We start from the raw sequence: 144,179 nt of genomic DNA, 5'->3' as shown, positions 1-144,179 counted from the left end.
TTTTCAATTTTGTCCTCTAAGTAAATCTTGTCAATTTTGTAGATTTGGTCAATTTTGTATTTTTTTTTTCAATTTTGTCAATTGTTTCAATTTTGTCAGATGTGTAATTTTTGTCATTTTTGTTAATTTTGTCAATTTTTTTTAATTTTGTCAAAATTGTCATTTTTTTCAATTTTGTTAATTTTGTCAATTTTTTTCAATTATGTCAATTTTATCAACTTTGTCAATTTTGCCAATTGGCACAGATTTTTCTGTTTCATCAATTTTGACAATATATTTTGTCAATTTTGACAATATGTTCTGTCAATTCTGTCATTTTTTTTCAATTTTGTCCACTGTAAAATTCCCAATTTTGTAAAATTTTCGATTGGGTCAATTTTGTAATTTTTTTCAATTTTGCCAATTTTGTCATTTTTGACAATTTTACTAATTTTTCAATTTTGCTAATTATGTCAATTTTTTAATTTTGTTGATTTGTTTTTCCTGTTTCATCATACTGACAATATTTTTTGACAATTTTGTCAATTTTCTTAATAACAACTTATACTCGACAATATTTAAATTATGTATTTTTGATGTTTATCTCGTCAGGATACATGCTACTACTAGATGAATTTATCCCAGTATGACATTATTTTTTTCCAATAAGATTCTATTACATGATAAGATTCTCACCATGGGATCAGCAGCGGTATCAATTATTTCAAAAGGACGTACGGCCAAATGTAAACAAATGGAGTTGTCAGCTGAGTGAAAAATTACCATTCGAAGAACTACATTACATCTCAATTTCTTCTTTCGTCACCCCGAAATTTACAAAAAAAAAAAAAAACCCGAAGGGGGAGATAAATAAAGTATGAAATTTTTTATGTAAATTTAAAAAAAAATCAAAAAACCGAAAAATTACAAGATTAAAAACCAAATTTTGGAAGATGGGAGTTATTTCACCTTTTGTATTCTTGATTTTATTGATTTATTTGATGAAAAGTTACTTGATTTATAGATTTTGTGCAATGATATAATATGCAGTTTTATTGCACATATACTTTCGTGCAATTTATTCATTTTTTTTGTTTTTCGCATTATTTTGTTTATTATTTATTTATTTATTATCGCGATGTTCCAGCTGACTGCTAGTTTCGCCCTTATGAAATGCAACGCTAGGTTTGTTCACATTTTTCGCGTTCGTCCTTATACAAATTTACTACAGAATTATCTGACAGCACAATTTTAGCACAAAACGATCGCGGTTTGGGCACAGGCTAAAAGTTTGAGTCAATGCTACTAATTGGAGAAATTTCGTGCGTATGATTCGGACGATTCACACCAACTCAATTTCTCTCATGCTCTCACGAACGACATAAGCTAGAACGGTATGAGATAAATTGAGATGGTGTGCTCCGCTCGCGTCCCTTATGTGGTTTCTCCTTCTAAAGGAAACCTTTGCTTGCGAATATAGCGTTGGGCTATCGAAGCGAAGCTCGCCATCGCTGCAGAAAAATGCGATGTCAGATGTTACACCCATCGATTGGATTTATCTAATTCGGGGTGATACCCCTGTATGAAAATAATGTAGTTTGGAGTTTCGACTTCAAAAATTTTTGAAACCGGTTCGGTTAATACTGAACTGGTACCAAACAAGAAATTTAATAACTATGCATGTTGCATTCTTTCTACTACTTCCTCTTAATCGTTTGTTGACATCATGAGTATGAGTGAGGCTGTAATTTAAACCACCGTACACAGTGAGCTCGCCCATCACGTTTATGACGTCATGTAAAATATGACGTCATTTATACGATAATCTTGATTTTAGTGATTGCTGGTTGTGGCTAGCCAGCTAAATTGACACGTTTTTTGGAGTGATGATTTGATGATAATTACTATGAAAATTTATTTTTCAAACTATTTTGTTTTTTTTTCTTTCTTTTATACATTGAAGAGGGAAAAAAATCAAATTTTTTAAGACAAAAATCATTTTTATTGTACTTCCCAGTTTCGCAAAAACGTAGTGACAAAGTTTATAAAAAAATCACACCAATACATACAAATACACTGACATCGACAGAACTCGTCGAGCTGATTCGATAGGTACCTATAAAGGTATATCTAAGACCCAAAATTAAGGATCTCCCAAATCGACCGATAACTATACCTTTCTGTAAGAAAGGCAAAAAGCATTAGAATATAGCTACAAAAATGTTTGCTGGGTATTTCGTTGCGATTGAGGATTCACTGCGAACGATGTGTATAGCACGGCGGATTGGTTCGATCTGTGTTTCTCTGCAGTGTGATAGATGGCTCGTATAGTATGTATAAAGAAGAATATAAAACAAAATATTCCCTATTTTTACAATCCCCACAGTCATAAATTGTGCAAGTACTATAAAAGTAGTTTTAGATCACTTTCGGATGGATCCATTTTGACGTCTGCCGAATTGTTATACAAAATTTACACTTTCACAAATTAAAAGAAAAATTTTAAATATTAGAATGGGCTAAAACATGCATTCCCCCTAGTTTACATTTTGGTCTGTATATTTCAGTTGTTTCTGAGATATACACACTTTTGTACAATCTGAAAAAGTTGTATAGAGCAGGGTCGTAGGAAAAACTGGCTCATTGGGGGAAGGGGGAGTTTTGATGACATTTTTTTTCCTAAAACATTTTTGCTTGAACAATGCATACATAAAGTGATGTATGCATATGTTTGTAAACATTATTGAAGTTCAAATTATTTTGCATTCAAAGTTATTTATTTTTGAAAATAAGTCCTTGGAGATACCATTTTTTTCATGAAGCTTTAAAAAATATAGGGACTTGTAATAAAGCTTAGTTGGTAAATCAGTTGCCTTCTGAACTGATGTGATGTCCGTGAGTTTGAGCTCAAGAGTAAACATCGAACATTTAAGTTGATTCGGATATATTTTTTAATGACTGGTGTGCCAAATGCATCGTTGAGAAAAGTCGCGAGTGACTTTTTTACTAACTTACATTAGGAAGCTTCTTCTTTTGAACCACAAGCAAAACCATTTTAAGCATGGGGTAAAATGTATCAAATATTCAGCAATAAAAGTAAAAACTAAGGTTTACTGTTAAAATAAGGTTTATTTTCTACTCTTGTAAACTCGATTAAAATTAATGAACCTTTGATTTTGAAGAATCTGCAATGTATGTAAATAAGGTTATATACAATTTCCAGGAGGATTAAAAACAAGTTTAAAAATGATTATGAAATATAAAATACCTAATAATATTTTATATTTCATAATTTTAGATTTTTCAAAAAACAAATTCTTTGAAATGAAATCAGATCTTAACTGACTTTAATTGAATTTAAGAATTTTATTCTTAGTCGAGAATCAAAGTTATGAAACTGTGATCTCCTTCAATTTCAATCCTTAATAAAATTTTAACATTGATATTTAAATATTGATTATAAAATTTGAATTTGAGCTTAATCTGAATACAAACTTTGAATTTTAGTTCCAAGTCTGAATTCTGCAATTGAAACCCAAAATCAAAACCTTAATCTAAATACCAGATATGAAACTTACGAATTTGAAACCCAAAAACGAAATTTGTATCAAAACTTTTAACCAGAAATCTTTTATTCGATTCTGAATTTATTGGTTTTCAATATGAATTTCATTTCAATTATTTATTCGTAATTGAACTTGTAAATTTCAATAAAACTGTGAAGGATGAAATTGTTTCACATTTTTCAATTCTGGACTTTCTCATGTTTCATCTTTTAAGGATTCTATACCAAAGATGATCTAACCTGAAAATCTAGAACAATAAAGTGGATACTTACTGGGCAAATCCAGGCAAATTTATTCTAAAACCTTGCGAAATAAGGGCATATTGCTTCATAACTTTCCCAAAAATTCGGCCAATATGCAGGAAAATTTCAGAATTATTCCATAAAATTAAAAGAAAACACATGGAAAACTGCTTTTATACAATCGAAACACATCAGCCGATTCAGAATCATGTTTCAAGTTTCCAAAAAATCTTGTATGTTTATGTTGACGAAATTATTTTGACGCAAGATATTTAATTGAAATGACTCAATTGAAATTTTCGGTTGATTTTGCAAATAAAAGCAGAAAGTCTGGTCAAAATCCAAAAATCTGGTAGGCTTCGTCTAATTTTATTGGGATTCAACATTTTGAACTCAATTACTATCAAGAAGAGAGATTTTTTTGAAAAACTGCTATAGAATTGTTGTCCTGGAATGAGATTTCGAGGTTTTGGAGTCGAGATTGTTGCTCTTTTGTTACTCATGAATCATTTTAGTTTTTCATCAAAATTTTATTAGAAAATTCAAATTTTATGTTTAGCAAAAAAAAATGCACACTTTGCATCTAAGGGGGGGCTAACCCCTCCCCCCCCCCCCCCCGTTCCTACGGCCATGGTATAGAGTATTCTATATGAACCTGTACGTACCAAAGAGGAGGCAGTATACGAACCAAATTTTGCTCACCTTGAAAACATAAAGCTTTGCATTGCGTTTTCAAGTATTTGATAGCAACTTTGCTTTGCACAAAATCTTAGGATTGTACAATTTACAACTGTCTTTCAATTTGATTACAATTTCCTTTTGCAGGTAGCCTGAGGTTTTTATAACTTTCTTCACCATTTAATACAATTTATTATTACTGTATCCCAAAGCAATTATATTTTTCCCTTATTACGATTTTACTATGAATCGAAGTGAACATAAATACAATAGAATTGAATGTTTACTGCGAAAAAAAATTGAACCATATAGAACTTTATTTGTCTCTTTTCCCTCAGTCTCGAACTCACAACGTTCCGATCCCTGCCCTTCGATACTTCCTCGGCACCATTTTATGTTGATACAAACAAGCAAATTTGTTCATTTACAGTTGAGAGTTCGTTAAAAAATCAGTAGATGGTATAAAATACCACTGACTGCATCATTTCGGACTCCAAATATATTTATACATGCTGCTTTTTGACCTTTCTTTAACCTTTTAACCGGACTTCAAATATATTTATAGATGCCGTTTTTTGACCTTTCTTTAATTAATAATAGTATTCAGCGTTGTGCGATCTTAGCTAGCTATTTACTGTACTGTTAAGCGATTCGACAATCTGCAATGCATTGATGTCATGAGACACTTCGTGGGACAACCGTGAATCTTTTTCTGTCGGAGATGTCTTAGAAGCAGCATCTGATTTTATGGAATCGTTTATCACAGATCCGGATTTTTTTAAGCATCGTCTGTGTTTTTGCAAACGCCGACTGTATGTGCCCCTTTTATCATTTTTATATTTTTTTTTCTTTATTAAAACTGCCTTCATTTTTGCAACAAAATTCCTCAAGGGTTTCCAATTTTTGCAATTGTTGACATAAGATGATTACGATATTACTTAGCATAGGAATTGCATTATTAACAATATTTACCGATTAAGTTTATCTCAATAAGCGATTGGCCATTATACGATGTTCTCACAATTGCTGTACGACCTTTCATGGAAATAATATGTCATCATAGATCGCAAGCATGAAAGATTGCTTAGTTGTACATTGAGATTAAATATTAAGCATTACACAATTCTACTGCGATTCAAACTGCGATTTCGTTTCTTCTACCTAAAGCGCTCTAGCTTTGATCTGTCCACCTTGTTGTTTCACCTTCTTTCACTTATTCTACTTAGTTTCTATAAATTTACCGAAATGCCAATTTTGATTAAAATTAAATAAGATTTCCGCAGCGATCAAAGTAAGATAATACAAGTGTAGCCCCCACGACATTCTCTGAATTTTCCTGAAGAATTTTCTTAAACGTGCATTTTCACTCGATTTTATTGATCTATGGAGGATAGATTCTTCGCTGTTACACTCTACAAGACTTGGTTAGCCCTAAGGAAAGGTAACACGTAAAATCTGTGCATTTGTAATGTGTTCGCATCGTGCTTTCCTTTAGTCCAAAATAAATTGTTTCTAGAAATTAAAAATTGAAGAACATTTGCTTATTTTAGTTGTCAGTAGACTTCTTAAACAGACTTACCCTGTTGTTGGCTTCATTCGGCGGAATTTCTTGGTCCATACCATGGATATTCCGTAACCAAAGCGATCGCTTGCGAGACTAAACCGTCGTCGTCGTCGTCGTCATAGTCGAGAAACAGAGATAAGCAGAGACAGAGAAAAGGTCATGAATAATGGAAACAATTATATTTCTCGTCCCAGTTTCAGCAACTCGCCGGTCGTTCGGTATTGGCCTGGCATTGCGTTCTATGGGTTTGGTCTTCGTTCTTGGATCCAACCGAACGAGGGTGCTCTCGGAAGATCCCTCTGAGGCCAAAAGCGCCGGCCATTCGGTCTCGAACCAAGCCTGATGAGATGCTACAAAGGTGGACGTTTCCGAGCGGTTTTCCCGCCGTGCGTTTCGGACCAAACAGGTGAATCTACAACAGAGAGTGCAAATAACGTGGTCGATTCCAGGCAAATATTTATTGTCGGTTTAGTGGTTTAATTAGCAACTTTTCCCTTAATGGATATCAATGCCGTTGAAAGATGTTTGGCTGTTGATATTTCGGTGATGAATGTTTATCCTAAGAACAAGTTGTTATAAACTTTGAAGTAATGCCGTTCCAAAAACCGTTCGGATTTGGCACATGAAAAAAATAGGATGTTGACAAAATCGAATGTTGCCCAAATCGAATAAACGAACGGGGTCTGCTTTTTTAAATGAAGTATATTAAGGGGGGGGGGGGGGGGGTAGGGTCTAACGGGTAAAAAAAAAACACCATTTTCACGATTTTTTTTCAAGAGCTATCGTTCAAACAAATGTATTCAAATTTTTTGCATTATACAAAGCATTGTTAAAAGAACATTTAGTTATTTTCTCGTAGAAAATTATTAAAAAATGAGCCGGTGTCGGAGCACTTTCGAGGATGCCTTTTAGAAAACAGGATTTGCGGTGGACACTGTATTTCAGCACAGAATCATCTGAAGTCAAAAAATCAAAGCAAAATATTTTTAATAGATGTTTTTCTGGACCCCAACGTTTTTATTTAAATAAAAATTTTTTTAGGAAATTTTTGTGGCTGTTTGAAGTTAAAACTACGATTTTTCACGAAAAAATCCGCCATTTTTTATCTGTAAAATCTCCCCAAAGTAAAAAAAAAAGAAAAAGAAAAACGTTGGGGTCTGGTATTTTATATGTAGAAAATATGTTCCAAATTTGAAAAGAATCGGATATGTGGATATTCTTCTTGATGTGCGTCAATCATGAAGCAGTTCTAGTCGCGGCGAAATATTAACTTCAAAAGCGTTGCAATACATACCCGTGTTTATCAGAAAATGTATCATCTAAAACCGCCAATGCCATAGATCTTGTGCATTCGTTTATTCTCACCGGACCGCCGAGAACGGGAAAGTTTTAAGTAAATTAAGTTTTCGATATTCCGACAAACTCCATTACTCGACGCGCTGTTATTGTTCTCGGCACTCACGATTAAATGCCACAGTTAACCCTTACGGAGATGACGGGAATAGCCAGAACTCCACCACGGTCGTCAGCTCCTGCCGCGAAACAGTCTTCACCAACGATTGCCAAAGCTCCCGTGGGTAACTCAGTCACTCAAGCTGACAGCTCCAAACGTCATCGTACTGATGATGATACATCGTCTGGATCATCATTGACTTTGGACAGCGCAGTTGAAATGCTGATGAACCAATTCAACCAAACCAAAACAATGATCAACGCTATTAACACCAAAATTAATTCGGTTAAGCTCGAGCTTGAAGGAAAACTGGAGAATGTGTCGCAGGAAATCACATCGTTGAAGCAAGAATGTGCCGTCAAGTTTAAACTCTCCGACGAAGTCGTTCGTTCGTTGGATAGTAGAGTTGATAAAATACATCAATCCGTGGAAAGCCTTCAAAATAGGAACGAACTGATCTTCTCTGGTATCCCCTACATGAGCGGTGAGAATCTTATGACGTATTTTCAAGCGATCTGCCGTCAGCTTGGGTATGCAGAAAATTATACACCTTCAGTAGATTTACGTCGTGTCAGCTCTAAGCCTTTGAATGATGGTGACAGCAGCCTCATAGTTGTGGAGTTCTCTTTACGGAATGCGCGAGATGATTTTTATGGATCCTACCTCAAAAACTTCAACCTTACGCTGGACCATCTGGGACTTCAATCAACGCGGAGAATCTATGTGAACGAAAATTTATCCTTTCCGGCGCGGAAACTAAAAACTATGGCTCTGCGATTGAAGAAGGATGGGAAAATTGCGACGACTTTTACAAAGCTAGGAGTTGTACATGTTAAGAAACTGAGTGGAGGTTCATCCGTTGCTGTGCATGCTGAAGAAGATCTGAGAGAGTTCTTATAGTTTTATTTTCGAATTATTGTATGTATGAATGCTTCACTTTTAAAGTTGATTGACCTGATTGATTTGTAATACTATTGTAAATTGTGATTTTTTTTTTAAGAATTGTAAAAAAAAGTTCAAACCCAGTTTATTTATTCTCAATTTGAAATTGCTTCTGACAGTATTTATGATGTCATTTGCTTTTAATCCCTCAAATGCTAATATACCTGGAGCTGTTTTACACGCTGCTCTGTTTACTGGCAAATTAAACATTTGCCATGGTAATGTTCAAAGTTTATGCGCAAGGAGTATGCTCAAGTTAGATGAGATAAGGCAAGCCCTGGTTAACTCTAAAGTTGAAATAGCCTGTTTTACTGAGTCCTGGCTGTCGGAAAAGAACAGCGATAGAAGTATCGCAATTGATGGATACTCCCTTGAACGAAACGATCGTAAATATAGACGTGGTGGCGGAATTGTTGTTTACTACCGGAATACTTTAAGGTGTAAAAAGTTGTTTTGCTCGGAGCTAGCTACAGATTGTGTAGACAAAACAGAGTACTTGGCACTAGAGTTTCACATAAACGGGATACAGTTTCTTTTAGTGGTAGTCTACAATCCACCTGGCAATGACTGTACTCATTTTTTGACCCAAAAACTATCTGAGTATTCTTCCTGCTATGAGAATATAGTCCTCGTGGGTGATTTTAACATCAATTTATTAAGTGTTAGTCAGAGGCGAACCCAATTTGAAGCAGTTCTGCGTAATTTTGCCCTAAATTCGATCGGAAGTGAACCAACGTATTTTTGCGAAAGCACTTGTTCCCAATTAGATCTGTTTTTGATTAGTTCTGAAGTTAAGTTACTTCGATTTGGACAAGTCGGTTTCCCTGGTATATCCCAGCATGACCTTATATTTGCATCAATTGATATTGATATTACTCAACCCAAAAACTACGAAACTTATCGGGACTACGTAAACTTTAATCCACATATTTTTCAAGATGCTCTTAGTTGCATAGCATGGGATCAATTATATGTTTTGGAATCCTCCAACGATATGCTGAAATTCTTCAATGATCAAGTTAAAAGGGTCCACGATAATTGTATTCCTTTGAGAAGAAGAGCATGCCGTAAGAAAAATAATCCGTGGTTCAACGTTGATGTTCGGAAAGCTATCTTGGAAAGAGATTTAGCCTACAAGGATTGGCTTTATGCGTCAGCTGATTTGAAAAGCAGGAAACGTCAAATCTTCAAGACACTTCGAAATCGTGCTAATGCAGCTATAACGAGGGCCAAGAAAGTGTATTTGGAAACCTATTTGGATAGCCGATTATGTCCTGGAGAGCTTTGGAAGAGAGTGCGCCGATTTGGAGTTGGTAGTGAAAAGACTAATTCGTTCTGCGAATTTGATCCAGATGACGTGAATCGGTTTTTTACTTCAAGCCATTCCGCAAGTACTTTTGAAAATAGTCTACCATACGATATAACAACAACAACATTTAGTTTCAGACCTGTGCAATGGTGGGAAATTGTAAATGCGATTTGGGAGGTCAAATCCAATGTTGCTGGCTTAGATGGTTTACCGATGAGCTTCATAAAAATTGTTCTACCTTTCATCATACACCCTTTAACGTTCATGTTTAACAAGTTTATTGCCCGCTCGCAGTTTCCAAGTTGTTGGTCGCATGCAAAAATTTTGCCGATTAAGAAGAACACTCGACTAAACTCTTTAACCAACTTGAGACCGATAAGTATTCTCTGTGCTCTTTCGAAAGCTTTTGAAAGGATCTTAAAACATCAAATGGCTTCCTACACAGATGAAAATAATCTGTTATCTGAATTTCAAGCAGGTTTTCGACGAGGTCATAGCTGTAAAACGGCTGTTTTACGAGTCTACGATGACTTGGGAGTTGCCTTGGATCGAAAAGGAATTGGAATTTTGCTTCTACTGGATTTTTCTAAAGCTTTTGATACGATTTCTCATCAACTATTGTGTTACAAGCTCGCAACTAAATTCGGATTTACAGAGGCAGCTGTAAAACTAATAAAATCGTATCTGAAAGATCGCAAGCAGACTGTCTTTAGCAACGGAGCTTATTCAAAAAGTGTTTTGGTGAAATCTGGCGTACCCCAAGGTTCAGTTCTAGGACCACTACTGTTCTGCTACTACATCAACGATCTACCTACTGTTATTAAACATTGCTCTATACAGCTATATGCCGATGATGTTCAACTTTATGCCACGGGAGTTGGTACTAGTATTGAGCATTTAATAGGATTGGTCAATGAAGACGTCGACCGTATGGCTGAATGGTGCAGGCTGTATGGACTAACGGTTAACCAAAACAAAAGTAAAGTGCTCTGTGTAAGAAAACGGCGACAGGATGCCCCTGGAGCTCAAAGCGATATATTAATGGATGGTGTGGCTATTCAATGAACTAATCAAGCCAGTAATTTAGGCTTCTTGTTCCAGGATGATCTTTGCTGGGACGCTTTCATTATTCAGCAGTGTGGAAAAATTTATGCCGGACTACGTGCTCTATATTCTTCCGCGTATTTAGCACCTACTAACACCCGATTGAAACTTTTTAAAACTCTGATTTTGCCGCACTTCTTGTTTGGAGATAACTTGCACGTGTGTCCAAGTGAATATGCATTCGGACGTTTGCGAGTAGCTTTAAACTCATGCATTCGATACGTCTATGGACTCAACCGATACAGCTCAGTGACCCATCGCCAACGAAATTTAATCGGATGTCCGTTTAAATGGTTCTACGCATATCGTTCTTGCCTGACAATACGCAAAATAATAACAACCCGTGCCCCACCAACGCTTTTTTGCAAAATCACACAGTTGCAAGGTCTTAGACAGCGAAATCTATTAATTCCAGCAAATAGTACTTCATTGTACGGCAGCTCGTTCTTTGTAAGAGGTGTAGCAAATTATAATACGCTGCCAGTTGAAGTTAAACGTTTAAGCTCAGAAGCAATTTTCAAAAGAGAATGTTTAGAATATTGGAATAGCCGATAATGTCAAATGTGAAGTGAAGTTAATTTTATAATGTAAAATCGAATGTAGTAAATTAAAAGGTTAGGCCTTACGCTACAGGAAATAAACAAATAAATATCAAATATCAAATCGGATAAGTAGTTTTCAAATGACGATGTCCACGGACTTTAAAAATGTGCTTTCGAGAAAAACGCGTTTAAAGTTTCTGCTCTTGCTTTCTTGCAGTATTAGATAGGAGGAGATAAAGGCCTATAATTTCTACAGTTTTGCTTCAATTGACTTGAAAATTGGACACAACATTCTTGAAATGGTTTTACAATAAGAAAATAAAAAAAAATCGATTTTTTAAAGTGCTAGACCCTACCCCCCCCCCCCTCCCTTAAAGTTCGAATACCTTGTCACGGCAATGATTGATTCTTATTCTTAAATTATGACTTCACTTTATGGGCCTTCCTCCTCCTTCCCATTGTCCCTCTAAAAGAAAGAATCAAAAACCATTTCTTCTTCCTCAAAAAATTAAACTTTATGTGTGCCTGGTTGAATATGCTGTGAATTATTAAAGAAATATTTGATTCTATTTAAACTTAATTTTACATTTTTTCGTGTGAGATTTCATAAATTTTAGCAAAAATGACAAAGCTTGTATGGAAAGATCTTGAAAAACTGTTTTTTTTTTTTCAACATTTCGATAAGATTTATAAATAATCATTGCCTAGATCTTAGGAAAAGTTAATGGTTCCGCTCAAGATCATTTACCCTTATCGTATATAGGTCGTTATTTTGAGTTAAATTCATGATCGTGTGGCATATACCATCTCTCCACCTTTTTTCTTACGCGTCTTTGATTATGGAATATGACATATCATATAATACTCATGCTCTTCTTCTACTGAATATAAAGTGGTTTAATAAAATTTTAGCATGCAAAATGTGAAACAGGATTCGTTTGCTCATGCTGGACTTAACAAAATATCCTAATGATTGCTGTATCCCAGCCCAACACAACACAGAAACCAAACGGGCACCAGATGAAATTGAAGCATAAATTATTGACTAAAATAAATGTCACATTCCGGTGGTTACGGTTGACTCAACTATAAAACTTTGAACCCCTCCATTAAGCACCGAGTGACTTGCAGCCTGGAATTGATCCCCGAAAGATGCATGTTGCCACCCATTCGTTTCGTTTAGTCAGGGCATGGTAAGGCGAGGAAGGTCTTTGCAACCACACCGCAAGGAAGAAGCTTACAAAATTGTTTAACCATCATTGTTCGGATGTTGATCCACCCACCAACAGCAGGACTCGCGGCCATAAAGAAGTACGCGGGAAAAAAAATCCTGGCACCCGCGTGGGAATTTTTCCGGCTTAAAAGCCAAACCGAGGGAAAACGGAAAAATAACCAAAACGAGAAAAAAAAGCAGCCAATTTCCGGAAAACACGAGGGAAAAATAATAAAATAAATTTATTGCTTGTATGCTGCAGGAATAAATTATCCATGAAAACGAGAAAGCCCTTCGCATCGTTTTTCCACCATTATTGTCTTCGTCGTCGTCGCTATTCCGGGGTCAGTCCGCCACGAGAGATTCGTCCCCGGATGATTTGGGAACGCGAAACAGAAAATTGCGGAAGTTGAGGCGGCCCAGACGATTTCAGCCCGGGATGTTTCCGGTGTAGGTCACAACACCGACAACCGACAACCAACATGGCAGCATCAACATCAACTTTGTATACATTTTGTCATCGAACAAGGAGCGGAAGATTTTTTTTAATTCACTCGCTCTGTGATCTGACCGTTGTTGATGTTACGAAAATATAAAATACATGAACCGCACCCGTCGTTTTCAATATGCGCCACTTCGCTCTAACGAGTCGGATGTTCTGCGTTCGGTGTTTATAATGAAGTTGTTGTATCAGAGATGGGAACAAGGGACTTAACTGAATTGAAAACGGAGACAAACAGAAAAAGAAAGTGAGATGCTTGCTCTGCAAACGTTGCATCGTCCCTGATGAAAAGGAATTATCGTTAGTGGTGCATTGGGAAAAACCTTCGTTCTGATCTAAAGTCCCTTAGGAAAAAATAGGGAACAATCAAATATGTCTAAAATACATCCCGTTAATTAATTTTCGAACGTATGTTTATGGTAACTGGTAACTCTGCTTAAATCTCAAACATCATTGTTAGAGAGTTTGAATTGTGTTACTAAACATTTAATATATGCTTCAATTATAATATTCCATATAAATTTTGATCCATCTCTGAAGATCTACCCCAGGATGTTTTTAAACTGTTGACATCGACAACACTGGAAGCGTTGCTTGCGACGCGCCGCTGTGAAATGCAGTACAGTGGCAAGCGGATCACGTTGACGTGACGTTTCGCTTGAACTCTCAGAGGAATGGAGGTCTCGCTCGCTCTTTTCTTCACATCAGCCGAACGGGCCTGGTGGAAATTTGTTTTGAAAAAACAAGAGTGGCTAAAAATTATATTAGTATAAAGGGTGATACGGTCAAAATTTGGTCAATATCAACTTGACGTATTTCTTTCAATTTTGCATTTAAAAACCTGAACACCCCTCATTTTGAAGGTGTGTGTGTGTGAAGATTTTTGCTCCTATTTTGATTGTTGTCAAAATGCCGTCCAAGGAAGAAGAGCAGCAGAAATCGCTAAAAGTTGCCAAATCAACCGTTACAAATGTAATTAAAGTGTATGGGGAACGTATGTCGACAGCCAGGAAGTCTGGATTGGGGGGAAATCGAAAACCGGAAGCCGTTGAGACGACAAAGAGAGTTGCCGGTAGTTTCAAGCGAAAGCCTAACCTTTCTCTCCGAGATGCCGCAAATAAGCTGGGTGTATCGTCTACAACCGTGCATCGAGCCAAAAAACGAGCCGGACTATCGACTTACAAGAAGGTAGTGACTCCAAATCGCGATGATAAACAAAATACGACGGCCAAAGCGCGATCCCGGAGGCTGTACACGACGATGCTGACGAAGTGTGACTGCGTGGTAATGGACGACGAAACCTACGTCAAAGCCGACTACAAGCAGCTTCCGGGACACAAGCTTGCCTTTTCTCTGTAGAGATTCACCAAGGTGCATGTTTTTTGCATCACTGTCGAGATTCTCTGTATATCTCCATGGAGAAATTTTGCCAGCACCAACAGAGAGAATATTGAACCCACCACCAAAGAGAATAACAGTGAGAGTTCGTATGTTTATATATTCACCACACAGAAATTTGATGGTCGCACTGGAGAGCAAGTTAGTTGACAGGTAGCTGTTTTCGTTTTCTCACATTGGTGCGAAACTTTTGAACGAAAGGTTGTTACTAATCATTCCAGTGCGAGTGAATTTATTTTTTTGTGAAATGGCAGAAAAACGAAAGCAAGACGAAATTGTAAGCAGTTTCTTCGAATTAAAAAAGATTCCGCAGGGCGATGGACCAGAAAAAAATCAAATGAACTGCTTACTGTGCGGAGACGACGGTAAACATTTTAAAGTGGCCACGGTATTCAATTTAAAGCGGCATCTGATAAACAAACACCGAGATATTGCGGCGGAAAATGGGTTAATGGCAGAATTAAGCCCGGCGCTAGCACAAATAGCTCCAAAACCGCGGAAAAAACGTGTACAAGTTCCTTACAACCGGAATGAGTATTGCCGATCAATGGTACAGTGGGTAACGGAGTGTAGCTTGCCGCTTAATTTTTTCTCGAAAAAATGCGTCCGAAAATTTTGAATCCTATTGAGGAAGCACTTTATTTTCGAAATGTGAACCGATCGAATATCCACCTACTTTTGGACCAAGCTGAAAAAAAAAACAAAAAAATATATTGAAGAACTATTGCGTGGGAGGATGATCTGTTTAAAAGCAGATCTTGCTACCAGAAAAGGTAGAGTCATTCTCGGCATAAACTGCCAATTTATCAGCAATGGTAAAATTAAGTAGTCACACTGGCTATGGTGGAGCGGTTTGAGAGGAACACTGCCGAAAATCTCACCGTTGAATTACTCCAGGTGATGGAAAAGTTCGGGATCGATATTCGTCAGGTTTATACCATCACAACGGATAATGGAAGTAATTTCATCAAAGCAGGAAAAATTTTCCAGAAACATTTTCATGCCCACCTTGAGTCTGACGATGACGATGATGACGAACTGAGCTGGCAGGATGAAGATTTTTCATCGGAGTTGGAAGATTTTGATAGAACTCAAGAGGATATGTAAGTAAAAATTAAATTCAATAATTAAATGAACATTCGATACAATAGTTTTTTTTTGCCTTTCCAGCGAAACCAATAACGATGCTCATTCAACCTTTTCAGACGATTTGGTTGAAGAGGAAAATCAAGACGATTTGCCAATTCTGAATCAGCCTCGGGTCTGCAGTGCTAGATGTGCTGCCCACGATGTCTAGCTTTCAGTAAACAATGTGCTTAAAAAGAAATCACTATCGTCGTTTCTGGCCAAAGTTAGGAAGCTGGTTAAACTACTGAAGCTGCAGCCCTACACTAACTCTTTTAAAATGGATAAAACAAAGCCGGTTCCATTTTTGGATGGAGATACTAGATGGGGTTCATCACACCTCATGGTTCAGAGAATTTTGGACCTGAAAGATTTCATCCTGACCATATAACCAGGAGATGTGATTAGAACTTACATCCTAGAATTTTGGAGAAATGTTGAATGTTTTGTCCGATCTACAAAACCAGTCTTCGTCTTGTCGAAAAGAGTCCAAGAGGAACAGTTAACCTGCGGCACATTCTTTACTGGAAAGAATGTGTTCTGGAGCTTAACGAAATAGGAACTACGTTGGCAAAGCAGCTGGAAGATTGTCTTCAAAAGCGAAGGAATATGTGGTTTGATAATCTAGCTTTTATGGCTGCATTACTTGTCGACCCACGGCTTAGTGACTTTCATCCACCTGTACTATCGTTTGAACAAAAGGAGCAGGCAATTGTACGAATTTAGAAAAAAGATATAGGTATATTAAAAATTATCAAATCTAAACAAATCTTAATATTTCAGGGACATCTAATGAACACATTTAAAACGATGAAAGGATTAAATGTGATTGCCTTCGGGATTGCCCATCAACTTCGGGATGCACGAACTTAACGCGCGTAGAAGCATTACTAGTGGCAAATCGGCACAATCAGGCTATTGATTTGAACTTGGAAAACCGCATACGGAAAATTCAATTGGGGCATTCTTTTTCGCTGGATGCGGATGTTATCGATTGGTGGGAAAAACAGAAAAAGCACGATAGAGAACTCGCGATCCTTGCATTGACAGCTTTACAAATGCCTTGTACTCAAGTTTCGGTGGAAAGAAACTTCAATGGGTTAGGACAAGTCTTAACGAAATTCCGAATGAAGCTTGGAACCGTATCTCTAGAAAACATTCTATTCCTCAAATGCAATAAAGACATCCTAGAACTTATTGATGAAGACGTTGCTGGTTAATTTGTAAAGGTTCTTTAAACTACTTTTTTTTTTAATTTTCAAACATTTTCAAAAAAAATTAAAAAATAGTTTTACAAAAAAAAATGTTTGTTTTTCCTTTTTTTTTGCATGAACGTTCATTATTGCCTAAAAAGATGGCAAATAACGTTTAATAAATTTTATGATCGAGAAAATAATCTAATTGAAAATATGAATATTTTTTTTCCTTCACGTTGGTTAATCATCTTTTCTACAGACGTGCGATCCACTTATTTTAGTCCAACGGAAAAGTTATAATTGAAATGATGACATTTTTTAAAAGCCTTCATTCAATGTTCGAATTAATGTTTCATATTTGTGTAATGTCATGTTTGTGTAGTGTAGAGGAGCCACATTCCATAATCATTCGGTTATGAGCTATAGCTAACCAATCATTGTTATGGCAAAAGGGCTTTTGCTACACACACATACAAAAGGTCTGTTGGGCACACATTAGAGGTTTTTATATGCGGCGAAAGCAAAATTCAACTAAAATGTTGGTTTTTCCTTGAATGAACGCTTCATTTCTCTAAAAAACATTCATAAAGTATATTTCGGATCATTTTCTAACAAGTGGAAACGATGAGGTGATTATTTTATTGGATATTAGTGGGGAATCAAGCAAAACAAAAATGAAAAACAAGCCAAACACCATTGTAAAGCACATTAAACGGTTCTCCCAGATCCTTTGTTCACGTTTTTGGGTCTATCATATCAAATTTAGAACCAGGAAGATGAAGTTAAGAGTTTTCGTAACGAAATTGATTAATAAACTTGAGCAATATTTGTCCTGCTTCCACTAAAAACGCTCATATCCTGTACAAAGTCTTCATTTGTGTTAAAGAACTCCACTAAAAATTAGGAAAAAATCACAAACAAGTCAAAAAATGATCTAGATTTCGAAAAATGCGTCGTTGTTAAGAAACTTTCCAATAGTTTTCATTAATTCTACAAAAAATATCCTTCTTCAGTCGATTTGTATTCATTTAACATAGGGCTGTCACATTTGTTTGGCCAACGGCTTACTTATACTAATGCACTGTGCAAATGCCCTATACTCTCTATACTCTACGTCATTGGAACCTTGCCATCAGCACGAAGTATTGTTAGACCACCAATGTTGGCGCGTTTTGACTCCCAGAATGAAAATTGAAATAGTAAACTCTTATTTTGTGGAATTAATGTTTTGGTTATAATGTATTTGTTAGAATGAGGGAATTTATGAAGTAGTCATTTTTCAAAATTCCCAATATTCCTAACTAACATAAGCGGCAAAAAACAATCGAGAAGCAACCATTGCTAATAGTAATTACCTAGTATTTTGATTGTGTGGATCTATTATTGAAGAAGAAAAGCACTAAAGAAAAATGGGGCCGACCATCATTGACATTTTAATGATTCAACTACTTAGTCTTTTTTCTTAAGAAAGTCGTCATCAGGAAAAATCGAAAAAGTCCTTAAAGAGCCCTAATGGTTTTTCATTCAACAAGAAACTATCACCTGGGAATTGTTCAGGAGACGAGTCCTTCTGAGTTGAATACCCCTAATCAAAGTGCAAGGCAGGCCGACAAACGATTTAACTATTAAATAATATTAAATGCATTACTCACCTATAAAGGTTCTAAATGGCTAGAGGAATAAAAATAAGGCCCTTCCTATTGAACAATGATCTCGAAATTGACTCAATTGTGTTTTCCATCTTGAAATTTTCTTTCAATCGTCCTAATTTTGAAAAACTTGAATATTTCCTAAAATAAATTAAATATAAGTAAAAATTACATAAATAACAAATGAGATATTGCAAACAATGATTCTTCATTTAACTTTGAGCACTTTGAAAGATTTCTTCAAAACGATCGTATTTTCTGTATTTCCTGCTGCAGTGCTTATTTTTTTTTAACTAAATGTCAATTCTCAACTGTATTGAGTTCCTTCGATTGAAAAAAAAACTTTATTTCCATATTCATCCTAGCCCTCAGACTACTACGTCCACAAAATCTTGAATTAAATTGAATCGAATGCAGAATGGCAAAGAAAGGACCTTTTTTCCTATGGTACATTATTTAATAGAGAATCTCATTCTTGCGAAATGTTTTTTTCTTTTCTTTCTGGGAAGCTAAGTCAATTTGCAAAAAAAAACGCAAGTGATTCTCGCCGGTGAGGAAATTTACCTCTCTACAGTGCTCTAAGGTGGACACATTCAAGCTCTAGCGTGAGAAACAGGTGTCGGTGCGAGTTTTTGTTAGTGATTATGAAACTCGAAATGGGAGAGCATGCAGTGTTTGGAGAAAAATAAAGAATCTCGCAGGAGAGTTTGCTACAATAACACTGTGGTGATTATTTTCTCCGGGCACTACAGAGAAAAGCATCTCTGCCAGGACAGGAGTTTTATACGGCAAAAGGAAGGGGAAAGGTAGGGTAAAGGACCCTAAGACAACGGCTTAAGGAAGCTTTTTTCATTATTTCAATAGAATTGCCTACCACGTTGGTTTAAAACTGATGTTTAGTAATTGAACTATATTTCTAATACTGTTTTATGAAACTATAAAGGAAATAGATCAATCCATTACGTACTTTTTAGTCAATTCATGATTTATTTTCCTCATTCAAGTTCCTTCATTGTCGTACCAGGTTCCTAATTCCGTCGTACAAGGAGACTGAAATTGTCTCAATTTATTCCACCCTCTTCAGAAATACATTTAAAATTTTACGGTTGCGGTTCATGCAATTGGCATTAGCTTACATCGAACGGATCAACCGCACAGGATAAAAGCAGAAGTTCTTTTAAGTAACCAGTCGCAATAAGCCATGAAACTAGGATAGCTTTATTGTAAACAGGTCTACCATTGCTTGGCTAATGCATCTGCAGGCAGCAAAATATTATACCTTCTATTCAATTATACCGAAATTATCTCAAACTATTCCTCCCTCATGAGGTATAAATTCGAAATTTTGCGGTTGCGGTTCATGCAAAGGCTATTATTTACTTCGCACGGATCAACCGCGCAGGATAACGGTGAAGTTCGAAAGGGATCTAAGTCGCAATAAAATGGTCTTGCCAAGAAATCTCAAGGTAGCGTTATTGTAGCTAGGTACCATTGCTTGGCTAAGGCAATTACAGGCAGCACAATATTAGACCTCACAAATTGAATCCACCCTGCAAATGTATTTTCTACCAACACACTCTCCAACGGACAGGGCTGCCATGATCCAGGATTTGTTTGTAAGATAAAATTTCAAAACATTCATACAGACATTTAACACAAATTACAATGCACAAATTAACACAGAAACTACCCATATTTAAAGAACATCAACATTTTTAATAGAACTATATGTTTTTCTACGTAATGAGACTGAATAGTAAGACATTTGAGGGGAGACAGAATCACATTTGCGTTTTGTCAACATGTGTATTTTCATACATGTGGGAACCCTGGCGAAGGATATCGAAACAAAGCAACGAGATGCGTGTAATGCGCATTAGACTGGTTCAGCTCATCTATTCGAGTTTTTTTACGAGCGATAAAACTTTTCGATTTTTTCATTCAAACTGTAATATGTCAAAAATGACAAAACATCTTTTGTTGAAAATTCACTGAGAATTTATAAAATATGAAGCAAACATGAGTCAAGTTTTAAAACTTATATGGTAGGAATCAGCATCAAAAAGGGGTTCAATTTTGTTTTATTTTGAACGGCTTTGTGTACAAAAAATCATATCTTCCGATTTTTTTTATCCAAACTTGAATTGAGATCCAAACCAGAGACTCGTGAACTCTTATTTCAAAGTTTGAATTATTCATTCATCTAAATTCTCTTGTCATTTTGAACTTCAACGGGAGTTTTTTGCATCGATTTTTCATGCATCGTCAAAATTCAATAGAAATCGAGGTTATCGGTCCAGGAATTGATTTTTTTTCCTCGAGTAGTTATTGATTCCCATTTAGAGAATTTCTGAAAACTGGAGAAGTTTAAGTTTTAGTTTTCAAGGATCTCTCAGTGAACATTCTGTAGAGCAAAGCGTTTGGTCGTATGTAAGATATTGCAGTTTGAATGAAAGAAGTTGAAAAAGTCTAACTTTCATATAATTGATGTATCTAATGTTTCAAATACTTGAGAGAGGTTTAGTGTCATCAGATAATCGGACCAAAAATAATCAAATCTTAAAATATAAAATTATGAAGAAACAATGTCATTGGAGTTGAACGTTAGAAATGTGTAAAGTTGGAGGTATTCTTGCGTGCACCCAAACGTCTATTTAATTATGCACGATACTGTTAGTAAATAATTTGTAAAACACCAACCACTAAGCTAAAAAATCCATCAGTTCTTTGTTCATTTGAAACCATGCATTATAAGCAATGCTGAATACATTCAAGTAATTTATTAATATAAATAGACTTTTTGCACTTATCTCCCAGCGCATCAAGTTCGTAGCTTCAAAATAAACAAAATTACTGTATTGTGTTGTGATTACTTGGAAATCCATTATGTTCATTCTCTAAGAGTCCGACTGTGTTCAGCAAAAAATAGTAAAAATGAACCGGTCTAATTCCAATTCTTGCAAAACGGTTTCCTATTCCTGTCGCAAAATTACGACGAATTATGGGGCCCGAGCGATTCGATTTCAATTGAATATTGACCAATTTATATAGTTCAGATTAGTTTGAAATCATTTTTCTAATTTTATTTCAACACTTTTCTGTTGAATTTGATGATTTTGATGGTTATATGCATTGACAGGAAGCGTTAAAACAAAGAAACACGTTGGGGGGATCACTAAGTTCGTCTTTCAATATGGCGGAGTGTGCCAATAATTAATTTCACTTCGAGATTTCAAAATCAAATATCTCAAAAAATAGTTTTAAAAGTGACAAATTTGTGATAGAAAATTAATTCACAGGCGTAAGTTTATCATGTGAAGTAGCCTATGAAAGTGGAAAGTGATTTTTCGGCTCTAAAATATGCATTCATGAATTAAGACGAATAAGAGGGATACGACGGAGGAGGGTACACCTACCCTAGCAGATATTTTCAAGCACATGAAACTGTCGAAGTTCGCAAAGAAATATCTGGTTTGGCAAGCCATGTGTACCTGTGGCTTGAAAAGCAGCATGTCATAGATTCCGGGACTGTCAACCAAGAAATTTACGTGAAAGAGTGTTTGAATAAACGTCCGCTGCCAATCCTGAAGAAACACGGTTGTTCCGTACTGTTTTGGCCGGATTTGGCATCTTGCCATTACGGTAAAAAGGCCATGGAGTGGTACGCCGCCAACAACGTGCAGGTGGTTCCCAAGGACAAGAACCCTTCCAACGCGCCAGAGCTCTACCCAATTGAGAAATACTAGGCTATTGTCAAGCGGAACCTAAAGAAGACCAAAAACTGCTAAGGACGAGCAGCAGTTCAAGGAAAACTGGCTTTCTGCCGCGAAGAAGGTGGACAAGGTGGCTGTACAAAATCTGATGGCAGGGGTTAAGCGTAATGCCCGGCAATTCGGATTTGGAAAAACGGAAGCCTAACTGAATATTTTCCCTGAATTTTATGCTAATTCAACTTGAAAAAGAAATTTAATTTGATTTTTTAAATAAACGATTTCACCGATTTACACGTGTTTTCCCTTGACTAAATTTTGAACGTATCACAATTTAATTTGAAAACGAATAGGTAAGATAAGTGTCCCGTGACGTTATTTTGCAACAAAAAATGTTTCTATGATAGTTTGGACCTTTTCCACATTAAATACGATGATAAAATAAATGATTTTACAATTTTTTGGCTAGGAAATGTGTAGTTCGTTGTTCTGTTGGCAAATTCTCCCATATTTCTTGTTAAACTTTGGCTTGAATATCTAATCCCACTAGGAATGCATGAATTTTTATTGACTTCGATATTCAATACCAACTGCAACCATGCAACCCATACAACAGTTAAACTTCCAGGGAGAGTTTAATCGAATATCCAAAATGATTGACTCGTTTATTTCCAAGGATTGAACGCGAGGGTGGAAAACCGAATCATTATTCATAGGCAGTGGCATAAAACGCCTTCCATCCAACAGCTGTTCCCCCCTGCCGAAAAACTGAAAATATCTTCCCACAAATCGGACGGAGATTGCACGGGTTGGAATAAAAATATGTTAATATGTGAGCTGCGGTTGCTCGAACGAAAAAAAAATTGAAAAAGAAATTCCACCCATAGTGTGTACTGCCACAAAAATTTGCGAGAGCTGACTGACTGACGACGCCCATGTGGGTGGGATCGGCAAAATAATGGGTGTACGTAAGCGGATTTTAATGTTTTAATTATTTTATGCCGGGCTGGGGACAAATTTTAATGGCTTCGAATGGGTCATAACCCAATGCTGAGGCTCTCGTTGAAATAAATGGGAAGTTGAGAGCAGTTCGAAAGGTTACAGCTCCAGCAATTGTAAGTAAGCCTCCATTGGCAAAAAAAAGTTATGTGCATGTGAAAGTCAATCATTGCACAATCCGGATTGACGAAAATTGGGGCCTGTAGCGAAATAATTGATATTTTTCCAGCCGTTTGTTTTTCGAGGAAAGAAGAAAAAAAAGGAGATTCACGAATGTACTATGCCGGCAATAAATTTCTTAGAACTGTCGGCGCAATAAAAAACTTAAATCGATTTATCGCTACAAGCCGCTTCGTTATATTTTATTCATTTATTATCTATCAGTAACGAGCACCCGCAGGTTTCATTTGAACGAAAGTGATAACAATGTTGAATCGAATTTTCTTTTTCGCCGTTGTTATGGAAAATTGATTAATTTGGTTTTTAATTTCCGCGAACTTTTTTTCCAAAACATAAATAAAAACTGTTGAACAGATATTTTTTTAATATTAAATTAGTAACTATTAAACTTACAATAAAAACAAAGATCACCAACATTTTAAGAAATATAATTATTTAAAAGTTCAAAATTTCTAAAAAAAAATGTTTTAAGACGTCTGATGATGGATGAAGAGAAGTAACCCGAAACGTTACGAAACGTTACCTAAAGATAAACAAATAGTTGTTTTACTCACCGAGGAAAATCAATAAGTGTTAACATATATAGGGGAGAGGCGGGTTATATGCGCATATTAAGGAAAGCACTCATTTTCTCCCATATTCCAATAGATAGGAGTCTGAAAACTATATACACATGAGCGGACATCTGTTTTCTATACGTTAGAGCAATTTTTCTGATAAAATATCTTACAGTTTTTGTGAAAATAATTTTATAGTAAAAGAAGTCAAAATAGCCGATTTCCGAAACTGGCGGGCTAAATGCGCATATTTATGTTTTTAGTTATATTTCATTAGCACTTGCAATATTTTGATATTATTAAATTGAAAATGGTAGAAACGGACGTTAAGCATACGTCAAGGCTGAAATTTCGATGACATTTTTTACATCACTAGTTCTTTTGCATGAAACATAGTTGAGTATGCCATATGGCCATATTTCATGGTAAAATTTTGTCCATATCGTATTTTTATCGGATCAGTATGAAGTTCTTATTTTTTCGCTGTAAGAATGTTATTTGGGCGTAGATTTAATGTTTAAATGATAAAAAGTAAAAAATTTATAAAACTAATCTATTTATCTTGATATAGGCATTTAACCTGCCTTGATATGGGCATTCAGAACCTGTCTTTTATTCCAATATCTTATCATCTACAACTTTGCCAAAAGCTTCAATTTGTTGAATTTCCGATTTCCAGATGAATAAGAAAGACAAACCATCAAAATTTTTGTTTACAGAATCTGTACGCACGATAATTAAAGTTCAATATATTCTTACAAAACTGACAAAAATCTTGATTGAATTTTTAAATTTTTTCGACTTTAAATAACAATTTAATTTTTTCATGCCATGTGTTAAAAGCGTATTACCCTCAAACTGCACTGATTAGATATGATGAATCTCCAGCCATATCGTCAATCGGCTGTATGCGCATATTACCCAACATGCGCATTTAGGAACACTTCCCCCTATAGTTACAGTTTGGCTTAATTCAACCAGTAAGCTGTAGCAGCAATTATGCTTTAGTTCAGCATTCGTTCAACAAATTGCCGTTCTTAAGCAGCCAAAATGTTTATTGGGCATTTTCTTTGATGATAAACGCCCTAGAAACGACAAGTCATCTGATGTCCTTTGAGTTACTGGCAGGGAATCCAAAAATCGTTATCTTCCGATAGAACTTGCCGATCAAAACACCCGTGAGAAAGATTTTCATCCGCAAAAAGACTATACCTACTAGCGCTTATCAACTTCAATTTTGCTCTCGATAAGTTGTGCATTCCGATTAAAATTTATCGTCCATTTTTTTGTAGAGAAATGAATCCAAATGTAAGTTGAAATTTCAGGGACTAGATAAGATGAAAATTAATGTAGAAAAACATGTGAAAAAAAAAATTCGCCTTGTCTCCCGGTAGGACTTGAACCCACATATTGCGCCTCTCCGGGGCCCATGTATTAACATTCTACTTCAGGAGACAACCTGGCGTATGAAAGTTATACTGGTCGAGTGTCGATGTCTATCGGAATGAAGGGAATTGTTTTCCCATGTGATCATCATCATTTTCGTAGTCTATTTCTATTCCCATCATTTCAACTCACGGTAGTTGGACTCAAATTTGGATATTTTAGGCACGGCAAGATTTGCATTGCCTTCTCATATACTGCACGGGTTGTCAGTTATGATGACAAATGATGCGTTTGCCGTATTTGGATATCCAACCAAATTCGGTGTTTGGCACCGCCTTATTTTCTATTTTTAAACTGTGACCCAGAGATGGGTCTTGACTCAAACATTCAGTCAGCGAAACTTTTTTGTAGAGGTTGTCTCCTGTAGTAGAATGTTAAAACATGGGCCCCGGAGAGGCGCAAGATGTGGGTTCAAGTCCTACCGGGAGACAAGGCGAATTTTTTTTTCACATGTTTTTCTACATTAATTTTCATCTTATCTAGTCCCTGAAATTTCAACTTACAGTTGGATTCATTTCTCTACATAAAAAAGTTTCGCTGACTGAATGTTTGAGTCAAGAACCATCTCTGGGTCACAATTTAAAAATTTATCGTCCATTTTAAGAGTCTTCAGTTTTGCCACATTTTTATCGATATTTTGGAATCCAAAAAAATCTTTTATCGGTATGGAAATCCTAAAAATCGGTATGAAAATCGGTATTTGAGGTGGATATTCAAAAATGCTAACATTTTCAACTTCCTAACGTATTTTAAATATAAATGGAAGCTTGCAATAAAAAGCAAGTCTAAGAACTCTTTTGAATGTTAATTTGAGTATTAAACTAGCTGACTAAGTGTGTTTTAGCATATATTATTCCTTTTTTATCTTGGTTCTTGGTCTCTATCTTTGAACGGTTTTGAAATTTTAACAGAACTTCATGTTTGTTCTGACTTATAAATTTTTTTTATTTTAAAACTATCTACTTTTGCTGACGAAAAGTAAAAATCACAAATAAAAAATTCTGCTGAGAATCCAAAATTAGAATTCCTTTCCAGTACTATAATTGAATGGAAATTTAATTTAAAAGTTACCTTTTGATAAGAAAAATAAGAACATGGCGATCACTTTCAGGTTACACGTTGTTTAGGCATATTATTGAATTAAAAACTTGATTCTTTAATTCATGTTTCGCTAAAGTGTGATGTAAATTTGATAAATTCGATAAGGCAATAGAACCAGGTCAACCTAAAGTAAATTTCAATTTAGTAAGCACTTGTAAATCCAATGGATTTTTGATGTTTGAGGTAAATATGGGCCAAAGTTGATGTTCTTCGTTTGGTTGATGGATTTTTTGCCAAACTGGCCATTTCGCCTTCAAAGCCTTTAGTATTAGATATGAGTTCTAGCGATTAAAAAAAGAAACGATTGCTGAAAGTTGAGAGAGTTGTTGTTTAAATTTTTTTTCAGCGAATGGAAAATTAATTTAATTTTTTTGAAAAATCACACACTATTCATATAAAAACCCATGGTTTTTTTTGCGAAAATAGATGTGAAACGTGTTCTAAAAGAAGGTGTTCCTAAGGAAAACGTTTGATAAACACATATTTTTTCCAAAACTGAAAATACCCATTTTGCCTGGAGTGGCCTGGCGATCTCATCAGTACATGTGATATCATTTATTTGGCTAACAAGATGGAGAAGGATTGAAGATTATACCGATGATATGACAAACCGTGTATCTGCTTGAATAACTTATTAGGGTAAATGATCTTGAGCGGAACTAATTGGCTCAATTCGACGCAACTCGGAACAGTTGACCAAGCGGTATGGATAGGGGTTATATCCGAACGAATTTTTTTTTAGTTCAGCAGATAGATCTTGGTTTCTGCTTTCTAATGATTATTAGTAGAATATTTTAGAGTAAACCCTGATCACTCTAGAGCTGTTTTACTGAAGAAAGAATTCTGATCTTGAGCGGAACTAAAATATGATCTTGAGCGGAACCATTTTGTACTGTCAACATATTTAATAGCTATCATTCCAAACCTTTTGTAACTGTGAAAACTTCAATTAAATTTCATCTTCAAAGATTTAAAAGTTCAAAAATTGATGTTTTTACGTAAATAACAAAAACTTAGCCTTCCAAAGTTGTTCTCAAAATATCCGTTCAAATTTATTTCTTACTTCAAAAAAGATTCACTTTGATTCACTGTATCTTATTTTGAAAGAAAACATTCTCTAGACTCAAATTTTAGTTATTTCATCTCAAAAATTAGGTTCGTTAGTGTATTAAAGTAATTATTTGAATGTGCGTGTTAAGGGTCATATTGCCACGAACAACTTTTGAAGGTTACGACAAAGTCAGTAATGCAAAAGAAGATGCCTTAAATTACAGATTTTGCAAATAAAACTGTACACTGCTCTAAATCAAAGTGTTTAAAAAAAAATATTCTGATTTTTTGTACTTTTATGACAAAACTCAGTGATGGATTTCGGTGATGCTAATTCCTTTAATTTCATTGAAAATTTTTGATAAATTGCTTCTTTTTTTATATTTTAGTTGAGAAAACTCAGTTAACATTGAAATGCTTATCAAACTTTTCTAATTCAAAGTAAGAAATCTTAATAATTTTGGAAATCTATTCAAAATTCAAAAATTCACTGAAATCAGTGAATATTTCAAATTTCTGTGTTCAGAGGCACAGATTCCGTGATAAAAATTTGCTCAAAATTCTGTGAAATTTCAGATTTTTCTTTGATTTCAGCATTCTTGCTCGAAACAACTTATTCATAGAACAAAGCTTATAATAAATTCCAGTTTCTTATGAGTCACGATAAAATTAATTCATATTTTAAAAATATGGAAAGCATTTAGCTCAATAGATAAAACACTTATTTCCCAAACCGATTTCCATGAGTACCAGCTCAAGTCTAAACATCAAACAGTAGGGAATTGGATAGGTTTTCAATACCAGGCCACCAGTTGAATCTTAAGTATTATAAAATAGCTAACCAGATGTGCTTTGCATCACATATCAGAACTGGAGGAAATTGTGTTGAAAATAATTTGAATTTTTGTTTATTGGTATATCGTTTTCAATTGGAATTTCAACATCAAGAACAACCTCTTTAAACGAAAGCTGCTTCTTGGAGATCAAATAGTAATGGCAATGAAGATTGATTCTTCTTCTGGAATAATGATTTTACTTTATTAGCTTCATTAGTTTTCAAATTATGCCAAAAATATGTATGAAAGCCTTCCTCCACTTGACCGTCGTCTTTCTGAAAGAAAGAATCGAAAAACATTTCTTGTACTTGTACTTGTAGGGTGTTGCTTACATTCAGGGGTAAAATCTGCGTGCGATATATAAGGCATAAGGCAGCGCACCTAGCGGTTTATTTCGGAAACTAGTAGTTCCGCTCAAGATCAAAGATGGCTCCGCTCAAGATCATATTTTACTTTTAAAAACTAAGCTATTAGTTGATATTTTGATGGAAAACTTGTTACAAAAACCCGAATAATGCTTTTTTAAGAATTTTTCTACCATTTTAATCATTGAGAATCAGTTTATAGCGGCCAAGAGTTACATAAATTGAAGTTCAAAGGCAGCATAGATTGGTGAAAATTGCAGCTGAAAAGCGTATGTTTTTAAAGCTTTTAATAACATTATTTCATTTTATAAATTTTAGCAAAAATGACAAAGATTGTATGAAAAGATCTTAAAAAAGTATTTTTTTAACTTCTCGATAAGATTCATAAATAACCATTGCCTAGATCTTAGGAAAAGTAAATGGTTCCGCTCAAGATCAGATTTCGACTAGTTCCGCTCAAGATCATTTACCCTAACTTAGATATATGTGATTCACAGTGAAGGCGTATGTACTCTGTGAAATCAGGAGCTAATCCAGATCAGTATAGAGCTTTCTGGTATTGAACCAGTGACCTCACTAACATTATCTCGGAAATCGAAATCGCTCAAATGCGAGGTGAGAGATACGAGAGCGTTTATATAATTGAGATCGAAGAAATTGAACTTAACAAAACGAACGTGTGACTGTGTGTGTGCAATCGGAGCGGAAAAATATTCTCGCTTCCCGAACCAAATCGTTGATAGAATTCAGTTGATGGAGTATTGCGTTGACGAAAAGTTCGAACGTGAGCGGCTGAGGAAAGCATTTCCGAACGCTTGATCAGAAATTACTCTTCCGGACTCAACAATGGCCGGCCACACATACCGATTTTCCGGTGTTCATACCGATTTTTGAGCAAACTTTTGACCAAGAATCGGTATATACCGATTACCGATTTTTGGCAAAACATACCGATTTTTAGGATTTCAACTCAAAATTCATTCCACTCCAACGTTTCTGATTGCACTTCAAATCTTGACATACCACATCTGGCGACAAGTTGAAGAAGAATTAAATATATTCCAACAGTGTATATTTTCCCTTGAAATGTTAGCATCTCAGGAGACAAGAGCATTGTCAATTGAGATTGATCTTTAGATCTTTAGAAACTTCTACCTTCTGCTTGCAGACGCAGAAGGTCAAATATCAGCCTTGAGCTGAGTCCATTGGCTTTGAGGTTGAGCACTATGATAGTGCATCATTTGACAGAACATAGGAACAAAACAGCGCGAACAACTGAACGAATTATGAGAGTGAGCCATGGAGCCATCTTTGCAGAATACTTTAAAAGTTGTACAGGTCAAAGTTACGCCACGAGAGCTACCGAACTTTGTCTTCTTTCTACGGGACTTTTAAGAGGATAGCTTGAATGAAGTGGAAACGTTGGAGTGGAATGAATTTTGAGTTGAAATCCTAAAAATCGGTATGAAATCGGTATGTTTTGCCAAAAATCGGTAATCGGTATATACCGATTCTTGGTCAGAAGTTTGCTCAAAAATCGGTATAAACACCGGAAAATCGGTATGTGTGGCCGGCCATTGTCGAGTCCGGAAGAGTCATTTCTGATCAAGCGTTCGGAAATGCTTTCTTCAGTCGCTCACGTTCGAACTTTTCGTCAACTCAATACTCCATCAACTGAATTCTATCAACGATTTGGTTCGGGAAGCGAGAATATTTTTCCGCTCCGATTGCACACACACACACAGTCACACGTTCGTTTCGTTAAGTTCCATTTCTTCGATCTCAATTATATAAACGCTCTCGTATCTCTCACCTCGCATATGAGCGATTTCGCTTTCCGAGATAATGTTAGTGAGGTCACTGGTTCAATACCAGAAAGCTCTATACTGATCTGGATTAGCTCCTGATTTCACAGACTACATACGCCTTCACTGTGAATCACATATATCTAAGTTAATAAGTTATTCAAGCTCATGTTTTTCAATACTTTCATTTAACCTTGTTCCTAAATTCTCTACAGGTATATACCGATTCTTGGTCAAAATTTTGCTCAAAAATCGGTATAAATACCGGAAAATCGGTATGTGTGGCATCGCTGCTGCTCTTGTAACGTTAAGGATAAGTTCTCGCTTCCGGACGAGAGAAAATTTCTCACTATTTTGCATGGAGTTCAGGGCGCGGGGAGTCAGAATGGACGTAAATAGCTAGAAAAAGCACTCTCTGTGCGTTTGCTCTCTTGATCGCTTCCAGATTTATCGGAGAATATTTTCAGAACTAGAACTGACTGAAAGAAAATAATTTCGGACGATTTATTTTAATCGGCATTGGAAAGTCATCGCGTTCTCATATTTATCGCTAAGTGTTAAACAAGTGATAAATCAGTGATCATTATCAGATCTGCTCGATTTGCTTCCCTGGTTACTGGTGATATTTCACAAATCTGAGAGACCTCTACTTGAAAATATCATTTAGTGCATCATCTGGTTATATTGTCTGGTTGAAAATAATCGGCTTAAAAACATGAGAGCATCAAAATGTAAAAAATAAAAGAATTTGGAAAAATTGTTCTTTTTTTTTACTTAAAACTCAATAGAATATTTTTGAACTGCGACCCAGAGCTGGGTCTTGACTCAAACATTCAGTCAGCGAAACTTTTTTGTAGAGAAATGAATCCACTTGTGTAGGTTGAAATTTCAGGGACTAGATAAGATGAAAGTTGATGTTGAAAAACATGCGAAAAAAATTCGTAATTTTACTACAGGAGACAACCTGGCATATGAAAGTTATACTGGTCGAGTGTCGAAGTCTATCGAAATGAAAGGAATTGTTCTCCCATGTGATCATCATCATTTTGTTGGTCCATTTCTATTTGTACGTCTCGGTGGTCGAGTGGCTAGCGTGGTAAGGCGGTAATCGCTGGTCCATCTTTGGAATGGGTTTGAATCCCATCTTGGTACTGGGTGTTAAATGTTGATCTTAAGTTGTCCACGTCATTTATTCAGTCTGTAAAGCCTTAATCGGCTAAGACGGTGTCTGTCTTAAAAAAAACTCAATAGAATATTCGACTGAATATTTATTTGGCTGAATAGTTCAAAAGATCAATATTCGGTACATTACTACTAGAAACCTTAACTTTATTTCGCAAATGATAGAGAATCTAATGAAGATCATTTCATCTCGTCATCTTAACGCCCTAAAATCAACCAATTTATTGTTGAAATACCATATCTGAAAAGTGAAAATTGGATAGAAAATCTGTCATCGTTTTTTTTTTATAAAAAAGACTGCTCTGTTCACTGTTTAGGGCGTTATAACTTTTTTTTCGCTACTCCTACCGCATTGCCGTCTTACGCAAAGTTGTAGCCAGAGAATTTCCCAGATAGCTTCATAAATTAGTATTTCATTTGCATCGCGGGAGATCAAAAAATTTCAGGTAACCCTTAAAAAGTATCCGGGTACCTTAATCTCAATTAAAAAATCATTTAAAAAATTCTGTCATTCCTTTTGACTAAAAATGAAACTTTTTAGCCCTCATGGTTTTTCGAAATAAAAAAAAAGGTGCGATTCGACACACCGTATTGTACAACACTGTTGAGGTCTGATTTTTATTATTAATTATTGGTTAAAGAATAACTAAGATTGCTTATAATTTAAAATTTCTTTTATGATGGATTTGATGAATTTAAAACGACATATAATCGAAACAAGAAATGATAAACAAACCATGCATAATTTTCGAATCCCAAACGTCAAGATCGTCCAAAATCAGTTTTTAAGACATTGGTACCAAGAGTTCTGTACCCCACTGTCATCAAAAGTTAACTCTTAATCTTAAAAATGAATTTTCAAATTTCTTTGCAGAGATTATTGGAAGAATTTCAATCCATTATATCTTGAAAGCAATAAAACTGTCATGAATGGGTTTTTTTTATTTCATTTAAACCAATTGCTCACACACAAGCAGCGAGATGAGCTCCTAGACAAACGATGTGAGAATCTTTCAAAGCCGATCCGGTCTAATTGATATTTTGTTCTCAAACGCTCCGCTTCACGTTTCATGTTATAAAACTTATATCCGGAGCAGAAGAACCCTCATCACGAGGGTACGAGATGTACGAAATAATCTTCCCAGTGCTGCCTGCTGGCCCAAACGCCGCCTGTCTTTGATGATATCATGTACCGTACATAAACTCACCAACTACCAGAGCGTCCATACCGGAGGGCATGGAGCTGTTCATAAAATTGCTTTCATGATAGTGCTTTCCACATAATTCGCCTTTCAGCGCAAGCATCTCTCTGGAGCCACCGCCAGAACCAGGACCTAAATTCTTTCTCGGTCTTATGTTCAAGCTTTTTTCCTCATGAATCCCGTTTTTTTTTCTCTTCTCGCCTACAGATGTTGCTGCAAGTATCCTGGGTGAGGCATCGGGACATCCACTTGCTCACGGTAGGCCGCTACACCTACACCTCCGATCAGCGATTTCGGGCGATACATCACCCGCACACAGAAGACTGGATTCTGCAGATCAAGTATCCGCAGCATCGGGACTCCGGCATCTACGAGTGCCAGATCTCGACCACACCGCACATGAGCCATTTCGTGCACCTGAACGTCATCGGTGAGTATCCTTCATAGAAAAATCCACGTCCTTGCCCAGCAAGCAAGTAATAACAATTAGCCGCCCGGTGCACGATTTTCACATATCGAGCAAATATTTACTTCCGGTTTGTTGGAGGGAATTTTTACTGGAACTTTACTCGCCTGGGGTGGATAAGAGGAATTGGGTGATTTTTTTAATAAAACGTAGTGCGAACATGCTCGATGGTTTACCAGATGTCTAACTGAACGCAGCGAATAATAAAACTATTCGTGCAGCAATGAACATATTTTTACAATCGTGCAGGAAGAAAAACACTCGCATTATTTATATTAGTTTTCGCTGGAAGATATTTTTGTGGGGTTTGACCACAAATTTTGTACATGTGGTGTAGATTTTTTTTGATTTCAACTGTATGTTTCGGTCCATTAAATTAACGACAAATCAGTCCATTGAATCCAAAAATTTATCTATGATCCTACATTTCGGTTTTGGTTGACACGTTCAACAGGGATCAAAATGGTTGTTTCTGGTTTTGTTCCAGTAAAAGCGTATTATTCGGATGTGTTGTGGTGGAGTTTCAATTGAAATTTCAAATTATACATCTTATTCTAACACGAAACTCAAATCGCTACATTAAGGCTGATGCATAGTTTTGGGTTGAATCAAATTGGACTGATTTGCCGTTATTTAAAACAACTTATACATTTGTTCAACGTTTAATCTTAAAACTCATTAAAAAACGAGGATTGCCTTAAGAAAAAAGATATTCTGGATATTCTTTTCGAAAGCATTACGTGTAAAAATAGTAGAACTGATATTGTTTAGCTATTTTGCAAAACCTTCTACATATATATTTTTTTCATTTTTTCCAATATTTATTAAATAAATTTCCGATTTCTTTCTTAAATGACGAAATTGTCGGTATTGACAAGAAACTTTGATTTCATAAAGCTCAAACATTTTTCAGATGCATACAAAACAAATTTTCTTCTGATTTCTCTAGTGATTTCAAAGATAAACAATTATTGAAAAAAATCTAAGTTTGTAAAAAATGGAAAAAAGTATTTTATAATTAAATTCATGCAAGTTTGATAAACGTTGTAGCCTTTGTATCATACGTTCACTGGGACTTGTGTTCATTTTTTTAAAGGATGTATATTTGTTAAGAACACCTAATAAACAAATTCTGGAGAGAAGCGTGTAAGTAGATATTGATAAAAATCTAGAAAATAGAGATTATCAAAAATGACGTGAAATAGATCTTGTTCAAAAATCTTCATGTGTATATTATTTCGGGAAATTTTCAGGTTGGCTTAACCAGTGAGAAATATTCTAACAGAAAGAATTAAAGAGTAAAAGATCAGAGGGTGAACAGAGAATTAAAAGAAAAGCTATAAATGTTCAATCTTCAATTATAAAATGCACATGCCCCCTATTATTAGGTTTTTTTTCCTGTTCACCTATAAGCTTTAATCCTATCATTATTGTGTTAAATAGGGTGATACGGTCAAAATTTGGTCAATATAAACTTGACCTATTTCATTCAATTTTGCATTTATAAAACCTGAACGCCCCTCATTTTGAAGGTGTGTGTGTGTGTGTGTGTGTGTGTGTGTGTGTGTGTGTGTGTGTGTGTGTGTGTGTGTGTGTGTGTGTGTGTGTGTGTGTGTGTGTGTGTGTGTGTGTGTGTGTGTGTGTGTGTGTGTGTGTGTGTGTGTGTGTGTGTGTGTGTGTGTGTGTGTGTGTGTGTGTGTGTGTGTGTGTGTGTGTGTGTGTGTGTAGAATGTTGCTCTTATTTTGATTTTGGAATTCACTCTTCAGTTGTCAAAATGCCGTCCAAGGAAGAAGAGCAGCGTATCAAAATTTTGCTCGCGCATCGCGAAAATCCGAGCTACTCGCGCGCAAAGCTGGAAAAATCGCTAAATGTTGCCAAATCACCCGTACAAAAGTAATTTAAGTGTTTGGGGAACGTTTGTCGACAGCCAGGAAATCTGGATCGGGGGGAAATCGAAAACCGGAAGCCGCTGAGACGACAAAGAGAGTTGCCGGTAGTTTCAAGCGAAACCCTAACCTCACTCTCCGAGATGCCGCAAATAAGCTGGGTGTATCGTCTACAACCGTGCATCGAGCCAAAAAACGAGCCGGACTTTCGACTTTCAAGAAGGTAGTGACTACAAGTCGCGATGCTAAACGTGATGATAAAGCGTGATCCCGGAGGCTGTACACGACGATGCTGAGAAAGTTTGACTGCGTGGTAATGGACGACGAAACCTACGTCAAAGCCGACTACAAACAGCTTCCGGGACAGGAGTTTTATGCGGCAGAAGGAAGGGGAAAGGTAGCAGATATTTTCAAGCACATGAAACTGTCGAAGTTCGCAAAGAAATATCTGGTTTGGCAAGCCATCTGTACCTGTGCCTTGAAAAGCAGCATTCTCATAGCTTCCGGGACTGTCAACCAAGAAATTTACGTGAAAGAGTGTTTGAATGAACGTCTGCTGCCTTTCCTGAAGAAACACGGTTGTTCCGTACTGTTTTGGCCGAATTTGGCATCTTGCCATTACGGTAAAAAAGCCATGGAGTGGTACGTCGCCAACAACGTGCAGGTGGTTCCCAAGGACAAGAACCTTCCCAATACGCCAGAGCTCCACCCAATTGAGAAATACTGGGCTTTGTCAAGCGAAACCTAAAGAAGACCAAAAAACTGCTAAGGACGAGCAGCAGTTCAAGGCAAACTGGCTTTCTGCGGCGAAGAAAGTAAAAAGGTGGCTGCACAAAATCTGATGGCAGGGGTTAAGCGTAAGACCCGGAAATTCGGATTTGGAAAAGCGGAAGCCTAACTGAATATTTTTCCTGAATTTTAAACTAAATAAACTTGAAAAAGAAATTGAATTTAATTTTTTAAATAAACGATTTCACCGATTTACACGCGTTTTCCCTTGACCAAATTTTGAGCGTGTCACCCTTTATCCAAAACTTGGTCCTACGGAGCTCATCTGATGCTTGCCTACCCGGTTGTTCTTCATTCTTTTACAAATTCTTCTACCTTGCATTTCATCTCGTTGCACGTGTCAATGAACACATGCCTACTTAAATTATTAAATATGTAAATCAATTAGTATCGCTGATTTTGCTTTCAACAAGGAACAAATCCAAGGAATATTAAAAGAAGGTAGTGCCAAGGCAGCCCTGCTTTAGTATTAGTACATATTGCGACGTCACAATCACGAAAAGTCTGTTAATTTTCTAGGAAATTCGTCTTTTTTGTTGTTAACTCGGAGAATCTGCTAGAAATTTTTCTCTTTCAAAACATGTTATTCTAGAAAGATTCTAGCTCTTCAATATTTGTACGAGAAAAGTTGAACTATCGAACAATTTTTTTATAAAATAGACCATCGAAGTTCGAAAAAAATGGTAAATTTTTCCTACTCAAATTTGCAAAACTTTAAAATTGGATCAAAGTCTTTCATGAAATGATCAAATCAGTGCAGTTTAAGATCCTTATTACAAGAAAGTTATCAAAAAACAAACTTTCATACAAAACCACAATTATTTATTGGCATTTTAGTAAATCGAGTTAACAATCATTAATTTATGTAAATTGTTCTATATAAGAATTGAATATGGTAAACCGGTTGAGTAAAAATCACTACAATCAGTTGAACACTCAATAACTACCAGCTAGATCTTTTTAAAGCTGATTTTTTCTTCACTTTTGCACGTTTTAGCTTCAAGATGAAATTGCATTCATTATTAAAATGAGAAAAAACATAATGCAATCTTCTAAGGACCAAAAAATTTCATAACATAGTGAAATAGAAATCTTACAACACAATCAAAATGAAATTGGAATTCATTTTCGTTCTAAAACGTGTCTTTCTTTGACATTTCTGCCATTCACATATACATTTTCGATACATTCGTTTTTGTGACGTCCAAAAAAAAAATTCAATATGGCTCTCGACACTACTTTATTTAAATATTCCTCGGAAGAAATTGATGTTTCTTGCCAGTAGATCGGTTGCCTCTCAGCGTAAGAATCCTTTACTATTTTGTTGACAGTTATGAGCTGCTTCGATGTGATTACATAGACGATGTGATATAACACAAACAGACGTGTTTAAAATTGTGTACATCGTTTGGATGTTATAAACGAATAGTTGTGTAGAATCACATTAAAAAGTCAAACTATTACATATTTTGGCTACCATCTGCTCAAATTACATCAGGCACCGTTACATTTTTTTTCAGTTCATTCCTATTCGAACCATAAATAACCGACCTTTCCAAAATTCTTCCTTCATCCCTAAACCTTTCCAACACACTAGAAATAACTACTTTTTTTAAAGTAACTTGACCAAAAAATGTTAATATGGTATAACAAAGCTGGAACATATATAAAATTTTTCGTTTTGCCTTGGTCCTTCCTCCGATTTTTATTTTCGTATTTCGATTGTATTTTTTTGAAAAAATTTATGAATTCTTCAACTGTTGCGAACGGAATATCGAAAACGCTGATTTCTGATAGCAGTAAACACAGCTTCAAACTGTAAATATATTTAACATGATATAATTTTAAATTTAGGAATTTTTTTTTCCGATACTTACAATATCAGTGTCCTGAATTACTTTCGCGCCCGAACAATAAGTTTGGCTTCGATTGAGTGCGTGTTTGGTAGACTTTTCACTAGCTCTGTTTTGGTCCGACCGCCTTTTATTAGAGACCCTTTCACAGAGAGTCGTTAGAAGTTGGAAGACCCTCTACCAGAGAGTCGACAGTTTTGAAATCTACGTTAGCTGTTCAGTGTTGCTGTTGTTAACATTCTTCCTCTATAGCTTACGCACTCGCTCGTAAGCCCCAAAAATTACTTCTAGAGTCCGTCCGACTTCAGCCATTTCTTTAAAAGTCAAAAGTACTTCAGAATGACGACTTTCGTTTTGTTCCTAGTGCGCACGCTTCCCCGCTTTTTTCGCTCTTTGTGAATCATTTTAAGAACAGTAGTAGTTAACCCGGCCTGCCTATAGTGCGTTTAGTGCGCTTGGTATCTCTCTATAAATGCCCAGCCTAGTCTAGTCTGGTGTGGATAATCTTGTAACAGAGCCGGATTCTCGTGAATGTCGTTCGTACGTTCAGCATGTAGAAGCGGATGGAACAACCTTTGACACCACACCTACCGCTGATGCGACATGATCGTCTCCCGTGAAAGTTCAAGCAGTTCCGATACAGTCCTAGATGTTGCACGAATTTGCACCGCTTGTCAACACTCGTTAATTTAAACTTGTTACACTGATTGAATGAAGATCGCAAAATCAAACTGGACAGAGTTTTCTTGTTGAAAATTGATCCTCCTCAGCTACCTCCGAATGCGCGTACTGCAACTCACGTTTTGTTTTCGGTTTGTCATCTTTCGGAACTGGTCCATTGCACACGGCCACACGGCTCGCAGCTTTTGCAACTTTGGATACAAACCTTGTGAATGTTTTCAGATTCACTGTTTCTTCGGATTCAATGAATTCTACCCACAAATACTGGGGGAGCCGATTTACCTACTAACTCATTCAATGAAGACGGATTCGATAAGTGAGCTTGTTGATTAGCGGCCTCCAAATGGCTGCAAAGACTATGAATTGCGATCCCGAAATCAATGAACGCCGCAAGCTTATCCGCTTTCGGCGCGGCAGCAGAACGAACTTTATTCAATAGGGTATTGATAAGAAGCTCCGGACGCCCATAGAGAAAACGCAGTGTTTCCATTATAAAAGGAACCGATTCTGGAGTGTGAAGTTGCCTTCGAATTTATTCTAGGGCAGAGCCTTTAAGACAGGTTGACAGGTTGTAAGACAGTCTACCGAGATTCTCAACTGGACTATAGCCACCAGCTAGCGTTGAATTAGTAAAGCTGCTAATAAATATTGGCCTCTCATTGCGATCACCATTGAAAGTTGGAAGGGCCTTAGGAAAACCTTGACCTTGATCAACATTTAAAAAAAAAAATAGAGTGAAAGTTAAACTGCAGAAAATGAGAATTTTGTAGTCAAGAACTTTCAAGTTTTAGATCTAAAATCGCTCAATTTTTCAATCTTGTGAACAACAATTGTTCTACACCCTAAACCCTTTACTCCAGAAAAAAAACAAACGATAGATACAAAACTTTCACAGAAGAAAAATGTGAAAAACACTCACTTTTGAAGGGAGGCTCATGAGCGTTTGTCAAGAAATAGGGAAATTTGATCCATCTCACTCATTTCGATGAAATTTATACTCCAGCTAGGTTGTTTAGGCTATTTTTCCATGTAAATACCCGTTTTACGACAAATCATAAAAAGTCATATAAACTTGAAAGATTCCCCGTGAATTTCAATAAGCGATTTAGAAAAATAATTTGACCACTGTTAAGCGATTTAATTTGGTTCAAATTATAATTTGCAATTTAACTTCTGAAATGATGAACAAGATGAATCAACTGAAAGCTGAATATCTCTTTAATAAAGATATTAACAAAAATGATGACCAAAAGAGAGTCATAATTTTGTTCAGTTTACAGTTTGGATTGAAAAATTCAAGACCATATTTACAATTTCAAATTGATATTGTCAAATGAAAAAGCATCTTCAGTAAGGATCCACCAAAGGTCATGGAAGTTTAGCCTCAGCAGCACCCGGTAATTCAAACCCCGGAAACGACCTTCTTCGAGGTTCAACAAAACACGGTCAAAATGGGGTCAACGGAGCAAAACACATTGCCACTAATTGAATTTCGAATGGAGTATCCCAGCCATGTCGCCATTTTCGTCCCACCCTCCGCTGCCTCAATGACAACACTAAATGACCCATTTGTCGTTCGATCCAGATCAGTTGGTATCGGTTGTAGCCGCTTCCCAAAGTGCACATTTAATTGCAAATCTCATCACATTACAACTGCGTGTAGTTCTGTCCTTTCCTGTCAGGCAGGACAAGGGAAGCACGATGCGTGCAAATATTCTAATAAAACGTGGAAAAGCAATCAAAACCGATCCAGTTTAATGAGAAAAATGCCGCGTCGAAATACATCTGTAAAAATCACACATCCGAATGTAATTAAATTTCAGTGTATTGCATGACAGCTGTTTTGAATCAAGTGTACAACTTTGAAAAAAAGGCCGCGTTAAACAAACTGACAATTCTAACGACAGCCGGTCGAAATTGGAATTGGATATGTATAAAGACCATTTTTAGCTGAAAATGAACAACAGAAAATCAAATAAACAAAAACGTTGTTGGCCTGGTTTGGAATTATAGGTCGAAAATTGAACTTGTTTTTATGATATTTTTTCTTCAGTCAATTTTGATTGTTTTTAAAGTTGCATACCTGGAAAATATAATAAGAGTAATTATCATTGAAACTTTTTTATCAATCTGAAAGTTTTTAAATCACAACCCTGAAAATTTTGGCAATTCAAGTCAATAAATCGGCTTCATTCAATGAAACCGAACATTTTTCTTTTACCTACTGCAGTTCTAAAGTTCGCTCGATCATTACTACGCTCGAGCATTTGGTCATATCCATTGAAGTGTACATAATGCTGAATAATTACTATCACCTATTTGCCCAGAAGGCGTTGGGCTCTGAACGAGATGACTCGACAAGGTTCCTGTATGATTGCTTTCCCTTCTACCGGCATAAGGACTCAAGCTCTGGGGCAAAACGATGCAGGACCACTACATACAAATATTCAAATGAAACGAGAAAAAACATCTTATGGGATTTTCAACCATTAGGATGAATCATCTTAGAAAAAAAATTATCTTCGGGTAGTGAGATTTTATTTCACAAAAAATGTCAACTTTCATCTTGCCCATCTGACAGCTTAACCAGTGTTGCCTCAGGTACTCGTAGACATTCTATTCACTTTCAAAATCAACTCGTAAACAATACTTTATTTTACTGCCACGGAAGTTGTATCAACAGCCTCCATCCTCAGCCGTCACACATCACTTGCCCTCTCTGCATCAAATCTAGCAAACTCTCTGTCCCTCTCCGTCAGAGATGAACCACCTTCAACCTTTTCCATCGCTCGTTCATTCTCAGTACAATGAAGGGTTCGTCACCACAAGTGTACAACCAGAAAGAGATGGAAAACCAGCCATAGTCTTTCTGCCACGGCCAGTCGCCAAAAAACGCACAGTTCTGCCTTTCTGGTGTTGGATCGGGAGTTCGCCAGTTTTGTCTTTTGATAGGAAAAGGAATTGGAAACGAGAATATTTTTTTTCCCTACGGCCTTTTTTTTAGTAGATCACCCAGGCGGTAAATCCTTTTTAAGGATTGCATTCCGAAACACGGCAAGCCACCGCGTTTCCCTAGTACTAGTATAATTCTCATCCGGACCTGCAACGAAGGCTATACCCGTGATGGAAGACCAAGTCTAGACTTCTGCGTACATCAGCATACTCGATTTGAAGTATACCCTATTGTTACGATTCAAGACTAAGGACCTCTCCTCTGACGACTTGAGGTCCGGCCTTTATTCGTAACTCGAGGCTCGCTTGGTTTGCACGACTATCGTGCGCTCTGCCTCTGTTTGAGACCACTGCTAGAGACCAATGACCTCTCCTCTAACGACTCGAGATCTTTGCTCCGCTTGTTTTGGCTAGAGGCCCTCTCCACTTTGCCCTTGCGTGTGCTGGTCGAGAGCAGCTTCTCCTGGACACGCGCCTGTCACAGCACACGTTCAGGGCTTTACGAAACAACTCGGATGATTCCCGGCGAAGACGTCATCTTACACCGAGTCGAGTGACTCACCCGCCGACGACGTCATTCTACCCGATAGTATTTCGCGGCGTAAATACTCTTCCCTCTAGTCTTATCTCCGCAGCTTCCCTCGTAGGGAGCGCGTTCTACTCAGATACTCCGCGGCAGTGAAGATATCCTACACAACGTTCGCGACGTACCTAACATCTGCGGCAAACAGCCCAGAAGGTAGAGACTTAACTTTGTATGCTTTACTGCTAGGATTGAACGCAGACTACTCGAATGTCCCCCACCAAAAGGGAATTCTATTCCGACCGTGGTCTGGTCTTCCTCGTTCCTTTGGCTGACAACTTTAGGGTTGACAACCCAAGGCTTTTTGCCCTTCCGTGTGCCGATGGAGAGCAGCTTATCCTTATCGGGTCGAGTGGCTCATCCGACGGCGACGTGAGACCACTTTACTCGAGCGTATTACGCGGCTTGAATTCTCTTCTTCCGAAGAATTCGACTGAGGGAAGGTAATGTTTTATCCCCGTAGCCTCCGTCGCAGAGGGCGCGTTCTACTCGGATACTACGCGACGGTAATGGTGGAGATATGCTACACACGCACGCATCGTACCAAGCAGCTCAGCATACTCAGAAGATAAAGTCTTATCTTGCGGACTGGTGCTGGTTCCAACTCCTTTGCAGGGCAGTCATAATCCGAGTGAATCCATCGCTGACCACGCGCCGATATACCGATATTAACCCATACCGGACTCTGGACTGGTACCGGCTGGGATGCGAGTAACCTAAGCGGAGATCGGGTACCCAACCCCGGTGGATGCTTTGGTCGCATGCAGACTGAGAAGGTGGCCGCACGCGTCTTTTCCCCAGTTCAGGGGCGGCGTGCAACAACAACCGAGCGTCTGTTCTCCAGGTCAGGGGCGGCTCAAACAGCGTCTGTCTCGCAGCGAGCGGCTGAATTTATGAAATGCGGCTCCCGCCAGCTAAGTCCAAGATGGCAGCCCCATCGCGGGATAGGGACTTTAGGCTAACAACCTACTGTTCCCGACTTGAAATTGTTACGGAATCCGAAAGAAATGACCGACCTGGAACTTTGGCGACGACTTTAAGCATGAAAACACGAACACGAATTGGAACTTAGAACGTTTTTACCCTTGCCCAACAAGGCAAACTGGAACAACTTGCTAGAGAGGCTAGCCGCCTCAAGCTTGAAATTCAGGGACTGAGCGAAGTCCGTTGGCCTAATACTGGAGAACACAAGACACAGTCCGGGCAAGTCCTGCTTTACTCTGGCATACGAGGAGAACATGCTACTCGGGAACGAGGAGTTGGTTTCCCGTTAAGCCCGCAGGCCTACGCGGCCCTCATTGCCAACTGACGTTGCCGACTTGCAGGAGAAAGAGCAGTTTTACAGTCAACTGAACAGCGTGGTAGAGAAAATTCCGAAGGGTGACATTCAAATCATTCATTTGGGCGACTTTAACGCAAAGATTGGCTCCGACAATCAGGACCATGAGCGCATCATGAGGCGCCATGGTCTAGGACCGATGAGCGAAAACGGAGTGCTGTTTGTAGAATTTTGTGGCAACAACAACATGGTGATCGGTGGATGTCCGCAACAAACGAAGCGCAGACATTGCATCTGACCATCACCTCGTCCTTGGCGAAATACGACTGAGAGTTGCGCGTGTCCAACGGCGCGAGGAGAAAGTCGGGTGTCGATACGACGTCGATACGCCGGTTGAAGAATCCAGAGGTGAAAAGGGCATACTTTGAACAGCTAGAATCCCGAGCCTCGGAATTGCCGACAGACGAAACAGTCGAAGAACAGTGGTGTGGAATCAAGTATGCCTTTATCACGTCGAGCCATGGTACTCTCGGTAAAGTTCGTGGAAGAAGAAGTGAATGGATGTCGGATTAAACTTGGAGGATGGTCGATGATCGGAGAAAGGCGAAAGTAGGAATTGAGCAGGCATGTACCGGGTCAGCCAAAGCAGCCGCCTGCTTACGATATGCGGAGCTGGAAAAGGCAGTTAAACGAGCTTGTAGGCGAGACAAGAGAGCCTGGACAAACTCCCTAGCCGAAGAAGGAGAAAGAGCCGCCGCTAATGGAGATATCCGGTTACTTTATGACATTTCTCGCCGCCTCAGTGGTGCAAGGACTAATGCAAGAATTCTACTGAAAGACCGAGCAGGTCAGTTATTGACCGATCAAACAGATCAGCTCAAACGATGGACTGAGCACTTCGAACAACTCTTCCGAGTCACGAATAGCGATGGCCAACAGCATCCACAGCTTGAAGCGCACACAGTAAGTCGCATAAATGGCGTCAACTCGGAAGCGCGCCTTCGTTGGCTGAAATAGAAGCGGCAATCAAAAACATGAAATCCAACAGAGCACCTGGGATCGATTGCAACCCTGCTGAAATGCTAAAAGCTGACCCTGCCCTGTCAGCACAAATGTTGCACCGTCTTTTTGCTGACATCTGGGATACTGCAACATTCCCGGCCGACTGGATGCAGGGTATCCTCGTAAAGGTCCCGAAGAAAGGAGACCTGACAGAGTGCGGTAACTGGCGAGGCATAACGTTGACCTGTACAACCCTCAAAGTACTCTGTAAAGTGATCCTGAACAGGATTCAGGAGAAAATCGACGCTATACTCCGACGGCAACAAGCTGGATTCCGATCCAGACGATCATGTGTGGACCACATCACAACGCTACGAATCACTCAGGAACAAATCAACGAATTCCAGGACTCTCTTCTGCTGGTGTTCGTTGATTTCGAAAAAGCATTCGATTAACTTAACCATCAAAACATCTGGGCAGCTCTAAGGCGAAAAGGAGTTCCAGAGAAACTAGTCCATCTCATCGAAGCACAATACGAAGCATTTTCATGCAAGGTCTTGCACGACGGTGTCTTGTCCGAACCAATCCCGGTAACTGCTTGAGTGAGACAGGGATGTATCTTATCACCGCTACTTTTTTCTAATTGTAATGGATGAGATTCTGACTGGATCGATTGGCTGTGCATTGAACCGAGGATTGCCATGGAATCCTTCAACAATGTAGCAATTGAACGACCTTGACCTGGCAGACGATATTGTTTCGCTCGCCCACAACACAACACAACCGGACATGCAGAGCAAACTCGACGACCTCACCGAAAGTTCCAAGGCAGCAGGTCTCAAAGTCAATGTCAGAAAGACCAAGTCGATGGAGATCAACACAGGAAATCCCTCCAGTTTCATGGTAGCTGGGCAACAAGTTGAGAAAGTGCTTCCAGTATCTTGGTACCAGATAATGCCTGATGGTGGCACCAGGAAAGACATCGAAACCCGAATCAGAAAGGCCCGTTTTGCATTTGCCAGTCTCCGAAACATCTGGCAGTGACGCCAGATCTCTCTACGAACGAAAATCCGAATCTTCAACTCAAACGTCAAATCCGTATTGCTGTACGGATGCGAAACTTGGTGCACATATGCGGTGACGACGCGAAAACTGCAAGTATTTGTAAACCGCTGCCTGCGGAATATCATCCGCGCTTGGTGGCCTGGCAACTGGATCTCGAATGAGGAACTACATCGCCGGTGTCATCAAAGGGCGCTAGTAATTGAGATTCGGGAACGTAAGTGGAGATGGATTGGCCACACGCTGCGAAAAGATGAAAACGAGATTTGCAGAGAGGCGCTAGACTGGAATTCAGAAGGACATCGAAGAAGAGGCAGACCCAGAAACTCGTGGCGGCGATACCTTGCCGCTGAAATCCGAACTGTTGACGAGAATCTTGACTGGGACCAGGTGAAGAAGCTGGCTCCGGATCGTCAACAGTGGAGGTCTTTTACCACGGCCCTATGCACCGGAGGATCGGCGCGGGATCATTAAGTAAGTAAATATTGTTATGGGAGAGTTTGATAGGATCTTGAGCCGTACACATTTTTAGTCAACTTTTTATTTATGGAACTATTACTATGCTGTTTTCGGCGAACAGTATCCCGCTGATTAAAGAATAATCAGTTTAAATCAAGCGATTTGTAGATTTTTTGAGTTCTCGTCATTGATTGTTGCTTATAACAATTGTTGAGAGAGTAAACCATTGACATCGGAGTACTTTTCCCATGCAGAACTAATTCTCATCGCTGTCCATTCGCATAAAGTATGCACTCATCGATAGCGCAATCAAAGAATAATGCATGGTTGCCCAAAGAATGAATAATGGATGTTCTATTTTTTTCGTAAATAACATGCACGCATAATGTGCAAGCACAATTACTAGCTACTATTACCCATTGCTAAAAGGCCATTGTTTCCCGATAATGTCTGTTTGCAATTTCGCCCAAATCAAGCGAGAGGACAAGCAGCATCCAATTCTATGCTTGAGCTGGTCCACTTTTATGTGGCTTATGCCCGAAAACCGAGGGCGTTATTTGGTTGATGATGGTGACCAAATCTGGCAAGGATGCGATGGCCGGAACCATTCCGATCCGATTGTCTATCCCTATCCATGTCCATTCGTCCATCTTTCATCCGCAATCTGTACCGGGCTATTGGCTTTGTCAATTTGCTAGGCCTCGATTTGGGGAAACTTCCTCCATCAATGATGTGCATCGGTAAATGGAACGAACAATACCACACCCACACACATCAACGCACTAACAACACACACACATACACACGACATTCGTAATCCAATCAGCCAGAAAATGTATCCAATAAAACCATGCTGCACAATCCGAAGCAAATTGAGACTTACTCAAGCTCGAATAACAACGGCACTCTCTCTGAGGGGCTACAACTACACTACAACGATTGCAGCCGCGTGATTTGTTGGTTGCCAATGTCGACGGCTTGTTGTCAAACTCATCGTGAGCCAAACTGAATCATGACCGCACGATGTCACGTTGGGGGTGGAAAGATTTTGATCAATGAAAGTCCAGATTTTCGGTAAAGGATCATCAATTTTATAGAGGTTCCTCTTTAGATAAATCTACAAATGAAGCTACACAGAAAAGAAAAAAAACGAGTAACTCTGTGAATTTTCAAGACTTTGGCCGTTCACTCAACCTAACGTGAAATATTTGTAATTAATATTCAGTGCCCCATTCAACAGAGAGAGAAATTGTGAGAATACATTTGAGACACTCCATTCTTTTAAGCTGATTTCTCAGTTTTGAAATTCATAACACGTATTTCTTGGCACAAATAGTATTTTTAAATTTTGAAATTTCAAGACAAAAATGAGACCGATAGGCTGAGAAAGTGCAGTTTCGCTGCTGATTATTGTTTGTTTTAATTTTTCCTTCTGGTAGAAAAAGGTGGATTGGCTTGGGAAGCGGAGATTTTTAAGGCTGCTGCTCCTGGGTTTGTTATGAATCGGCCTTCCGGTGGAGGAAGACGGATTAGCTTAGAAATCGCAATTTTTAAAGCCACCTTCTGTAGATTACTTGTTTTAAAGTCTGCTTCATTTAATATTGGAACACAAACAATTGCGTGTAGTTCAGTCATTTCTTAACGAATTCATAATTTGTTTTTCATACAAATGTAGCATTTTCTTTACTCTTTCATAAAAAAAAAATTAAAAAAATTATTCATTGCTGTTTCGAAGAAATTCTCGTACTTTTCCCGTAATACGGCACATTAGGCGGCGCACACCCTTTTCGTCCACCGTTTTGGCGATTTGATTCCACCAGTTCTTCATTTGAGTCATGTTCCTAACAAGTTTTCCCTTTGCCTTAAGCCTCCGCTTCGTGATTGCCCAGTATTTCTCTATCGGCCGGAACTGGTGGCAGTTTGGGGGGTTGAGGTCCTTCGGTATTACGCTGACCCCGTTCGTTGCGTACCATTCCATAACCGTTTTGCTGTAATGGCAGCTTGCGAGGTCCGGCCAAAACATTACTGGACGGTCGTGGGCACGAATAAACGGCAGAATCCGTTTCTGTAGGCACTCTTTTTTGTAGACTTCTGATGTCATTGTCTTGTCAGTGAGAAAGACTTTGGTTTTCTGTCCACAACTGCATATTCCCTGCCAAATCATGTACTTGCGGGGGAATTTATCCGCAAACACGAACTTAAATTTTGCAGGTACATCCCCCCGAGCCGTCGCCAAATAAAATTTTTGACCTGGGATTTGCCCAAAGTCCGCCTTCACGTAGGTCTCATCGTCCATCAGAATACATCCGTCGAACTTGGTCAGCACTTGGTCGTACAGCTTTCGAGCACGGATTCTGGCCACATTGTTCTGCTTCAGCGTCCGATTTGGCTGTTTGCTGGCTCGGAATGACCTTATTCCTTCCCGGAGACGAATTCGTCGCACCGTACTGTGAGCGGCCTGGAACTTTTTGGCCAAATCGCGGTTTGAAAGATTGGGATTCCTCTTGACGGCGTTGATGACTTTCCCACGCAGTTTCCGGTCGACAGTTCCACTCCAACGCTTCGAATGCGGCTTCCGAGCCGTCGTCAATGTTTCCTTGTACTGCTTGATAACACGCCATACGGTATTTCTGGGCATTTTAAGCTGTTTAGCTAGCTTCGATGCCGACAACAATGGATTTTCAAGAAAACTGTGCACAATTTGATCTCTCCGTTCGGCTTCCATGGCGGTTGTTTACAAAATACTATCGTTTGGTGTTATGACATAAATACATGGTGAAAGGTAATGAATTTCCCGACACGTGGGTGAAAAAAGTTTCCAAATCCGTCCACAAGGAGCGCCACAATGAGCAAAAGAATTTGTTCCAATATTAAATGAAGCAGACTTTAATTTGGCCTTCCGGAAGTTTGGCATAGGAAGTGCAGATATTCAATCCTGCTTCTGGTGATTATTTGTTTTGATTTGGCCTTCTGGTGAAAATGACGTATTGGCTCAGGGAGAGCGGATTTTAAGCCTGCTTCTGCTGAATATTTGTTTTGATTTGGCCAGGCAGCTGTTTGCGTGAATTTCAGTACAGTACAATGAGCTTAGGAATAGCTTATTTTTAAGCCACCTGCTGATTATTATTTGTTTTAATTTGGCCTTCTGGAAGAAAATGGTGGATCCCGATTTGTTTTGATTTGGCCTTCTGGTGGAAAAAGATGGATTGGCTTAAGGAGAGCAGATTTTTAAGCTTGCTTCTGGCCTTCCGGTGATTATACACGGATTGGCTCAGGGAGCGCAGATTTTCCAAGGCTGCTGCTGCTGATTGTTTGTTATGATTTGGCTGTCTGGCGGAAAAAGACGGATTCACTAAAGGACGCGCAGATTTTCTGAGGCTGCTGCTACTGATCCATCTCCACTTACGTTCCCGAATCTCTACTTCTAGCGTCTTTTGATGACACCAGCGATGTAGTTTCACGTTTGGGATCTAATTGCCAGGCCAACAAGCACGGATGATGTTCCGCAGGCAGCGATTCACATAAACTTGCAGTTTTCGCGTCGTTGCCGCATATGTGCACCAAGTTTTGCACGTGTACAACAATAAAGATTTGACGTTTCGGATATTTTTAATTTCAATGGAATTCAATAATTGACTTACATCGCTTAACAACTTCGCATCTAAATTGCTAAACCGATCGTGCCTAGCGAATACTTTTAAACCGCTCTGCTTTTCCGTGACCATGGCTCGGAAACTGTTTCCAATAATCTGAAACAACTAACAATAGGCAGGAAAATATGCGTCGGAAAAGTTTCCACGGACGATTGAAACGAAGAATAGCGCCCGTTTTCCCCTTTCGTAAGTTTCAACAATAATCCCAACCAATTCGGGTAGCCTATCGAGGCATAAATATTTGCTACCCTTGTTCGAATGCTCACCATAAATCAAAATTGATCTACAGGAAAAAAAAACGTACAGCAATCCTTCAGGTTAAAACCCACCCACCCATATGGGCGGAAAATAGGCGCACTTGGAATTCTAAGGGGGGTCCCGAAAATGCGGTCTCTATTCAGCTTCGCCAATCCACCGGAAGCAGCCGGAAAGCTTTTGCGGCGGTCGTTCAGGAACTAAAAATCGGAACGATTCACTCCGTACAACCAGGGCTCATGCAATAGATATGGAAGGCTACTAACAACAACGAAAAAAATGTCGCATAAATTTTCATCAGCATTGGATGGGGACTCAGATGAATTTGTTTAGGACGATTGGTCGAGTTGCAGTTTTTTGGGAGCCATCTCCCAAAAAGAGAGGACGTGTATCCTGTGCGATGAAAATTTCTGAAGTTGGAAAACCAAACCAAAGTTAAGCTTTGGGATTATCATTGAAAGATCATTGAAGGCAAACTCATCAGTCGTGTGAAATTTTTAGGGGACAAATTTTGAAAATATAAAACATTGCAACCTATTTTCGCAATAGGAACAAAAATTTTCTCATTTTAGCTATAAAAATATGCGAAAACCCGAATGTTTTTTTTAGAAAATCCAAGGTGGTATTATTCCTATTTCGCACCCTTTTTTCATATTTTTGGCCATCAACGCCAATTGCTTCATCGAAAAAAAACTAATGCTTGAGCTTGATTCATCCATTGAATAATTCATAACAAATTGAAGAAGAAAATGTTGACGATTTTCAATCGTTCATATTTTAACAAGCGAAACACATAGTGGTAATATTGTTGTCGCTCACTGTTTTCTCTCAAAACCACAATGTTTTCTTCAAAGAAAATGGGCTTTACTTGTTATTTAGTCTTAAACAACAGTTTGCTTTCAAAAATTAAAAACAATTCCGTCAACTATGAACATCAATTGCTGTTCAATGACTACCCAAGTTTACGTCCTGATTCAAAACTTCTCTGCAATCTTCGCAAGAAAACCTAATTAATCAATCCCTTTTTGGATTGGATCGTTTACTTGTTTTCTTAAATTTTCGAGCAACAGTCACGCAACAATTTCCCACGAAGCTCATTAGCTGCTACGAATTTAATTTAATTTCCCCGAACAACCGCTCTGTTCATATTGTTCCCCCTTCGCTCCCTTCAGCTTCGATACAAATGTTTAAAAAATATATAAAGCTCACAGCAAGAAAAAAATAGAAAGAATAAAAACCGTGTGAAGCAGAAATTCTTTGTTGCAAAGCGAGGAGTTTCGCATCTTCTCGCAGCAGGAATGTGCGCGCAAAACCATTCACTAACCCGGTGTTTGTTTGTTTTCTTTTGCCTTTTCTCTCTCTTCCTTTTTTCCCCAAACAGAACCGTCGACGGAAATAATTGGAGCACCGGATCTGTACATCGAGAGCGGATCGACGATAAATTTAACCTGTGTTGTGAAGGACTCCCCCGAGCCACCGGCTTACATCTTCTGGAACCATAACAACGTGGTAAGTGAAAAACGCTCAAAACCTAGTCCTGTCGGAACCTCCCTAAAGAGGGTTATGATTTTTTTCAATTTATTTGTGAAATCACATCCTTTGATTTGATTTTTTTAAACTTATAGTGATCAATTGAAACAAATGAATAAGTCATTCAAAATTTGGAAATACTCAACTTAATTGCGAAGTAAGTTTCTTCAACATCTTTTTTTTTTAAATACTGAATTCAACAATTAATTGAAAATAATATAAACATAAATTTTTATCTTTTTTTTTTGTAAATGAACTGATATGGAATAAATCTTCAAAATAAACAATATAACTATAACAAAAATCTGCAGAACATAAATCTAGCTGTAATAAATTAATTGAGCCCAGAGATGAAATGATAATATTCGGTGCTTTCGACAACATTGTTCAGTTTCAGAAGGAATATATTTTGGTGTAAAATTTACAGTCGAAAGTTTCACCACTTGTGATATTAAAATACTAACTTTCTTGTTATTCGCCCCCTGAATACTACCCATAAATCGCTTTAATTTACGCATAGGTCATCTCAATGTTCGTGGTCTAGAAAATCACATTGATGGCATGAAAATTCTTCTCGATCAAAATGACTACCATTTCTTTGCTGTCCGCGAAACACTGATGAAAGTTTCCCCTTCTGTCGGTCATATCCGAATACCGCCCAACAATTTTGTCAAACACTGTCTTTCCACTTCTCGTTTGCGCTCAAAAACATGTGGTGGCATTAGTATCTACATTCAGAAAGGCATTAGAGTGAAGCTATTCTTAAATCCGTTTTTAATATTAACGTTTCCATCAGTTGCAGTGTTGAAAACCTCGCCGTGCTTGTCAAAGTGAATGATCTATGTATATGTGTCGTTGTGGTTGGTATATAACTTATCTGGCTCGAATCAACTTTTTAGCAAGAGCTATGAGAAGTTGCTACTAGATCTCATGGATCACCAGTTTGACAGATTCTTCTTAGTTGGTGACTTTAATATCAACCTTCCGCTAACCTTTTTTTTGGCAACACTGATATATCTTGTTGTTATGTGATATTTTTTAGCAATTTTAAACTGTTCTTTTTTATGAAAATACCTCTTTTTAATACGTAAATAAGTGTTTATGCTTTTATTGATGTGCGTGTTCGACTAAACATTGTTTTAGTTTGTCCCTAAAAACATTAGAAGTGTGCAAATTTCGTGCCGTGATTATCACCTGGAGTGCCGGTTTTGTTCTAGGAAGGCTTTATTTGTTTACGTCCTACGAGTTTTTTTCTCTCTCTCTGTAACTGGAGCGACACCTGGCGTGGAACATTGAAAGCTAAAACTTGCATTCGATTTCTTCGTTGCCTATTGCATACCTTCCGGGCGATTATGGCGAAAGCATGCTCAAGTTGTTGCGGCACGATCAATGGAATCGAGTTCATGGTCTGCCGCGGTATTTGCGGAAAGGAATTCCATCTCACTTGCGTTAGCGTCAGCAATGCTGCAGCCCGTAGCTTGAAATCGCTTTCTAAAAACGCATTCTGGATGTGCGACGACTGTGCTGGGCTTTTCGAAAACGCTCACTTTCGTAGCCTCGCCTTTGCGCCCCCTCCCGAAAAGAATGGAATTACTCAACTTACAGAAGCAATTTCTGAACTTCGTTCCGAAATAAAACAAGCTTGTGCTAAGCCACCACCCACTCCAATCCCTACACTGACACCTGCCCGTCCTGATTATCGTCGTGCACTTAAGAGATTTCGTGCTCCAGATGCCCCGATAAGCGAACCGTGTAAATTGGGTGCAAAACGATCCTCTTCCGACGTTGTCTCTGTTCCCATGTGTAGCAACGAAAAAGATAATTTGTTTTGGTTATACATTTCGCGCATCAAACCAGATGTGAGCGAGGACGATGTCGCCTCGATGGTTAAGGCCAACCTACAAACGGATACCACGCAAGTGGTTAAGCTCGTATCTAAAGGCACCGATACAAGCACGATGCGCTTTGTGTCGTTCAAAGTTGGCGTTGATCTCGAGCTTAAGGATATGGCCTTAGACCCTGAAACTTGGCCAAACGGACTGAGCTTCCGGGAGTTCGTCAACTACGACCGAAACAATCAGTTTCGCCCACGATTTCAATGATCGACATCTGCTGTTTGGATCCCCGGGGCGCACCGAATTTAGCTTTATGGAAGCCCCTGAGCCCTTCGTCACAGTCGCGCAGTTTCCAGCCAGCGTCAGCAGTCGCCCCGGCCCTGTGCTCGAAGAAGGCAACGGGGCTCTCCAACCGCCGTTGCCAGGCAAGTATTCTTTTTTATTTTGCGATTCGTCCAGTGACTGCCCTTCAATTTGCAGACCTCTCCAACTCGATTTTCACCTGAAATGTTCCAAAAAAATGCCGATTAACACACCTGACAACCACTCGCCAAAGGAACTATCTGAACATATGGCGATCGGATCACCGGGACGCACCGAACTCAGCACAATGGACGCCCCTGAGCCCTTCGTCACAGTCGCGCAGTTTCCCGCCAGCGTCAACAGCCGTCCCGGCCCTGTGTTCGAAGAAGGCAACGGGGCTGTCCAGCCTGTGCATGCAGGCAAGTACTCATGTTCACCCTTTTATCCGACCAGTCATTGCCCTTCGCTTTGCAGACCTCACTTTGGCCCGTCAGTGAGGCAAGATGTTCTATGCATGGGAACGTCGGGAGTAAACTTCACCATCTCTACTGGGTTAACTACACCGGGACGCAACGAATCAGGCTTTCGGGAGTCCCCTGAACCCATCGACTCAGTCGCGCTGATTCCAGCCACCGTCAGCAGTCGTCCCGGCCCTGAGATCGATTGTGGTGACGGGGTTCTCCAGCCTGCCTCCGCAGGCAAGTACACAGTTCCGATTAGTTTTCCGCTTGGTGATGGAATTTTACCTTCCAGCGAACAACTACCCAGTATGCCTTCTGGACGGCGTGACTATATTAGCATTTTCTACCAAAACGTCGGTGGCATTAACTCTTGCGTTAATGAGTATTTGTTGGCCTCTTCCTGCTGCTGCCATGATGTTATTGCCCTAACCGAAACATGGCTAAACGCCAGGACCTTCACCAGTCAGGTTTTTAGTTCTGACTATGTCGTGTTTCGTTGCGATCGTGGCCCCAGTAACAGTCTGAAGTCAACCGGAGGCGGAGTTTTACTGGCCATCAAATCAACTTTGCAAGCTGTGTCTATCGACGACAATTCCTGGGATGATCTGGAAATTGTGTGGGTCCGCCTCGATCTCGGTAACCGGAAGCTCTTTGTGTGTGTGGTCTACATCCCTCCGGATCGTACACGAGATGTGAGTATTGCCGATTCGTTTTCCAGCTGCCTCACCAAAGTCACGTCGCTTGCCTCACCTGAAGACGACATATTAATCATCGGTGATTTCAATTTACCGGGTATCAAATGGTGTCCCTCTCAAGGCGGATTTTTATATCCTGACCCAGCTCGTTCCTCATTTTCGGCATTCTCCGAAACTATTTTTGACTCCTTAAGCACAGCCACACTCCGTCAGATCAATAGCGTCGAGAATGAAAACGGACGTATGCTTGATCTATGTTTCGTGAATGAAGGAATTAGAACACCGACAATTGAATTAGCTCCTGTGCCTTTGGTCAAATTGGTTCGTTATCATCCAGCTTTGCTCATCTCAATTGAAGTTTCCGGCTTGGATATTTCTTCTAGAAAACCAGCTGCATTCTTTCTCGATTATAAAAACGCAGACTTTCAAGCTATCTCTGAAGTGTTAGACTCTGTAGACTGGGAATCCGAGCTTACACTTTCTGATCCCAATGCCGCGGCTGAAACTTTTTCACACGTCATCAATTACATTATTGATCGTCATGTTCCGAAACGTTTGGTGAATGAAAATTCAAGAGCTCCCTGGATCACCAAAGAACTACGCCAGATGAAAACTTTAAAATGCAAAGCCTTCCGCTATTATAATAGGCACAAAACACAAGACGCTAAAGACCATTACCGTAAACTTAATGCTGCGTATAAAAAAGCTAGCTGCCGATGCTATAGAAACTATCTGACGCGACTGCAACGAAACTTCAAGAATAGTCCTAAATCGTTCTGGAAACATGTCAAAGATCAGCGGAGAGAATTTGGACTTCCAACCAACATGTTCTTGGAGGGCGAAACTGCAAGTTCGGATCTCGGTATATGTAATCTGCTCGCAAAAAAATTCTCTAGTGTTTTTACCACTGGTTTAATCTCTGCCGATCAAATAGCTAACGCTGTTCGAAACGTTCCTTCCCTAAACGCATCTTTAAACATGATTGCAATTGAAGAGGAAACTATTTTAAAGGCGACTGCAAAAATGAAAAACTCTCTTTCCTCGGGACCGGACGGAATACCTGCCACATTTCTGAAACGCTTTATGCCCCATTTATTGTTTCCAATTAAACGAATATTTCAAGCTTCGCTGGACAGAGCCGTTTATCCTTCGCTGTGGAAGGATGCTTATATGTTTCCTGTTCACAAAAAAGGTGACAAAAGGGATATAAATAACTACAGAGGAATATCTGCCTTATGCGCAATTGCAAAATTATTCGAACTGGTCATTCTGGACCCTATTTTCTCATTCTGCAAGGAGTATTTTTCCAATGACCAACATGGGTTTATGCCCAAGCGTTCAACTAGTACGAACTTAATGAACTTTACATCCTATGTGCAAGAAAGTTTTACAGCGGGTATCCAAACCGACGCAATCTACACAGATTTGTCTGCCGCGTTTGACAAAGTTAATCATGAACTTGCTATTGCAAAACTCGAACGTCTTGGAATCTGTGGTTGCCTATTGAATTGGTTCCGTAGCTACCTGATCGGAAGAAAACTGACCGTTCGAACTAAGGATTCGTATTCCAGACAATTCCCTGCTACTTCCGGGGTTCCACAAGGGAGCCATCTAGGACCGATTGTGTTCCTTATTTATTTTAATGACGCTCTTCTACTGCTGGACGGACCCAAACTCGCCTATGCAGATGATCTGAAATTGTTCAACGTAATCAAAGGCCCCGAAGACACTGCTGCACTACAAAGGCAATTCGACCTTTTCGCTACCTGGTGCAACAACAATTGCCTGGCGTTGAACCGCAATAAATGTTCCGTCATAACATTTTCGCGCAAAAGGCATCCCATTTCCGCCGATTATTTCCTTTCGGACCACTTAATTGCCCGTGTGAACCACATCAAAGATTTAGGTGTGATTCTTGATCAAAAACTTGACTTCAAGACACATACAAACTATATAGTGGATAAAGCTTCTCGATGTTTAGGCTTTATTTTCCGCGTGACGAAGGACTTCAGAGACGTATACTGCTTGAAAAGCCTCTACTGCAGCCTCGTTCGCTCCATCCTGGAATATGCATCGGCAGTTTGGAGCCCTTTCTACCAGAATGGCGCTGATCGGATCGAAGCTCTACAACGACGGTTTATGCGATATGCTCTACGCCATTTGAACTGGTCTGACCCGTTCCACCTTCCAAGCTACGAGAACCGCTGCAACCTCATTAGCCTAGACACGCTACAAGCCCGCCGAGCAGCTACACGGGCCTTGTTTGTCTCCGATATCCTGACATCGAAAATTGACTGCCCTTCGCTATTGGAATCAATCAACATTAGTGTCAGACCTCAAGGACTACGGAACCGGAATTTACAGCTCTACACTCCCCTTCGTCAAAACAACTACGGGGCAAATAGTGCATTGATCGGCGTGATCAAGACTTTCAACCGTTACTCTGAACATTTTGATTTCGGTACATCGAGGGATTCCTTTAGAAGAAAAATTTTAATAGCGTTTAGGTCAAGGTAGTTTGTGTAAACTTTTTTTTAATAATTTTAATTATTTTGTTTTGTATCCATTTAATCATTGGGATCAACATGTGATCCGTTGATTTGTTACCAAATAAACAAATAAACCTATTAGCGCTGCGCCAAGTTACTCTACTTTCCATCTGTCTGAGCTCCAAACTGATTATATGCGTATCACCGAATCTAGTGCTACTACAATTGATCTCATGATAACTGACTCACCTGAACACTTCGTCAAACCTAAAGTTCTGCAAGGCAGCTCAGTTTCAGATCATGAGGTAGTATATTTACTCTTCGCTATTAGAACACATATGTAGACTACCACATTAAACAAAACTATTGAGAAGTTTTCGCGACAAAGACAAAATGCAACTTCAAGCTAATTTCCTAGCTCTAGACTCCGAACCGTTTCATGCCTCGACTGACCCTAACACTAAAGTACAATTTCTTTCGACAAGTCTTAGGCCGATGACATAGTGAGAGCGATGCGAAATTACGGACGCAGCCAATGCGAACTAGAGCGGCGGAAAAAATTTACATCTGGTTCGCCGCGTTGAGTATGTCAGGTTTAAGCGATTCACATACATTTTCATCAAATGTACTTTGCTGCATTCAATCGCATTCGCCGGTCCGCATCACATCGCACTCACTATGTCATCGGCCTTAGATGCCTCCTTGATTGACACGCTCCTGAAAGACCCGTTACTCTGCGTGATGAGCGCACTCCCTGGATTACTAACAGGATAAAGCAATGTATCAAAGTGAGCAACCTTGCGTACTCTCTGTATCAGAGAAATCCCAATCGCTCAAGAAATTATAACCTATGGAGCGAATACTTGCGACACCGTGACAATGTCAGGTCGTTGGTATATACTTCCAAAAAAAGCTACGCAGATAAACGCTTCGATCACAAACTTTTATCTAAAACCTTATGGAGTAACCTCAAACGAGAAGGTGTACATAACAACCCTGCCCTGAGGACAACCCTTCTTTTACCGAAGGGGACATTGAAGAACTGAAAACATTCTTCTCTGAAGGTCACCGACAGATGCTACCATCAAAACCACGTCACTCGTAGACCAATTTTCAGCTTTCATCACACTACCTAATACTGGTGAAATCAGTCGCAAAATATACGAAATACATTCTAACGCTACTGGTTCTGACGAGAGTCCTATTCCGTTTGTGAAACTCCTGTGTCCTTTTGTGTTTCCCATCCTTTGTGAATTTTTCAACTCCATATTCGATACTAAATCATTTGCCGATATCTGGAAAAAAAGGCTATTATTACACCTATTCCTAAGATTTCTCCTCCCGCGCAACCCAAAGACTGTTTCCCTATCAGTGTGTTACCGGCAACACCAAAAATATTCGAAAAAGTCATGCTTTCCCAGATATCTGAATATCTTGACTGTTCCACACCTCCCTTTCTTGCTGAGCATCCCATGGATACAGAAAAAAATTCAGCGCCACTACCGCACTCGCAAAGGTTACCCATGACATTTTTAGTGGTCTAGATAAAGATGATTTCACAGTCATGGTGTTTGTAGACTCCTCTTTAGCGTTCAGTTGCGTCAACCATCGCCTACTAAGAAGTAAATTATAAAACGAATTTTTCTTTACAAGCGAAGCTTCAGACCTTATATCATTCTTTCTGAGCAGTCGTTCACAAATTGACCGGGAGCTCATCGATGGCACTCCACAGGGTTCTTGTCTGAGTGCGCTTCTTTTCTTCTTGTACATTAATAGTTTGCCGAATGCCCTGATAAAATGCCAATACCATCTCTACGCTGATGATATTTACAGATGTACATCTCTGGTTCTGTGGGCAAAGTGCACCACCTCCAATAACAACTGTCTTGTACCGAATTCCAAAAAGATCCAAGCTAATGTGTTCAGTAAAACCGGAACTATTGTGCCGAATGAGCCACTAGTTTTTAAAGAAGATGTATCCCTCCAACCTCAGTCAAGAACTTTGGAATTTACATGGACGTCAACCTTTCATGGAGCCAGAAAATGAATGACGTCGTAGCAAAGGTATTCGGTACTCTAACAGCCTTTCGTCGTTTCTCTTTTGTACTATCTCGACCTACTCGCCTCAAATTGGTTCAATCCGTGATAGTTCATTTGCTGTCTTACTGCGACATTATTTATTATCCTGAATTAACTGCCGCTCTCAAGAAGCGACTAAATATATTTTTGAAGTCAGCTGTACGGCTTGTTTTCAACCTCCGAAGCAGAGATTCGACTCAACGCGTTCGGAAATCTATCCCTGATCACCAGCTGGACTCCTACTATCAACTGCTGTTTTATGCGACAAGATATGTTACCCATCATTTGCAAAAAGGACATAAAGGAAAAACCCAATGTTTCATCATTTCTAGGCATGGTACATCTGGAAGGAAAAGCGTGCTTGATTTTGGGGCATCGCTCTAGAATGGTACACCTATCTCCGTGAAGGAAAAGCCCTCATATGACACATTCAAATCCACATACAAACTCTCGCTGCAATTAAATATCTGTTTTTTTCATTTTTGCAAAAAAAAATCATAGTATACCTTGCACAAAACCTATAAATCAAGTAATTTTATATCGAAGAATTCGATTAAATCAAGAATACAAAAGGTGAAATAATTCTTCCACAATTTGTTTTTGGAATTGTCATATTTCGGAAATTTTATTTTTTGTTATAAAATGTATGGGAGAGTGGGGAATCATGGGCCACTTTTTTTCGTTGTTGCATAACTTCTTTATTATAAAAGATAAAATGAAAATAAAAAATTGTATGGTTTTCTACATTTTCAAGGTATCATAAGGTATTTTTTTAAAATTTTTAATAAGTTATTTTCCTCAAATTCTGACTGTTTGAAAAAAAAGCAATATTTTTTGGATTTTGAAAAATGGTGGGGAATCGTGGGCCACCAAATCCAAATTGACCAAATAACATGCAAAGTTTATGAGTTGACCCAAAACTGTGATTTCCTAACTCATTTCGTTATTTTAAAGCAATTTCAGATGATGAAATAAAAAAGAGAGCTGTGTATGATCGCATGGATTCCAAAACCTGACTCTCGAACGTTTTGGCAAAATTTCTTACATAAGATGGACAAAATATTTTTCATAACTCTTCATTTGGCATAAGAAAACTTTTCAGATAGGATAAACGTATTTTTAGTTCTGAATGTGTAGAAAAACATAAAAATATAGGTGATTCAAGATGTGTGGCCCACGATTCCCCACAAGCTATGATTTGCAAATTGGTTGCGTTTGTGTGACTTATTGATGTTTCATCAAAAATTCCTTTTCCACGTGAAAGATCATGACAAAACTAAGATCATAAGCGTATGAGCATATTTTTGTTATGAACTTTAGGTTCCCCATCGAAGAAATTACCGTTTTTTTTTATAATTATGTAAGTAAATTTTTCTAACTTTTTTTTGCTTGAAAAATAAAAGAAGCATATGATGCGTATTTCAGTCAACAACATATAGGAATATATGCTCACGCAAAGCGACGACGATGACAGTTGGTTTGAGATTTTCATCTCAACACACATCTGAGATATTAAAAGTGGCCCACGTTTCCCCATGGCCCACGATACCCCACTCTCCCCTACATAAAAAACTTCAAATTTTATTAAGTACGCTATTCGTTCTTTTAAAAATTTCGAAGGGGAGAGAGGAAGCTTGACAAAAGAAGAAATTGTTGTTTGTTCCAGTCTAATTTGTCGGAAATACTGATGTCCTATTGACTGGCTAATGGTAGATAATGGGCAACTCACGCAGAGGACGAATGACAGCTACTGTTAAAATCCTCTCTAAATAAATCAAATTAGAATGAGAATTAGAATGTGCAACTCCAGACCCCATAAACCCTACCTTCAGGAAGTGGCCATATCACCTCTTGTCTAACAACTCCGACTTTCAACCTTCCCGTGGTGCTGGCTGGGTTGCGAGCAACCTTCGCGGGGATCGGGTACTGAACCCCGGTGGATAATTTAGACCAATGCGAACTGAGCTAGGGGGGGGGGGGGGCTCCGTACGCGTCTGTTCTCCGTGTCAGGGGTGACGAGCGGTCGTACGTAGTACCTTTTTCCATAACCGCCTCTCACATAAATAAATACATCTGGAGATCACAGTACCAAACGAAATCACAGATCGACCACATGTTGATAGACAGCCAGCACTTCTCAGACATCATCGACGTCGGATCCTGTCGAGGCGCCAACATCGAGTCAACCCACTATCTTGTGATGGTGAGGATGCGCCCAAAACTCTCCGTAGTGAATAACATGCGAAACCGACGCCCGTATTGGTTATAGTTCGCACGACTGAAGCAACCTGAGGTCGCAGCAGACTATGCGCAATCGCTCGAAGCAGCACTACCGGTAGAGGACGAGCTTGACGAAACCCGTTTCTAGAACAGTTGGGATACCATCAAGACAGCCATCAGCAGCGTTGCGGAGAACGAAAACGAACTCGACGGAACGAATGGTTCGACAAGGAATGTAGGAGAGTGATGAACGAAGAGAACGCCGCGCAGGCTGGAGTAGTGCAAGGAATCACCCGTCGAAACGTGGAAATCATCGACAGCGAGTCCACATTTTCCAGGAGATTAAGCGCAGCCTGGATGAGAGGAAACTCGAGGAGCTGGAGTAGCTGCATCGTTCCCAGGAAACACGAAAGTTCTATCAGAAGCTCAACGCATCCTCCAAAGGCTTCGCGCCGCAAGCCTTAATGTACCAGAACAAGGACGGATGCATCCTAACTAACAATCGTGAGGTGATCAAATGGTGAAAGCAGCACTTCCATGAACACCTGAACGACGTACATGTAGGAGACCAAGACGGTGGGAAAAGGAACATCGCCGGCGTAGACAATGACGTAAAGAAGACTCTCCCTGAACTCATGAAGATGGGCCCGGACAAGTTGGTCGGTTGATGGTCCAGACCTGAGACACAGAATAACTACCTAAGGAGTTGAAGGAGGGGGTAATATGCCCCATCTACAAGAAGGGCTACAAATTGGGCTGAGAGAACTATCGAGCGATCACTGTCCTCAATGCTGCCTACAAAGTGTTCTCTCGAATCCTACTCCGCCGCCTATCGCCACAAGCAAACAGATTCCTAGGAAGTCATCAGGCCGGTTTCATGGAGGGACGATATACGACGGACCAGATCTTCACATTGCGGCAAATCCCCCAATAATGCCGTCAACTTCATCGACCTCAAAGCCGCATACGACACGATCGACCGTGACGAACTAAGAAAGTCATGGACGAGAACGGCTTTCCAGGAAGCTAACTAGACTGATCAAGGCGACGATGGATGGAACGCTGTGTTGTCTTCGGATTTCGGGTGAATTGTCGAGTTCATTCGAATCGCGCAGGTGGCTTCGACAAAGCGATTGTCTATCCTGAATGATGTTCAACGTGACGCTTGAAGGTGTTATTCGACGAGCGGTGGGCGAAATGCGGGGCAGAGTTTTTAACTGATCCAGTCAACTTATCTGCTTTGCCGATGACATAGACATAGATCATCTGCGGCGGTGGAGGAGATCTACTGCAAGCTGGAACGCGAAGCAGGAAGGATTGGATTGATGATTAATACGTCCAAGACGAAGGATACGCTGGCCTGCGGACCCGAGACCGACCGAACCCGCTTTTCCAGTAATAACAAGGTCACGTTCGACGGCGACGAGATATCCGAAGAGTTTGTCTATCTCGGCTCACTGGTGACCGCAGACGAATTTATGAGCGGCAGTCGTGCCTTTGATGGACTCCACAAGCAACAGCGGTTGAGAAGACTTAGCTTTCGTGTAATGTACATGACGCTCATTAGACCGGTTGTTCTCTATGGGCACGAGACATGGATATTACTCAAGGAGGACCTGCGCACACTCAGAGAATTTGAGCGACGAGTGTTAAGAACCATATTTGGCGGCGGATGAACAATTTGTCATAGTCATAGCATTCAAAAGAAATCAGCCGAAGGGAACCAAAACTGGTTTTTCATGTTTCTCCCGAACAAGATGACAAAAAATCCCATACAAACTTTAGGCTCGTTGAGCGACCCCTTCTCGTTGTCCTATCTGGCCCAAATTTGTCAAGAGATCTTTTAATAGGCCTAGGATCAATTTTAGCTAGCATCGCATAACATTTTCAAAAGTCGGGTCATTTGGGGTTCTCTAACGTTCATGCTTTAAACTCCTTCAAACAGTAAATGTTAGAAAACATTTAGGTGTTATGAAAAACCAACCCCTTCCAAAATATTTCAAAAATAATTTGAAAAAAGTTCCCCCAGTTTACGGTTTGTTGAGATTTCTCTTAGTTCAGAAGAAGCTTAGAAGAGGCTTGGAAATAAAACAAAGTTTGTTCTTCCAAGGGAGAAAAAAACAACTGAAGTCGGTTAAACGCAACATCACGTCTTCTGCTAGTCTCAAGGATTTCCAGAAATCTGGAAATGGATCACTTTTTCCCGGTAATGAAAACAGTGCAACAACATTTTAAATGGTTTCATCTTTTGCAGCTAATGTAGTACTTTGCACAGGAGCAGCACAAAAATCCGTTGATGATGCTAACAATTTTTATTATCAAGGTAATGTTCCCGGTAACAAAGCAGCAGGAAGGGCAATACTTTTTTTTCTCTTTCGTTCTTTGCGAACTATTTTCCAGCAAGCTTTCATAAACATAAGCATTCTTGCTGTTTTCTTTCAATTAACTTCAGTCGAGAAATTACAACACAGCTTCCGGCCGTGGATTGAAAGAAAACATTCAGAACCCGGTCAGCAGATGCAGTGCAGCATTGAAGTTTTCCTTGGAGTTTTACTGAAAATATTTGTATCGAAGCCAATGAAGGAAATTTTCTAACGTTTATCAATCTCAAATAACGATTGAACCAAAGAATCAATGCTCTTTCTTAATTCGGGGTTATAAGGTTTATTAAACTTGAAAACTTTTTGAATACCACTATTCTTATACTGTTCTTATCTATTATCAGCCTTTTTTTAACAAAAAAAAAATTAAACAATGTGTCACGGTCGCCAATTGAAAATCAAACAAAACTCTCGACGACTTCATTCCTTCACTGGTTAAACGATTTATCCTCGAATCTGGATGACTCGACGGGCGACGGACAGCTTCCAAGGGCACAATTGGTATGGAAAATATATAGTCAACCGGATGACAGGACTCTGCTTAACCACACATTCTCGGAGCGGGAAACGAAAGCCTTGCCAAGAAATATGCGAAGGTGGCTTCAGTTGGAATTTACTCCATATTTTCCGTTGGCTTTCAAGGGCTCAGTCAGTGTGGGCACGCCTGGAACCACTTTCTTCCGGTTCAACGGAGTGCACTTCTGCTTCTAGTTTGCTTTTGATGCTGCTGCTGCTGCTGCAGTTAGTCCGCATGGTGGCTCTAAAAGTCTCTCTCCTTCCCGGGAGGAAACTTTGCGGTGCAGCACACGATTCCATTACATGCCTTGTGTATACACTATCCAGAAAGATAGACTGACTCCCAGTCTGTGTCTCAGGACTAAAGGATTGTCATGTGTATGAAAAATGGAATAACACATGCCAGTTTCCCGGCCTCTGTCTTCAGACAAAACCTTTAGTTGGAAAGATACGCTCAAAATTGGAAGGTTAGCGCCGGAGTGCATTTTCCTGCAGCTTTCGCCCTCATACTTGGTTTTATAGAGATCTGCCATTTCTGACTGACGAAACGTTTTGATTGTTGGCGGAAGGAACCCAGTTCCGGAAAACGATTTTGCTCCGAGAGCCATGAAAAGCTGCCATTAATTCTACTATTTTATGGCGCACTTGCTTTGAATGGCACCACGTTCTGTGAAGTGGGAAGCTTCCTTCCGTTTAGTTTACAGCTACTAGAGCTAGCTCTACGGGTATCATTCATTGCGGAGGATTTTCACACTATTAATGCCAGGGTGCGCTGCCTGCCTGCCTGCTCGTTGGAAGCTACTATAGATACGATCCCGGGGCAAATGTTTATCGGATCATATGTCAAACAACCCTTGGTGATAGCACGACCCCCAAGACGACGTTAAGCTACTGGAGTTGCTTTTGGTGCGAGCAATCTTGACAATCGAGAGATAAACATAAAATTGACACAAACAGGATAAAAAAAAGGTCATAGAATTGAAAAATTAGATATTTACATAACAATTTGACAGTGATCGGCACAAAAGCGCTGTTCCGCTAATCGCTAATTAGTCCGCTAACATTTTGTTTGCTTTTGCCAGTGTATAGTTATAGTGCTATAAGGGTATATACGAACGATAGTATTGACGAAAAATTGGCCTCAGCCATAACCTCAAATTTTGATTTGCTGGCGGCCTCACCAGTGATGCTAGGTGCGTTATAAAATCAGTATTTGCTTGATTTAAACTAATTATAATATTCCTGAATTGATTAATTTTTTTAACTATCAACAGCTAAACGTTTGAATTCATTACGGGGCGTCCATAAATGGATGAAGATAAGCTATCTTTTGCTAACGAATGATCAAGGTGAATTAAAAACATCTGAAATATATTTTCATGTACTGCTCGGTAGATTAAAAAAGTGTTGTTTCTTACTTCTTAACGAATGCCAAATCATTCACTGTTACAAAGAAGCTTAAGTGAAAGCCCCGTCTATGTAGAATTTGAAAATGATCGCCTGCATACTCTGACTATTTTAAGCAAATCCACATAATTCGCTTCTTCGCTTAAGTGTGCGATACAGTAAGTTGTTCTTTCGTTCAGATAAATGATGCGTTTAATTTCACATTCGAATATAAATCTACGGAAAAGTTGCAAATTCTCAGTACTCATGAAAAGGTTTTTCAATAACAATGCTTTTAATTTAAAATATCAATGCACTTGGCAGCCCTCAACATCCAAAAAAAATCAAAACACGAACATCTGTGTATCACTTTTCCACAGGGCGAATTAGTCGATTTTAGTACCGGAAAATCGCGTATATAGTGCGCCTTTCTCAAAAATCGATTCTGTTCTCCCATGGTTTGAGGTTAGGGCTGAGGCCTTCTGTTAAAGTGGTGTTTGTGTAGAACTGTCAATATATCCTAATAGGACATTTTCCAGGAGTAAGCCCGTTTTGGACAAATGGATAGGAACCCTATCAAATGGTTAAGTTTTAAGAAAAAAAGAAAAAAGGAAATAATGAGAGGGCTTAGAGAAATGTTTGAAGGTAAAATTTCATTTGTATTTTTAAGTTTAAACTATTTAGCAATTGTTATAATTTTTGCCCCTAAATGCACGCAGCATCATTGTTCTTTTTTGATCATAAACGTTTTTAGTCAGTCGAAAACGTTAAAATGCATGATAAAATTGATTAGCTAGCATTTGTGAATATAACGATGGTGTTTCGTATTCTTTATGATCAAGAAAACTCGTTAAAACCGTTAAAATAGAGACTGATCAATGTTACCCCATCAAATTCTTAACAGAGACGAAATCCATTTTTAAATCAAATTTAAAATAGTCTAATAAATTTCTGCAACCATGTTTAACGTTCAAAGGAGTCCAGTACTGGATTTAAAAATATGTAGGAAAAAATACAAAACAACATATTCCATATGTGGAAAAAAGCAGGCGTTGACTTGATGGCACCGCTTGCGTTTTTTTTTTCTCCGTCCGGAAAATTAAAATATTTTGTTCTTTAGAGCAAATTCACTGGTGTTGGGAAAAAGTGGTAGAAATTTTGACGTTTTGAAAGTTTTGACATGCAACAATGTTTTCAAGATCTTTGGGCGTTGTATTTTTTTACACCACTGTTTCTATTTCAGCCGTATGTGATAGAAATATTGCTATTTTTACATCGCAGTATGCGAAACTACAACACGTATTGTTAAAAAACTGCAAAAATGTTTTAGCATGGTTAAATTTTCAAAATGTGCTTAAAGTGACAAAATTTCTTTTTCCCAGCACCAATGAACTTGCTCTTAGGAGAGTAAAATTATGAAAAATGTTTTATAAAATGCTTTTATAATTTATTGTTTCGGACGTTGTGCGATCTAATGATTTGGCGGGGTTTTTTTTTCTGTGTTTTTCGAAATCCATCTACGAGAGCGTTAATAATTGTGGTGATTTTCTGAACTGATACGTAAAAATTGGACTCCTGGAATTGAAAAAAGATTGCATCTTACACTGGTTGAATGGCTTGTCATATTTGCATTGATATTGATAATGAAGATGAAGAGAAATTAAAAACCCGATAAATCCACCATAAACAACACGCTGCACTGGATAAAAAGTGACTGTTGGCTGGCGATGGATTTTGGTGAGATCCAAGGCCGTGCGAACGGGGAGGAGAAGGGGCTTAGGGATTAAACCCCCCCCCCCTATGGAGATTTTCTAAGAAAAATTTTTCAGTTCAAGAAATGAATTTAGTAATGGGAAATTTTTTCCTCTCAAAAAGTGTTCATAAATACGTGTTAACAAACATGTCATAAAATTTTCTCGCCTCCGACGGTTTTCAATCCTTTATCACTCTAGGCCTAAAACATTGCATTCTGTGCCAGTACATGACATCTATGAATTGAGACTAGTTTTTAATTGTCAATTTAATATTAAACCCTATCTCGATTTTGAAATTGGTTTTAATTAAGAAATTTATCGGAACAAGTTCATCCATTACATTATTACTAATCACTTCGATAATAATAAAACACGTTTATATCATAGCAAATTTGATGCAGATATTCTTCAAGAGATCAACCAATTTCAACATCAAATTTAATTTGCGTTTATTGTTCTTCCAAATACTCAACTCGACATTTGAAGAATTTTGATAAATTACACAAGGACACAAAATTCACATATAATTCAGGTGCAAAGAATTTAAGAGCTAATTTCACAGAAGAAGGTAGTAAGTTGCTATCGAAATACTGGTATATGAACTTTTCATTTACCGTGGTTGAATTAAAAGGAATCTTTCGATTACTTTGATTCAGCTAATTACGATTAATTTTGTTGTCTTGCAATTTTTAAAAATATGTTTATATTATTTAAGAAAATTCTACACTTTTCTGATAAAACTTTGAAACATTTCAATCAAATTCAAAACAAAGGATTTTTCCCCAAGACCGTAAGTCATTTTGACTCCTGTGAAAAAAAACTTATAAAAGTTTTCTTTTTGTTCAGTTTTCCCAATTTTGTAAAATAAAAGATTTTAAACGAATTTTCAATGCTGTATTAACTTAATCGCATTTGAGATATTTTTAAAGCAAAAATTAAAGCGTTTTGCATATTTAGAAAAGTTTGTTAGTTTGAATCATCTATTGAATTCAATAAAAAAGTTAAAAAATTGTATGCCGTTTTTATTGGAAAATTGTTTTTCAAAAATGTTAAAAATTGTATCTAAAGCACCTTGTTTTGGATCCGTTAATTGACCGACATGAAAAGACCTCATTGATGAAAGTTATGTTCTTTAACTAAGAAAATTTTAAGATACTTGAAATTTAGGCAGATTGAAAGAAATTAAATTAATAGATATTAAAAATTAGCGAGTACAATTTGACAAGAATCATTTTCACCACATGTCATCAATTTGTTCCTATAATATGACATTATAAAATAACTCGGATGAATTGAGTTATCATATTATTTTAATTTCCAAAAAATTAACCAAATTCTAATGTTTTTTTAAATTAATTATTAAATTTATTAAATAAATTAAATTTATTAATTTAATTAAATTATCAATTATTAAATTTTAAAGTTAAACTTTTTAGAAAATTTGAACAATTTTTAATAAGCTTGTCTGTTTTCAAGTCTAAATTTTTGTGTTTTGAAAACATAATCTTCTTGGCAGCCCAAAAATTTAAATTTTCAATAAGAATAACTTTGTTTCTAGCTATTGTCCTTTAAAATTCGAAAAATGATTTGAAGTAGCAACTTCAAAAAGGTAAATTTGAAGGCGCAATGTTAACTCAATTAATATTTCATTTTCTTTTTCTGAAGCTTAAACTATGACAAACGTTTAAACTCCAGATTGCATAAACGTTATCACAAAAAAGTTAAAGTGGTTTCAAGTATTGTTTATTTAAAATTTCACCAATATATTAACAATCGGAAAATCAAAAGAGGATGGATTCAGATGGAACCATATATAGATTCATATAATTACAGATAAATTTTATGTTTTCAGATAATTCAACCTCCAGAACTGCTGACAAGATTTGCCAGCCCCTTTTAAAATTCTATTATGAGGAGATATTTTTAAAAGCAATATCTTTGTTTTAACTGCGTATTTTTTGTAACTCGTTAAAAATAATGTAGAGAAATGAATCCAATTGTAAGTTGAAATTTCAGGGACAAGGGAAGATGAAAAATAATGTTGAAAAACATGCGAAAAAAAATTCGCCTTGTCTCCCGGTAGGACTTGAACCCACATCTTGCGCCTCTCCGGGGCCCATGTATTAACATTCTACTACCAGAGATGTTAAAATCGCGAGTCTACATACTCGCACTTTGCCCTTCTTTGCAGAACGATTTTATTTCGTTAAACTCAATCTGCAATGATGCTATCTAAAGTTCAACTCGGAAAGCATCAGGAAGTAAGCTTCGGGTAAACTCGGCAGGAGTAAACAGCAATCGGGGGAAACATCAGCGAAGCAAACGAACAGTTCTGCGAATTAAAAAACAAATCGTTTTCGTTCGGCAGCCGAATACATCAATCGGACAATGCATGGGGGCGTGGCTAAAATTGATAGATACAAGGGACATGGTTGCCACATGTACAGATTTATCTAGACAGGTACAGATTTTTGAGTTAATTTTTGGCACAGAATCTGTACGTACAGATGACAGATTTTCAAAATTTGGTACAGATTTGTACAGATTTTTTACTTTTAAAAATTGAAAAAAGTGACTACACTTTGCTTTCATCCATTTTATTGAAAACTTTATAGAAAATAAGTCAAAAGTTAGCTTTTATTATTCTGACGATATGAGTTCCTGACTGGGAAGTACACGCTCATGTAAAGGATGTTAAAAATCAAACTGTAACGCTGACACTTTACGAAAATAGTACAGAAATGTGCATCAACTAAATTACTCTTCAAGACAGAATTAAATGTCTGATTATAATCCTTCACTCGTCAGCAGTGGATGAGCGAATTTTCTCATAAGTAAATGCCAAATAAAACCAAAATTCGCAATCGTCTGAGCGTTGACACGCTATCCTTAGAACGAAAAGTTAATATTTAAGATAAAACGGTTGATCGAAAAATGTCGTATTAAATATGACGCTCAAAAATCGTTTTAATAAAATTATGTATAAAAATCAAGAAAGTTTTTGTTATGAAAAATAGTTTTCAATGTCAGTTTTTTAAAGAGAGAAAATAAAAATGATTAAATGAGTTTTTCAAAAACAGTTTAACTAAAAAGCTGTACTAATCATTTTTAAGATAAAAAAAACGAAACAAAATCTTCACATATCAATACATTGAATGCAGAACTTGGATTTCTTCGGTACAGATTTTGGTGCAGATTTTTGAGTTTTCGGTACAGATGAAAAAGATTTTTTCGATGAGCGGTACAGATTTGGATGTGGCAACATTGACAATGGAACGGGAAACGAGCGAGAGAAGGGTGCGAGGAATGTTAACTCGGTCCGTCGGGCAACGATCGCTCGTGAGCATTCGTATACGGCAAGCTTCGTTCTGTTGTTTCGTTGGTGTGATTTTATTCCTGCGAGGCATGGAAAACATCAATTCGGAACTGTTCTCTTCGTTTTGTGTGCAATCGCGTCATGATTGGAACGAAGATAAAATCAATCTGCACATAGCAAGTTAAACTCGGGAAAAAATCAGCCGAATGATTCTTTCCGAAGCGAGTCTATACACCGCTGATTGTTCATAAGCGAATGCAGTGTGCATCACTCTATTCATATCGTCGTACCACTTTTTATTACGTTCATGAGCAGTGGTTTGGGTGAGTGGTCTAAAATAAGTCCCTTAGAAATTAAGTAGGACCCAAGCAACCAAAAGTCCCATATCTACTTAAAGGCATGCCTCCAAAGTTCGAATTTTGCTGATCGAAGATTCCAACGAGAGTTGGTACCAAATTTTCTCGAATGCGAGCAGGATAGTTACAAAAAGTTTTTCAAATAGCCATTCTGTGACATGTCAATCGCATCCATTCAGTATAAAAGTTACAAATTGGGTCTCAAAAAGCCTTCCATGGACTTGAAGTTCCAAGAAGTGCATCTAATATCCTTTTTGAAAGTTTAATTCATCACAGCTATGCGAAAAAGCTCTTGAAAGTTGAGTGAAATTAATTCGGCTGAAATCTTAAAAATCAAAATTTTATATTGAATTTTCTATCCCCTATCTGCTTATTTAAATGGAATGTAAGAAATGGTTGGAATGATATGAATGAGCTTAAACTGTATTTATTATTTTTTTTTCTATGATTAACTTGATTTATGAGTAAAATACTGGAAATCAGTTGCAAAGTGGTCCAAAAAAATTTACCCGGCCCATAAAAAGTTAGTTACCCTACTTGTAAGCGAGTTATGATTTTTTAATGCCGACATGTTAGGGGGTGTCAAAAATGTGAGCATTCTGGTTCTAACTTTTGTGAATGAAATTATACTAGAAACATGTTTTGGAAAGCATTCGTAATAAATTAGAATGTGCACATTCTTCTCTCGAAGAGCAATTTTGAACCTGGAGGCGATCATTAGTTTGAAAAGAATTTTTAGCAAAAACTTGTACTTGTTAAACTGTTATTTGTTGGCATTATTAAGTTCAAATCTTATGTATGTATAAATATGAATTGGGCTATAATATATGTTTGTTTGTTTGTATGCACCTTATACAAAACCGCTTAGCCGATCAACCCGAAATTTGGTACAGTTATGTGTTTGGACCATGGTAAGGTTTTAGTAATAGTTCTGAGCCCCTTTCATCTAAAATAAGGGACCCTCCTTTTCATTCCCACGAAAAAAAGTCATGGCACCCATTTTTAAAACCGATTTTCGTTTCCTTTGGCGGGGTTATTTTCACCATCACCATGGGCCGGGCATTAGAAGCAACCATCCAGAGTCCACGTGTACTGGATACCAAATCAAAGCTTGCTAAGCATTAAACACTTGAAAGGAGAAATTTTGGCGGGTGATTTTTGTACCTTCTACTGGTGAAAGCACATGTTAACGGTACGAGATTTTTGGATGCAAAAATGAGCTTATATTTTGGATTGAAAAATCCAACAAGCCTGTTAAGTATACATTGACTAGAATTGTTGTAAAATTTCAAAGTGCTGGGGCAGTGCTGATAAATATCGATCACTATCGTCCGACTTTAACATGGTAGCCTATGTCAATGTCATTTCTATCACACTCCTGTCACCAACGAAACGATCATAGCATTCTTTTTTTCTGTCATAATGTTGCTGACAGAAATTTCAAAGTGAAAAAAAATCTGCAAGGGATGGCAAAAGGGGAGATAACATGGAGTAGAAAAAATGAAGTTTGACTATCGGCTTCTTGCCCAAGAGCGTCATGATTGTTGCGCTGTGAGTGATTATTGCGTTTTGTTCAAGTGAAAAAGCATTGCAAATGGGCGTTAGTCAATTGAAGTGATATGAAGAACGGCTAACCGCGGCCATATCAGCAACAAGGAAATAGTGCGTACAGCGAAGTGCGTGAATCACAATCATGATAAAGGTTATTTTATTGTGAAAGTGATCACTTCTAGCGATAGTAGCAAAAATGAGGTCAAATATTGATAGAAAAAGCGATGAAAAATAAGCAAAAGTGCAGGGTTGCGGGTTTTCCAGTAAAATGATTTTGTGTTTGGTTTTCATAAAAGTGATTTAGATGTTAATGTTGAGATTTGTTTTACTACCAAATATTGTATTTGTTTGGCCGAGGTGTGTGATATAAGAGCAGAAGAAAAAATAATAGTTTGTTGAGGAAAAATCGTGATGGAATTGAAGGTGGAAGATTGCATCAGTCATTGCATTGACGACTGTGTAACAAAGTGACAGCCAAAAGCAGAATGTGTCAGGGAAGAATGCTGAAACTGCAGCTGCGAGAGTATCTACACGCTCAGTTGGGGAAAATTATGATTTCATAAAAAAAAAACTGATGGATTGGAATCAAGTCCCGTGATCGACAGCAGGTATAAAGTTAGACAAGTTGTATCGGCCAATAGGTAAGATGTATCTCTCAATGCAAATAACTAAATAAATAAGAATGTTCAATCAGTTGCCAGTTGGCCAGGTATATACACGGATGCCGGAATACCTGTAGACAATTTATAGCATTGAAGATGCTTTAAATTTCAAACTGATTGTGTAACTGATTGACTCATTCCTCCAATATACACTAGCACAGACACGTGAAACATTCATAACACAACAGTTCACACGAAGCCATGGTACCGGGTACGGTGTTTGCATCATTGGAGATCTGTCGAGTAATCTAAATAATGATTGCGAATCCATACTTTGGCAAAACTGCGGTGAATCCGTGCACCCATGGTGGATTACCAACATACAACATACAGAATGTTGCTGACAGAAATTTTGGTTGCATGACATTCGTCCGCGATACATATTACTTGTTTTGCGCGTTTGTTAATTTTGTGTGGCATTTTCGCTCGGTTTTTCAAGACTAAAAGGCTTTCTCCGGGAGCGTCTGGACCTCAATTGTCATAAAATTGCACTGAACACAATTAAGGGAGCGTGCCTAAAAACTCCTTTTGATTTTTTTTTTCAATTTGAAGCAAATTTATGCTTGAAGGTTTGTATCAATAAAATACAAATGTAAAACTTGTGTTGTGGTTATTATTTTATTCTTTCCAGATTTATTTAAAATCTAGAGGGTCAAAAACTATCGTGCTGAATGAAAAAGTTTTTCAAGTTCTAGATTTTGGATGGATGGAATATCTAGCGAAAAACAAAGGCTTCATCCCCAGCCCGATCCGTTCTTCCAAATGGTCTACGAAACGTCATTTCAACCGGAACTAGTTATCAAAAAGTGCTTTTCGCTTCCTTTTAACCATGGTCTGAGTGTACCAGGCGTTTCCGGTTCAGGCACTTTCCAAGACCACACAACCACGCCAAGTTCTGAACCGAATCAACGCCAGTCTCATCGAACTACCCACTAACCGTAGGGTTGGGTGTGCCCACGGTTCATGCATACCTTGGGACGACCACCACCAGCGGGCAGCTGGTCTACATTAATGTTCATTGACCAGCTCCATGTGCCATCATTGTTCGTCTGCAAGCAATTCCAGAAAAAAATTCCCATATTTCCCATGATTTCTGACCTCCCCTTAATAATTACCTAGAATATATTATTAAAAATGTTTACGTCATTATTTTTATAATACGTCCGAAACTCTTCCACCTTTTTGATAGTTCCCCCCCTCCGAAAAATTTGCAGCAATTGAAGCCAAGCTTGTATTTACGAGAGAATTTGCCGCCTTTCCATTCAGAGCAAAAGTTCACCCTTTGTTTCTGAAATAAGCATTTTGTACCTTACAGGATGTAATGATGACAGAGAGCATAATAAAATAACCATCACGTTGGCTCAGATGTCACTCATTTCAAAATGTCGCGATATCCTATCGTATGTTACGGTGATATGATACATCTGTTGCATGACAGTGATACCTAGGAATGTATCAATATCGCATGACTTTGGTTACTTGATGGTAACCATTTACCTGCTTTGGGGGGGGGGCTTTGAGAGTCTACAAGAATATAAAATGAACTAAATAGTGAACAGTGAATTGAATTCATCAGCTGGATACCTGGTTGGACTTAGTACTGAAAAACTATTGAATGGATTTTCATAAATTACAGATTTTTGGAACCAACTGTTTTTATATGTTAAGAATCCCTCATAGAGAAAGAAAAATTAATAAGATTCAGGGTTATAAGTTGAAGGCTCGGTTTCAACGCTTTGATAGCCGTCGGGGAATTTGAACAGGGTATTAGAAAATTGATGAGATAATTGAATCTGAGGAAAAAAAATCAAACTTTGTGTCCTTAGAAGTTTACACATTTGAAGATCCTTAGAAGGAGAAAATTCCCATTTCTCTTTTTTCTCAAATTTATAAAAATTTAAAAAAAATAATCAAAAATGATAATTTTTCATTTAATTTTTTTCATCCATATGTGCTTAATCGCTTATTATAGCATCAATCCAAGTTAGCCTCGCGCGAATGCCGTCACATATTTTTTCCACTGTCGCGTTTAGTTTCCTAAAATCCTCCAATTTCATTGTTATATTTTTAGCCTAACTACCCTGTGGTTCCAAGAATTTATTTTTCTAATTTCATGTTTGAAATCGCCCAATTTTAAAACTAGAAACAATTGTCAGTCAATAAAAATCTCATTTTTTTTTATTTTTGTAAACGCAGTGTAACGCATCCCTAAAGAGTATTTCGGGGGAATATGCACCTGCTAAAAGAAATGACCGAGTATGTGGAATACTTAAGCTGTACACCCGAATACATTGCAACATGTGCTTCGTATTTCTATCTTCTACTCATATTCTGTCAATAGTATTACTTTTTATGGTAAAAACTATGAAAAAAATCGAATTTATACAAAATATTTTTTTTCCAATTTTATCTACACATAAAAACAAGTGGTTTGTTAACATTTCCCAATGAAAAAATGAAAAATTTCGAAAATTTTTGACTTTATTTTAAACCAAATTTTTCTGCTGCTTTTTTCGACAAATTTAGTGAACCGATTCGATTTTCGGTGCACGTTTTTACTCAAATCCGATCGAAAGTTTTAGGACTAAGCAAAGAAGAAGATCGATAAATCATTTCGATAATCGATCTGTATTCATGGAAAACTGCACTCCAAAATTTTGAATAAGACACGTGGTTTTGTTTACATCTTACCGAACAGCACCTTGAGAGGAGGGCGATTTGTCCAAAAATTGATGGAGGCATTTGGATCAGTTATTAAAAATTTAATAAATCTTCAGTTTACAATAAAACAACAATTTACCACAGTTTTTCATCAATTGATTATTCAAATATATAATTTCAAAAATCAATAAAATCAGTGGTGAAGATGTTTTAGGCAGTCATCTTGGTGTAAAAGCCTATTTCCTATGATCACTTTTTACAACTTAAGTGATGGATACCCACGACAAAATTTAATTTGATTGTCATTCGTGTTTAACTGAATATCTGGTTATCATTTGTATTAAATTACAAGGTATTGGTTTTGAGAACACATTTGTGAAAAATAATCCACAGAAAACTTCGCAAATCTCCAATATTAATCAAAATATAGTCGCTGGCATTTTACCCCGCAAGGGCATTATGGACAGAAGTACCCTAAAGTATACGAAATTTAGAAGAGATGCACAAGATTCCACTACAGTTAACTATTTTTCCTCATTGTTTGAACAATAAATTCTGCGATTCTAAGCTATATAGCATACTGGAGGCATATTTTAAAACATAAAGAATGTATGTTGAATGTTTGTCTGTTCAATGTCTTTCTTGATACCACCATTAGGCGTAATTTGCCCTCCAAGATACTGAAAGCAATCCATCTTCTCAACATATTGCCCAGCATCAATGAAACTGGAAGGATTTTATGCGTTGACCTCCATCGACTTGGTCTCTCCGACATTTACCATGAGACCTGCTGCTTTGGAGCAATCGGTGAGGTCGTCGAGTTTTTTCAGCATGGCTTGATGTTTTTGAAAGTTTTTTTTATTGAAATTGATTAAGTTTATTATCTGATTGATTCACATATATCGCCTCTCAATGGCACAATGGGATTCACCCCCCCCCCTCCCTCTCCCTAAATTCAAAATTTAAACGTTTTGTTTCCATTACAAAATTCGATTCTGATATTTATGAATTTAAATGTTTCTAAGTTCATAAAGACATTAGGATACTGTTTTCGAACACAACCCTTTTGTTTTCCTCTTCCCCTTCCTCAGCAAATTTGCAACCGTTGATTTGCAGCGACTCTTAAGGCCCGCTTTCTTACTACCCTATAAGTTAAATGTTATATTTATAGACACACTCGACACATTTAAAATTTGTTAAAGTGAAAGGCCCAATAAAACTGCCCTACTAGTTGAAATTAAAAAAAAAAAGTTTATAAAGCGTGCTAACTAGAGTTGATGTTCTACACGTTGTTCATCAATGTTTTATCAGGGCAGTAGCATCGCCAAGCAAAGACTGTACAAACTCAAAGAGCCCGATGCAGTCACGATGGCACAGATCGGTATATTTGTGTCTACATCATTCCAGCTGAACGCCTCCTCCAGTTTGCGAAAGGAAGCACCCTCAAACCTCGGAATTGCTCCGGAGTCGGATTCGACTGCACTCACTTAATATTTCAATTCCAAAGTGAATAAGAAATGAACGATGATATTTGCTTGCCCTAGCTTCAAAACAAACCATTCTGGGGGGAGGGATCGCACACAAAAGTCATCGCCTCTCCGAGATAACAGGCTCCGGGGCTCAAGTTTTTCCTCCATTAGAGTCCGATGTTCTGGTTTCACTCAAAAGTGACTCGGTCGGGTGCTCCGGAAATTCTTCTGTGCCTTCTCGAATAACACCTCACAACAAGCTTCTTCAGCTGAATGATTCGATTCCTGCACTCGATGCACTGCGATGTACCTACTATGCTGTGCATTGCATAAAGCTAGGCGTAGCAGTCAAAAGCTTTCCGGGAGCTGGTGTTTTACATCGTTTTTTGAAATATGGATTGTGGAAGCTCTTCAAAAGTCGGCTGCCGCTGTTGCTGATGTGGCTGGGATCTGGGTTATTCCCAGCGGCTGAGATGACAGGCCAAAGAAATGGCAGGGAAGGAGCAGGAGAGGGATCCTTCCCATCTTCCATCCGCATGATTGTGGACTTGCTGCTTTACTGGCTTTTATTTTGGGAAAAATGGGGTGTGGGAGGCTTTCCTGCCTCATAGAGCCGGTGGCAAATGCACCATACCAGTATCCCCCAGTTTTCTGCTTTCTTTTGCTAACTCAAATCACCGAACCTCAAACTCTTACGGTTTTACAGTTTGGGAAATCATTCCCTTGCACCAACAGAAGGAAATTTGAGATAAACCGGGGCCAATCGAGAGTTGCCGAAATTAAGGGTGTGTGAAATTGAAGGAAACTAGAACCTACTATAGGCTTTGTGAGTTGGACCCTTGCATCCTACAAAAAATCGGTACACTTGCATTAGGGAGGATGGAAAAATATTTGTTTTAAAATTCACATTTTCATTCGGTTTCTTTTGTTGTATTTTCTTTCACTTTTAAGTGCATCTTCCTTGGAGGAGTTAATGAAACTAGATCGCAAACTTTCCTGAACGGTAAATTGAGAATTTCTAATCATCACAACATTGCTGCTCCAAAACCAAATTAAGCATATAAGCTGAATTTTCGTCTGTTAAGAGTCGTGTGCATGAGCAAGGTCGGAATAAAAGGCAAAAGAAATGTTCACATTGTTATTATTGATGATTTTCATAATTGTTCTATTGAATGCCATTAAATGTTAATGATTCATTTATGAGTCTAAATAATAAATTTCAATATCTTCTTAATTTTGCAAATTGACGGCTGAAACCAGGAGACTGAGATAAACGGAGAATCATCGTCAATGATCACACAAATTGTGAAGCCAATGATTGAATGTGTGGTAATTTGTAGTAATTCGTTAGGGATAAAGAGAAAGTTTGAGCTAAAATGAGAGAAACCAGTGCTCAGAGAGAGTGAAAATGTACTAATTGTTGCAAATTGTTGCAATTTGTGAAGCGTTGTGGAATTTTGATCATTACCATTCCAAATGCAAAGAATTCTCTCTTCACTGCAATCCCTCGGCTGAAACTCCTTCACAACCTTGAAAATCGATATTTCAACATCTTCAAGAAAGCTTATGCGATATTTAATCGTCATCATGAAAATAGAATCAACCTACCTACCTACCTAAGGGTCCGGCGCCGATTGACCGACACATAGGGCTGAGATAAAAGATCTCCACTGCTGGCGATCCTGAGCTAGCGTCTTCACTTGCTGCCAGCCAAGGTTCTCGTCAACTGTGTGGATTTCAGCGGCTAGACTTCGCCGCCACGAGCTTTTGGGTCTGCCTCTTCTTCGATGCCCTTCTGGATTCCAGTCAAGCGCCTCTCTGCAAATCTCGTTTTCATCTCTTCGCAGCGTGTGGCCAATCCATCTCTACTTACGTTCCCGAATCTCGATTTCTAGCGCCTTTTGATGACACCGGCGATGTAGTTCAACGTTTGAGATCCAGTTGCCAGGCCACCAAGCCAGATGATGTTCCGCAGGCAGCGATTCACAAAAACTTGCAGTTTTCGCGTCGTTACCGCTTATGTGCACCAAGTTTCACACCCGTACAGCACTTCGGATTTGACGTTTGAGTTGAAGATTCGGATCTTAGTTCGTAGAGAGATCTAGCGTGAGCGCCAGATGTTTCGGAGACTCGAAAACGCAAATCGGGCTTTTCTGATCCGGGTTTCGATGTCCTTCTTGGTACCACCATCAGGCGTAATCTGGCTACCAAGATACTGGAAGCACTCCACTGTCTCAACCTCTTGTCCAGCTACCACGAAATTGGAACGATTTTCTGTGTTGATTTCCATCGACTTGGTCTTTCCGACATTGATTTTGAGACCTGCTGCCTTTGAGCTTTCGGTGAGGTCGTCGAGTTTGCTCTGCATGTCTTGTTGTGTTTGGGTGAGCAAAACAATATCGTCTGCCAGGTCAAGGTCGTTCAGTTGCTCAATTGCTGAAGGATTCCACGGCAATCCTCGGTTCGGTCTACAGTCAATCGATCCAATCAGAATCTCATCCATTACGATGAGGAAAAGTAGCAATGATAGAAAACATCCTTGTCTCACTCCAGCAGTTACCGGGATTGGTTCGGACAAGACACCGTCGTGCAAGACCTTGCACGAAAATGCCTCGTACTGTGCTTCGATGAGATGGACTAGTTTCTCTGGGACCCCTCGTCGTCTAAGAGCAGCCCAGATGTTTTCGTGGTTCAGTCGGTCGAATGCTTTTTCGAAATCAACGACCACCAGCAGAAGGGAGTCCTGGAATTCGTTGATTTTTTCCAGTATGATTCGTAGCGTTGTGATGTGGTCCACACATGTCCGTCCGGATCGGAATCCAGCTTGTTGTCGTCGGAGTGTAGCGTCGATTTTCTCCTGGATCCTGTTCAGGATCACTTTGCAGAGTACTTTGAGGGTTGTACAGATCAACGTTATGCCTCGCCAGTTACCGCACTCTGTCAGGTCTCCTTTCTTCGGGACCTTTACGAGGATACCCTGCATCCCGTCGGCCGGGAATGTTGCAGTATCCCAGATGTCAGCGAAAAGACGGTGCAACATTTGTGCTGATAAGGCAGGGTCGGCTTTGAGCATTTCTGCAGGGATGCAATCGATCCCAGGTGCTTTGTTGGATTTCATGTTTTTGATTGCTGCTTCTATTTCAGCCAGCGGAGAGCGCTTCCGAGTTGACGCCATTTATGCGACTCACTGTTGGCGCTTCGGGCTGCGGGTTTTGTGGGCCATCGCTATTCGTAACTCGGAAGAGTTGTTCGAAGTGCTCAGTCCATCGTTTGAGCTGATCTGTTCGATCGGTCAATAACTGACCTGCTCGGTCTTTAAGCGGCATTCTTGCATTAGTCCTTGCACCCCTGAGGCGGCGAGAGATGTCATAAAGTAATCGGATATCTCCATTGGCGGCGGCTTTTTCTCCCTCTTCGGCTAGGGAGTCCGTCCAGGCTCTCTTGTCACGTCTACAAGCTCGTTTAACTGCCTTTTCCAGCTCCGCATATCGTAAGCGGGCGGCTGCTTTGGCTAACCCGTTACATGCCTGCTCAATTCCGACTTTCGCCTTTCTCCGATCATCGACCATCCTCCAAGTTTCATCCGACATCCATTCACTCCTTCTTCCACACACCACTGTTCTTCGACTGTTCCGTCTGTCAGCAGCTCCGAGGCTCAGGATTCTAGCTGTTCAACGTATGCCCTTTTCACCTCTGGATTCTCCAACCGGCGGACGTTGTATCGACACCCGACTTTCTCCTCGAGCCATTGGACACGCGCAACTCTCAGTCGTATCTCGCCAAGGACGAGGTGATGGTCAGATGCAATGTCTGCGCTTCGTTTGTTGCGGACATCAAGAAGGCTCCTTCTCCGTTTTCGGATGATGCAGATGTGGTCAATTTGATTTTCTGTTCGGCCATCTCAGGACCTTATGTGCTGGTCGATGGGGGAAGAGCGATCCACCGATCACCATGTTGATGTTGCCACAAAATTATACAAACAGCTCTCCGTTTTCGCTCATCTGTCCTAGGCCATGTCGCCCCATGATGCGCTAAAGGTCCTGATTGTCGGAGCCAATCTTTGCGTTGAAGTCGCCCAAATGGATTTGAATGTCACCCTTCGGAATTCTCTCAACCACGCTGTTCAGTTGACTGTAAAACTGCTCTTTCTCCTGCAAGTCGGCAACGTCAGTTGGCGCATAACACTGGACCATTGTAACACGAAGCAAGTAGGTTAAATAAAGTCCTAGCCAAATCAAAAGATTATCAGGTTTCATACCTGAAAACCCCTAGTGGTGATTATACATCAAACGACGAAGAAACATTAAGTTGTCTATTCAATACTCACTTTCCAGGATGTGTTGATCAAGATTCATCGATAGAGCCTGAGTTCTTTTCTGGGTCTAGATTCCTTGCATTTTGCTCGGAAAATAGTTACTACAGAATCGATCAAATGGGAAATCGATGGTTTTGCTCAATACAAATCTCCTGGAAGTGACGGTTTATTTCCAGTTTTGCTTCAAAAAGGTTTCGATCATTTCAAACACATATTAAGGAAAATAATGATAAGCAGTGTTGCTCATGGATATATTCCTAAATTTTGGCGGCAGATAGCCGTGAAATTCATCCCTAAAGGGGGACGATCATCATACGACGAAGCCAAAAGCTTTCGTCCTATTAGTTCATTTCTATTAAAAGCACTCGAACCTTTAATTGATCATCATATCAGGCAAGAATGCCTTGTCCAACATCCGCTTAATGCGACACAACATGCATACCAAACAGGAAAATCAACATTAACTCTTCTGCACAACGTAGTACATAATATTGAAAACAGTTTTTCACAGAAAGAATCATGTCTAGAAGCATTTCTAGACATAGAAGGAGCATTTGATAATGTCTCGTTTACATCAATAATGGATGCGGCACTATTTCATGGAGTGCCTAGTTTCATAACTAACTGGATTAGCGCAATGCTAAGTAACAGGAATCTTCATTCGTCTCTAAGACAGGCTTCAATTACAAAAGTTAGCACACGTGGTTGCCCACAGGGAGGTGTACTATCACCTCTTTTGTGGAACCTAGTTGCAGACGGCTTGTTGAGAAAACTCAATGACCGTGGAATACCAACCTATGGATTCGCAGATGATTATCTTCTGCTGGTAAGAGGTTTGTGCATACGCACATTATTTGATATAATGCAACAAGCTTTGCGCTCTGTTGAACGATGGTGTTCTCATGTAGAACTTTCAGTTAATCCTCTAAAAACTAATATTGTTTTATTTTGTGTGCTCTGATAAGCATTGCTTCTCTCGAAAAGCGTCGTACCGAGCTACAACAAACATTTATTTTTGATGTCTTAACTAATCGTGTTGACTCTGCTTACGTATTGGAACGCGTCAACCTTTACATATCAACGAGGACACTACGACAACGTCAGTTCCTCTGGATACCTTTTCACCGTACTGCATATGGCCGAAACCATCCCATAGATAAATGTTGTGAACGTTTCAACTCAGTGTACCATCTTTTTAATTTCGATATGTGTAAACGTAGATTTAAATTAGAATTAAGTAGTATGTCTTAGTTTTAAGTTAGTCTGTACGGTATTCCAACCAAAGATGAACTAAATAAATAAATAAATAAATAAAAAACGTATCACCCGCGGGGTGCGCCCTCTGTTGTTTTATGGTTCCGAAATCACCGTGTCTGATCAAGTTAAATATTTGGGTGTTATTCTTGACTCCAAATTGAACTGGTCTGATCACATCGAATTCAGAATCGGAAAAGCATGCATGGCCTTCGGACAATGCCGACGTGCAATCGGGAAAAACTCGGGTCTCAAACGCAAACATATTCACTGGATTTACTCCACAATAGTAAGACCAATTCTGGCCTATGGGTGTCTAGTGTGGTGGCAGAAAGGAGAAGTTGCAACAGTTCGAACAAAACTAAATCATCTTCAAAGAATGTGTCTTTTGGGGAAGTCCGGATCGTTCACTACAACTCTTACTGCAGCACTAGAGGCTCTGTTTTCTATCAAACCTCTACACTTGTTCCTAAAACAGGAAGCCTTCTCATGTGCTTTTCGTCTACAGGCAGTTGGTCTCTGGCTGTCAGGAAATATCGAAAGATCATCGAGTCATACAAATGTGTGGCCTGAATTAGTTAGATTAAACATGTTTAATTTAGCGCCAAACGATTTAACACTCTCGAGTAGTTTTCCCTACATGGGGCTCCTCAAGAATGGTTATCAGGTTTCGTAGAGGACCAAATGTCCTCTCATATTGTATTCTATACTGACGGTTCATTATCAAACGGCCGTGCAGGTGCAGGAATTTACTGTCACGAGTTGAACATAGAACATGCTCAACCATTAGGTAAATATTGTACAGTCTTTCAGGCTGAGCTATATGCTATTATGTATGGAGTGCTAATTGTACTTCAAAAGAAAATTATGTTCAGAACAATCTATTTCTGTTCAGATAGCCAAGCAGCTATCAAATCACTCAGTGCTTCCAGTTCTAGATCAAAACTGGTAATCGCATGCCGAAAAGCAATTGAAGAACTTGCTGAAGGCAATGGATTAAACCTTCTATGGGTAACCGGACATAAGGGAATTTTTGGAAACGAGTGAGCCGACGAACTCGCTAGAGCTGGATCGGAAAAGGAATTTTGCGGACCAGAGCCGGCTGTCCCAATATCGCCATGTTGGTTCAGAAACCAAATTCAAACTTGGTCCTCTAACCAGCATGAACGATACTGGGAAGAGTTGGACACTTGTCGTCAAACTAAATTATTTTTAGAAAAACCATCTCCAATCATATCGAGTTACTTATTAACTTTAAATAAATCTCATTGCAGCATCATGATCAGAGCACTCTCCGGTCATTGTAAACTCAACTATCACATGCACAACATTCAGCGTGCTGAATCTCCAGTATGTAGTAGTTGTGAATCAGATGTGAAAGATCCCTTCCATCTTATATGTAACTGTCCCTCATTTGCCAGACTACGTTTTCGTACTCTGGGATCTTACGCTTTAAGCGAATCTGAGTTTAAGAAATTAAACTTAAAAAAACATGCTATCATTCCTTACCGAATGTAGAAAGAGCTTTAATGCTAATAATCCCTAGTGGAAAGACTTTATGCCATCTTAAAAAGATTGAATTTATTTCTTCCTTTTATAGGTTTTTCAGGTTTCTCAGGTAAATGATGAAATCTTGGATAAAAAAGTATGTTTGGATAACGTGCCGCTATTAAGCCTACCTCCACTCTGATACCTGAAGGTTTTCAACCCGTGTTCTGAATCTGGCTACGATTATTCTTTCGTTTATCGGTTCCCATCTTATGAGGGCCGCATGGGCCTGCGGGCTTAACAGGAAACCAACTCCTCGTTCCCGTGTAGCATGTTCTCCTCGTATGCCAGAGTAAAGCAGTACTTGCCCGGACTGTGTCTTGTGTTCTCCAGTGTTAGGCCAACGGACTTCGTTCAGTCCCAGAATTTCAAGCTTGAGGCGGCTAGCCTCTCTAGCAAGTTGTTCCAGTTTGCCTTGTTGGGCAAGGGTTAAAACATTCCAAGTTCCAATTCGTGTCCGTGTTTTCATGCTAAAAGTCAACGCCAAAGTTCCAGGTCGGTCGTTTCAGCACAAGAACCGGTTGGGTTAGTCAAATTTGACATCGACCAAACCGCCCAGAAGTTGCTATTCTCAGGCCCCAGATAGGGGCTTTTCTGAGGAGCTTAGGCCATTCTTTGGAAGAAGCTGAACTGGACCATCGTGATTCTTAGGCTGTGGCCACGATTTTTGGATTCGGGAAGGTGATTCCAGTGGTGCTCGGACATCTGATGACTTAGGTGATCGCTGAAAAGAAAAGTAGGAACAAGAAAAATAAGTAAGTGCCAGCACTGAGAAGAAGGAGGGGAGGAAAAAGTTGCCGTAAAGCAGAAAAAAGAAGGATAGAAGCGGAAGAAGAAGAGGAAGTCGGATAGAAGCTGGAGAAGAAAAAGAAGATCGATAAAAAGAGAAAAGGGGATGGATCAGAGACCGCAGTGAACATCAATAAATTTTTCAACACTTGGGGTTCTTAGAAACTTACGACTCGTGCTGGAAAATCTCCTTGTTATATTTTTTTTTTTAAATACTATTGTCATATTTCATTATTCTTCATTGAGTTCAAAAGAATTCAAAAAGAAAAATAAACGATAAAAAAGCTGCCTTTCGTGCTAAAAAAAAAAGTCTTTTTATTTTCTTTCAATTCATCTAAAAAATTCAACAATGTTAAATGAACCGTTGAGTAATTTAAAAAAATAAATATCGGGGAAAATCGGGTAAGACGGACATCTTATGTTTAAACGCAATAGAAAAATAGATATTGCTTTTTTCAACGCATTCTTCATGCAGATGAGCATTTAAGGTTTTCTTATATTTACTATATTAACCATCGGCATTAGTAAATTTCCTTCATCAATACTACTTTAAGATGACTTCTAGATCATGTTTGCAAGTTACACTTTCGTAATCTTATTTTGATCGCCGCTGGAATATATTCTTATTCAATTATCTAAACATTCTACCTTGAATTTCATAATTCGCCAAAGTGCCAAAAATTAAATAAGAAGTTGCGCTTTCCAAAAATGGTCGGGACGGACACTGCGTAGAAAAGTTAAATATTTCCGGGAAATTGCTAATCAAACACACTTTTTCGTGAATTGAGGATTTGAAAATCTTTTGAACTAAATCGAACCAACTGGTCCAAGCAAAGTAGCGGAACAATGTGGTTTTCAGAATCCAGTAATATAGATATAGGAGCTTTCTTCACGGGAGATTAACTTTTAACAGCTTTCATAGTCAGGCGCGGATCTAGAGATTGCTCTTAGGGGGGGGGGGTGATTTAGTAAATTTTCAAAAAATACGACCAAAACTTTTAAAGTGATTGGGAAAAATAAAAACTGTGACAGGAAAAATGTTGACGAGAAATTTCATAGTATTGTTGCACTATATTTTTTATTTATATTAATAGACTCCTTGTAAAAGGCATAATAAATGTCGAAACATCGGATGAAGAGATAAAAATCGTTTTAAGATTTTTTCGTGACTGAAATCGCCGAAAACCAATTTATTCGTTTTTCTTTTTTTTAGAAACCTCATCAAACTCCCTAGACCCTAAATTTGTTTGATACCCTTTTTCTATTCCATCTTAGAAACACTTTCTTTGAATCACGCACCAAACAATTCAGAATATTTTCATAGCGATGAGAGTGAGAGTGAAAACCTATAGTTTCACTCCAATTTGCACAAAAATCTACTGTCATGCTTAAGAAAATTCCTCAAAGAGTGAGGTGCAAACTTTACCGTCAACTGAGGCAACATGCAACATTTTTCAATTTCAATCACTTATAAAAACTTAATATCCACAGACAATCATACCGATTTTACATCAAAAGTTTTAAAAGTGATGGGACTTCAAATTGACGTAATCAGAAAAATAATTGGTTTTACCAGTTATTGTAAAATTTACAAAAACATGCGATTTTAACCCAACTAAGAAAAAGGGGAAAGTTGCAACAAACTCCTTTATTAATAAAAAAAACAAATGAAAACATTTGAAAACTTAAACTTTTTTATATATTTGTGATGTCACGACGCATGAAGCACAAATTGCAGTAATTTTCGGTTCTGTTCAAATTAAATTTAACATTTTTTTTGTCAAAATAGTTTTTAAGGAAAAAACGTAACTTTGTTGCAAACATTTAGGGGTAAAAAATACTACAAAACATTCTATTAGCCGAAATCATGGAAATAAATTTTAGAATGGATGGAATTTTAATGTTAACAATCGCGTAATGCAAAAAACAAATCATATCCCAGCATATGAAAACGAGATTCTGATTTGCATTTTGTTGCATTTTGCCCCAGACAGGAAACTGAATTACAAAAATGATTTAAGAAAAAAAAAGGTGATTGTACGAAAAATATTTTTACACCAAGAGTGTTGGTATTGGATAATGAAAGCACTAAAAGTTTGTCGGTGATATCATTAAGCCAATCCGTCATACTGGGTAAAGTCTTTTACGGGATCTAAAAATGTGAAAATTTGTTCATTACTGCTGGATTTTTAATGAGAATAAAAAACTTTTATAAACTCTTCCACGATGTTAAAAATTATGTCATCACCAATTTGTTATCATTCAATGATATATTTATTCCAGTATATTGAAATAAAAATTGAATAAGTGTTGTGGTATACAAATGTTGCATCTAACCCTGCTTTTGCATGATGCCCCGTTTAACGGTATCCTTTTTTGCACGCCCGACGCCTACACGAAGTTATACACGCGCATACTATTTATATTCAATTCAAGCATATTTTTAAGCAGATATTGAATTCTTATTCACGCGTAAAAATGGTAATGTCAATGTTAAGATATATTGACACATGAAAAAGTTATATTTCATCTAAATTGAGTTAAAAAAAATTGTGACCATTTTTCTGATGGTTCAATTTTTTCCGCCTGGGGGGGGGGGGGGGAATCACCCCCATCACCCCCCCGTAGATCCGCGCATGTTCATAGTAAGTTTTAGATGCTGAGTTCTTTTCGGCATCATTCGGCACATTTGTTCCTCAAGCCCTCAAGTTCCTAAATTTCTGGATTTCATCCAGTACGTCAATGAAAAGTCGACCAAAAATTCCACCATTGGAAACGAAAGAAATATCCGAAAATATTGCGATTCAGGGATGGTTTTCTGAGCAGAAAAAAATAACATCAAATGGAGCGTCCTCAAGGTTTTTGTTTACTTTTTGAGACCTGGCCTGCAGTAAACAACATTGGGTATTGAAAGTGTTTATACTCACAGGCAAACATATTCCCATCATAAGATTTGCTCAAAACATAGTAATTTGTGAAATAATGAAATTTTCCGTCTTACCCGAACTTCCTATAAACATTTAACATGATTTATTTCACCCCTTTGAGGTTTTTTTTTCTAATCGATACGATACGATACTAAATCCGGCCTTAAAAGAACATAAAGTTTTGATTCAAGATCTCATAAACGTGTTTTAAGAAATCACTATTTGAAAATCATCAGTAAAAATGGATTCTCTTGTTTTCAAGATGACAACAAAGTTTATTATGTTGTAGGGTCATCCAGTTTTGAATGTTCATATCAACAATTTGCTGTCGAATGTCTGGAATTTGTTTCCTACTTATTTTGACCAAACTTTAAATAAAATCGAAATTGGAACTGTGGAACATCCTTAACCGCTTAGCAAAAAGTTTCTCGGCTGCCTGGCACAACCAGACACCCTTAGCCAAAATCACATGCACATACATTACTGCATTTCCTTTATTTTTTCCATCCGTTGTTTTCCATCAACCGCTCGTTTCGCTAATGGGAATCCATGTCAGTAGTTCGGGAAAACGGTTAGGAATTTACTTAATTGGAATTGCATTTCGGATTGCGGGCGGACACTTCCGGCCAAGAGAGAGAATCTATGTAGGTTAAGCTGTGTCGTGCGGTAGAGAGCTTAGGCGGTCGGATGGATGGTTTGGTATATCATTATTTGCGCCTGGTGTATGCGATATTGTTTTGGTGATATTCGATTTGCCTACCTCCATTTGACTAATGAGAATAATTGGCATGTTATATAATAGTTTTGCCTGGCGGCAGCGAGAGATTGTTTGCATTGAGCGTTAAAAAACTATTCTTCGAAAGGAATTCATCGTGTTAGTTTAATTATAAATAATGAAAATCGGATGGATAAGAAAATTTTGACGGTTTTGTAGCCCGTTCCATTAAAAATGTAATAAACTCTTTCCCTGATTGATAGATTAGTTAGTTAGTAGATAGATTGTTATAAGCAAAAAAAAAAAATTAAGATGTTGTTCCATATCTAGTGTTATAACCCAAATGTAAACAGACAGCCCGATATCTATAGTTTAAATACTGATAAAAGGTTCAAAAATAGCTCAATCAAAGATTAAGTAACTTCAAATTCAACTTCTCGACATGTTCGACAAATTCGAGCTCATATATACGCATATTGGAGTCTACTCTACGTTCACCGTGGTGTAATTGGCTAACGCGCCGTTATTATTATTATTATTATTATTAAGTTTTATTCATCGAACATTTTGTTTTAATGAATTATCTATACTAGGGATCTATACAAAACAATTAGATAACACGAAACAATGAAGACTGGCGTACTCGGTTGATGAATCGGCTAGATGGCTCCCCCAATTGATGTAGATGCTCAGCAATCTGGAACGTACGCATCATTGCACTCACTGGTTCATTATGTCCATAAGAAGTTCGGTGGGTTCGATTCGATAGCAAAGAGTGATGACGTAAAGTCCTCGAAGGAGCATTAAAGTTGATCATTCCTAGCAGGTTTGGCGACTGAATTTCTCCATTCAGTATTTTTGCGATGAATGATGCCTGTTGAGTTTTTCGGCGGCGTTCCAATGTTTCTAATCCCAGAAGCTGGCACCGGTCGGAATATGCGGGAAGGTTTTCAGGATTACGCCAGGGTAGATGTCGTAGAGCGAATCTAACAAAACGCTTTTGTACACGCTCGATTCGCAAAATCCAACATAACTGATAGGGAGCCCAAACAATTGCAGCATGTTCTGTAACTGACCGGACAAGTGCGCAGTAGAGTGACTTCAAGCAAAATGGGTCTCTGAACTCTCGTGCTACTTTGGAGATGAAGCCAAGCTGACGATTCGCCTTTCTTATAACTGAAGTTCGTTGACTATCGAACGTAAGCTGAGCATCGAGGATAACTCCAAGGTCGTCAACTTCAAATACCCTGTCAAGGCGCTGGTTATCGATGTTATAATCATATAAAATTGGCGTTTTCTTTCTATGGAATGTTATAACGGAGCACTTGGAGACGCTGACTGATAGCTTATTAAGTCTACACCATTCACCAAAGTGATCTAGTAAAGATTGAAGGTGTGCACAATCGACGGTGGATTCAACTGGAACGAATAGTTTCAGATCATCGGCATATCCTATTTTGGTTCCAATTTCCAAGCTAAGGATCAAGTCGTTGAAAAACAGAACAAACAGTAAAGGTCCCAAATTGCTCCCTTGCGGCACGCCAGATCGGTTAGTAAATGGAAATGATATGCTATCACCAAATTTAATCCTAATACACCGCTCAGTGAGGAATGATTTCAACCAAGAGATCATGTTGTCATGAATACCGAGCTTAGCTAGCTTAGCGAGTAAGATTCCGTGATCAATCGTATCGAATGCCGCTTTGATATCGGTGTATATAGCATCGACCTGTTTTTTTCTTTCCATTTGGTTCAGACAAAACGAAGTGTACTCTAAAAGATTGGTACTCACCGATCTGCCAGGCATAAACCCATGCTGTTCAGCGGCAATATAATGTGAGGAAGCGCGTAAGAGGGCTTGGCTTACAACAATTTCAAAAAGCTTGGATCCTGCCGATAAACTCGTAATGCCTCGATATTGCTTCACATTTCGTCGTTCGCCATTTTTGAAGACAGGAAACATGAAGGAATTTTTCCAATAATCCGGGAATTTACGTTGTTGAAATGATCGGTTATAGATTTGGGCTAGCGGCAACGAGAGAGCTTCGATGCATCGACTGTAAATAACAGCCGGAATTCCATCAGGTCCAGGAGCAAAAGAGCTTTTCAGTTTCCTTGCGGCATTTTCGATGAGCCTTTGATCTATCTCGAAGGTGTTGAAATCTATAGAATCCGCCGGGACGTGAAACGTGGCATCAGAGCACTCAGTTTCGGAAGAAGCAGTGTTCAGGAAGACCGCCCGAAAATGCTCAGCAAATAAATTGCAACACGTGTCTGGAGAATCAGCAACAGCATCGTTGTAAAAGACTGAGGTAGGTAGGGAGCTCGATTTTCGTTTCGAATTTACGAAAGTCCAGAAACTTCGAGGGTTCTTACGTAAACCAGATTGTACTCGCAGAACGTGGTGTTTGTACAGTAATGCATTGAGTCTGCGGTAGGCTGTGCTTGCTGCTTTAAACTGTTGTTGAGTGTCTACCGTTCGATTTTTCCGAAGCCTTCGTAAACATGCATTTTTTTCGCGTCGAAGTTGTCGCAAACTGGGCGTGCTCCAAGCAGGTGTAACAGGACGTTTAAATCTGGGAACATGCGAATTCAACCAAGTACCAATCAAATTGCAGAAAGTTTCAGTCATAACGTCTACTGATGCGTTGCCGAAAACTGCATCCCAGTCAATGCTGTTCAAGTACTCTAAAAGCAGCGAAAAGTCCGTCTTCCGAAAATTTAGCGGTCTACTCCTACGATCCGAAGTATTTGGCGAGGAGTTACTTGCCAACACAGCAGCTGGTAAATCGAATGCGACAGGCGGGTGGTGCAAATCTACAGGTACCAGAATGTCAGGGGCATTTCTTATTTCAATTTGTTCGTCACTCAGGCCAAAAAACAAATCAAGTGTCCGTCCGAGATGATTCCTGATAGAGTTGAGTTGGATCAGATTTAACGAATCAGTTCCATCGATCAAGGATGCGGCGGCGGCGCTTAAGGCGGCAACATTCATTAGTTTAGCACCTGTTTCGCTTTCAGTCCACATCAATGGAGGTTGGTTATAATCGCCACATATCAAAACTGACTCATCAGCAGTAGCACGGTTACACAGTTCACGTATAGTGGCCACGTGGGACTCGATAATGTGAACACAATTACTTTTGTCAGGTGGCACGTAAACAGCACAGAAGAGTATGTTTTTTCCATTAATGGAAGCAGCAACACAGACTTGTTCCAGGTCAATCCCACATTCCGTGGTCACAAAGCTGCTTGGATGGCATTGTTTAATGGCAATCAAAACACCGCCAAAGCATTTTTTGTACTGTTACGCGAGCTGCGGTCGCAACGGAAAACCGAGTAACCATTACCGAAAAGTTGGGCCGAGTTGAATGAGTCAGTCAAACCAGTTTCTGTCAGAATAATGACATCGTAGCTGCACTCGATGGTCGCAAGGTAAAAGTCTTCTGACTTGGTGCGTAAGCCTCGGACGTTCTGATAATAACACCAAGCTGTTTCATTCGTACGGGCAGATGAAATACTTTCCAACACCGTTGAACAGAAGAGGAAATTGCGGGTTCAAGTCTTGCCGGTGAGCCATTGTATGTCTTTCGAGAAACTTGTGATATTTTCGGGTTATGATCTTTCTTTCTTTGATATCTCATGTTGCTCTTATACTTCCAATCACCTTTTAAAATTTGATCATTTTCAGGTACGAAGATGTACCAGGACGATAACAAGACATTAGATTTGATTTCAATTTCTTCCCAACCATCGGCCCTACCATCGATAAGAGTTGCGATGGCCGATTTAACCATTATTCAAATAAAAAAAATGAAATTACAAACCATCCATCGAACAGTGTTAGTAGCAAACTCGGGAGCAATAGTGATATTCCCAACTAACCCAAGTGCTCAATAGCTTCGTAATTAGGTCAGTTGTTATTCAGTCATTATAAATTCAACCGACTTGTTTCCAAAAGACCGGTATACAAAAATTAACGTTACTTTTTGCACTGCGCCAGGAGTCTCAGAGCTCGCATTCGCCCATACTAGATGGGTATCCACGAAGCACGACGACCGCTTTATGAGTCCTGAGTCCTGAGAACCCGAACGAATGGTGGAAAATCATAACGAACTCGCGACTAGTCCTAGTCTAGTGGAAGCAGCAACAACAGAAGGCAGCAAAAAAAGTAATCTTCAGCAAATGTGCATCTGGGCCGCGAGTGTGGGTGGTGTATTGGCTGATACCTACCTGCCTGGGAACGTTCCAGAACCAGAACCTACCGATAAACAGAACCGAGGAGAAAGCGAGCCAGCAAAAAAAACCTCGCAAACCTCCAACAGCGGAAAAAGGCTTCGGCACACCGGAAAAAGAGCGATGTGTCCGTGGAGCTTGCAAATATTTACTCATCAATAATTCATGAAACAAAATTACGTTGCTGATCGTTTTCACTGTTGCCGGTCGGTGTGTTTCAGCTGTGTGTCTCTCAGTATCATTCGTTTTTCTCTACTTACCTCCGTCTGTCTGTATCTCCCACTTTCTGTGTATCTCTCTCTGGGCGTTCTTGTGACTCTCTTCATTTCGCGATATGATATAAAGGTTTCCAATGAACAGAAAACGTTACCTACCTGAAGCTGGAAAAGCGCTTTTCTGATGCTTGGGGCGCGGCAGCTTTGGAGCTCTCTGTGGAGGGCGGGGCAGAGGGATGATTTCTGTTCTTTTTCCATTCACAGAGCAGATGAAATCGAAGCATTATGGGTTACACGCGAAATTTAGTAGCCCAAAACCGGTAGCGCTTTCCCTCGGTGAAGCGCCAACTGGATTACGTCCCTGCGATTTAATCAAAAGTGACTGGAAGAGCTCTGGTTTGTAAGATGACACATATTTTGTAATTGAGGTGCTCGAAATCAGAAGGACGTGAGACAAAAAACCGATTTAAAAAAGAAACAGAACTTTTCGTATTTCTAAATTACCAAATCACTTTTTTAGTAAAATTTTTGATTGGGTGACTCCTTGGATATTAAAAAGATAATACTAAGAAAAAATCATAGATTTATTGATATTTGTGAAGCAAACAGCTAACTGATTTCTGTGAAAAAAAAGACTTACACATTTCTGATCCCAACAATGTCCCTTCCCTCATCTGAAACCAATCATTTTCGAGTTTTTGATTATTTTGTCTACATTTTCTTATTTAAAAAGTAGGAGTTTGATCAACGAAATATCTCAACATAAAGCTATGCATTTGATGAAAAGATGTTGTGCATGGCATTTTTGGTTATGTGATGATCTGGTTCGTCGTAGACCGTCCTTTCAAGAAGCCGGCCTGATGACTTTCCACGAATCTGTTTGCTTGTGGCGTTAGGCGTCGGAGTAGGATTCGGGACAACACTTTGTAGGCGGCATTGAGGACAGTGATCAGTTGATCACTCGGTAGTTCTCACAGTCCAATTTGTCGCCCTCCTTGTAGATGAGACAAATCAACCCCCTCCTTCCACTACTCCTGTAGGTGTTCTGAGTTCTAGATCCGGACCTTCAACCGGTGTAGACAATCGGCCAACTTGTCCGGGCCCATCTGATGAGTCCAGCTGCGATGCCATCCTCGCCAGCCGACTTGTTGTTGTTCTGATGGCGAATGGCTTGCTTACCTTCACTCGGCGTTGGAAGTCGCTCCTCTAAGTCGTTTGCTATGACAGTGAGATGTACATTCCCCCGCCATCTTGGTCTCCTAAATGTGCGCCCTGCAGGTGTTCATCGAAGTACTGCTTCCACCTTTTGATCATCCCACGATGGTCCTTAAAGATGCCTTCGTTTTTATTTAGGCACATTTTGGCTTGCGGCACTAAACGGGATGCATTGAGTTTCTATAGAATTTTCGTGTTTCCAGAGAATGATGCAGATGCTCCAGCTTCTTGAGCTTCTCCTTGTCAGGCGGTGCTTTTCGTCCTGAACAATTCGGACTCGCATCCTGTTCCGCAGTCGGTAATTTTCCTCGTTTCTACGGGGGCTTATTTGCACTGCTGCCTCCTGCGTGGCGTTTCTTAGTCCATCATCCTCCTACACTACTTGTCGAACCAGTCGAATTCGTTCCACATGCCCGATGACGTTCTCCGCAACGATATTGATGGATATCTTGATTCGTCAAGCTCGCTCTCTGCCGACAGCGCTGCTTCAAGCAATTTCACGTAGTCTGCCGTGACCTTTGGTTGCTTCAGTTGTGCCTTATTTATCCGAGGTATGCATCGGTTTCGTATGTTGTTCAATACGGAGAGTTTTTGGGCGCATCTTCACCATCTTGATTAAAGGGTGATACGGTCAAAATTTGGTCAATATCAACTTTACGTATTTCTTTCAATTTTGCATTTAAAAAACCTGAACACTCCTCATTTTGAAGCTGTGTGTGTGTGTTTGTGTGTGTGTGTGTGTGTGTGTGTGTGTGTGTGTGTGTGTGTGTGTGTGTGTGTGTGTGTGTGTGTGTGTGTGTGTGTGTGTGTGTGTGTGTGTGTGTGTGTGTGTGTGTGTGTGTGTGTGTGTGTGTGTGTGTGTGTGTGCGTGTGTGTGTGTGTGTGCGTGTGTGTGTGTGTGTGTGTGTGTGTGTGTGTGAGTGTGAGTGTGTTTTATTTTTCTTTTTTTTTTTTTTTGGTTACCCAGGTGGTAAATTCGAAGAAGGAATTTTACGAATTGTTCCCAATGCACGTCGAGTGCCGTGTCTACATGGGACCAATGGGTCAACTCGTTATATACTCATCCGTATATACATATGCCCTAAACTCCACCTGGGGCGTCAGACTAATTCCCAAACCGGTACCTTCCCTACGGCAATTCTTCGGTAAGGGGCGGTCTAATTCACGCATAGCGCTACTTTCGCAACACTCGCCAAAAGCTCATATTTTAATTAAATATCATCCTGACCGCCCAACATCATCTTCACGTCCCATCGGCTACGCTGATTGTTTTGCGTAGTTCATTTCATAGCTTCGGACTCTTTAAGCTTATTAAAGTTAACCTACGTTATCCTGCGTCAATTGCAATTTGCGTTAGTCTCCAACTCCTTTGCAAAGCAGCCATTATCCGGGCGAGCCCATCACTGACTGCCTGCCATGTGTTAATGTCATCACACATCTTCTGCAACATGTTGTCCGCTGTCGTTTTTGGTCCGCAGGCGGCGAATATGTTGGCACGTTCCTCTTCAAATCTTGGACAATAGAATACCACGTGTTCGGGTGTCTCGTCCACGTCACCGCATGTTAGGCAGACCGGCGAGGCCGCATGTCCGAACCTGTGGTGATACTTCATGAAGCATCCATGACCAGTCAGGAATTGCGTCATGTAGAAATACACTTCGCCATGCTTTCTCTCCATCCACTCTTTGATGTTTGGGATCAAACGATGGGTCCACCTCCCTTTTTCCGAGCTGTCCCACAGCTGCTGCCAGTTAGCCATGGAGCTATCTCTGGCTCGTGTTCTCACGTTGTACATGCCTCTATTTTCGTAGCAATATGAGTCCTCCACCAACAAAACCGAGATGGGCATGACTCCCGCTACAACGCATGCAGCCTCCGACGAAACGGTACGGTATGCACTGATGACCCGCAAATTCATTCGCCTCTGTACACTGTTCAGCTTCTGCTGGTTACACTGGATGTTAAGACCAGATTTCCAGGCCACCCCTCCATATCGAAGGATTGACGAAACTACACTCGAAATTATCCTTCGCTGACTACTTCGGATCCCCGAGTTGTTCGCCATTATCTTCGTGAGTGCGGCCGTTGCTGTTGCCGCCTTCTTGCACACATGCTCAACGTGGTTTTTAAAGCTGAGCCGGTCGTCAATCATCACACCCAAATATTTAAGCTCACGCTTTGATTCGATAGTGCATGATCCAACTGTAATCCTGCCTGTTTGCGGTGAAATCAGGTTTGATATCAGGACCATCTCGGTTTTGTGGTGAGCCAACTGCAAACTTTTGGAGTGCATCCAGCTCTCTACCGCATCTACAGCCTCTGAAGCTCTTAGCTGGACGATATCTGTAGAGTAACCCGTCGCTAGTAGCACGACATCGTCCGCGAAACCAACCAACTTTACTCCCTCTGGCAGGCTCAATGTCAGCACCTCATCATACGTAATATTCCACAGAACCGGGCCCAGTATCGACCCTTGCGGTACTCCAGCTGTAACATCCATTTCCTGAAATCCTTCGCTCGTCATGTATAGAAGCTTGCGGTTCTGGAAATAGCTTTCCACTAATTTGTAGAGATATTTCGGTATCCTCATTTTTATAAGCGAAGAAGCAATCGCTGCCCAGCTGACACTATTGAAGGCGTTACGCACGTCCAATGTTACTACCGCACAAAAACGGTCCCCTCTTCTCTTCTTGAGTCTGGCTTTATCAGCCGTTTCGATGACAGTTCGAATGGCGTCGACTGTGCATCGCCCTTTTCGAAAGCCGAATTGATTGTTGGACAATCCGCTTTCGCCCTCGGTGTACCGCTGGATACGATTCAAGATCACCTTTTCCAGAATCTTTCCAACCGTATCCAGTAGGCATATTGGCCTGTATGCCGACGGGTTCCCCAATGGCTTTCCTGGTTTGGGCAGCAGAACCAGCTTCTGTCGTTTCCAAATATCTGGAAACATCCTTTCCTCTATACACATTTGCAGTGACGATCGGAACATTTCGGGAAATTCCATAATCGCGGTCTTAACTGCAATGTTCGGGATACCATCTGGACCCGGAGCCTTTTCCAGCTGAAGGGATTTGGCGATGTCCCGCAGTTCCTCCAACGATATTAACTCCTCATCGCTCGTATCCCAGTCGTACGGGACTTGCGGCCAGCTATTAATAATATGATGAGGAAACAGCTCTCTCGTTATTTCCCTCAGTTTGTTGGGGCACATTTCAGGTGGTGTGCTACCGCTTTTGTTTTTTGCCATGACTATCCTGTAGGCATCGCCCCATGGTCGGTCATTGGCATCAAGACAAAGTTTCCTTAACATGCCTTTTTACTCTCTTTAATTGCCTTGCATAGGTTTCTTTTCGCATTTTTGAAAAGCGGCCTACGCTCGTCTCTCTCCATTTGAGTTCGTGCTCTCTGCATGTTTCGTCTAGCGCGAAGGCAGGTGGCACGCAAATTCGCGATTTCCTCAGTCCACCAATAAACTGGTGGATGTGGGTTTCTACGATTAACTCTCCTCGTCATTGCTGCGTCACATGCACGTGTGAGTACTTTCGTCAGGTTTTCCGCCGACAAGTTTGACAGGTTTTGCTCCCACTTCAAAACCTCGACGAAGACATTCCGGTCAAATTGTTGTGTCCTCCAGCGTCGTTCACCTGTCATTACCTCTCCTCTGACTGACTGTGCACTTTCACCCACACGATCGCAAAGTGGTCGCTATGAGTGTAGTCTTCGCTCAACCTCCAATTACTTGTCCATCTGGGACTAGCAAATGTGATATCTATAATCGATTCACGTCCCTCTCTATGGTAGGTTCTAGTATTACCTACGTTCGCCAGGTCCACATTCAGCCTTGCAAGTGCTTCAAGTAAACTCTGTCCTCTGGCGTTCGTATGGGAACTACCCCATTCCTGGGCCCACGCATTGAAATCCCCCGCGATAATAACGAGGCTTCGGCCTGTGAGCAAATCGACTATCCTATCCATCGTAGCGCTAAACATCTCCAAGGTCCACCTCGGTGGAGCGTAGCAGCTACAGAAGAAGATTCCATTGACTTTGGCTATCACAAAGCCTTCTTCATTTGATGTGACCACTTCTTGTATGGGAAACTTTCCTGTCACCCCTATTGCGGCCAGTTTGGCACTATCGGTCACCCAATTTGTGCCATTCAGGGTTCTTAAATAGGGGTCTGCTACTAACGCAATGTCTAGCTTCTCTTCCACCGCCATCTGTCGCAGAAGCTGTTGTGCTTCGTGACAGTGGTTGAGGTTGATTTGGATTACTTCCAAGCCCTTGGTATCGCTGCTAGCGCCTTTTGGTAGGCAGAGCACCTTGGGTTGCCAGTTACATGGTCACCAGTGCAGATAAGACACTTCGCCGGCTTACTGCAGCTAGTCGCTATGTGGCCGGATTCTCCGCACCCCCAGCATAATCCTCGTCTGTCAACTCCCTTGCAGTCAAACGACTTGTGGCCGTACTCCATGCATCGAAAGCATACCTCTGGTTGCTGGGAGATGGTTATCTGACAAACTGACCATCCCAATTTTAGCCGCCTGCACTCGAGTGCTGCGTTGGCTGCTACCACCGGAAGCCTCACAATCGCAACCTGTGTTCCGGATCTAGGAGGACCCTGTCTCAATCGGATAGAGATCTGATCTTCGCCGATCTTACACTGGTCAACTAGCGCTGTCCTGACTTCATCTTCTGTCGTTATTTCGTCGAGGTTTTTGATACGGATGGTAACTTCGTGACATAGCGCACGCACCTCCGCCTTCTCGCCTAGAACTTCCTCCGCCAGCACCTTGAAGGATGCACTCTTTGTTTATTGAACTTCGTATCAACTCGAGGATCATCTCACCGGAACGAGTACGACGGATCCTCCTCACGTTTTCACCTAGTCCAGCAAGCTTGTCGTCGGTCCGCATCTGACGAAGCACGCCCGCGTACGTACCCTCTGGCGCCTTAACTACGATAGCTTCACCTTTTTCCCTTACGCGGCTTCGCTGCTTTTTGGGCTTGGGGTTTGCTTTCGTAGCTATCTCCTTACGGTGTTTAGGCGCCACTGTTTGCCATTCGGAGGACGCTCCCTCATTGGGTCTGTCGTCCTTGCCTTTCAGTTTGCAGGGTTCTGTCGAACCATCGGGTCTCGGGCCCTCTTCTTTAGGGTGCCAGGTCTTGGATCACCGGGCGACCCTCGTTTCCTCTTTACACTCTTAGAGCTTCTCGGAGTAATAAGCTCATTCCTCACCGTTTGAACGAAGGCATCGATCCGTTTCGGGCGACTGACATTCGCCTTAGAGGGTTTCTCCGCCTCTGTTCCTCTGCTAGTAGCGCTGCCATTTAGCGCTCTTACCATCTCTAGGACTGCTTTGTTTGCCTCTGTAAAAAGAGCCATAGCCTTCACAAGCTTGTCCTTGACCTCCTTATGAATGTTTTGCTTGCTCAAAACCAAGCTAGTCAAAGCCTTCATTTCTGTCATCGCTTCCTTCATTGCCTTTGGCATAGGAACTTCCTTCTTCTCTGGAGAGCTGACAGGCTCTCCTCTTTCTTCCGCTATGGAGCCTTCTGGAGTTTCTACCAGTTGGACAGCAAGCTGCCGAGCTGGAGATCGCCTTAGACTCCTGCCACCGAACGGATTAGGGCTTGCACCCTTCTCCGCACTCTCCTCCTTCTTCCTCTTATCATTATTTTTAGTATTTTGAATCATTAGTGAATCCCACGAGTAGCTAGGGAAATATACGGTCGACTGCGCCAGTGCCCTGCTTTAGCGCAGCAAGGACTACAATACTGTGGGGTTTGTCCCGGTGCCCCACAGGCTACCGTTATCGACTGACACATTTACAACCCGCCAGCCTTCCACCTCATAAGCACGGTCTTATGCATGGGACCGTTTTAGCGCTCCCATGAACAGCACACCTTGGGCACATTGGGTTGTTTCTTTCCAATAGGTCCGGTAGGGTAATCCAATTCCGTTTGCCGTTGTCGTCATCGAGAGGGGGGTTGCTGGATTTAGTCGCCTCTTACGACATGGGCCAGTGACCCTGGGGTAGTATTCTTGGGCCGCTACCCCACGGCCTGTGTGAGTGTGTGTGTGTGTGTGTGTGTGTGTGTGTGTGTGTGTGTCTGTGTGAGTGTGTGTGTGTGTGTGTGTGTGTGTGTGTGTGTGTGTGTGTGTGTGTGTGTGTGTGTGTGTGTGTGTGTGTGTGTGTGTGTGTGTGTGTGTGTGTGTGTGTGTGTGTGTGTGTGTGTGTGTGTGTGTGTGTGTGTGTGTGTGTGTGTGTGTGTGTGTGTGGGTGTGTGTGGGTGTGGGTGTGTGTGTGTGTGTGTGTGTGTGTGTGTGTGTGTGTGTGTGTGTGTGTGTGTGTGTGTGTGTGTGTGTGTGTGTGTGTGTGTGTGTGTGTGTGTGTGTGTGTGTGTGTGTGTGTGTGTGTGTGTGTGTGTGTGTGTGTGTCCGACAATTGCACGCAAAGCTGGCAAAATCGCTAAAAGTAAATCAACCGTTACAAATGTAATTAAAGTGTTTGAGGAACGTTTGTCGCCAGCAGGAAGTCTGAATCGGACGGAAATCGAAAACCGGAAGCCGCTGAGACGACAAAGAGAGTTGTCGGTAGTTTCAAGCGGAACCCTAACCTCTCTCTCCGAGATGCCGCAAATAAGTTGGGTGTATCGTCTACAACCGTACATCGAGCCAAAAACTAGCCGTACTATCGACTTACAAGAAGGTAGTGACTCCAAATCGCGATGATAAACGAAATACGACGGCCAAAGCGCGATCCCGGAGGCTGTACACGACGATGCTGACGAAATTTGACTGCGTGGACGACGAAACCTACGTCAAAGCTGACTACAAGCAGCTTCCGGGACAGGAGTTTTAAACGGCAAAAGGAAGAGGAAAGGTAGCAGATACTTTCAAGCACATGAAACTGTCAAAGTTCGCGAAGAAATATCTGGTTTGGCAAGCCATCTGTACCTGTGGCTTGAAAAGCAGCATTTTCATATCTTCCGGGACTGTCAACCAAGAAAATCGGGGGGCGAAACTGGAAAGAGATACTATGTACGGCCATTTGTTTGGAGGCGGCGAAAACTATTAGTCTAAGGCCACTTCCGTTGGTCAGCTGGTGCACGTTGAGTCTTTCAATTATCGGTTTGAATTCCTTCTCCTGGTCGACCTGAGCGTTAAAATCCACGAGGACGATCTTGATATCATGTTTCGGGCAGCTGTCGTATTCACATTCCTGTGCGTAGAATTCGTCTTTGTAGTCATTGGTACTACGATTAGCCATCACCCGTTATCACGCATCTGTATTTTTCCCATCACTGTAAAACTAATCCAAGCAAGTCTGTGTTGCCGCAGTTCTGGTAGATGGTATTACCATCTCGGCCATCTGGGGCGCTACGAGGTCGAATCTGCAGCTCTTCAATTCGTTGAAGAGCACGTGGGTACTGTCTATAAAATTTATATATTGGCAGTTCCATGTTTCAAGTTTCCAATCCCTGATCCCTTTTTGTTTCGCGTGGATCTTTGCCGATTTCCATCTAAAATTTTTTGTTCAGCTTCTCCAATATCTCGCAAGAGGACTTTCGTGATTTAGCTGTTTTGGTTCCCAAACACCACCAGGACGTTGCTGCACTTCGAACGCCGCTAATTTTTGCACATTAAATCATTCAGAAAATTCAAATAAGCTTGAAATTATGTCGGTCTTTAATTTTCGGTTTTCACTATTCTCAAGCTTCATTTTTTGATTACATGACAAAAATTTCATAAAAAAAGTTATAACCATTTCAGAATAAAAAATCTGAATCCATTGAAAAGCATTCAAAAATGGTAGACTTTGCTTGCTTGAGCTGTTAATAATTGCATTAAATGTTTTTGCTAAGGCTTTATAAATCAATAAATTCTCTAGCAATGCAAATCAGTTTTTTAACATTTTTTATTTCCATTCTACTGTTATTGTTACACAGCTTTCAAACAAGCAGTCAAAAACGATAGAATTAAAAAATGAATTTTGAAAACATGAATTTTATGTAACATTGAATATCTTTTCTGAGGTGTGTACAGTGTTTGTTTTGTTTGTAATGTTTTGTGCTTTGTTCATATGAAATGTACTGCAAGAATCAAGAAACATTTTTCATCCAAAGTTATATTTTTTGGAACTTTCAGAACATCTCTGGCGATTTTTGAATGAAAAATATTGTTTTCCCATACAAACTCCCATAAAAAATTAAAACTCGTTGCGCTAATTCAGGACTGGATGGATCGCTTTCAAAAATTTTATTGCTATTTCTGGCAGCAAAAATAACCAAGAATTGATCCTTGAGGAACACCCGATTCGATTGTTACAAACTCAGAGTTGCATTCATTGAAGAAAACAGATTGAGAACGGTCATATCCATCCACTATAACTGAAGCTCCTATAATACGACGAAACCATTTTGCACAAAGATGTGCGTAAGCTTGATGATCAATGGTCTACTTGCAGCACCTATACAAAAATCCACGTCGAGGGCTTTTTTCGCTTCGAGTAGTCATCGAGCGCGGACGCGTTTTGCTTTTCGCTCCGCTATAAATTTGTATACAAATTTTTTTTTTTTATTCTGACAACGTCGCGAGTTCTTGCTGACCGTCCTCGTTTACGTAAATTCCTCGCGACGAACTTTAAACCTTTTTTTTAACCATGCCGTGTGCTGTTTTTTCGTGTACTATCAAAGACGATCGCTTTCTTTGGAAGTGCGAATTTTGCTCAAAAAAATCCATGCTGCGTGTGTCGCCGCGCGTGCTGCGGAACTTTTCATCACCGCATTCATGGTACCAATGTGTACAGAATGCCAAGAAGTCCTCAGGAAAGAAGCTGGCGTACGAAAGCTGCTTCATCAACAGGAGCAACTTTTAATCGCCATCAACGCCCAGGTAGACGCCAACCATCGCATTGCTGAAGACATGAAAAAATTCTGCTTAGTTTCAGAATTGTTTAATAGCATTGAGCACCTGCTCAATGATGTTAAAGACGGTCTACAGGAAACAAGTTACGGTTACCAAAACATGTGCAGTACAATCGGACAGCACATGAAATTGAGTGAGAAACAACTGTACGCGACACTGACTGGTATGTGTGAAACCATACCTAATAATAAAAAAAAAACAACTTGACGAAAGGTTGTCAATATTAAACAACAATTTCAAAAGCAAAATTGAAAAAGTTGAGTCATCAAAACCTCAATCTTCTAATAACTTAGCCTCGGAATCGGAACTTGCAGAGATTCTCGAAGAGGTAAAATTCGTATCGAGTACAGTGTCTAGGTCTTCAGGAAAAGCACACATGCCATGCCGCTAAACCAATAAAAAATCTTCAAGATGAATCAGCTGAAAACCCGATCACACATGTCCAGGCTGGAGATTTTTAGGCTCCAAATGGCACTGGAAGCAGGATTGGACAACTTTTGATGCAAAGGAGTGGTTGCGTAGGTTACAAGAAAAACCATCCCGAAAAGCCAAAAGTAACCGAAAAACAACAAAATAACAAAAGAACAATCAAAACAAACAACAAACTAGGGCATCGGACAAGGAACTGCTAGCATCAGCCAAAATACAATTTGCCGGACCTCCTTCCTCAACCGACCATCCGATCGCGGGACTCTCTGCCCCAAAGTTTATCCACTTCAAGAAAGGTGAAACGATAAACCCATATCGAGCAGAACATCAAAAACCCCAAAGCAGCACTTTCCAGTCACAACCGGTAAATACTTTAACTTCAGCTAAAAGCTGGCAACTCGACCCCATGCGGCCACCCATCGTAAGCATGACTCAACAATCAGCTGATGGCGACCGGCGTTTTCTGAAAGCGCGGCTGAGGGATCCCAAAATTCAATTTTCAATTTTTTTTTTTCCGGGATTTTCATCCATTAGGATGATTCATCCCTCGACCGGAAAATTATGTACATCGTTGGCCTTTATTTGTCCTACCTTCATGACAAGAATTCATCTTTCTGCCATGAAGGGATGACGAATACCAGTGCAAGGATAAGCTTGACTTCCGTAGGACTCCATGAGCTCAGGAAAATATTTTACGAAGTTTACCACGAGTACGGAATAACAGAAAAGGCGGCTTCGGATGATTTGGAGTCGTATCGAAGGCATCTCCATACTCACCGGATCCAATACCTTCAGCGTACCAGAGAGAGCAGCGAAAAATTTTACAATCCGAGTTTTCGGAAGTAAGGACTCCCTTCGAAGAGAAAGAGGTAAAAAATCAATTATTAGACACCATACATCCAAATATCTCTAAACTTTCGCGAAATACGACTGAAGTTTTAATTTACTGTCAAAATTTCAATCGCATGAAAGGTCTCGCCAAAATTAAACAAATTGAAAATAATTTACTTGGTTCGTCTTTCACAGCTATTTTGGCAACTGAAACAAACTGGGACGAAAGCGTTAAAAGTGAAGAGATCTTCGGAAGTATGTTTAGTGTATTTAGGCACGTTTTGGCAATCGTTATCTGTAGTGAACCTACATATAAGAGAAGCGACGTTGGATGCACAAAATTTCAATCGATACAAAACTGTCAAAATTGTTTCCAATCGATCCGAGCTTTTGTCGTTGAGCTTTTAGCTTTCTGATTGAAAACTCAACCGAGAAGGGTATCGTGATTGCTGTTTTGAACTAACACTTGAACACTTTGAACTTAACATATATTTAAAAGCTATTTTTATTCAGGGATTCGTGTAATTTAAGAAATTAAAGTCCTGATAAAATTTCTAACTGAAAACTGAAAAGTCATCAGTTCCAAGGTTGAAAATTTCGTAAAATTTTCCACCAACCAGTTCCAATGTGGCGTATCGGGCTCGCTGGAAGCGGCAATTTCGTAAACGACCTGGAAGGGAATAATCGAACAAGTGACGAAGGTTTTGGTACATAGGCTCAGCCTCGTGTAGCAATTGCTGCTCCTCCTTCTAAAATTCTATCGATTTGAATATTGAAATGGGATACCTTGCCAGTGGATGCCACGTGAGAAAAAACGATTTTCAAACCAATAGACATCAATCAGCTTTTCGGACACCGTAGTGGAATGGACTTGGATCCCGGGCTGGAATGGATATACTTTTAAGGAACAGGGAATTATATGTCTAGTTTTTTTTTCCGGCTCTCGAATGATTCATTCAGATTTCTGTTCAATAACCTAACCGTTGGTGAAGAGTGTACGAGAATACCTTTCAGGAATGCCCTGTTAAATTGCAACAATTGCAATTTAAAAAATCCATTACATTTGATTATGGAACAACCTTTTTACATTTTAAATGTTTACATTCAGTTCTCCTGAATTTAAATTTTTTAAACTGTATCATAACAATCAAATGTACTGAATCAAAGTAATCGAAAGATTCCTTTTAATTCAACCACGGTGGTTACCATTACCGTGGTTGAATTAAAAGGAATCTTTCGATTACTTTGATTCAGTCGAATCATTCAACCAAGTAGGCTCATACCACAACAGAGTGAATCAAATGTAATACTTTCCGGAATATTATCGTAGAATTTTTATTCACTCTTGTCCATGATTTGCTTAAGATGGTATATTTTGTCTACCTCAACAAAACTGATCTAAAGGTATGAAAAAAAAATAGTTAGGGGTTTTAGCTATCAAATTAGAAAACAGCTCTTATTGCTCACCTTCATAGTGGGGTAAAGTAGGGACAGTGCAGTGGCTTATTTATTGAGAAACTCCTTCACTTTAGAACCGCAAATCAACAAAAATAGCAGAGGAGTGAAATTTTATTCCATCCGTTGTTCTCATCTTCGAGGGCAAAAATTCAAAAAATTTATAGGATTAATTTGTTGTTAACTATAAATAAACATTAAATTTCTTGATAACTCGGCCTCTTTGACCAGAGGTATCATGTCTCAAAATATTGTAAATGTCAGTATGAAAATTTAGTGATACATAAATGAAGATTTATGAAGTTAAATCTATAAAGCACAAACATTACAAAATGAAATCCAGACACATTGAAAATGTAGAAAAGGTGTTAATGATAAGAAGCTTACTTCATATTTGAACGATTTTTACATTGTAATTTTTTGTTTAAGTGATTTTTCCCTTTTCAATACTGGATGCTGTGTCAATCGAACTGAAACATCATTATGGCAGTTAAACTGTTCATTTTCCTTTATATGATTTTCCACCTCTCTACTCATACGTGGATTGGTAAAATACATAAGATACAAAAACAATCACCGGGTAAATTCTGATGTACCCGGGCGAAAATTGGGCTCACAATTTTCGTTCCTTGTTTCGTCGAAAGTTTCCCATCACCTGCGGCTACCCGTGATGATGATGACGACGACATGGCGGAGGAGCATGTAGTCAAGTATCGTTTTGCTGTGCAATTTGATTTCACTCATAAAATTGTAATTTTCTACAGCGCACATGAAAGTTTCCACCCGAGGTGATAAATTCAATGGTTGGCGGATTTCACTTCCCCTAAAACGGTGGTGCAGCGAAAGCGCTCAGCTCTGAATTGCTTCAGGGCGCGCAAAGCTGTTGAGTAGCAGCAGCAGCAGCAGCTTAAAGTTTAGGGACAAATGAATTTTTTATGCCACAATAATGGTCTCTGGTGTATGGAGTAGTTGAATTGAATCATATAAAAAAAGGTGAGTGACGTTTTAAGAATAAACTACTAGTGAGGAAAAACATTCTATAAAAATGACTAAGCTAATGACAATCCAATTATCTTAGAATTTGGTGCCAATAAGAGCCATTAAATTGTTTTTACTTGCTTCATGGCCGAAGGAACGGGGGGGGGGGGTTAAACCCCCTCCCCCCCTCCCATGAGGGGATCCAAAACAGCAAGCGAGAGATTCTACTCTAAATACAAAATTTTAACTTTAGAACGAACCAAATTATGATAATAGAGTAAAGTTAATCAACAGTAACAATCTAGACTAAAAACTAATGCCAAAACCTCAAAACCCCATCCCAAGTCCATGATTCTGCTACACTTTTTCAAAATTTTCTCACTTTTTCATCGAAATGCAGGTCTGAATATCGAATTTCGAATTAAATCAAATCTATTTCGGAGGTTCTGATTCCACAATTCCCATAACCAAAAATGTATTTATCGCAAAGTTTTACGAATTTTGGATTCTGTATCCAGTTCAGGATTGTTGATTTTCAGTTCCAATAATCATAAGAAATTAGAAATGAAAAGCTGCTTCAAATTTGGTTTTACATTTAATATCAAATTTGAATTATATTTTTCGAGATGAAATGCATTTTCAATAATTTGATAATAGTTTTCATGAAGATATTAACCACCGTAATGTTTGTATGTTACTTTAATTTGTCGACCTTAGCGGTGAAAAGTGATGTCCTTTTTAGTAGGGACATCTAAAGCTTATGATTTTTTTTTCTTTTTTTTTTTTTTATAAATGGATAGAAGGTTAGATGGAAATGAAAGATGTTGAAAATAAGCGGGTAGAATTTATTTAGAAGCATATCATCACGTATCAAATTTTTGTTCCTCACGGGCCTACTTCTATGAAGCAGTAGGTACAGAAAAAAAAATCATCACGTATCAAATTTTTGTTCCTCACGGGCCTACTTCTATGAAGCAGTAGATATAGATAGAGTTGCATCTACCACCACACATTAGTAGGCCAAGCGTGGTCCGCCCCACAAGGGAAAACTTGCAGTGCAAACGACAAGTTTTCCCTTGTGGGTACAAAAATTTGATATGTGATGATATGCTTCTAAATAAATTCTACCCGCTCATTTTCAACATCTTTCATTTTCATCTAACCTTCTATCCACCTATAAGAATAATAAAAAAAAAAAATCATAAGCTTTAGATGTCCCTTCTAAAAAGGACATCACTTTTCACCGCTAAGGCCGACAAATTAAAGAGAATAGTTTTCCGAATATGAAAAAAGAGAAATTTTGTTCTATATTCAAATTCTAAACTCTTGAACAATGTTTTTACACAAAATTTACAAAAATAAAGTTTCAAAATGGTATTCCAAAACTTAAAAGTAAGATTCAGATCTTTGTAAATTCATATTTCAATTCTGATTCACAATGCAGATTAAAAATAAGTAATTTAGATAGTGAATTGAGATTGAACCTGAACTAAAGATTTAAATCAATAGATTCATGAATAACGGCTCTATAACTTGGATATAACAGGTTTAGAATTCCGATTCAGGATGCAGATTCAAAATACAGAAAAAGTTTCAGCTTGTAAATGAATTTTACAATCTATATAAATTGTTGAGCAATGCAATGAACATAACATATTGCGGACCAAACGAAAAATATCGTTTTTTCACTTGCCAGCAGTGTGCAACACTTCGAGATATAATTCGAATTGACTAAATTCAAATGATAAACTTTATTGAACAAAACGTTTGCCGTTAATTAAAAATGTTTAATTTGTCAAACTTAGTTCAGGAGTTTCTGAGATACTGAATGCCGAATATCGGTGTTTCTCGTCAAAGATTTCTCTGCGGTTCTTAATTTGTTAAGATTGCTTGTCAATTCAATTTCCAGATTTGAATTTTTTATACAAAATTAGTTTGTGAACACAATTCAGCTGAAAATCACAAGAAGAATTTGAGTTTTTTGTTTTATCCTCAAAACCCAAATTTAAAAAAAATAATCTACAGGATTTTCATTATGGAATTTATTCTTTATGAAAAATATTTACTGTTAAAGAAAATCTTCACCTAAAAAATCTGCAAAATATTTTATATTTTTCCAGTGTATTGTTCAACATTAATAACACATTAAGGACACCAAAATTTGTCATTTTATGTTTCAGAAACCAATGAACAAAATATTGTGTTGTGTAACATTTTGTAGGATGAGGTTTCGTTATTAGATTCATAACATTTAAATTATGTTAGCATACTGGTGGCAAGCGAAAAAATGAGATATCTTGTATGCAGTTCGCAATGTAATGCAGTTTTTTAGAGCCAAATTTCATACTAAAATTATTGAATTGGTTCAAGTTTGCATCGAGAAAATTTGATCCAAAAATCTGATTTTTTTTTCGCAAAATTTTTTTTTTTGAAAATTTGATTTATTTTCATCAAAGGTAAAAATCTTTGATTTTGAAAAATGGTTTGGAAGATTGGGCTTGTTTGATTTGAATAAAGAATAATTTTTTTTCAGAAATGTAAGACTCTCCTAATAAAAGCTTATTTTATGCCGAAATCAACTAAGTTTGATCTACCAGACTCTTAAACGAATTTTTAGACATCGATGAAAGCGAATTTAGCTCGCTTTTCAGGTTAAGGACCAATTTTCTAAAGTTACAAATTAGGGAAACTTTTAAGTACTTAAAAATTAATAACCATATAGTTACAAACATATTTTTTGTATATTTTTTTTTGTTTTCGTGCATTTTTGGGCAAAAAATCATAGATAAAAAACAGTACTAAGGATTGATAACTCAGAAATGAGGAACTCATCCTCAGCGTGTAATTGGTTGGCTTGCGAGAGAAACGTCAAATCGAATTGACTAACGCCATGTTGGTTGCAAAATCGAATGGCACAAAATGACGCCATGTTGATGGATTCACAATGCAAGCATTGGATAATATTTTTTCAGGCCCATTTTCCATCAATTCCATCATGATTGACCATCAGATTTGACGAGGCGCATTAATTTTAAGATACTATTTCATACAAATTATACCTAAAATCTTAACTGGCAGTACAAAAGAGGCTCATAATATGGTTAAAACATTGGTATTTTGGCTATTAATTTTACCAGATCATAAATATCTCAATAATGCAATCATCATTCTTCAACCATTATGGTTGCTGGAAAAAATAAAAATAAAACTCCAAAAACTCACAGAATCGAAAAAAAACAAAAATTCCTAACATGTTTAATAATAGCTTTTTAAAAGCTTTGGTGACCAACATTGATGACCAACAATGATATGTCATGATGACGTTTCTAGGGTAGGGCCAAATAGCCTAATTTTGGCTTTATTAGAGTTCAGGTGATGTTATAGAAGGCGCTTTAGCTTTTTATGAAGATTAATGTTGTATGTTGAAATTTTGTAGACCATAATAAAGCTAAAATTGTTACTTCGGTAGGCAGTTAAATGATGGAATCTGACAATCAACTAATATTTTTTCATTCTTTTCACAACTTTTCCTACTACCATTTATTAATCTTTAAAATGATTCTTTTATTCTTGTAATTAAAATCAATAGTTCCGTAGCTTTCTGATGGTGGTAAAAACGATGACTTTTGTAACGCTTTTAGTGGAACCGTGTTCAATACTCCGGTCATTGTTAAAGATTCAACAGCGGTTCCGGAACAAGTAATCAGGTGTGAAGTGGTATTAGCTTCGAGGAGAAAAAAGCGTATCAATAATTTCGGGCGAGCGTAAAATCCATCCATTATCCGATGGTATCGGAACGGAAAATTGATGAAATTTCATAACACTCGGTCGAATGACACGATCTCCGATAGATATGGGATAGAGAGTTGGAGCGTTTTTCCTGGCGGTTTTGTTGACCAGTTTCCTATGCTATGCCCCCTTTCAGTATTACAATCGTGCCGTTTTTCCTCAAATTGATATTGCGGTTTTTGTGGAGTCGATAAATTGTGCAATCTGAGCTTATACATTCATGCATAAATAAGGGACCTTTTCCGAATATCGGGGCCTACACAAGGTGGGAATTGATGCAAATAATGTGGTGCAATATCGCTCTGGTGTTCGTGAATCATTTGTGGCATTTTAGTTTTCCCCAATCAATTACATTTGAATTTGATTTGATTTAGTCTATTATTTTATGCGGAGATTGGAAATAAATTAGCCTGTTGTGTGTTTCGTTCCGAAGCTCAATTATGATAATGAACTCTTTTATGCGTGCAAATATTTAGTGATTGGCCATCGTGGCCTGAACTCTCCGGGATCGACCATCCCGGATTCGAAAGCTGTTGTTGTTGTTTGCAGCCTCCTAATTAGAATAATATTTTCTATTGTTATATTTAATGTTTTCCTCACTTTTTCCTCTTTGTTTACAGATCATCAGCTACGATTCGCCACGTGGCGGTGTTTCGGTGATAACGGAGAAAGGTGACACGACCACGTCATTCCTGCTGATTCAGAGTGCCCGGCCATCGGACTCCGGACAGTACACCTGCAATCCGTCCAATGCCAAAAGCAAAAGTGTCACCGTGCATGTGCTGAACGGTAAGTTTTGGGAAGAGGAAAGATTTTGATGAGTGTTGGTCATGTTTGTAAGTCAATTTATTTTTTCAAAAATATTGAGTATTAGTTATCATCAGGGTCAGAAGCGAATCTACTAAGCAAGCCTCTCTTATTAAATAAATCTGAAATCTTCACAATTCAACATAAATTTAAGCTCAAATTTTCATATTATTTACAAGGCAATGATTAACTTAAGTAAATTTGAATTCAATTTTTGAATTCAAACGAAAACAAATACCTGCTGTAACGGATTTTTGACAGCTTGTTATTTTCTGTTGACATTGCCGATTTCACGCACACCATCAAAGATGAGGGCAAAACTCGATTCATGCTCGTTTTCGGCGTAGATGGTGCAACACTTTCGGGTGGTGAAAACGAATACGATATAAGGGAACTTTCAACGCGCTCCGAAGCAGTATGTCGAGAATGATTCTGGGCTAGAAAAATCCTCGCGTAAACCAAAATGTCCAAACGTAATGCCGATTTACGGAGCTATTTCGCTCCTAAAGGTAGGCAACTCAATTAGAATTAAGAATGAGTGAAATTTATTGAATGAAAATTTATTTTTATAAATGGAAATCTCGAGAACCTCCTCCCAATCCTGGTCCACCGAACTCATCAATATCCACGCATCGAGAGGCTGATGCCAGCGCCGCGGCCGCCCATTTCGAAAGCGATTCTTCAACTCCTGGACCATCCAGACCACGTTCAGTAAAACCATCACCGATGTTTTTGTCCAGAGATGATGATCCAAGTGCCACTGTTGTGGAAAATGATCCTATCACCGCTGGACCATCCAGACCAGTCCCAGTCAAATTCTCGTCAATTTCGTCCGCCCAGGATGGTCAAGTGCATGTGAATGAACACATGGCCGATGGTAGTAGTGAAACCTCGGACGACCCAGCTTGTCATGATGACCAAGAACATCAACAAGTGGACTTTGATCAAGAACCAAACTCCGAGTTGATAGATAATTCTTACATTATAAAATGCCTCACAAAAATTTCATAAAAAATGTCTCTTGTAGGAAGAGCTACAAGCAGCACCAGCAAAAAGGAAAAAAAATATGCAAAGGATTGGGAAACAAAGCTCGGTTGGCTTTCTCAGAGTGCCGATAAGCAAGCTGGCTATTGCAAAGTGTGCAAGAAAGATATTATGTGTCTCGGTGGCTTCAAAGATCTACTCAAGCATGCTCCAGGTGAGAAGCACAAGCGAAACGAAAATTCTCTATACAGGACGCCAAAGCTGGAACGATATGCGAACACAAGTCTTAAGGAGAAAATACGGAACGCAGAACTCCAGCTGTGTGCCTGGGGAGCTTCACGCACTAATTGCGCTTCGTTTATGCGTCGAGTATTTATGTACTGATTCGGACATCGCAAAGGAAATCAAAGTCGGTCGAACTAAAGCGACTTCCATGATAACGAACGTTCTCGGAGAAGGCCAGCATGAGGAGTTCGTTAATCATCTGCGGACTCACAAAGTATAGCACAGCTTTTTGCTGAGTTTTCCAAAACGAACTATCAAACAATCCTGTCATACACGATATTTGTTAGACCTTAGAGAAAGTAGAGGCAGCTTTGAAAAGGCTAGATGCAGGTAAATCATCTGGTCCTGACGGAATACCAAAGAGATTTTTAAAGGCTTTCTGCAATGAGTTGGCACGTCCTTCAGCTCTTCTGTTCAATTCATCGTTACATTCGGGATTATTCCCGTTTGTTTGGAAATTGTCGCGAGTTACTCCTCCCATCCACAAAAAGGGATCCAGAAATATTGCAAAAAATTACAGGGGTGTAGCAATATTATCTGCTTTGCCAAATTTTTTTGAGAAGTTGGTTTATCATTGGCTATATCCAGCGGTAGAGAATAGAATTTCGCCCCATCAGCACGGATTCTTCAAAAAAAGATCGGTGGTCACAAATCTTTGCGAATTCACCACTCGCGTATTAGATTGGATGGTCAAGGGATTCCAAGTGGACTGCATGTACACCGACATGTCGAAGGCCTTTGATGCAGCAGGAATCAACGAAATTTTGGATGCATCAGCGCGAATTGGTATTGGTGGAATCATCCTACCTTGGATCGAGTGTTATTTGGTGAATAGACAACAGTACGTGTCTGTAAATTTCGTGTGCTCGGCACCCTTTGAAACGTCTTCAGGAGTGCCTCGAGGCAGACACTTGGGACCTTTGGTTTTCATTCTTCTAATGAATAATTTTTAGGACTCCCTTTCGGATGCTTTCGAACTGATTTACGCAGATGATGTGAAACTATTTTTGCCAGTAAAAGGATAGAAGATTGTAGAAAACTTACGAACGATTTGAATGTGTTCTCTGAGTTTATAATCAGAACCAAGCTGAAAGAAAACAATTCAAAATGCGCAGCAATATCTTTTACAAGAAGCAGTACACCGATCCAGTTTACTTATTCCCAAAGTGACGAAAGTATTGCAAGAGTTACCTGTATTAAGGAATTAGGCATCAAATTGGATTCTGGATTGAGTTTTCCGGGAGTGAACCGCAGTGTAGTAGCAGATGGGCTTGCTTTGTTCGGAGTGGTGAGACGTTTTGCTGGAGAATTGAAGGACCCATACACCATCAAAAGCTTATACATTAGCTTAGTGAGATCGAGGTTCGATTTCGCGAGTACAGTTTGGAGGCCCATGTACTAGACACACATGAACCGAATGGAAGCTGTTCAGAAGCATTTCGTCAAATTTGCAGTAAGGAATCTTTACTGGGGAAAGAGTTTACCGGAATATGAACATTTATGTTACCTACTAGATTTGGACCTGTTAGAAAGTCGGCACCGCATAAATGATTTAACCTTTTTTCTTAAGGTAGATAGAGGCATGGTGGACTCAACGTTTTTATTTTCCCGCTTGACACCGAACACAAGCCCTTTGACATTGAGGCGACGCAGGCGTTATGCGCTTGACCATCGCAGGAGGAATTGCAGCCGCAACGAACCAGCTTTCCGTTTTATGAGGGAGGTGAAAAATGTAATAGATCTCAATTTAAGCATCTCGACAATCAAGAAGCTCTATAAGCTGTATTTAAGAAATCAACTCTATGTAAGATAATTTTAAGTAGTTCGGATGACGGGCTAAATAAATAGACTAAATGCTTTCAGTTTGATCGCAGATGAATCTACGGATTTATCCAACAAGAAGTCACTCGCTTTAGTTGCCAGAACTAGCTACTGGAAGGATGGAAAGCTTTTAGTTAAAGATTGCTTCTACGATCTATTCCATGTATCTGAAACTCCCTCGAGGACTTTGTACAATGAGGTCATTGCGCTGTTTAGCAAGGATAATATGTCATACCAGAACAACTTGATTGGTTATGGTGCTGAGGGTGCAAATAATATGACGTTGTTATCTTATTTTGATCGCCGCTGGGATATATTCTTATCTAAGTTTGTGGCATATCGGCAAATTGAAAATCTAATTAGAGAGCAATTATGATAGATATGAAAATTCATAGGTGGAAAGGTCAAAGCTAGAGCGCTTTGGGTAGAAGAAACGAATAGATGGTGAAACTGTGAGCTTAGGGCATTGTTTCTTATCGACAGCATGAAACTGCATGTGTGATTCTTTACCCGGCATCTGCTGGCTGTTTGTAGTAAGTGACGAAGAAGCCACATTGCTACCCACAACCAGCCCAGATGGGTCGAACACATGAGGTTGCGTCCGACCGGGCCGCCGGACGCCGGGCCCGGTCGGACGCAACCTCATGTGTTCGACCCATCTGGGCTGGTTGTGGGTAGCAATGTGGCTTCTTCGTCACTTACTACAAACAGCCAGCAGATGCCGGGTAAAGAATCACACATGCAGTTTCATGCTGTCGATAAGAAACAATGCCCTAAGCTCACAGTTTCACCATCTATTCGTTTCTTCTACCCAAAGCGCTCTAGCTTTGACCTTTCCACCTATCAATTTTCATATCTATCATAATTGCTCTCTAATTAGATTTTCATTTTGCCGATATGCCACAAACTTAGATAAGGAAATAATATGACGTCACCATGAACCTCTCTTGCCGCTTTTCTAAAAAAAGGATTGTCCCTCCATTTTTATTATGATGTGTTAGTCATAGCATCGCGTTGTGTTCCTCTTGCGCTTGTAAGCATATACCGGAGGGGATTGAACAGATGTGTCGTGATATTTACAGTTACATAAGCTGTAGTCCTCTGAGAAGCAGCAAGTTTGATGAGATTCAAGAACTACTGGATGTAAAGCCTCTTCAAATGCTTCATCCTTGTGCAACAACATGAGTGTCCTTGGAGACCGTTGTGCAAAATGCTCTGGATAGGTACGATGTATTGCGTATCTATTTTGGTTTTCTGGTGACCGTTGATAAAAGGAAAGATCTTGGCAATTTTCAATTCTCTTAAAGATCCGCTAAAAAAACTATATTTGAACTTTTTATGGTACATTCTTAAGTATTCTTCACATTATTTGAACAAGCTTTTTTAAAGCGAGTCTTCCGAATTACAAATTCTTCATTGAAGCATCTCTCGACTATTCCGAACGGTGCGAGATAATTTTTTAAAGCACGAATATATGCAAAATCTGGCCGACTTAAATAACGTTGAGTTCGATCAGCAAAACTACGAAAGTTTGGACAATGTGTACGTAGGAAGTACGAAGGAGTTGACCAACGAAGGTCAGATTACCAACGATCAACTGACCGAGTTCAAAACAAACGTAATTCGCTTTTTTATAACACTTCCTCATCTCTGTCATGAAGAATTTGACCCTGTAAATGTTAGGTTTTAACAGGAAACACCAATCGATTCTACCGCTCACCGAATGTTTCCCAAACCTTATCAGTCGTGACATCGTTCAAGAAATTAATCAGGAAGAGCTGCGGAATATCGTCTTTTCGGATTACTCTTCAGACGAATGAACCAGAGTGGTTCTGTTTTGGAACAAGATCTTGACCACGATTTGTAACGGAAAAATGGCTTTCCCGCATCTGAGGAAGTTTATTCCAAGCCTATTAGCTTGATCTCACTCGTCAGCTTTCGTCGAGCGCGTGTTTTCTGAGTATAATATAAATAAGACCAAATCAAGGAATAGATTGGACGTATCGATCATGCGTGGAATATTGGCTACTGAAAACTATGTTAAGTTTAACTCTGAGGATAATGGACTGGTGAATATTTCTGCTACTATGAAATCTTAGTAAAAATGTCGCAATGTAGATCGAAAGTAATTACAATGTAATCATATTGCTTGTTGTCAACCGTTATGTAAAAAGAGTTAAATAAAATGAACCAGGGTTGCCAGGTGTTTTTTAGTAAATTCTGGAAACTGGCAATAACAAAGTCTGGATTTGTCTGGATAGTTAAAAATTATCCAGCCAAATCCACACTTTGTTATGGCCAATTTCCAGAATTTACTAAAAAAAATACCTGGCAACCCTGGTTCCCCGTCCGAGCCACTCAACCTTGCGCTCTTCGAGGCACGTTTTTTTTCGGACAAGCTCTCTGAGCTGCAATAAAACGGCCTTGCAGTACGCTTTTGAGTGAACTTCATCAGCTGCTATCGAAGAGGCTGTCGCAAACTCGCTTGTTCCAAGCCGGCTACTTATTGCCGCCATGTTTTTGAAGAATTTTTTCCACCAGGCTTTGTGGCAGGATCGCCATTATGCGGTTCCGGCTTTGTCCGTGGAAACCGCCTGATTGTTCGCGCTGGGCTGGGAGTGCCGGATGCTTACCAGCGACGTGTGCTCTTGGCTGGGGTTTACCACTGACTGGGGCTGTCTGGTGATAGGTGATACCAGTTCGTCAGCTTATGACAATATATTTAAGGTATATGAGCACCACACACCACCAACCTGCCAGCAACGCTTAAAGTTGGAAGTGTCGGAAACTCAACCATCAGATGTCAGTAGGCGAGGCAAATCGAGAATCAGAATGAGACGCAAGAACAGTGAAGTCATATATCATGATATCTGACTACGGAGTCAACAATCGGCCTCAAATCGGCCATTTCACTGCAGCAGTCAAAGGCGTTGTGGCATCCTTGATATGCCTCTGGCTCTCACAGCCAAAAAAAGTATAAAGAGACAACCTTCTCGTCATCAGCGATAGCAATCGCTTGCACGACTGATTCCTCCAGTAACTAGGATTCGATGATGTCCGTCCTCGGGATTCAACAGGCGTCTCTAGTAGCAGAGTTGAGATCGCGCACCTTTAAACAGCTTATGTTTACCGATTCCATTCGTGATTTGGATGAAATTGTGGATAAGTCTCTAAACTTCAAGGAACATCTTGCTGTAACCATGGCGAAGGCTAAAACAGTGCTGAGATTTCTGGTACGAAACATCAAAGGATTCAGCGATATTACCACCCTAAAGGCATTGTACTGCTCGCTCGTGTTTGGAATACAACATTCAAGTTTGGGCATCAAAATCAAACGGCGGTGTGAAGCTTCTCGAATCAGTCCACAAGCGGTTTTTAAGGTACGCACTTTCTTATCTACCCTGGAATGAACCTCAGAGACTTCCACCTTACCATGACCGATGAGGAATTATGAACATCAAACCGATCGGCTCACGAACTATACTTCTTCGTCGCCTGTTTACATTCGACATTATATCCGGAAATACAGACAGTGCTAACCTCGTCGAAATGATACCGTATCATGTTCCATCTCGCTCTCTACGGAATTTTGAGCCTTTAAGAACAATTAATTATGGAATGAACGAAATTTACAACCCATTTGACATATCATGTAAATTGTTCTATCAAGTTTTTGTTTGTTTCGATTATTATATAAGTAAAGATAGTTGTAAGCATAGATTAAGAAATCAGTCTGAATGATATTAAGGTGTCGAAGACCGTGAACAATAAATATATAAATCATGTGTTTTTTTTTATTTCACAAGTGAAAAAAAGTACTAACATGAATAAACAAGCAACCGAAATCTGCATCGGTGGGAAAGTCAAAGTTAAAAGTTCATAACAAAATATGCTCATATGCTTGTATAGTATCTTAGTTTTTTGCTCTTCCAATAAGTCACTCAAACGCAACCAATTAGCAAATTATAGCTTGTGGGGAATCATGGGCCACACAATGTGAGGTTTTTTGGCCACCTATATTTTGGTGTTTTTATACACATTCATAGTGTTAGCCACACTAGTTATTATGTAACTGTTATACACTTACTCATTGATACACTGAACAGTAACTTACAATTGAACACCCCTAACACTGAAAAACAAACATAATTCTTATAAGCAACATCACATAGCGATAAGTCAGAACGATTCTAATTGGAATTCAAAACAATCAGCTGATAGGCAGTTAGTTGCTATCGAACCTCAATAAAGGAAAGTTGAAACTACGGGAGTGTAAAAATAAAGTTTTTGTTCGGCAAATAAAGTCAAGTTATATTATTGGAACGCTAACGGACTCGGATTTTCTTTGGACTGGATTGGAATTTGGCTTTGGAAGAACACTCCCTTGTAGCAGACCCGGCAATCGAAACAGGATAAGGATTTGGAAATTGTACTATTGGAATTGGAGGAACGGAACATCTCAGCTGACGAATCAAGGTATTACATTGGTGCCGTGACCAGGATCCCAGCTGAGCAAGTGACCATTTTACGTGGAATCAAGCCAAGCTCTTTCATCTGGCGCCAGAAAACGACATTTTGTTGGCGGGATTGTATTATTACTACGGTGGAAGTGATTGCTATAATCGCCATTTCAAGAACGAGCTTTTTTATTCATCGTAGAAAAAACAAAGGCCTAGAAGTTTTTGGCCACAGGTGAGTGGCATTCCATTATTTCAAGCATATCCGGTGGTGCTTCTCGTGGATTTTCTTTTTCATGTCATGCGGCGAGCTACGATTTGAACGGTGATTGTTTATTGGAAAGACTGTAACTGATCTTACTGGCATCTCTACGGAACTGATTGGAAAGGACCTCTAACAGTGGAGTAGATATATGATTTCAAGGCATTCGTTAATTTGAGAATCGGTGAGTGGTATTCCAACAAATTAAAAACCAAACATTGGTGCCTTTTTGGATGCTTAATTATTGCATGTTACGGCGAGCATCGGCGAGCGGCAGCATAACGTACAGCACATCATAAAGGTATTGTCGCCAGGATCCGCTGATGAGCGTTAAGAAGAGCAATCGGAAAGCTGATTTTTATCAAAATTTCAAGGCCTATAATTGACAGGCCTCAGGTGAGTGCCTGTCCAATTAACTTACTGTATTTTATTGGTGCTATTCCGATTTTTATTGCTCATTTTCATGTCACATCATCTCGAGAGTGATATCATATCAAATCATCATCTGCGCTAGGCGTATGCGTGAGGCGTATGTTTATCTAGAACGAAGCCGTGTGCCAGTTATAAATCATTGACCGTATTTTGGCGTGGTGTGCGTTGGTGACTGCTTAAGCGTATGCGCAATATAGTATTGATCTTCTGCATACGTCAAGGACTGAGAGTCTGTGAGGCTTTATAAAGGGACGATTGGTGATCGGAAGTAACCTGGTTGAATTAATACAAGGTCTATTGAGTACAGACCTCAGGTGAGTGTCTGTCCAATAAATTAACAACATTCAGAAGGTGCTTCCTGTTCTTCTTCTTACTTTTTTTGGTGGCGTTTTCGAGTCGACGTTACGTGTTTAACTCCCAGCACACGCAAAGGACTTGGAAATTTTTTTTTTCTGGAAATTGGATAAACGGACGATCGAAGGTCGGGAGTTACCTGCTTGTATACATACAAGGTCTGTTGAGCACAGACCTCAGGTGAGTGTCTGTCCAACAAAATTACAAAGTTTAGGAGGTACTTCCTGTTCTTCCCTTTAACATTTTCGATCGCATCACCGAGTCGTCGTTGCTGGTCTGGTAGTGGTGGTGTGAGAAATGTCTGGGGTTAAACTGAAGGAAAACATTAAGAAACGAGAGCGTCTTTTTGGGTCTTTGAAGTTATTTATTCAATTTTTGGAGAGCTATGATCCAGTTAAACATTCGGGTCAGATTCAAACGCGCTTAGATAAATTGGAATTAAAGTGGGCTGCGTTTGATGAGCTTCAAGAGGAAATTGCGGTACTGGATGAAAAGGACGAGTTGGAAATGGTTAACTTTGAAGCAGCGGCCAAGTTTGAAAGTCAATACTACGAGATTAGGGCATCATTGTTGGCAAAACTTCCTATGGCTCCCCCAGTAATGAACATGGATAACACTATAGGTCGGAATACTACTTTGGGTTTGCACACCGGTGTTCGGCTGCCGCAGATATCAATACCAGATTTCGATGGGGACTATCGTCAGTGGTTGTCATTCAAGGCGACATTTGTGTCTTTGATTCACGATTCAATGGAACTTAGTGAGGTACAAAAATTCCACTATTTAAAATCTGCATTGAAGGGGGAAGCTGCAAAGTTGGTAGAATCGTTAACGCTTACTAATGAAAACTACATTATCGCGTGGGAGACGATAACTAAGCGGTATTCCAATGAAAAACTCCTTAAAAAAAGACATCTTCAAGCACTTATGGAGTATCCTAGGATAAATAAGGAATCTGCTATGGCGATTCATGGGTTGGTAGATGAATTTGAGCAGCGGCTGAAAATTTTGAAACAGCTTGGCGAAAAGGTTGAACATTGGGGCGCTATGATTGTTTTTTGGATGTGCTCAAAATTGGACATGAATACGCTTCAACTTTGGGAAGACTACGCAGCTTCATTGGAGGATCCTTCTTTTACTGTATTGGTTGATTTCTTGGAGAGAAGGACAAGGGTTTTGGAGGCCGTTGGTTCAAATTCCGCTGATGTTGGGTCAGTTCAGATTCGGAGCTCTTTGAAACGTCAGCAGGTGGGAATACATGTTGGAACAGATGGTGGAAATCATAACTGGACATGCGTTTGCTGCGGTGAATCTCACTACATGTCTCAGTGCGGCAAATTCTTACAAATGGATCTTAAAGAGCGTCTCAATTTTATAAATACCAAACGCCTTTGTAGCAGCTGTTTGAAAACTGGACATTGGGCCAGAAATTGTAACTCCAAATATAGATGTCGTACTTGTTATCAAAAACATCATTCGCTCATCCATCCAGGATTTTCGAAAGTCGATAGTGAGCCAGCCTCAGTGAATAATGTAACCACTGATTGTCAACAAGATTCAAGAGATCAATTAGATGAGAATGGCGAAAATGATTTGTTAAATGAACAGGCAGTTGGCTCTTACAGTGTAGGCCTAAAAGGTGGTTTATCTTCTGTGTTTCTTTCAACTGTGGTTCTGGTTATACGTGACAGTAACGGATCGAAACAATTAGCCAGGGCACTTCTCGATAATGGTTCTCAAGCTAATATCATCAGTGAGCGATTGTGTCAGATGTTGAAACTAAAAAGAAAACCTGTGAATATTCCAGTGTGCGGTGTTGGGCAGGCTCAATCATATGCGCGCCACGCTGTCCACGCTACTGTTGGTTCTCGTATTTCCGACTTCTCAATAGGAATGGAATTCCTGGTACTTCAAAAGGTAACGACTGATCTGCCTGCTGTAAGTGTACCGGTGGATCACTGGAAAATACCCCAAGAATATCGATTAGCTGACCCTGAGTTCAATTCTAGTAGCCGTATTGATTTGTTGATTGGAGCTGAACATTTCTTCCAATTTTTCTATCAAAAGGAAATGCAGCGGATATCTCTCGGTCCCGGAGTTCCTTACTTGGTTGATACGGTATTTGGTTGGGTAGTTTCCGGGAAGGCAGACATTACGAATCCAGCCTCTGTAATTTGCAACGTAGCTACGGACTCAACAAATCTTGTAAGGCAACTTGAGCGTTTTTGGACGGTCGAAACAAATGACAATCAATTGGTTTGGACAGCAGAAGAAAGGGATTGCGAAGAGCATTACAAGCGCACTTATAAACGAGATGATATTGGTCGATATTTGGTTGAATTGCCGAAGAAGGTGGGGTTCGATAGAATGCTGGGAAGTTCTAAGACTGTAGCATTAAATCGATTCTGGAAAATGGAGCAACGTTTGGAAACCAATGGTGAGATGAGGCAGCAATATCATGATTTTATGAAAGAATATCTTGAATTGGGGCACATGAGGAAGTTGACAGAAGGCGAAATGATGACTGAATTGGGTGGAAACAATACTCGAAAGATTTATTATTTACCACACCACGCAGTCGTTAAGGACTCAAGCACGACAACAAAGGTGCGCGTTGTGTTCGACGGATCAGCACGTACAGATACTGGATTTTCACTAAATGACTGTCTACTAAAGGGTCCGACTATACAAGACAGTCTTCTCACTCTTCTACTAAGATTTCGAAAGCATGAAGTAGCTTTAGTAGGGGACGTTGAGAAAATGTATAGACAAGTTCGCCTACACTCTGATGATACATTGCTTCAAAGGATTTTCTGGAGATTTTCGAAACATGATCCACTCGATATTTACGAATTACTTACCGTTACATATGGATTGACCCCCTCATCATTTTTAGCTACTAGATGTCTCCAACAATTAGCCCAAGATGAAGGAATAAACTTCCCTCGAGCAAAACAAGTGATTGAGAATGATTTTTATGTAGACGATTGCATCACTGGGGCAGCTTCAATCGAAGATGCCATACTCCTCCGTAACGAATTAATCGCAGCTATGAAAAAGGGCGGATTCCCATTGAGAAAACTATGCTCCAATCGACCTGAGGTTTTGAACGGGCTCCCAGATAATCTGCTTGGTACTCATTTAACCATTACCTTTGATTTTGACCCTGGAGAAGAAGTTAAGACCTTGGGGATTACTTGGGATCCCAAAGCCGATGAACTGCACTTCGTTCACATTCCTGAACCAGAAAATTGCATGTGGACCAGAAGAAAGGTTTTATCTACCATAGCAAAATTGTTCGATCCATTAGGTTTGATTTCTCCCGTGGTTGTAACGGCTAAAATACTTATGCAAGAGCTCGCTTTGCTTCAAACCAAGTGGGACGATCCGGTTCCGAATTCAGTAGAGCAGAAGTGGCTTAAATTTTACGGAGAATTGCCATCATTGTGTAAACTGAAGATCAGCAGATTCGCATTCGCATCGAATTACGTCCAGGCCCAGATACACTGTTTTGCCGATGCTTCTGAGCTTGCTTATGGAGCTTGTGTTTATTTACGCAGTACTGATCCTTCCGGAGGTGTGCGAGTAGAACTATTGGCTGCTAAATCACGCGTGGCACCTCTCAAACGATTGACATTACCCAGGTTAGAGTTGTGCGCAGCAAAGGAGGCTGCGGAACTCCACTCCAACATCATCAAGGCTCTATCACTCAACAATGTCAAGTCTGTCTTCTGGTCTGACTCAACAATCGTCCTTCATTGGTTGAAGGCTCAACCAAATACATGGAATACTTTCGTAGCCAATCGTGTTTCGTCAATACAAACTTGCACTTTTGGGCATCAGTGGAATCACATCGCTGGGAAGGAAAATCCGGCCGATCTGGTCTCGCGAGGGTTGAACGTTGAAGCCTTCTTGGAAAATCAACTTTGGAAGAATGGTCCAAAATGGTTACGAGAGCCCGAGAAGGATTGGCCCGCTCAGAACCTGCTTGATACTTTAGATGAAGGACAGCTAGAAATACGCAAAATCGTAAATGCACTATCTGCACCGAAGGCACCCGAAAGTCTTGAGTTTTTCAAAACCCAACACACATTGAACACTTTATTACGCATTGTAGCGTTTTGCTTGCGATTTTCGATTAATTGTAGAACGCCCGACCGAAAAATTTGCGCTTTAACAGTAACAGCAGATGAACTTTATTCAGCCAAGATGGCTTTAGTTAGACTCATCCAATCAGAACATTACTTTAATGAGATTAAGCACCTCAAAATTCTTCACAATGTCTCATCGAAATCTTCTCTCAAGTTGCTTAATCCATTTTTGGACAAAAATGGCATCATACGCGTAGGAGGCCGTTTAAATAATTCCAGCGAGAAATACTGCGTTCAACATCCAGCTGTTTTACCACCCACACATCCTTTCACCCATCAGCTGATTAATTATACCCACATCAGAACTATGCATGGAAGCCACAGATTAACATTATCAGTCCTGCGCCAGGAGTTCTGGCCCATCCATGGGAAAAGAGCTGTTAAGTCAGTGATACGAAGATGTTACGAGTGTTTTCGATCAAATCCAACTTCTCTACAACAGCCAACCGGACAACTACCTTCCACAAGAGTTCATGCCAGCAAACCTTTCCACATTACTGGGGTTGATTATTGCGGACCGTTTTTCCTAAAACCGCCACATCGTCGTGCAGCCAGCCCAAAATGTTACATCTCGGTGTTCGTTTGCTTTTCGACAAAGGCTATACATTTGGAGCTTGTTGGTGACTTATCCACTGCTAGCTTCATTTCTGCCTTTCGCCGATTTATTGGTCATCACGGAATACCAGCTGAAATGCACTCTGATAATGCTAAAAATTTTGTTGGTGCCAAGCAAGAGCTGAAAACTTTGTACGATTTCCTCAATCTGAAGCAGACACAAGCAAAACTCTCAAACGAACTCACCCACCAAGGTATTAAATGGAAATTTATTCCTCCCAGAGCACCTAATTTTGGAGGCCTTTGGGAAGCTGCCGTTCGCAACGTTAAGTCTTCCCTCAAAAGAGTCATTGGATTGCGCCAGCTCTCATTCGAAGACTTCACCACGCTTTTAGTTCAAATAAGCGCCGCTCTTAACTCTAGACCCTTGACTCCACTCACCGATGATCCTGCTGACATAGACGCTCTCACGCCATCCCATTTTTTAATCGGTACTCGTATGACCGATCTACCTGATCCAGACATCCGCAATGTACCCATCAACCGCCTCACCCACTACCAGCAAAGGCAGCAGCTGTTCCAGCATTACTGGCATCGATGGAGTAAGGAGTATCTCACCGAACTTCAAGCGTCCACCAAAATCGGCCGACCACACCATATTCATGTAGACGATGTTGTGGTGCTTCGCGAGGACAATATTCCACCTCTTAACTGGCCTCTTGCCAGAGTGATTGCGGTTCATCCAGGAGACGACGGCGTGATCCGGGTGGTCACTGTACGGACTGCAACGGGAATTTACAAACGACCGTCATCGAGGCTATGCCCATTGCCGATCGACGAATCTGCTAATTCTGGCGAAACTCATCTTAAAAATCGATGATTAATGCGATTCAAGTTGATAATTTTAAGATAGAATATGTAGTTAAGCATTGATTTTGAAACAAGTTCAAGGAGGCCGGAATGTTAGCCACACTAGTTATTATGTAACTGTTATACACTTACTCATTGATACACTGAACAGTAACTTACAATTGAACACCCCTAACACTGAAAAACAAACATAATTCTTATAAGCAACATCACATAGCGATAAGTCAGAACGATTCTAATTGGAATTCAAAACAATCAGCTGATAGGCAGTTAGTTGCTATCGAACCTCAATAAAGGAAAGTTGAAACTACGGGAGTGTAAAAATAAAGTTTTTGTTCGGCAAATAAAGTCAAGTTATATTATTGGAACGCTAACGGACTCGGATTTTCTTTGGACTGGATTGGAATTTGGCTTTGGAAGAACACTCCCTTGTAGCAGACCCGGCAATCGAAACAGGATAAGGATTTGGAAATTGTACTATTGGAATTGGAGGAACGGAACATCTCAGCTGACGAATCAAGGTATTACACATAGCATTAAATGTATTTAACCAACCTGTAAAGTTTTCTTAGGTCAAATGAAGAGTTCTGGAAAATATTCTGTCAATTTTATTCAATGTCATAGAGACGAACCTAACTCTTATGTAAGGAATTTCGCCAAAACGTTCGCGAGCCATGTTTCAGAATCTATTCGATAAAAACAACTATCTTTTCATTTCTTCACCAGAAATCAAAATCCAAATAAAAAATTTTTTGTTAAAACAGTCAGTATCTGGAAAAATAATTTGATAAAAAAATTTAAAAAAATGCCCAATATATCTTATAAATGTAGAAAACCATAAAGTTTATCTTTTTCAATTTATCTTTCATCACAAAGAAGTTATGGAGCAAAAAAAAATGTGGCCCATGATACTTAACTCTCCCCTTGTTTATAGATTGCTTATGTCCAACGAAGGAGAACGACAAACATATATTTTTGGATTTAATGATTCATGAACCAGATTTAGAAATCTTATGCAAACATATCTCTTAAGATAAGCTTAAAAAAATCAATTCTGAATTCAAAGCACTTTTAACAGGCATAGATTGACGATAAATTTACAATTTTAATTGCAGGTCAATATTATACTTGCTTTTTTATAACTGTTTCTGTTAGTAATAAAAAAAGGTGTGTACCGTTAAATGGGGGACCTATTATCATCAGTGTAACTTTGATCAACATGAAACTTTTGCAGATAAACATGATCAACTAAGTCTGAAGTTAAAATATCTGACTGTTTTCTACGTTTGAAAGCCATAAAATTGAGTTTCATTTAAGTTTAATTTGGTTTAAAGTTGGAGATTTTTTGTATTTCTTTCAATATAATTTTAAAGTTCTGAAATATCTGTTTTTTTTTCAAAGTTTCCCAAACAAACAACTCTACTGACAAAAAAAATAGCAGATGGGTTTTCTTATGTGAAAGTTTAACTTTTTTCCTTTGTATATGTATAGTTTTAGGGTTATTTTTATAGTGATTCTGTGAATTTTTTTTTGGATATTTAAAAAAACGGACATTTTTTATGAGAAAGCCTGTATAGAAAAAATGGCTCCAAACCCTATCATATGATAAAGTTTAAACAAAAAAAAAAAAACAACAGTGGGAGAACCTTGGGGATTGCATGAAGGTAAAATTTCATTTGTTTTTATAGCCAAAAAATATTGATAAATGTTTATAGTTTTTGCCTCTAAGTGTATGCAGCAACTTTCTTACTTCGTCTATCTTTTGATTATATTTGTTTTTGAAAAAAAAAAAAACCGTTGAAAAAATCAATTCAGTCCAAACCAAAAATTACTGTTGTTGATGTTTTAAGCCTTCTGTGCTAAATGGCATCAAAATAATAATTTTGAAAATGTTGAGATACGTTAAGAGATATCAAAGTGAAAGTCTGTTTCACATGGAATCTGGTCGGATAAAATGAATCATTTCTCCGCAAAGAAATAAGTAAAAATGTCATTTTGTAGGGTTTTATTGCACTTTAAGGGAAAAAAGCTTTTCGGATGAATTTTCGAACTTTTTTCTTGGTACCACCCATCATTTTCTGCACAGTACTGCTGGTAACCTCAATCGCCATCTTGTTCCACCATTTTTTCCATTTGAGCGGGTTTTTTCATAGTTCTGCCACATTTCTTCAGTTTGCCCTTAACTATTGCCCAATATTTCTCGATGGAACGAAATTCCGGACAGTTTGGTGGATTGATACTTTTTTCAACAAATCGATCTTGTTCTCCTTATACCACTTAATCACATCCCGGCTGTAGTGGCAGCTTGCCAGGTCCGCCCAGAACTTCACCGGACCTTTTTGGGACCGAATGAATGGCCAAACCCTCTTCTGGAGACATTCTTCTTTGTAAACATTTCCATTCATTGTATCTCCAGTAATGAAAATCGTAGTCTTCTTCCTACAACTGCAGATCCCTTGCCAAATCAACAACTTACGAGTAAATTTATCTGCGAAAACAAACTTGAATCTACCCGCAACATTCCCTTCACGCTTCGCAAGGTAAAATTTGTTACCGGGTGTTTGTCCAAAATCCATTTTGATGTAAGTTTCGTCGTCCATCAAAATGCATTAGTTGTACTTGGTCAACACTTTCTCGTACAACTTCCTTGCCCTGATTTTGGCAACCAGGTTTTGTGACAGTGTCCTGTTGGGGCGTTTGCTTGCATGATACGACCGCAAACCTTCTCGCAAACAAATTCGTCGAGCTATACTGTGGTTCGTCTTGAACTTTTTCGCCAAATCACGCAAGGAGATTCCAGGATTATTGTGAACTGCTACACCTGGTTTGTTTTGATCGATCCACCGTAAGGGTCTCCCGGTAACGTTGCAGCACCGAATTTACAGTCGATTTTGGATATTTCAGAAATTTCGCGATCTTTACCCCTGACCATGTCGGTTTCTCTACGTGAGTGTGCAGAATTTTCTCTAGCCTTTCGCGTTCCATCGTCGATGACTTTTGACTGACTGCATCAATCTTGATTTTGATTTGATCTTTGATTTGATCTTTGATATGATCTTGATTTTCACCACCAAGTAAACAAACCATCCGGATCAAAACACTGTCAATAGATTCGCGATGTGACAACTAGGGGCGCTGCTTTAAATGAAAAGATGCGACCAGATTCTATGTAAAACATACTTCACCCTGAAACATGAAATCTGGTATTGTAAGAAACATTTAGTTATAGCCTCTAAATGTCGATTGAATATTCTACTATCAATGCTTTACACTCCTTACCTCAGTTAGTATTCTAAAACTTTTAAGATCTATAAAAAAGCAACCCCTTCCAAAATATTCTGAAATGAATTAAAAAAGTGATCAATGTTCCCCAGTTTACGGTTCCTACATATGTCTACAATGTTTTCAAGTTGGGCAAAGGTGATGTCACAGATGGTTTCGTCAGATAATAAAGACGGCTTCGCCACAAACAATCATACTTCTATATCGGCCTAGAAAGAAAATTTAAAAAAAACTAAGAGACACATCATATAAACGTTTTCAAGCTCTAAGAGTTTAATTAGGGAAAAGTTTCGCAAAAATTGTTTTTTTTTTTATTCGAACCTGTACGGCCCCTATACATAATTTTTCTTAGTAGTCTCCATATAAAAGTTTGTTTCTTACATAATAAACTGTCATTTGAAGGTCAAGCCCCCAGAATCTCAGACATAGTGCAATTTTGTGGTCACTTTAGTGTACAAGCTATTTTAGCCGCCTGTTAGGATCTCTACTTTCCAAAAGGTGCAAAAATGAGCGTATAGAACGCTATATCGATAGGTTACATGGGTGTGAGTAAGACTAAGTGCAATGGCCTACAAATCATGGCCTACCGGTAATTTTATCGTAAAATTTATAACTTTAGTATTGTAACTTTGATTTAAAAAAAAACCAAAGTTGATGAACGTTGTTATTTCTGTTTATTTAAGTTTAACAAAAAGGTATTAAAATTTGCAATCTAAATAAAAAAAATACTAAAAAAAATTAAGTTTAACTTGAAGAAGTTTTCTCGCAAAATTTGCGACTTTCCTTATCTTCTACGATTCTAGTCCAATAAATACCATAAATCATACAATTTGTAGTACATATGCCCATCTAAACGTTAAAGGACAGCCTTTGAGAAAAATTTGACAGGTGTTTCCCATTCTGTTTCCAGGGGAGTACCCAGCAGCAATGCAGCGCGCGGGCCAACCGCATCATCGCACGCCTCATCTCCATCAGTTCTCGGTGCTTTTGTCTGTCTGCATCTCGTCGCTAGTTTCGGTTTCCTACCGGCTGTTTCTGGCTTCCGGTCGACGAGATCCTGCATCCGGAACATCCGCAACGTAGCTAGCTGGCTACTAAATGCCGCCTACTCCGACCGATTTTTGGTTGGACCGATTCTTCGCCTAACGCACACCGTCTATCGAGTATTGATCAATCAAGCAGCAGCAGCTAAGCAACTCAATCATCATCGCCTAGTGTTCTGTGACTTTGACAGCAAGACTGGAACTCGAAGCAGCCGTAGCTCGCAACCATCTTCGCTACTCACCCTAGTGACGTCCATCTGTTCCTTTCTGCGGCTTTTGCTTGCCCAAGTACGCACCAGGCTAGCACAACTGGTGCTGGTCCAGCTGCTGGCACAGGTCCTAATATCTTCCCGGCTGCCACGGAACAAACACCGATGGTGGCCAACAAGTGTCCTCCTTCCGCTGCTTCGACCACTCCAGAGGCTTTGGAGGAGGACTACGCAACGGGTCAGCCGGAGGCAATCCCTTCGGCCATCCGGCGACTCGTATATTAACGATCACTCATTTACGTTCGTGTTGAATCACTATTTGTGGAATCGAAGATTCGCAGTTAGATGAAAAATAGAAACATTTGAAGCCGTAGGTTAATCAATCATGATGGTTACTGTAAATTTAACATTAACTGACAAAAAAATCAGCAAAGATTAATGCAGAAATCTAAGGATTAAAAATTACATAAAATGTAGTCTAAGAAAGAAAAATCTGTTATTAAAATAAGCTTTAGGTATCTATTATTAGACTCAAAATGGAATAAGTTTAAAAATTTCAAATTAATTTCCAAAGGAAAGCAGCTAACTGAAATTTAAAACAAAAAAAACTCTAGACAAACAAAAAAGTAAAAAAAAACTCGGATCGATTAGTGAATGGTTGGAATTCCAAGCGGAAGCCAGAGATGCTGAATTTGTTTTTATAAACCCCGTTGAAGTGTTATGGTGAAAACGAAACGAAGTTTAAAGCAAAACACGAGAGAGTATTGGTAATTGAGTGATATTTTCATATTAAACAACAACAAAACTATGACGAAAAATTAATTCCAACCCGATGAAAAAAATATAATGCATTATGAGAAAATACCATAAAACAATATATGATAAATGAATGTACAAAAATTATGGAAAGTATATAAAAATAAATCTGAATCGTAAATAAGTGTTGGCATTTTAATTCAAGAAGTTGGAGTGTCTTCGAATTCCAGAAGTATAAAAACACAGTTAACATAGGTTTCTTATCCAGTGGAACGTGATAGTGAAATGATTAAAAAACATTTGTTTGCTCTTAGTCAATTTCATACTTTTTGTCCCGTTAAAAATTTCTGTACCGTCGAGCGATAAAACCGGACCCTAAGTTGTGTTTAATTTTTCTATCCGGATCAACTAAATTTAGAACGCAAGTTTTACGCAATGGATTTTAAGTTTATTCAAACGCGAACAACAAATTATGTTCTACATTTCGACAGCTCAATATATTCTCCAAAACTTTCTGATACAGACTGATAAGCGGAAATTGCTAGACTAGCTAGTTCCTATCCGCCGACCCGCGTTGACAGACAGTGCGCGCTTGTGTTGGTGCAAGTGATATTCGCAACTGTCAGTTGATGGAGTTCGGCTACCTAGTTCTACCTTGAAATTACACCGCAGGAGGAGTTTTTAGCAGTGGGCGCAACAAATTCCTTTCCTCAATAAGGGTATATACGGACGATAGTATTGGCGAAAAATTGGCCTCAGCCATAACCTCAAACTTTGATTTGCTGGCGGCCTCACCAGTGTTGCTAGGTGCGTTACTAAAATCAGTATTTGTTTGATTTCATCTAATTATAATATTTCTGAATTGATTAAATTTTTTAAATGTCAACAGCTAAACGTTTGAATTCATTATGAGGCGTCCCAAAATCGATGAAGATAAGCTATATTTTTCTAATGAATTTTCAAGGTGAATTTAAAACATCTGAAATATGTTTTCATATACTGCTTGATAGATTCAAAATTTGTTTCTATCTTCTAAACGAATGCCAAATCATTAACTGTTACAAAAAAAAGTAATTTAATGAAAGCCCGTCTATGTTGACTTTGAAAATAATCTCCTGCATGCTCTGATTTAAACAAATCCACATAATTCGCTACATTGTTTAAGTGTGCGATACAGGCAGTTGTTATTCCATTCAGACAAATGTTGCAATCAATTTCTACGCATTTAATTGCATTTCTTTTTTTTTAGAAATCTACGGGAATATTGCAAATTCTCAGTACTTATGAAAAGGTTTTTCAATAACAATGCAATAACAATGCAATTAAAAAATATAATCATTTTCCAAATATCAATGCACTTGGCAACCCTGAACGCCCAAATAAATCAAAACAAGAACACCGTGTATCGTTTTTTTCGCAGGGCGAATTTGTCGATATGAGTACCAGAAAAACGCGTTTATCGTGCGCCCTTCTCAAAAATCGATTCTGTTCTCCCATGGTTTGAGGTTATGGCTGAGGCCTCCTGCTAAGGTGGTGTTCGTGTAAAACTGTCAATATATCCTAATAGTCCTATTTGCCGCTGGTAGTGTTCGTGATATTATGCTGGATGTTTCACCAACACTTTCTTGTTTTGGGACAATTAACCTAAAAAACGACCATGTGTGTCGACCGGCTGCCCGTTTTTTGTACCGAGAGTTTTTGAGGTTGATTGTCCCGTCTCATCTGTACACGCTCAGCAAGTGTGCGTAAGAAACGTCAAAAACAACTCTATTCCTACACTGACGTTGAATCTGGACAAATACTGAAAACGATTTGAGACTCGAAATATCATAAAATGTACTAGTGATGGGTTATATTTATTATTATCGAACATTTCCGGTGGTGGGGGGGGGGGGGGGGGGGTGATCTTGATTTTTTTTCCAAAATTTCACCAAAACTGGTTTTCAGTGAATGTAATTATAGAGATGTTCGTTTTCAGAAAAAAATATTTTTTTTTTATTATAATCGTTTACTTGAACACTGTTACCACTTTTCATTCCCGCGCCTCAGTTTATCGCATTTTTCCGTCACAGCTATTTTTTCGACGTTAAGTAGCAATGAGAATTTGCTAGAATATGGAACACATGAACTTTGCAAAGCTGATTTCGAATTTTTGCTTGAAGAGTAGGAAAGCCAAAAGCACATTGTTTTTACCGGTATCGAGGGTTTCGTATTAAATTTTAAAAATCGATTATCAAGAAGAGACTTCATGTACCGTCTGTGGTCCAATTTACAGGGCCCGGCAATTGCACTGCTACATAACATTAACAGTTATTATTTCGTTGCACACGAAACAGTATCGAACGACCCCTCGTCACTTTGTTTACATTAAGTCTTAGTTATCATTGGATGTAAGTGTTACTTTTGTAATCAGGTGTTATCCGGAAAAATGGATCTCGAACAGAAACGTAGCGCTGTAGTTGCCTTGCTCATAGCTGGCAAACGGCAGAAGGACATAGTTCGTGAGCCGTCCGATATAAGTGTGTGCAGAAGTTTTGTATACCGTACAGTTGAAAGATACATGGATACCGGAAGTGCCAAAAAACGGTATGGTGGGGGACGCCGACCTACTGTAGTGATACCTGCCATGGCGAAGATTGTCAAGAAGCGCCTTGAGAGAAATCCTCGTCGTAATGCCACTAAATTGGCAGAGTATCTAAACATATCGGATCGAAGGCTCCGTCAGATCCTGAAAGATAAACTTCAGACCAAGCCCTACAAGATCCAAAAGGTTCAAGACCTTACGGTGAAGCAGAAACAAGACGGGTAAAACGAGCGAAGGCGCTGCTGAAGAGGGTCGCGGAAGAAAAGTTGAAGAATATCGTGTTTACCGACGAGAAATTCTTCACCGTACAGCAGTTCGTGAATAAGCAGAACTACAGAATTTGGTTGCCTGACAGATCACGAAGCCATGCCAACTTGCTAACGGCCACCCGGCGACAGAAACCAGCATCGGTGATGGTTTGGGCCGGAACCACTCGTGATGGCCGGACTCCGCTGATTTTTGTCCCTGAAGGAGTGAAGATCAACCAAAATACATATCGGGAACTATTTCTACAGAATGTCGTCGAACCGTGGGAACGTCGAAATTTTGGTTTCAAGGATTGGATTTTCCAACAGGACTCGGCGCCGGATCACAAAGCGAGGGTTCATTTAGAGCTCCGAGTGGCCGACGAGTTCGCCATCCCTGAACACTATAGACTTCGCTGTTTGGAGTTTGTTGGATGCCGAAGTCTGCTCTAAGAAAAATGGAGGTGTGGAGGTACTGAAGCGACATTTCGGGGCAGCCGTGAATAAAATACCACAAGAACACCTGCTCAGGCTTACGAAAAGTACAGCTTTGCTATGACAGCTTTTTTCTTGCCAAACAAACTGTCTCGGTTTTCCTTACCACTCGTTTGCTGCTGTACCGTTGGTAACGAATCAAATGGCTTCGGCTACATCGCACACGTGCGGCAACGCAGACTGTATCTGAACAATCGGCTCAAAGCTTGCGCGGCAGAAAATGTTGTGCTTTAAGCTGTAGCAAACCCAACCAATAGTTCCGTTTCCATCCCTTCATGCCTCCTATTTCGAAAATTATTTCATCCCAACTGTCGGCTGCAGGGCCTGACAGTTTTGGGCAGGACTGTCAGGGGTGACTGTCGTGCCCATACCGTACTCATGCCCGGTCGTATGCGCTGCTGCTCGGTTCGAATAGATCGAACGTGCCATCTATTCGAACCGAGCAGCAGCATACGACCGAGGCTTAACGCGATGTGTGGTGCCGGTGCACCTTAGGCGAAAAGGGGAGGGGAGGGTGATTGGGGTCATCACCAGCCGCAGCAGGTAGCTTGAGCTTCAAGCAAAAAGAAAATTCATACATTCGTTCGAAATTAACTCGGCCCGAGCGTGGATGATCATCCAAAGCGAATCTCGGCTACAGTCGGACGAAGTTAGCAGTACTGCCATGCGAAATTCAACGCATTGAAAACTGTCACGAAGATTCTCCCAAAACTGTCACGGAGCTTAAAAGGCTTTCATACCTACGAGCAAACTTTCGCTTGAGGTAAACCAAGGCATCGTTGTACATCGCACGACCGCGCCTTTTAAAACTGCCGGGGAAGAAATATTCGGAAAGCTTTCACCGAGGCAGATGTGCGACGATCGCAAGAACACTGTCGTTCGGCAGTGCTTTTCGGAAGCATGCACCTGCACACCTCTGGTTCAAGGACGTGCAAATAGGGGGAGGGGGGTTATCCCCCTCCCTCCTAAATGAAGTTTTTTAAGTATTTTTTTTTAAATTTATCGTAGGGGAGATAAGGGCATAATGACCACCTTAAGAAAAACGCTTAACCATAGAGAACAGCTATAATATGTGAATTACATCATTGTTTCGTGTTCAGACACTCAAATAGTCTAATGCCTAATTTGCTGAAACTTGAAAAAGTAGATAAAAACGTTTAAAAATGCATTTTAAATTTTTTTTTTCGGAAACTGAAAACCAGTCACTGTAGGGGCATAATAAGCACCATTAATCGGGGCACGATGAGCGTTTTCCGCCGGGGAATCTAGCAGCGAATTCGACTCGATGAAGTCAAATGAATAATGTAGATACAGCTTGACTTTCTTCATCTGACGATTTGGCCTATTGGTAAGGTGTCGGAGAGGTCATCAGTAGACTCGAGGTCGATTCCTGATAAAGGTGATTATTTTTCATTTATCATTCATGATTAATGCATTTTGCACTGAACGGTGAGGCGTAGATTCATCAAACAAAGCGATAACAAAATAATCAGGGCATCCGCAGCAATCGCGAGCAAAGTGAAAATGCTCACGAGTTTAATCACTTTGATACCGCACCGGGGGTTAGTATGATGGTGAGTAAAATAGGGCCGTTGCCGTCGGGACCGACAAAATCACCAAATTTGCTCACTTGAAAGGGGCGAGAGCAAACATGCACTGAAAAAAATCTACCATTTGAGGCTAAATTAAACAAACGACAATCAGCGTGTAAAGTTTGTTGACATTTCATTGCCAGAGAAATTTGGTAAACAATTGTTTATTAACAATTTAATTAAGCAATTGTGGTGGCTCTTCTTTTGATTCGGTCGAGTGTGTGGACGGAATTCTGCTCGCGAGGGGACCGGAAGTGTGTCAAAGATTGAATGGTAAGTGAAAAAACTGTTCGGTTTAGCGCAAATATTATTTTTTTCTATTCTCCCTCCGTACAGCTCGAAAAACTACGCAGGAGATGAAAGAAAAACTTCGCCATCCGGCGAAAAAATCCACATCACAGCAGCAGCATAAGACCTAACTCTGGCGGAAGATATCATCATCACTCGCCCAGTTCCTCAGCCATAATAGCCACCACAGGAACCAGCCGTCACTGATAGTACCACCAGCGGCAACAGCACCACCACCAAATGGGACATCCGCTGGAACCGTACAGACACTTTCAAATTTTGTATCTTCTAGTGAGACGAGGTGAGAATTATTTCTTGGTTTACAAAGTTCCATATTGATGTATTAATTTCGAATTTTAGGTTTTGCTAAAAACTATGGTTGCTCTAGAAGAATAAACTCCGATGAACGTATCGGAATCAACCGCAGCAAGAAACCACTTCTAGCTGAGTCAATGACCTCCCACTACCACCCACCATAATAATGATCATGATATCATTGTGAACACAATTTGTGATGTTGGTTTGTAACACCTAGGATTAAGAATTTTTGAATGGCTATTTTGTTTCTTAACAAAATTAAATCAAACCCACAAGTGTATTTAGTAAATTTTAGCATTATAAAACAAAGTTAAACACAAAAAAATCTACAGCAAATTGTACAAAATACCGACAAAAATATCGGATGTTACATCAACCTATGACAAATTAATTTTTGATATTTTTAGAACAAAAATTTGTATTATCGGATGACTAAATAATCAAAAAAAATATTAAAATAATGTTTATATTTATTGTTGATTACATGGTAAAATGTACCATAAGTCGTAATAGTTTGGACGAAATCTTTTTCTAGAAAATAAATACCCAACGCGTCGATTTCGGATGCCATCCAATCTTCATCAATGGCCCGGTGGCGAAGATTCACAATCCGGTGATTTATCTGAATTTGACAGATTTCCGTATGATCAACGTTTCGTACTTATCGGTCGTCAAGCCGCTGATACTGCGGCCGGGTGTTTCCATCAGCAGTATCAAGAGGTTTGAAACGGGCAATGACGCAACACGGTTCCGACTCGCTGAAGCCTAAGTCCTCGAACCAGTGGCGGAAAACCTCCTGCTTGATGGTGGAACTCCACATCAGCTGGCATATTTTGCGCAGGTTCCGCTGTATGATGATTCCGGCTGCTGTTGTCCGGAAGTTCTTGCTGTACTCGTTACCGGGTCCGTTTGCTGGTAGCTCGAAGCTGCTGCCGCTGCTGTACGGCACGGCATATTCAACCTGTAGACTTTGACGTCACCTCACGGATAGCAGCTAACCCGTCGAAAAACCGCGATCACCATTCAATAATCAAAATTTAAGCAAAAAAACTCACAACTCCGAAAATTTAGTCGGTCCGTATATTCATTCAAGATTAAGATTTTCTGCAAAAGTTTTCTCAGTGCAAAGATAAATTTAATAACAATTAATACTACCGCCCGGTGCGCGAAAGAGTGTGTATACCAAAACCGGTCCGCTGAAATGAGCAAAACCGGGCCGCGTATACTCCCGTATTGGTGCGTTTGCTCTCAAGGTCTGTTAGAATTCAAAGAATTTACACATGCTCATTAGGGTGTCCCAAAATTGCATAACTTCTGGGAATCTGGGGGCTCACCCTCCAAATGGTAGATTAGGATGTGCAGAACAAACTTTTGTATGGAGCCGACTAAAAAAAATCATGTTTAGAGGTTCCGCAAGCGCGATCTTTAAAAAAAGTCCACTTTCAAAAGATATGATTTTAAATAAATCCTGGGTCCATAAATTTTCATAAAATTTATATATTTTATATTTTTTCAATTTTGTTTGAGTTAAATACAAAAAGAACCAAATTTGTATCAAAATGTAAAACTAGCAAGCTATTTTCAAGAAAAAAAAATTTTTTGGTCAAACATTTTTGAATTAAACTGACCAAAATGTGTACCAAGCGTAAAATATTTTAGTCGGCTCCATACCAAAGTTTGTTCTGCACATCCTAATCTATCATTTGGAGGGTGAGCCCCCAGATTCCCAGAAGTTATGCAATTTTGGGACACCCTAATGCTCATACATTATGATTCTGGAGTTTTGTTTGACGGATGATGCTACTATAATGATGCCGTATAATGTAACAATCAAAAAAATCAATCATGAATGGTATGTGAAAAAAAAATCCCCTCTAACAGGAATCGAACTCGAGTCTACTGATTACCTCTCCGACACCTTACCAATAGGCCAAATCGACAGATGAAACAAGCCAAGCACAGCTTGACTATTACTATACTATACTCTATTATTCAGTTGACTTCAACGAGTCGAATTTGCTGCTAGAATATACAGTTGAAAACGCTCATCTTGTCCTGATTAATTGTGCTCTGTTCGCCCCAGGTCAACAAAGTTAAGTAAAAACACGTTTCAAAATGGATTAAAGTGAAAAATCATAAATTTTATTATGGTGAAAATTGAGAAACAATGTGTAAATCATGTTGCAGTGCGTACATTTCAGATCAAGATGATTTAAAGGTCATAAAAGCTTATTTGGTGGTGCTCAAAATTATAATATTTTCGTCACTTGAGAACCAAGCTAGTTATTATTTAATACTTCTGTAAAGATGAAAAAGATATTTCTTTTTTGGTGAACAATTATTACTATAGGTAGTACGAAACAAATCCTCATGAAAATTTGTTTTAGAAAATACGTACTTTTGTAGAAAAGAGGAGTGCTTATTTTGCCCTGGGTGCTCGTTATGCCCTGGTTGCTTGGTATGCCCTTATCTCCCCTAGTAAATGGAAATTACTTGATTTAAAAAAGTGGTTTAAAAATTGAGTTTTTAGCAAAAAAAAATCAAATATCTCAAAGATTACAAAAAAAAAAAACAAATTGTGGAACGAGGGGGCGTTCTTTCATCTTTTGTAGTATCGGTTTTATTAAATTTTACGTTAAAAAAATATTTGATTGATAGGTTTTATTCAATGATACAGTATGCAATTTTTGTTGCATACAAGCTTTCGGGCAAACCCCCCACGCGATTTTCCAACTCCAAGTGACAACCTGTTGACAAACATTTCAGAAAATTGGCTTGCTTCCGGCGGAATTAAGTACCACCCCGATTAGGAGCCATATCAAAACTACAACTCAAACCCATCAATGAGATATTATTATCTTATTTAGATAAAGCTTTGATAATGTAATCTTAGCACTTGTTGTTAAAAAAAAACAAGTTTGAAACAATACATGAAAGTTTGGGAACAAGCCAGGTATGCAAGGCTCAAGCTATTATAATTTTGGTGGTCAATATCACGACTATCGTGAGTGGCAAGCATCTGTCAGTTGGCAACCAGCTTGTTGATGTGTTAAATTAATATTTGATGAATATAGTCAATTGCATGAATTTTTAGACTATTGAGAAAATCTGATTTGACAGATAACAATTCCGCACTCACTAACACCATCACATTCTTTATATAAACTATCATGTGCTAAAAGTTGAAAAGGGACTATATGAAAAAAGGACCAACATCAGAGTTCAGTAACTTCAAATTATTTCTACCAAAAAATCAATTTTCATACGCACCGTTGCCGTCTTTAACAAACTGCGAAGATTGCACCTATTTAGACCCCCGTGCAAATAATTTGCGCGCAGTAAAATCTGCTCACAGACCTATACATAGACAATGACACGTATCGATATTCTTTACATCTTTGGATAACATTGATTTAAAAACAATTGCGACTGGTGTGTCAGTAAAATTGTCATTGAATCCATAATTTTTTGTCTAATTTTTCAGTAAATCGAAAAACGCCCGAAATGCATGATTTATTTATTCCACTTACATTCTTGTACCCGAATGTACAGAATGCATTCTGTTTTCTGTTCGTTTCATTTCATTTGTGGATCGGTCAGAGTGACCAATATTGTTGAGATCCAACATAGTGTCTTAAAATGAAATATCTTATTATTAAATGCTTCGAAAACTTTTATTGAAAGTTTGAAGCTCTCATTCCAATGCACCAGGCATGGTTCTGTGGTAACGTGCGCGGTCGAGGTTCGAATCTCCTGGCTGATACCCAAACTTTTCAAGAATTGTTCAAGTTGAAAACAATGTATAAAAGTTTGAGTACAAGTCAAGAGGTAGTCAGACATTGCATACAAGTGAATGCACGTATACAACACACATTGATGCAACCTCATATTTTTTGCATTTTTGGTGGTCTGATTGCGATGAAATCTTGATGGAGACTATCCAGTTCATCTATTTAACATAGCTCAGTTGACAAGTCAGTTGCTTCCTCAGTAAAGTTATCTATAGGAGTCTTATCTAAACTATTGGGTCCGAACCTATCAATAGAACATTACCATTCACAGATATTTTCTAAAAGTTCAATTATTTTAGAGGATTGTATGTTAGTTTGAAGTAGTCACTCTGTTTTTTTTAATCAAATTTCTCTTCTTTATTGCTTCAGCAAAACCAAATGTTGAGTAGAGGTCAATCATATGCTGTCTTGAAGAGAACTCTTAGCCAATTTTACTTGAAATACATTTTATGATTACATATATTGTGTAGTTTATCTTAAACACAATTTGCTAACAAACCTTGGGAGGTTTAAATTGTTGCTTGGAATAGTGAACGTTGTAGTTTAATAATTCGCAATTTTCTCGCTCAAGCAGAAGATATACGGAACATAAATACTAATAACATCTTTTCCCTTGTTTCTTTTATTACTTGGGAAATTGGCTCATGATACACTGGCAGCATCCAAATGGGTCAGAAGACTGAACCGCACTCACCGCACAAGGAAAATATTTCCTTTAATTAATTTTTTATTGCCCTATTCCCGGCATCTCACACACACTTTCTCACACCTCCCCAGAGCGATTGTATTCATCGTCTTAGAGCCAGCAGCACAGAAGTGACGATAGCATTCCACTTTGAATAAATCCTCCTGCAAAATCAAAGTCCTTTGCCAAGTGTATATTTTCCTAATTAAGAAAAGAAAAAGGAAGAGACCAGCCAGTGTGCACAAAGCAAAATAAGCACACTTTTATGGCTTTTCCGTTTTAATTGCCCTCGTCCTGTACTCCCAGTCGACATTATGAATTTAATGCTTATAAATGTCCCGGGGCAGTGTGTATTTTTTCCTCCACCCGAGCACATCTTCGTGAAGGCGCCAAACACAATCAGCTATCAAATTCTAATAAAAAATGGAGGAGACGATTTCCGACACGGGAATGCATTAGGATTGCTTGTTTGGCTTTGGCTATTTGTTTGCTTCTTATAGCAGGAAATGCAAATGCAACATGTGTTTATTTCAGAACATGCTGGAAGGCACGCAGAAAATCTCAACTGATAAAAAAAATAACGTTGATTTATTTGCTTATTTCTGAAACAAGACTAACAATAGTTTAAAAAACTAGCATTGGTTATTTAAGGATTTAAAAAAAATTAAAAGATATTTTTTCTTCTCCAATTCAAAAATAATATTTTCTACCTTTTAATAAACGGTGGCACCTTTAACACCGAAATAAGTTTGTTAATAAAACTAAGATTATCCTTTGAGTGATAAAATTAAATTTTCCTACTGATGCAAGAGCGTCTTGGTACCCAGAGCTCGAAACTACGTGTGGCAGTTTATTTCTACAATCGGAATCTTCGCTATCGCCTAGCGATGAAGAAACAAGTAAAAAAAAAGATTTTTTCAAAATAAAACTACTTGCTGGTCTGCCAAACGAAATATTTATAGGCGAATTTCGGCATTCTGATTTAAATTTGTCATCAACATCGAAATTGCTCTTGCCAGTGAAAAACTCCAATCCCGGAATCAGCTTGAAATCGACTTTTATATTCGTTTCGTCGTCCATCACAGAGCAGCCATATTTTGTCAGCATCTTCTCGTAGAGCTTCCGTGTCCGAGTTTTAGCCATCGATTGTTGCCGCTCATGGCGGTTTGGGAAGTTCTCTAACTTGAATGTATGTAGTCCAGCTAACTTCTTTGCATTCTGGAGGTAGCTCTGCGACATGCCGATCTTTTTAGCCAAATCACGACTTAAGACGTTGGGATTTGCTTTAATCATCCGCTTCACCTTTCCCTCCGTCTTTTTTTTCTTTCGATCTCGGTTTTCTTTCAGCTCCTTTGCCGTGGTCCAACGTTAACCGCTCCTGGAACCGCTTCAACACTATAGAGATGGTTGAATGGTGAATGTTCAACATTTTTCCCAACTGCCGGTGCGACCGGTCAGGAATTTTCAGGTGTTTGGAAAGAATTTGTTCTCTCGACTCACGTTATTTCTCCTCCATTTTCGATGTTTCGAAAAGCACTACTTCGAGTTTGACAGCATGTAAATAATACACATCAACGAAAAAGTGTGCAAAATTTAGTTGATTTTTACCTAATGCTAAAAAAGTTATGCTCTGTTGAATGTGTCGCAACAATTTTGTCGCCCTTTAGGTCTTCAACAAGGTTTAAGCGGAAGTCTTATTTGAAGAGTCTCAGCAAATTAAACTGAATAAACCGTCCTACGGGTATCAATCAGCGTATTTTATTTTGACTTGCTCCATATGGAGTTAATGAAATTCAAAACATTTGCCTCATAGCTTCGAAAGAAAAACCAATTCTGGTTATCCGTTATTAACAAAAGATGCAAATTATAACTATCTAAAATGCTGCTGAATATATGACTTTGATGAAATATCACCATAAAAAATATCACGACAAAACTATTTTTTATAGGACCAACAATTTTTTTAAAATATGTCTTTATTCGTACCTATTCATCATTACATTTATATTACATTATTACATTAAATTAAGTGTTCAGTTCAATAATGAACTGTCCAGATCCCTATAGTTTATTAACCACTAAAATTTATTTATTCGACTTAAATTTGCTGAGCGCAATCAAGTATTTAATGTAGGAGAACATCCTGTAATGGCAAAAATATTATAAACTTTAAACTAAAAACTATCCTAAAATTAAACTAATTAAAAAGAGAACGAATCTCTGCAATGGAAGACTGCATCGATTTTCCTCTAAAGTTAGTGATGATTTTGTTGGCTATCTTTTCGATCGATTCAATGCCCGCAACCCGATGAAGATCTTCGGTGCTGTGCGAAGGTTGAAGCCGCAAAATCATATTGAGAACCTTGTTCTGAATCCTCTGGGTGGCTTTTTTCCTCGTCGCGCAGCAGCCAGACCAAATCGGAACTGCATACATTATTGCTGGTCGGAACACCTGTTACTATATGAGCAACTTATACCTCAGATAAAGTCTGGATTACTTGTTGATGAGAGAATAAAGAGATTTAGTGCATTTATTACATTTAGATTGAATATCTTCAATGTGATTTTTTAAAGTAAGATTCCGATCAATTGTGAGTCCCAAGTACTTCACATGATCAGACCATTCTAATGAAACCCCATTAAAAGTTAGGGAATGATTTTCATTAGGTTTTAAAAAATTTGCTCTTGGCTTATGGGGAAATAAAATAAGTTGAGTTTTGGAAGCATTAGGAGAAATTTTCCATATTTTCAAGTAATTCAAAAAAGGAATTTAAATTTTGTTGCAATCTATTGCGTACCACTCGT

General features: G+C 39.2%; 1 protein-coding gene across 2 annotated transcripts; it reads left to right on the top strand.

Moving 5' to 3' along the window:
• The first annotated feature begins 33,102 nt into the window (after nt 1–33,102).
• On the top strand, nt 33,103–131,550 carry LOC129755255 (zwei Ig domain protein zig-8-like). Of its 2 annotated transcripts, none has more exons than XM_055751642.1 (4): nt 33,103–33,325; nt 51,198–51,325; nt 111,729–111,897; nt 130,257–131,550. In XM_055751642.1, the coding sequence occupies exons 1-4, from the start codon at nt 33,103–33,105 to the stop codon at nt 130,967–130,969; spliced, it is 1,233 nt and encodes a 410-aa protein (XP_055607617.1). In that variant the 3' UTR covers nt 130,970–131,550. The 2 variants fall into 2 exon arrangements, with proteins under 2 accessions (XP_055607617.1, XP_055607618.1); XM_055751643.1 differs by having other exon boundaries at nt 130,279–130,600.
• The last annotated feature ends 12,629 nt before the right edge of the window (nt 131,551–144,179 follow it).

This window comes from Uranotaenia lowii, chromosome 3 (genome assembly GCF_029784155.1).
Source record: "Uranotaenia lowii strain MFRU-FL chromosome 3, ASM2978415v1, whole genome shotgun sequence".
Lineage (NCBI taxonomy): Eukaryota > Metazoa > Arthropoda > Insecta > Diptera > Culicidae > Uranotaenia > Uranotaenia lowii.
The sequence above is the reverse complement of the archived record's forward strand: the minus strand, read 5'-3'. Positions and strand labels throughout refer to the sequence as shown.

Coding starts and splice junctions, on each gene's coding strand:
- LOC129755255 (XM_055751642.1), top strand. CDS start 33,103: ATGTTGCTGCAAGTATCCTGGGTGAGGCATCGGGACATCCACTTGCTC. Junction 33,326..51,197: donor CGTGCACCTGAACGTCATCG/GTGAGTATCCTT, acceptor TTCCCCAAACAG/AACCGTCGACGGAAATAATT. Junction 111,898..130,256: donor CACCGTGCATGTGCTGAACG/GTAAGTTTTGGG, acceptor AAAATTTGACAG/GTGTTTCCCATTCTGTTTCC.